Source organism: Hyperolius riggenbachi, chromosome 5 (assembly GCF_040937935.1).
Source record: "Hyperolius riggenbachi isolate aHypRig1 chromosome 5, aHypRig1.pri, whole genome shotgun sequence".
In the NCBI taxonomy this organism is placed as follows: Eukaryota; Metazoa; Chordata; class Amphibia; order Anura; family Hyperoliidae; genus Hyperolius; species Hyperolius riggenbachi.
In genome coordinates this window covers 151,350,222-151,494,400 of record NC_090650.1, presented here as the reverse complement: position 1 = coordinate 151,494,400, position 144,179 = coordinate 151,350,222, and positions in this window count along the sequence as shown.

Genomic DNA, 144,179 nt, shown 5'->3' with positions numbered 1-144,179 from the left:
TGGTGTGGCGGAACTATTAGCTCGCCAGCTATTACCATACAAGCTGGTGGAGTCGGAGGCTTTCCGTAAGTTTGTGGCCATTGGTACACCACAGTGGAAGATACCAGGCTGCAATTATTTTTCACAAAAGGCCATACCCAAACTGTACCGTGCAGTTGAGAGGCAAGTGGTGTCATCTCTGGCACACAGCGTTGGGTCAAGGGTCCACCTGACCACGGATGCCTGGTCTGCCAAGCACGGGCAGGGCCACTACATTACATACACAGCCCATTGGGTCAACCTGGTGACCGATGGCAGCAAGCAGGGAGTACGTGGCTGCGCAGCGGACCGACTTGTCACACCTCCACGGCTTGCAGGCAGGCCTCCAGCCACCTCCTCTCCACCTGCTACCACCGCTTCGCTGTTGTCATCCTCCTCCTCCTCCTCTTTGGCTGGTTCCGCGATCTCCTCTCCAGCTACACAGCCCCAGCACCCCAGGGCCTATGCTGCATGCCAGGTACGACGGTGTCACGCAGTGTTAGACATGTCTTGCCTGAAAGCGGAGAGTCAAACTGGAGCAGCTCTCCTGGCTGCTCTTAACAAACAGGTGGAGCAATGGCTGACCCCACACAAGCTTGAGATCGGCAACGTGGTGTGTGACAACGGCAGAAATCTCATTGCTGCGTTGAATTTGGGAAAGCTGACACACATACCCTGCATGGCACATGTGCTGAATCTGGTCGTGCAAAGATTTGTGTCCAAGTACCCAGGCTTAGAGGACGTCCTGAAGCAGGCCAGGAAGTTGTGTGGGCATTTCAGGCGCTCTTACAAGGCCATGGCACGCTTTGCGGACATTCAGCGTAGAAACAACTTGCCGGTGAGACGCCTGATTTGCGATAACCCGACTCGCTGGAATTCCACCCTGCTGATGTTCTCTCGCCTGCTAGACCAGGAGAAAGCTGTCACCCAGTACCTGTATCCTTACAGTACAAGGACACAATCTGGGAGGATGGGGATGTTGTGGCCCAACAACTGGACACTGATGTGAAATGCATGCAGGGTCATGGAGCCCTTTGAGGAGGTGACCAAACTGGTGAGTGGCGATGAGGGCACCATCAGCAACTTGATCCCCTACGCCTACTTCCTGGAGCGTGCCGTGCGTAGAGTGGTGGATACAGCTGTGGAGGAGCGTGAACAAGAAGAGTTACGGCAGCAGGAGTCATGGGAGCCATTTACACCCGAACCCGATGTTCCCACAACACCTGTGGCAGCGCAGAGGTGGGGCGAGGAGGAGGAAGAAGAGGAGTCGTGTGGGGAAGGAGAGGAGTCAGACTCTGATGATGGTGATGATGAGGAAGGTGTTTCTGTAGAGGAGGAAGAGGCGGTGGAAGAAGAACAACCGCGGCAGCCGTCACAGGGGGCTTCTGCTGCTCCATGTTCCCGTGGTATTGTTCGTGGCTGGGGGGAGGAAGAGGAGTTGCATCCCGTCACTGAGGAAGAGCAAGAGGAGATGGAGAGTACGTCTGCATCCAGCTTTGTGCAGATGTCCTCTTTCATGTTGTCCAGCCTGTTGAGGGACCCCCGTATCAAAAAACTTAAGACGAATGACCTGTACTGGGTGGCCACGCTACTAGACCCTCGGTACAGGCACAAAGGGGCGAACCTGTTACCAAGTCAACACAAGGCGGAAAGGATGCAGCACTTGCAGAACAAGCTGTCGATGATGCTTTACAATGCGTTTAAGGGTGATGTGGCTGCACAACGCAATCAAGGTACCACTGGCAGTAACCCGCCTCCTCCCAAGTCCACGCAGGCAAGGACAGGACGCTCCAGCGATCTAAGGGTGATGTCGGATATGCGGACGTTCTTTAGTCCAACTCCTCGCCATAGTCCTTCCGGATCTACCCTCCACCAACGCCTGGACCGGCAGGTAGCCGACTACCTGGCCTTGAGTATGGATGTAGACTCTGCGAAAAGCAACGATGAACCCTTGGAATACTGGTTGCGCAGGCTTGACCTGTGGCCAGAGCTGTCCCAATTTGCCATACAACTTCTCTCTTGCCCTGCCGCAAGCGTCCTGTCAGAAAGGACCTTCAGTGCAGCTGGAGGCATAGTTACTGAGAAGAGAAGTCGCCTAAGTCACGACAGTGTTCAGTACCTGACCTTTATCAAAATGAATGAGGAATGGATCACGGAGGGCTACTGCACGACCGAAGACTAAGTCAGTCCCCACACAGAGCATCTCTGCCTGCAGGCCGCTTGACTGCCTTCTCCGCCACCACCAACAGGGTCCAGGACTCTAGGCGGATTCCTGATTTTTTTAGGCCGCTGCTAGCAGCGGCCGCTACACAAATTTTTCTGGTGCGTGTACATGCCTGCCTAATTTTTCTGGCTGCACTGCGGGCGGCTGCAACAAAAAAACAAAAGGCATGTACATGTGCCCATCCCCCTTCGTGATCATTACCTTGCCGCGGTGAAGGGGCTTTCGCATCACAATGAAGCAATGACCGCCGGCTATTTGAGTGTCTCGGGTGGGGGTGGCACACAAAAGGTAATAAGGTCATTGCTTCATTGTGGTCAGACCAAATTTGATCAGCTGGACAGTCACTGTTGTTCTATCATAGAGCTACCACAGCCCGGCGACCATATGGGCTTGAACAACGCCACGGCCTACACTCTGGCCACGGTGCGCACCAGTCCAGCACGGCCGTCACTACGCAAACAGCTGTTTGCGGTGCGTTACACAGTGAGTTTTGTGTGTCAGTGTGAAGCAGAACTCTAATTACACTCCCTAATTGATGTATACCCATGCAAGATGTTTGAAAGCACTTTAGGCCTGCAATTTAGCATTCAATGTGATTTCTGCCCTTAAAACGCTGCTTTGCGTCAAATCCAGATTTTTCCCCGGGACTTTGGGCATGTATTCCACTCCGCTATGCCCCCTCCAGGTGTTAGACCCCTTGAAACATCTTTTCCATCACTTTTGTGGCCAGCATAATTTTTTCTATTTTTCAAAGTTCGCCTCCCCATTGAAGTCTATTGCGGTTCGCGAACTTTTATGCGAACCGAATCTTCCGCGGAAGTTCGCGAACCCGGTTCGTGAACCTGAAAATCTGGGGTTCGCGACATCTCTAATCCGGATCCGAATTAGTTCCTGATAGTGAAAAGTGGTATCCGAGCACCACTGCTGCATACAGTACCGCTGTCAGCCTCGCTATGCCAAATGTACCAGGTCCTGCCTTGATGATGTCATCAAGCCAGGAACCTGTTTATTAGGCAAAGTGAAGCTGACAGCAGTACTGCATGGAGGGGACCACGATCATTGCTGGAATAAGAACAGGTGAGAGACACTGCTCAGTGAAAGTCTAGTTTGTCTTGAAAAAAATATATAGGGCAGCCCATTAGGGCAGCCCCCTCCTTCAACACCTTCAAGAAGGCCCTCAAAACTCACCTTTTCACTCTTGCCTACCACCCCTCACAATTGCTCTAAACCCACAGCCGAACTCTGGTCCCCTACCTCTCGTGTCCCTACCTCTCCCTCTAGATTGTAAGCCTTTGGGCAGGGTCCTCCTCCTTTTGTGTCCTACCTGATCATGCACCTCTATTACTGTGCACCCATGCTATGCATTTGAGTGAACCTAACTTGCCTAACTCCATGCTCCCATCCAGTGACTGACTAAGCATTACCTGGTACTCATACTGTGCTGTGTGATCTGGTTTTCTTGTATTCCTGTATTGTCATATTGCTGTATGTCACCCCTAAATATTGTCTGTAACCTAAATTAATGTCCAGCGCTGCGTAATATGTTGGCGCTTTATAAATACAACAAATAAATAAATAAAATAAATAAATATATACTGTATATACTGTATATCATTCAGGTGTCATAGGTAGGGATAAAGTTATGGCTGATTAACCACTTGAGGACCTAGGGCTTTCTACCCCTTAAGGACCGGCCACTTTTTTTCCATTCAGACCACTGCAGCTTTCACGGTTTATTGCTCGCTCATACAACCTACCACCTAAATGAATTTTGGCTCCTTTTCTTGTCACTAATAAAGCTTTCTTTTGGTGCTATTTGATTGCTCCTGCGATTTTTACTTTTTATTATATTCATCAAAAAAGACATGAATTTTGGCAAAAAAATGATTTTTTTAACTTTCTGTGCTGACATTTTTCAAATAAAGTAAATTTTCTGTATACATGCAGCGCGAAAAATGTGGACAAACATGTTTTTGATAAAAAAAAAACCCATTCAGTGTATATTTATTGGTTTGGGTAAAAGTTATAGCGTTTACAAACTATGGTGCAAAAAGTGAATTTTCCCATTTTCAAGCATCTCTGACTTTTCTGACCCCCTGTCATGTTTCATGAGGGGCTAGAATTCCAGGATAGTATAAATACCCCCCAAATGACCCCATTTTGGAAAGAAGACATCCCAAAGTATTCACTGACTGAGAGGCATAGTGAGTTCATAGAAGATATTATTTTTTGTCACAAGTAAGCGGAAAATGACACTTTGTGAGAAAAAAAAAAAGTTTCCATTTCTTCTAACTTGCGACAAAAAAAAAATGAAATCTGCCACGGACTCACCATGCCCCTCTCTGAATACCTTGAAGGGTCTACTTTCCAAAATGGGGTCATTTGTGGGGTGTGTTTACTGTCCTGACATTTTGGTGGGTGCTAAATTGTAAGCACCCCTGTAAAGCCTAAAGGTGCTCATTGGACTTTGGACCCCTTAGTGCAGTTAGGCTGCAAAAAAGTGCCACACATGTGGTATTGCCGTACTCAGGAGAAGTAGTATAATGTGTTTTGGGGTGTATTTTTACACATACCCGTGCTGGGTGGGAGAAATATCTCTGTAAATGACAATTTGTTAATTTTTATAACACACAATTGTCCATTTACAGAGATCTTTCTCCCACTCAGCATGGGTATGTGTAAAAATACACCACAAAACACATTATACTACTTCTCCTGAGTACGGCGATACCACATGTGTGGCACTTTTTTGCACCCTAACTGCGCTAAAGGGCCCAAAGTCCAATGAGTACCTTTAGGATTTCACAGGTCATTTTGAGAAATTTCGTTTCAAGACTACTCCTCACGGTTTAGGGCCCCTAAAATGCCAGGGCAGTATAGGAACCCCACAAATGACCCCATTTTAGAAAGAAGACACCCCAAGGTATTCCGTTAGGAGTATGGTGAGTTCATAGAAGATTTTATTTTTTGTCAAAAGTTAGCGGAAAATGACACTTTGTGAAAAAAACACAATTAAAATCAATTTCCGCTAACTTGTGACAAAAAATAAAATCTTCTATGAACTCGCCATACTACTAACGGAATACCTTGGGGTGTCTTCTTTCTAAAATGGGGTCATTTGTGGGGTTCCTATACTGCCCTGGCATTTTAGGGGCCCTAAACCGTGAGGAGTAGTCTTGAAACGAAATTTCTCAAAATGACCTGTGAAATCCTAAAGGTACTCATTGGACTTTGGGCCCTTTAGCGCAGTTAGGGTGCAAAAAAGTGCCACACATGTGGTATCGCCATACTCGGGAGAAGTAGTACAATGTGTTTTGGGGTGTATTTTTACACATACCCATGCTGGGTGGGGGAAATACCTCTGTAAATGGACAATTGTGTGTAAAAAAAAATCAAAAGATTGTCATTTACAGAGGTATTTCTCCCACCCAGCATGGGTATGTGTAAAAATACACCCCAAAACACATTATACTACTTCTCCCGAGTACGGCGATACCACATGTGTGGCACTTTTTTGCACCCTAACTGCACTAAGGGGCCCAAAGTCCAATGAGTAACTTTAGGATTTCACAGGTCATTTTTGTTTCAAGACTACTCCTCGCGGTTTAGGGCCCCTAAAATGCCAGGGCAGTATAGGAACCCCACTAATGACCCCATTTTAGAAAGAAGACACCCCAAGGTATTCCGTTAGGAGTATGGTGAGTTCATAGAAGTTTTTATTTTTTTGTCACAAGTTAGCGGACATTGATTTTAATAGTTTTTTTTCACAAAGTGTCATTTTCCGCTAACTTGTGACAAAAAATAAAATCTTCTATGAACTCACCATACTCCGTACGGAATACCTTTGGGTGTCTTCTTTCTAGAATGGGGTCATTTGTGGGGTTCCTATACTGCCCTGGCATTTTAGGGGCCCTAAACCGTGAGGAGTAGTCTTAAAACCAAATGTCGCAAAATGACCTGTGAAATCCTAAAGGTACTCATTGGACTTTGGGCCCCTTAGCGTACTTAGGGTGTAAAAAAGTGCCACACATGTGGTACCGCCGTACTCAGGAGAAGTAGTATAATGCGTTTTGGGGTGTATTTTTACACATACCCATGCTAAGTGGGAGAAATATCTCTGTAAATGACAATTGTTTGATTTTTTTACACACAATTGTCCATTTACATAGAAATTTCTCCCACCCAGCATGGGTATGTGTAAAAATACACCCCAAAACACATTATACTACTTTTCCTGAGTACGGCGGTACCACATGTGTGACACTTTTTTGCAGCCTAGGTGCGCTAAGGGGCCCAACGTCCTATTCACAGATCATTTTGAAGCATTTGTATTCTAGACTACTCCTCGCGGTTTAGGGGCCCTAAAATGCCAGGGCAGTATAGGAACCCCACAAGTGACCCCATTTTAGAAAGAAGACACCCCAAGGTATTCTGTTAGGTGTATGGCGAGTTCATAGAAGATTTTATTTTTTGTCACAAGTTAGTGAAAAATGACACTTTGTGAAAAAAAACCAATAAAAATTAATTTCCGCTAACTTTTGACAAAAAATAAAATCTTCTATGAACTCGTCATACACCTAACAAAATACCTTGGGGTGTCTTTTTTTCTAAAATGGGGTCACTTGTGGGGTTCCTATACCGCCCTGGCATTTTACAGGCCCAAAACCGTGAGTAGTCTGGAAACCAAATGTCTCAAAATGACTGTTCAGGGGTATAAGCATCTGCAAATTTTGATGACAGGTGGTCTATGAGGGGGCGAATTTTGTGGAACCGGTCATAAGCAGGGTGGCTTTTTAGATGACAGGTTGTATTGGGCCTGATCTGATGGATAGGAGTGCTAGGGGGGTGACAGGAGGTGATTGATGGGTGTCTCAGGGGGTGGTTAGAGGGGAAAATAGATGCAATCAATGCACTGGGGAGGTGATCGGAAGGGGGTCTGAGGGGGATCTGAGGGTTTGGCCGAGTGATCAGGAGCCCACACGGGGCAAATTGGGGCCTGATCTGATGGGTAGGTGTGCTAGGGGGTGACAGGAGGTGATTGATGGGTGTCTCAAGGTGTGATTAGAGGGGGGAATAGATGCAAGCAATGCACTGGCGAGGTGATCAGGGCTGGGGTCTGAGGGTGTGGGCGGGTGATTGAGTGCCCTAGGGGCAGATAGGGGTCTAATCTGATAGGTAGCAGTGACAGGGGGTGATTGATGGGTAATTAGTGGGTGTTTAGGGTAGAGAATAGATGGAAACACTGCGCTTGGGTGGTGATCTGATGTCGGATCTGCGGGCGATCTATTGGTGTGGGTGGGTGATCAGTTTGCCCGCAAGGGGCAGGTTAGGGGCTGATTGATGGGTGGCAGTGACAGCGGGTGATTGATGGGTGGCAGTGACAGGGGGTGATTGATGGGTGGCAGTGACAGGGGGTGATTGATGGGTGATAGGTGATTGGCAGGTGATTGACAGGTGATCAGTGGGTTATTACAGGGAAGGACAGACGTAAATATTGCACTGGCGAATTGATAAGGGGGGGTCTGAGGGCAATCTGAGCGTGTAGGCGGGTGATTGGGTGCCCGCAAGGGGCAGATTAGGGTCTGATCTGATGGGTAACAGTGACAGGTGGTGATAGGGGGTGATTGATGGGTAATTAGTGGGTGTTTAGAGGAGAGAATAGATGTAAACGCTGCGCTTGGGTGGTGATCTGATGTCGGATCTGCGGGCGATCTATTTGTGTGGGTGGGTGATCAGATTGCCCGCAAGGGGCAGGTTAGGGGCTGATTGTTGGGTGGCAGTGACAGGGGGTGATTGATGGGTGATAGGTGATTGGCAGGTGATTGACAGGTGATCAGTGGGTTATTACAGGGAAGGACAGATGTAATTAATGCACTGGCGAATTGATAAGGGGGGGGGGGGGTCTGAGGGCAATCTGAGCGTGTGGGCGGGTGATTGGGTGCCCGCAAGGGGCAGATTAGGGTCTGATCTGATAGGTAACAGTGACAGGTGGTGATAGGGGGTGATTGATGGGTGATTGATGGGTAATTAGTGGGTGTTTAGAGAAGATAACAGATGTAAACGATACATTTGGGAGGTAATCTGACGGCGGGTTTGCGGGCGATCTAATGGTGTGGGTGGGTGATCAGATTGCCCGCAAGGGGCAGGTTAGGGGCTGATTGATGGGTGGCAGTGACAGGGGGTGACAGGGGGTGATTGATGGGTGATAGGTGATTGGCAGGTGATTGACAGGTGATCAGTGGGTTACTACAGGGAAGAACAGATGTAATTAATGCACTGGTGAATTGATAAGGGGGGGTCAGAGGGCAATCTGAGCGTGTGGGCGGGTGATTGGGTGCCCGCAAGGGGCAGATTAGGGTCTGATCTGATAGGTAAAAGTGACAGGTGGTGATAGGGGGTGATTGATGGGTGATTGATGGGTAATTAGTGGGTGTTTAGAGGAGAGAATAGATGTAAACAATGGATTTGGGAGGTGATCTGATGTCGGATCTGCGGGCGATCTATTGGTGTGGGGGGGTGATCAGATTGCCCGCAAGGGGCAGGTTAGGGGCTGATTGATGGGTGGCAGTGACAGGGGGTGATTGATGGGTGATTGACAGGCGATTGACAGGTGATTGACAGGTGATTGACAGGTGATCAGGGGGGATAGATGCATACAGTACATGGGGGGGGGGTCTGGGGGGGGGGTCTGGGGAGAATCTGAGGGGTGGGGGGGTGATCAGGAGGGAGCAGTGGGCAGGGGGGGGGATAAAAAAAAATAGCGTTGACAGATAGTGACAGGGAGTGATTGATCTGTGATTAGGGGGGTGATTGGGTGCAAACAGGGGTCTGGGGGGTGGGCAGGGGGGGGGGGGTCTGATGGGTGCTGTGGGCGATCTGGGGCAGGGGGGGTAAAAAATCAGTGTGCTTGGTGCAGACTAGGGTGGCTGCAGCCTGCCTTGGTGGTCCCTCGGACACTGGGACCACCAGGGCAGGAGGCAGCCTGTATAATACACTTTGTAAACATTACAAAGTGTATTATACACTTTGTATGCGGCGATCGTCGGCCGGCCATACGGAAGCGCCGGCGGGATGTTGCGGCGGGTGAGCGGCGCCAGGCGGAGGCGGAGGATCGCGTCACGGATGACGCGATCGCTCCGCCCATGCCCCTACAAGGACCGCCGCCAATTGTCAATACGGCGGTCCTTGCGGGGTGCACTTCCCGGCCACCAATTGTACATACGGCGGTCGGGAAGTGGTTAAACATAGCTACTGTAAAATGTCAAAACTGTTCTGGTCCATAAGGTGGAAATGAGGTCTAGAAGTGAAGTGAAGTGGTTTAACAGCGTACTATGCACACAGAGACCTATAAAGTCAGGCATATGGGGTACCATTTTCACCGTGATAAGTGGTAGAATATATTTTGTTTTTGTTTTTTTTAAGGTGAAGCTGCAGGCTAATCTAAGGCAAATTAAATATATACAAAAATGAAAAAATGTAATTTCGAAAATGATGGTTAAATTTGGGAAACTTTCAGCCAAACTGCCCAAGTCTGTATATTACCAATTACCCATGATTGTATAGCCCTGCATGATTACTTTTCAAAAATGGTGACAGTTGTGGAATTTGTCCTGATAGTTAGACAATTAAGGACTTTTCATTATTACAGTATAAGGAAAAAAAAGTAAACATGTTCAAGAAAAAAATATATATTTATTTCAAAATAAAATATATTCACCATACATTATACCAGCAACATAATTTAAGTGTGAAAATAAAGGGGTAAATATATTAATACAATATGAAGTCTTTTTCTACAGGAAGGACTGGTGTACACCAAGGGCTGTGATGCCAGTTATCACGTTTTAGTGAATCGAGCCCCAAAAGCGATTCTGAGCATTTTTTTAAAAAGCTTGCGGGGTGAAAACCGCTTGGCTAATGTATTGCAATGGGATGGTGCACACCAGAGCACTTCGTTTTTTCCCCAAATGGAAACTCGGATCCTGCAGCATTTTTGCTGATTTCTGAGGCTTTTCTGCCTCAATGTTAAGTATAGGAAAGTGGAAAATGCTCTGAAAAATGCTAGATCAGAGCAGTTTTCCAGGCGATTTTTTTACAGAAGCTGTTCAGTTACAGCTTTACTGTAACAAAGTATAAAATCTTCTACACAAAAATGCTACAAAAAACACTAGGCATGTTTAGAAAATTTCTCTAAACAAGCCTAGAATCACTCTGAAAAACCTCTACAAAAACCGCTAACATTTGCGGATCTGCTAGCGGTTTTTGGTGCGCACCAGGCATGGGCTGAAATTCGGCTTCGGGTGATCCGGATAGTTACTATCCGGATTTCACCCCGTAATGCTGTGCGGTCTGCACGGGGGGGAGCTTACCTATCTGACGTCTTCTTCGCTCGTCCCTCGGCGCCTCCCACGATGCGTTCCACGCGGTGTCACGCGACTACAAACACTTCCTCCTTCAATCCGGAAGGAGGAAGTGTCTGTAATCACGTGATGGCGGATTGGAACGCATCATGGGAGGCGCCGAGGGATGAGCGAAGAAGACGTCAGATAGGTAAGCTTGACACCCCCGCCCAGCCCGCACACCATTACTGGGTGAAATCTCGATAGTAACAATCCGGATCACCCGAAGCCGAATTTCAGCCCATGCCTGGTGCGCACTGTAATTGTTGATAACCGAGAAATACCGTATTTTTCAGACAATAAGATGCACTTAGGTTTAGAGGACAAAAATCAGGAAAAAAGTATATATACTAAACCTGGTGCATCTATAGTGCAGGGGTGTCTTGTAGACATGTATCTCAATTTTTAATGAATGTTTGCATTTTTTCAATTTGTTTAATGATTTCAAGATCATCTTTGCAAAAAATAGCGTTTAATGTTACACGCAAACCTCTCAGAATCCTCTCCACTTGTAGATAACTGTGAGACTTCCTATGAAGGGCAGTAAAATCCAAATTAAGGGCAACTTTTCGTGCCTCATTTTTAATGTTGTGCATTTTCTCAAATGCCCTTGTGGGATAGGCTATGTGGGTCAAACCACAAGAGCAGTACGGGTATATTAGATTGTATAGGAAACATCATGATGATCCTAAAAGAAAATTTGATTCTCCTGTAGGTAAACATTTTTTCGATTACAATCAAACGGTCAGTGATCTGAGATGGTGCGTTTTGGAAAAGGTCACTTCAGGCGAAGGAAAATATGGCAGCATAAGCTGTGTGTATGCTGACAAAAAACACAAACAGGGGAAGGAGGGAGTGCACTAGATTAAAACCCTGGCCACAAGGGTCCGTAACAAGAAAAAAAACACATACTGTAAATCCAGGCACATTGCCTTAAGTTAGGACATTAAATAAGTAATTTAAGTAAAGGGAGGTGCTAAAGGGGGTGTGGCCAGAAAAATAGCAAAAATCTGTAACCCTTTGCACACTCGCATGCAAATGTTCAAACAAATGCATTCACAGATTCACTCATCCAGGCACCACTGTTTAGTGTTGGGCGAACATCTAGATGTTCGGGTTCGGGCCGAACAGGCCGAACATGGCCGCGATGTTCGGGTGTTCGACCCGAACTCCGAACATAATGGAAGTCAATGGGGACCCGAACTTTTGTGCTTTGTAAAGCCTCCTTATATGCTACATACCCCAAATTTACAGGGTATGTGCACCTTGGGAGTGGGTACAAGAGGAAAAAAAAATTTAGCAAAAAGAGCTTATAGTTTTTGAGAAAATCGATTTTAAAGTTTCAAAGGGAAAACTGTCTTTTAAATGCGGGAAATGTCTGTTTTCTTTGCACAGGTAACATGCTTTTTGTCGGCATGCAGTCATAAATGTAATACATATAAGAGGTTCCAGGAAAAGGGACCGGTAATGCTAACCCAGCAGCAGCACACGTGATGGAACAGGAGGAGGGTGGCGCAGGAGGAGAAGGCCACGCTTTGAGACACAACAACCCAGGCCTTGCATGAGGACAAGAAGCGTGCGGATAGCATGCTTTGTACCACCATGCAGTCATAAATGTAATAAAGATAAGTGGTTCAATAAACAGGGACCACGCGGCAACGCTAACCCAGCAGCAGCACACGTGATGGAACAGGAGGAGGCGCAGGAGGAGAAGGCCACGCTTTGTGAGACACAACAACCCAGGCCTTGCATGAGGACAAAAAGCGTGCGGATAGCATGCTTTGTACCGCCATGTAGTCATAAATGTAATAAAGATAAGAGGTTCAATAAACAGGGACCACGCGGCAACGCTAACCCAGCAGCAGCAGCAGCAGCAGCACACGTGATGGAACAGGAGGAGGCGCAGGAGGAGAAGGCCACGCTTTGTGAGACACAACAACCCAGGCCTTGCATGAGGACAAAAAGCGTGCGGATAGCATGCTTTGTACCGCCATGTAGTCATAAATGTAATAAAGATAAGAGGTTCAATAAACAGGGACCACGCGGCAACGGTAACCCAGCAGCAGCAGCAGCACACGTGATGGAACAGGAGGAGGCGCAGGAGGAGAAGGCCACGCTTTGTGAGACACAACAACCCAGGCCTTGCATGAGGACAAAAAGCGTGCGGATATAGCAGCAATGCTTTTTGCCGCCATGCAGTCATAAATGTAATACAGATGAGAGGTTCAATAAACAGGGACCGGAAACGCTAAACCATCCCAGATGTTCATCGGTCATGTTACTTGGTTGGGGTCCAGGAGTGTTGCGTAGTCGTTTCCAATCCAGGATTGATTCATTTTAATTTGAGTCAGACGGTCTGCATTTTCTGTGGAGAGGCGGATACGCCGATCTGTGATGATGCCTCCGGCAGCACTGAAACAGCGTTCCGACATAACGCTGGCTGCCGGGCAAGCCAGCACCTCTATTGCGTACATTGCCAGTTCGTGCCAGGTGTCTAGCTTCATGCCCGGTTTCAGGTCCAGCGGTGCCAGCCACAAATCCGTCTGTTCCTTTATTCCCCTCCAAATTTCCTCCCCTGTGTGCTGCTTATCCCCAAGGCAGATCAGCTTCAGCAACGCTTGCTGACGCATGCCAACAGCTGTGCTGCACTGCTTCCACGATCCTACTGCTGCTGGTGCTGGGTTAGCATTTCCGGATGAGGTACAGCTTTGAGATGCGTTGGAGGAGAAGGAGTCAGAGAGGTAGGTGCTGCTGTTGTTATCCAGCTGTTTGCGGCGTGGGCAACACCCGCGCCGTAGCAGGTGAGGAATCGCTGCCAGGCTCCACAAGGTTCACCCAGTGCGCGGTAAGGGAGATGTATCGACCCTGGCCGAACGCACTCGTCCAGGTGTCAGTGGTGAGGTGAACCTTGCAGGCAACGGCATTCTTCAAGCTTCGGGTTATTTAGCTGACCACGTGCTCATGCAACTCAGGCACTGCAGAGCGCGCAAAGTGGTAGCGGCTGGGAACCACGTAACGTGGGATGGCCACTGACATCATGCCCTTGAAGCTGTTTGTCTCCACCACTCGATATGGCAGCATTTCGCAGGCCAGAAGCTTGGCTATGCTGGCTGGCTGTTACTGCCACGGCCCGGGGGTCATTTGCTGGCAATTTCCTCTTGTGCTCAAACATCTCAGAAACAGACAACTCAACCGTAGCGCTGCACACCGAAGGGCTGTTGGTTGTTGTGTTTGATGAACACTGGGAGACCTCAAGAGCACTAGTCCGGAAAGTGACAGTGTCAGCATCGTCTGATGTTTGTGAATGTTGTGAACCACGCAATGGCTGGGCTACTGCTGCTGCTGAGGCGGGTCTGGTGGTGAGTCTGGTGAACCCAAGGGAGGCAGTGTTGCTGGTGGTACCCTGTCCTGCCGCGTTTGCCCACAGAGTGGGATGTTTGGATAGAATGTGGCGGCTCATGCTGGTGGTGGAGAGGTTGTTAATACTTTTCCCCCTGCTCAGGCGGGTCTTGCACACCTTGCAAATCGCCATGGTAACATCCTCAGTGCAGTCTTCAAAGAAAGCCCAGACTTTAACTGGCTGAGGACTCGGACCTCGTGCGTGATGTGCTGGTGCTGCTTAACCCACTGCTGGACGCTTGAGAGGTCATCCAAGTAATTATCTGGTCCTGTTCTTTTGGATCTGTGAGGGTTGTTGTCCTGGACAACATGGGCAGTATTGAGTGGGTTTTCTTGGGTGCTCCCCTGTGGCCTGTACGTGAACCGTCAGGGGAAACACCTCTTCCCTTGCCCCTCCCTCTTTCACCGGATTTCTTCCTCATTTCACTTATCCTTAAAGTACACGCTGACTGGCAGCAGTACAGTGGCAGTACAGAAATGCTATACAGTGGTGGGTGAGCGGTGTACCACTATTGTCAGCAGTGACACAGAGCACAATGCTATACAGTGGCGGGTGAGCGGTGTACTACTGTTCCCAGCAGACACAGAGTGGAAGTAAACACAATGCTATATAGTGTGGCTGAGCCGTGTACACAGAGTGGCATTAAACACAATGCTATATAGTCTGCTATATAGTCACCCCGAACAGGGTGATGTTCTGCAGAACCCGAACAGTGGCAAACACTGTTCGCCCAACACTACTGGGAGGGAACGCAGATTTTAGTACCTAAACACACGATACAACATGTTTTCCGGGGTCGGACTCTGAGGCACATACAGATGGTCCCGATCATCATCCTCATCATACAACTCTTCTCCTGAGTCTGACCCACCCACCACCTCTGCCACCCCAACATCCCCAGACACAGACCCCTCATCGTCCTCAACATTAACTTGGGATGCTGGCCTGAGCCAGACCTCCTCCTCCACATCAGGCCCCATCATCTCCTCAATGGCAGCCCTCATTAATCGCTCTGGCGACGGACTGATGGACACAACGTTCTCCTCCGGGGAGGGCTGCTGCTGACCACTGGCTGCTGGGGTGGATGTTATAGCTTGCGTGGGGCGTTGGCTGTTGCTGTTGTTGGGAGTGCTGCTCACAGCGGAGGTCTCTGGGGAACTCATGTTGAGCTCATATAGTGGTTGACGGTGAGTGGAGTATTACTGATCCCAGCAATATACACACTGACTGGCAGAGTACGCAATGCTATATAGTGTGGCTGAGCGGTGTACACAGAGTGGCAGTAAACACAATGCTATATAGTCTGGCTGAGCGAGCGGTGTACTACTGTTCCCAGCAGAATCAGAGTGGCAGTAAACAATGGTATATAGTCTGGCTGAGCGGTGTACATAGAGTGTCAGTAAACAATGGTATATAGTCTGGCTGAGCGAGCGGTGTACTACTGTTCCCAGCAGAATCAGAGTGGCAGTAAACAATGGTATATAGTCTGGCTGAGCGGTGTACACAGAGTGTCAGTAAACAATGGTATATAGTGTGGCTGAGTGGTGTACACAGAGTGTCAGTAAACAATGGTATATAGTCTGGCTGAGCGGTGTACACAGAGTGGCAGTAAACACAATGCTATATACTCTGGCTGAGCGAGCGGTGTACTACTGTTCCCAGCAGACACAGAACAGTAAACAGAATGCTATATAGTGTGGCTGAGCGAGCGGTGTACCACTATTCCCAGCAGACACAGAACAGTGAACAGAATGCTATATAGTGTGGCTGAGCGAGCGGTGTACCACTATTCCCAGCAGACACAGAACAGTAAACAGAATGCTATATAGTGTGGCTGAGCGAGCGGTGTACCACTATTCCAAGCAGACACAGAACAGTGAACAGAATGCTATATAGTGTGGCTGAGCGAGCGGTGTACCACTATTCCCAGCAGACACAGAGTGGCAGTAAACAGAATGCTATATAGTGTGGCTGAGCGAGGTACACAGAGTGGCAGTAAACAGAATGCTATATAGTGTGGCTGAGCGAGCGGTGTACCACTATTCCCAGCAGACACAGAACAGTGAACAGAATGCTATATAGTGTGGCTGAGCGAGCGGTGTACCACTATTCCCAGCAGACACAGAACAGTGAACAGAATGCTATATAGTGTGGATGAGCGAGCGGTGTACCACTATTCCCAGCAGACACAGAACAGTAAACAGAATGCTATATAGTGTGGCTGAGCGAGCGGTGTACCACTATTCCCAGCAGACACAGAACAGTGAACAGAATGCTATATAGTGTGGCTGAGCGAGCGGTGTACCACTATTCCCAGCAGACACAGAACAGTGAACAGAATGCTATATAGTGTGGCTGAGCGAGCGGTGTACTACTGTTCCCAGCAGACACAGAACAGTACACAGAATGCTATATAGTGTGGCTGAACGAGCGGTGTACTACTGTTCCCAGCAGACACAGAACAGTACACAGAATGCTATATAGTGTGGCTGAACGAGCGGTGTACCACTATTCCAAGCAGACACAGAACAGTGAACAGAATGCTATATAGTGTGGCTGAGCGAGCGGTGTACCACTATTCCCAGCAGACACAGAGTGGCAGTAAACAGAATGCTATATAGTGTGGCTGAGCGAGGTACACAGAGTGGCAGTAAACAGAATGCTATATAGTGTGGCTGTGCAAGCGGTGTACTACTATTCCCAGCAGACACAGAGTGGCAGTAAACAGAATGCTATATAGTGTGGCTGAGCGAGGTACACAGAGTGGCAGTAAACAGAATGCTGAGCGAGCGGTGTACTACTATTCCCAGCAGCGACACACAATGACTGGGGGGGACCCTGGCTAGCGTGGCTGGAGCGCGAACTACCCTGCCTGCCTACCCAAAGCTAAACCCACAGACAAATGGCGGAGATATGACGTGGTTCGGGTATTTATTTACCCGAACCACGTGACAGTTCGGCCAATCAGAGCGCGTTCGGGTCCGAACCACGTGACCCGTTCGGCCAATCACAGCGCTAGCCGAACGTTCGGGGAACGTTCGGCCATGCGCTCTTAGTTCGGCCATATGGCCGAACGGTTTGGCCGAGCACCGTCAGGTGTTCGGCCGAACTCGAACATCACCCGAACAGGGTGATGTTCTGCAGAACCCGAACAGTGGCGAACACTGTTCGCCCAACACTACCACTGTTATCCCTACAGCTAAGTTAAAAGCCCCTTGTTAGCTCCCTTGTGCGATTGGTATGATGCGCTATCTGTCCCAGGAGAGGACGTCGGGATGTGTGCTCCTAATCCCTAGACAGGTTTGATGCAATGAATGTTTGCATGTCTGCAATATGCATGTTACAGGGCCAGAGTTAGGACACCTCCATTTACCTGGGTACTTCTGCACAGTGTAGGTGACTAAACAAGACAATGCATTCCTTTGTAAACTAAGACCCCAGGTTTTAACGTAGCTGTAGGGTTAACAGTGGTGCCTGGATGAGTGAATCTGTGAATGCATTTGTTTGAACATTTGCAAGCGAGTGTGCAAAGGGTTACTGATTTTTGGAAAAGATGGCGAGATTTAATTACTTAGACGAGAAAGCAATGATTTTTAACATTAAATGTTTCCTATAACTATGCTGTATGTGACCGTTTCTTTGAGGGGGACGTTTTTTCTCTTTTACCTTTAAGATCATACCCCCCCCCCCCCCTGGCTCCCCCCCACCCCCGGCTCCACCCCCCCTGCGAGGGGAGTGTTTATAGGTGTGTTAGGATTTAAATCGTTTTAAATCGTGAACAATGCTCTTTGTGTTTAACACTTGATGAAGGCCGTTGGGCCAACACATTGTGTCTTTTCTACTATAGTGAAATAATGAGGGAGTGCAAGCTGATTAACTACCATGTGTCTGCTGACTGTAAAAAAGGGGTCAAGGTTTAGCCTAATGATAAAATATAGGGACGGAATGAGCATGCTATGTATTCGCCCGAAGGGGCCAGCTCGAACACCCCACCTTTGCTCCGAAGTATTCGCTGAGTGAATACTTCGGCCCATCTCTAGTCTTCACTTCTCCTGTATTGCTGAGTTACCCATAAACTACCCTAAAGGCCCGTACCCACAACGCAAATTCTCCTGATTTTTCCAATGACCACTGATACTTTGAGGGATAAATGATCGTTTCCACGATCTTATGATGTGGGTACAGGTGCGCGATCACGCAAATGTCGTGTAGTGTTGCATGGCAATAACCACCATCACAGCAGATTGGGTCTTTAAGATCACCCATGACTCTGCTCAAAGTACCGCAATCTCTTGTCTTCCTGTTTGCGGCCATCGTGTAATGTCATGTGATGTCATGCATATCCACCAGCCAGAAGGTGGATCATGGAGCGCTCGTCGTCAGGGATAGATAACTGCCTATGCAGCACTGGTGCCTTAATCATCTACAATGACATTACCAAGGCATAGTGGCTGGAAGTGGGTAGCATATTATTTACTATACACCTACACTTAACTGAACACATAAAAATGTTTGTTCCAATATATAGATAGTGTTGGGCGAACACCTGGATGTTCGGGTTCGGGCCGAACAGGCCGAACATGGGCCAGATGTTCGGCATGTTCGGCCCGAACGCCGAACTCAATGGGAGTCAATGGGACCCCCGAACATGCCCATTTTGGGGGCCCTATGGGGTCGCAGGCATAAGGGGGGAGCATGCCCCGGTCGCGGGGGGGGTCGGAAATTCCCCCCACCCCCTCCGCTAGCGCTCCCCCCTCTGCCTGCTTCCCCATACAAAAAGTTTAAATCAAGTTCAATAGTACCTGGGCTGGTGGCATTGGCTGGCAGTGGAGTGAGGAGGAGGAGGAGTCCGAATAGCAGAGTGACGTTGAGGCCGGGCAGCGGGCGGTTCAGCGCTAGTACCCTTGTGGTACTTCCGCCCTTTCTCTGACCTCACGTCCTCTGCGTGATGACGCATACGAGGGTACGCGTGATGCGTACCCTCGTATGCAGAGGACGTGAGGTCAGAGAAAGGGCGGAAGTACCACAAGGGTACTAGCGCTGAACCGCCCGCTGCCCGGCCTCAACGTCACTCTGCTACTCGGACTCCTCCTCCTCCTCACTCCACTGCCAGCCAATGCCACCAGCCCAGGTACACTACTATTGAACTTGATTTAAACTTTTTTTATGGGGAAGCGGGCAGAGGGGGGAGCGCTAGCGGAGGGGGTGGGGGGAATTTCCGACCCCCCCCGCGATCGGGGCATGCTCCCCCCTTATGCCTGCGACCCCATAGGGGGGCCGTATTGCGGCCTGTTCGGCCGAACAGGGCCCTGTTCGCCCGAACAGGGGCCCTGTTCGGCCCTGTTCGGGGGCATACAGAAGTTCGGGGCGAACCCGAACTTAAAAGGCCGAACACCATCAGGTGTTCGGCCGAACTCGAACATCACCCGAACAGGGTGATGTTCTGCAGAACCCGAACAGTGGCGAACACTGTTCGCCCAACACTATATATAGAGAACAACTGGGTTCACCTTTAGAGACATGTGTACATATCCTTTGGTCAGTCATCTTGATTGGATACCTGAGCATAAACAATATTTGACCATTATGTGGTCAGTATATGCATCATATGTTCCAAAATAGCAATTTGTATCTTAGGCTGTTATGTTTCCAAATTAACACTGAAACATTTAATTATTGATAACTGATTTCAAAAGCAGATACTTGCTAGATTTTATTCTTAGGGTTTAAACTTTTCATATGCATGATGCCTCTTAATAATTTTGCTTACTGCTTAGGTGTTTGTGTACTCTAGCTGTTGGCATTATAATACTGAATTGAGATACATGAGTCAGCCTTCCACATCATTACTAAATTTTACCAATGTTCTGAAGACACCCACATCACTTCTGAACAAACTTATTTAAGAGACGGCAATTTAAATTTAAGATGAGTCTAAGAATCTTGCTGCCTTTTGATAAATAAATATAAAGCAGTAGGATTTTCCACCACCTGTGCTGTCATAGATACAGTACCTTTTATAACTCACAATCTGTTTTTTGAAAAGATTGTGATTAAAATTAGTAGCTTTAAAGGAAAACTTTCAGCAAGGCTCTTTGCCTGGACTACACAGACAAGTAAAATTAAACTGAAATGTGAGTTTTATTAACAAAATCCTAAATAATAATTAACATCCTGAGTCACGGTACCCTCTTCAGCCACCTGCATCCGTTTCAGTTTGTTTTGTGCATGTGCAACCAGCGCCCCCTGGTGGGGGGTGCACAACAGTGGACTGTGGCAGCGACTGGTGGTGGGAGTGCTCGTGTGTAGAGGATGCTGTGGCGGTGGGGACAATGGTGGATCATTACAGTATTGTGCTGGCCATGTGCAGTTCAAAGTTGGACCATGACAGCAACTGCCAGTGCCAGGGACACTTCTGAAAAGGTAATCTAGCCTACCATAGAGCATTTTTTTCTTTTGTCCCCAGTTCAGGGGTGTGTTAAAGAGAGAGAGAGTGTATGTGTGTGTCTATGTGTGTGGTGGGGGTGGGGTTTAGGGAAAGGTGACACACTGCCCACATTCCCTAAAGGGAAGGGTTATTTATGCAGCCCACTCTAAGTTTGGGGGATAAGGGAAGTTATGTCAGTCAGACATGTTATTAGGGATGGAGAATAAAGTAGGAGCACTTATGCTATTATGGGTGGAGAGGAATGGTGTCTGCATGTGTTGGGGTGGAGGAGGGGTATTGGTCACACTTGTTTACAAAGGCGGAGGTAGGGCCCATTACATTTTCATGAAGGGGTGGAACCATTATTTGTAGTTACACCCTTGTTCATCCACTAAGACTTTCTTTCTGGTAGGTTAAGTTCCCTGTGAGATTTGAGGATCTTTACCCAGGCATTTTTAGGACAGCCAGGCAACTTAAAAGATTGAGTACATATTGTCTCGGCACCGCTGAGTTCGGCGTGGGTAGAGCTGCTAAACTCTGAGGTGGCTTTAAATACTATTCCCTCTCCAAGTTGTCGCAACTCGGAGGGAGATGCAATTCGGAGTCTGGCAGCTGCCAGAGCCCCGAATTACTGCTACGTGGGGTGCTCATCATAGTATTGATGCTATGACGGCGCCTATCTTCGACACACGGCACTAGTTAATAACCTACTTCGAAAAGATTAACATCTGCATAATAATTGTATACCATTTATATATAGTTTGTACTGGCCCAAACCCTTTTGCTTTCTGTACACGTTATTTCTACAGGAAATAGAAAACCATTCATTTGATATTTTCTCAAGGAATAAAAAAAAAACTAAAGGTAAAGAAGGCTACAAAACTCAAAAAGTAAAAATATGAACTGGACTAAAAACTAATCTGTTGTGATCCTTATAGATACAACATAGGTGTGTTGCAATATTTCTTTAAACCCTGTAAGTTAGGTTTCATTATCAAGACTTTTATAACTGTTGATCTTTTTATTTAAAGTTTCAAAAATAGGAACTGTTTATAAGCAACACAGTATCCTTCCACCATTGTATACCATTTTATGTTCAGATTTCATTAGTGGTATACATTCCTATAAAATTCCTTCTTTCCAATACATGATTTGTGTTGCTGTAAGCAATTTTTAATGCCACACAACTATTAACCAGCCTTGATAACAGTGATAGAGCCCATTGTTTAAAAAAATATATTAAGCAGATGTCTTTAAAAGGCATATTTAAATTGTGCTATTATTCCTATTGCAGATTGCATAACACATGGTTTAGTTGGCATTATTTATGCTTGTGGTATTTAATAATCAAGCACAGCATGCAAAAGAAAAACAAAATACCTTCCAAGAATCAGGCAATCACTCAGTGGAGAAAGCTGTCAGGAGGACTAAGGCAGATCAAAGTAAAATGGCTGCAGTCCTTGTTCCAACTACATACACTGTGTGAGACCAAAGCATAAACCTCTGATCAAATGAGAGATCTTTAAAGTGTACCCGAGGCAACATGTGACATGATGAGACAAACGTGTATATACAGTGCAAAACATAATAATAGCTAGTCTGTTTTACTTGCTTTATTTTGCTTCCTGAAAGAGTTAATTTTTAGGCATGGAAGAGACAGCTTCTGTCTTGTCGGTTCCTTTTCAGGAATACAGTAAGCCTCACTGATAAGCAATTTACAGCCATAAAAGTTTTCCTAGCAGAATACAACTTTTAAGGGCAGGGGAGAGATAGAAAAAGCTCAATAGTTCATGTATTTTTATATAGGGCCACTTAATAGACTGCCACTGAGCAGAGCCAATAAAACATTTAATCTACTTTGTAAATGTTTAAATATAAAATAAAACCATGGAACCATTTTTTGGAGCAGGAGGATAAATACAATTGTCATCTCATCAGTTTATTTTCACCTCGGGTTCATTTTAGTATCAAACACTTTAATGTCGCATTCACAAAACTAGAAAGTGTAAATGGTGATCAGATCATATGATACAGCAAAGGTAACTAGGAACTGTTTCCAACACTAGGCCGGATTCACACTAGAAGCGCTTTTCTGAGCGCTTTGTGATTGATTAGGGTTTGTTAAAAATTTCTCTCATTCACTTTCATTAACGGACCAGAGCAATTTTCACTTGTCAGTGCTCCTCCCTTTTATTCGCTAATAACTTTATTAGTACTTATTACAACAAAATGATCTATACCTTTTTTCGCCACTAATTAGGCTTTCTGTGGGTAGTACATTTTGCTGTGTATTTTTTTTTTAATTCTAAATGCATTTTAACGTGAAAAATAAGAAAAAATTGGAGAAAAATCACTATTTCTCTTTTTTCGGCCATTATAGTTTTAAAATAAAACGTTCTCCTGTGGATAAAACCCACACGTTTTATTTGCCCATTTGTCGCGATTATTAAACCATTTAAATTATGTCCTTATCACAATGTATGGCGCCAATATATTATTTGGAAATATAGGTGTTATTTTTCTGTTTTGTTTGTTTTTTTTCCGGTCTATAACTACCAGCCCCAGGGGCAAACCCAGGATTTTCAAAGTTGAGATTCCTAAAAAGTCTTCCTCTCCCACGCACAATATAGTATATTAATATGGTAGGATATCATGCTGCATACACATAATATAATTTCCTGTCCCACTGACAGGATCTGACGATTATTTCCAACATGTCTGTTCTGCTCCCGATCGACAACGGGATCGATCAGGAGCAGTTTAAATACAGATAGTAATGAGGACAGCTGACATTGCTAATGAAGGGGAAAGTGAAGCATTCACACAGCACAGCACAGGGCTGTGCTCATACCTGGCTCTGTTAAGTTCCCAAGAGCTGCTCCATGCTCTGTACTCACGCTGCTGCTCCATCCAAAGGCAGCTGTAGCAGGGAAAGAAAGGGGTTGGTGCTGTGAGCTGCAGGATGCCTGCAGAAATTCTAGTGTCCCAACTTGTGCCTGTCCCCAGACACTGCACCAGCCCCAGGGCTAAGAGGGGGTTCTGGGCAGCTGTAATCCCCCCTGTGTTTGCCTATGAGCCCCTATGTAGTAAAGTAATAGTAATTTATCCTCATAAAATATAGATTAAAAAAGCTGAGTTCCTAAGGCAACTATTTATATTTTTTTAAAACTTATTTTTTTTAACAAGTGTTTTTTTTGGGGGGGCTTTGGAAGTATAAATTATTCATTTTAATAAAATGTAATTATACGGGTTTCTTTTTTACATTTTACTAACGATGACGGCTTCCTGTTTTATGAATGGATGTGGCCGCTGATCGCGGTCATGTCCATTCATTCCAGGCATTGCGATTGGACAGAGGACTGGGTAACAGCGGCAACCCCCCCCCCTCCCCGCCCCCCCACCACCTTTACCCACACGTGCAGAGCGGCGGCGGGAGCGAGCGACTTATTAAAACGTCCTGTTGACGTTAACAGGCTCAAACAGGACATTTTATTATGTCAGAATGTAATTAACTGGTTACATTTCCCTCCAAGGCTCCTCATTGGTCTGTTAATAGACCAATGGGGAGCCCTGGAGGGACATTCGAAGATGCTTATGAGCTCTAGCTATACTTAGTATGGGGGAAAATTTGATGTTCGCTACATCACTAGACATTGGTTAAATGTTCCTGCTTCTCCATTTTCTTCTTCCAATTGGCTGGCCTAGTTCTGCTTAATGTAACCCCCTCCCACCACAACCACCATCTCATTCTGGAGCCTTTAGATTTCACACACGAAGCACACTCCAGGCTGCAGTGGGAACAGGGACCCTTGCTGACTTTATCAGACCCACCAGGAGGATGGAGGAGAGAGATATTTTATATACATGGTAATGGTTTCTTCATAATGTTTTCTGCATTTTATATCTGAATTTTATGGTACAGTGTAATAAATTAGCCTCCTCCACATCTGCGGAAAAACTTTTCTTAAGAAATCTTCCAAAAAATGAAATAATTGTAAAAAAAATCAAAAGTATCCTAGAATGTTTTGGGGCTACATGTAAACAGGTTTTGTTCTTATCCTGACAAAAGAAGGTTAGAGAAAGAGGATGCTGCTAGAGAACCCATGCTTGTCCCATGTGCTTGCAAGAACCAGTCTTCTCCAAACTTAAAATAGTTGCTAGTCAACACCAGTTCCAGGCAGTTCAGCAGAATATAAACTTTAGGTTCTGACATGGTGGTCTCTAATAACAAAATGTCAGGTATAGCAGTATTACCTCACCAGCGAGAGTGCTGTGGCTGCCGCTTCCGCGTCTGACGTCACCCCGGTGGCTGCCGCATTCTCTCAGACATCTTGCACAGCCTCTGGCAGAACAGGTCTCTCCACTGCACATCAGATTAGGTCAGCACGCTCGCGGGCGGGGCAGTAGGACCTTTATAATCTGAGGAGACGGGTCAGCTGATCTTGCGGTCAGCTGACACCAACCTGCCAATCACACGATTGGTTGGTTGATTGATTGGTTCAGCCCTCTGGGCGGGCAACTTGAATTTTCTTTCTGTATTTAAGCTGGGATTTGCTCATTGTCTGTTGTTGCGGATAATTTGTGTTAGTGCTCAGACCTTTGATAGATGTAATCAGTAGTGAAAAACATACCAATTGTATTTATCTGTGTATGACTCTTTGCCTGCTCTGACTATTCTTTCTGCCTTGTGATTCTGTACCTCTGCCCATCTGATCTTGTTGCCAACTTTTGCTTGAACTTCACTCTGACTCTGCTTGTCGATTCTGTACCTTATCTGCCCGTCTGTTGCCTACCTGATCTGTCTGACTATTCTCTCTCACCAGTGGGCCCTCGTCACTGGTGAGGTTACCGCTGTGGTTCTATCTGTAACCTCCATCGCCACTGGTAAGGTTACCGCTGAGATTCTATCAGAAACTTACTACCACTAGAGGAGGATGTTGGTTTCCATTAACAGCTTGCATGCAACCTATTAAGTACTCGTCCCTCCCACTGCGAAGAAGTCAATCCTCCATGGGAGGGGCCTAACACTAACTAAATCCTAACCTATGTATATGCATAGCCTGGGTGCGGCTAATCAAATCAAATTGAAAATTGAAAATTGCGCAAAAAGGTGGATCAGCACCAGGCCGCCTCCGAATGGCCTCCATCAGAGATGCGCTGAGCCCCCCCAGGAACTACAAACGCACCTTGAACCCAAACAGAATCTCTGCATATACACCAAAAGCATGGCTGTTAAGTGGGAGCAGCTGACAAAAAACGAATTACATTAGTACATAGCAAGGAAATGAGCAGCGCTACTTAAAAACAGACTAGTTGTCAGCTGCTCCCACTTAACAGCCATGCTTTTGGTGTATATGCAGAGCTTCTGTTTGGGTTCTAGGTGCGTTTGTAGTTCCATAGGTTAGGATTTAGTTAGTGTTAGGCCCCTCCCATGGAGGATTGACTTCTTCGCAGTGGGAGGGACGAGTACTTAATAGGTTGCATGCAAGCTGTTAATGGAAACCAACATCCTCCTCCAGTGGTAGACAGGTCATGTGTATGCTCGGTGTGTATTCGACCCCACAAGTGGGGCTTGCACTCTTTTGCAGGTAGGCACTAGTCTGTTTTTAAGTAGCGCTGCTCATTTCCTTGCTAGTATGTACTAATGTAATTCGTTTTTTGTCAGCTGCTCCCACTTAACAGCCATGCTTTTGGTGTATATGCAGAGCTTCTGTTTGGGTTCAAGGTGCGTTTGTAGTTCCTGGGGGGGCTCAGCGCATCTCTGATGGAGGCCATTCGGAGGTGGCCTGGTGTTGCGCTGATCCACCTTTTTGCGCAATTATCAGAAACGTACTGTTTACACCAATCACTACACTTTGTGCAATAAAGCTAGTGAATTTTGTCACGTCTTACATGCCATTTGCTTACTATATCTGTATTATTGGTGATTCTGCAGATCACCATATAATCAGATATAGTATCTGTATTATTGATGATACTGCAGATCACCACATAATCAGAAATCTGTTATCCTGCTGACACTACAGGATCTTCTAAAAAAATTAGCATATTGTGATAACGTTCATTATTTTCTGTAATGTACTGATAAACATTAGACTTTCATATATTTTAGATTCAAATACACACAACTGAAGTAGTTCAAGCCTTTTATTGTTTTAATATTGATGATTTTGGCATACAGCTCATGAAAACCCAAATTTCCTATCTCAAAATAATGAACTTTATCACAATATGCTAATTTTTTGAGAAGATTCTGTATTGTTACACAAAGTTTCAGTCCTCTCCATCCCTTGCTAATGTGAAATTGCAGTGAACAGACTTTGTACATCTACACAACAATACACAACACAACACAACAATAATTTGTGAAACCGGGAATTAATTCTATCTAATAGTCTATATTTCTCAAACAAGTAGGTATCTGGGCCACTAATTCATGCAAAACCCCATCTACATATTTGGCCAATGGATATAGTACCGACCCAATACTGGACACAATGGGGGGTCCAGGAGGAGCATCAATTACCAAGGCATCCTCTTTTCTTTTTTTTTATCTCCCAGGTAATATCTCAATCATGTTTGTTGCAATGACCTGGAGCATTTAGTTGGAAATATGCCTCTTCTAAATAACCTTTCTTGTTTAATACAACAATAGCTCTGACAGTATCAGCCTTAGCAACTTTGCACAATGAAGGGGTGGCTTGGCTGCTCTCCGCTCTCGCACACAATATTCTCCAAAGCAAAAGGCATAAAACCTGGTATGGTATAGAAGGTCTAGCATTCTCAATGGATTACTGCCCTATCTTTCTAACATTCTCTCTAAGTTTCTGGAATTGATAGAGCAAGACTTTTCCTTATTTGAAACACACAGAAAATGTGGATGTTGTTTTCCCGTAGATTCATCTGCAAAACAATGCACACATTTTGCCACAGTAGCCAATGATTATAATTGGGATAACATATGTGATGTGTATAAAAATGCTGCATGATGTTATGCCCAAACTAACCAGCTAAACATATAGGTGCAAATTCTAGATATGTCACAGGAAAAAGAATGGCACTCTTTTTTTAAAATAATTCCCTTGATGGATATTCTAACTTTCTAATTTTGCATCCTATATCCTGTGAGAATGCAATGTTTCAATTGCAGTTTTCCCTAAGGCCAGAATGCTTACCAGTGGTTAGAGATGACACGAACCTCCGATTTTCGGTTCACGAACCCCGTTCTACAAATCCTTAAGCAAGCTCATTTTTCTCTTGGATATATCATAATAGTACATGCTAGGCTGGCTTCAGCATGTAGTGTTGGTGGTGGTATAGCTACCTACCACGCACTCAGACCTGGGTTCAATTCCTGGCCAAGGTATGTAAGCTGGCTTTTGAAATACTACAATTCCCTGGAAGACAAGATCCTCCTCTCTCTGAGAGGAGGGAGGGAGAAAGGGAGTAATATAAGGAATAACAATCAGCTAGCAACAAGCCTACAAGAGCCTTACTAAACTCTCCCTAGCAGAGTCTGCCAGCAGCTGGCCCTTAACTAATTACTGTAGGCAGACGAGTGAGTAAAACGACAGGAGAACCTTGCCTTTTATAAGGGGGGGTGGGGCTCCAGGAGTGAGTGTAGTTTGATTGGCGACAATGGGCTTGATTCACAAAGCGGTGCTAACTGTTAGCACACCTGTGAAAAGCCCCTTAGCACATCTAAAAGAGGTTTTCGCGCGGTAATTTGCACGCAAAACGCACAGAATGCAGGGCGCTCCGCGCGAAGTGCCCATTAAAGCCTATGGGACTTAGCCCGCGCATAGGACTTTGCACGCGCAAAACTTTGCACGCGATCTGATTGAGAAAACCGGTGCTAACCTACTTAGCACCCTGGTTAGCGCGCCTAAAGACTTTAAATGTGCTAAGTAGGTTAGCACCGCATAGTGAATCAAGCCCAATGTGCCTGCTGACTGTGATGTAGAGGGTCAAAGTTCTGCTCAATGGAGAATTATGGGGGCGAATTGAACTTTCGGGAACCACCCAAAGTTCGCCTGGAACCGTTCGCCGACGAACAGTTCGGGACATCTCTACCAGTGGTACTGTTGAATTGTTCTACATGTTTTATACAATTTTTTTTTGTGGTTGGAAAGCACCCATATTTGAGATATGAGAAACATTGCAGTAATATTGTGTATGAGATACAGCAGACAAAAATGCATTTGAACATTGTTGCTCTGTGTTATGTTTCTTTTAATATATTTGTAAATGTTTTATTGTTCACAATTGTCCTGTCTCTTACTACCTTTATTTACCGTATAAAGTTTATAATTATAAACATCCTCTTAAAAGTTCCTTTGACCAATTACATCCTGATAATATTGTGAAGATACTAGTGGCTTGCCAACACATACTGCATGTGTATTGCACTGGAAAAAAACAAAAAAAACAAATCAGATTATGGATGTCACAGTACAAACAGAAGTTTGCAGGGGAGCTGGCACCAGCACTAACAGTGATAATCCATAGACCCTGGGACCCTGAGAAGTAAAAAAAATAAAATAAAACTGGTACTTACCTGGGGCTTCCTCCAGCCCATCGTAGGCTGTGAGGTCCCCCAACGTCCTCCTGGCTCCTCTCCTAGTCCGGTTGGCGGCTCAGTTACCGGCAACTTTCGGCATTAAGGTCGGTCGGTTCTTCCTAAACGGGGATGCTCCACGCCATCACGCAGACTGCTATGCGTCATTGTGCCGGCCGGCGTGACAGTCCTGTGCCTGTTTTTCTAACTCTGAAGTGGGCGGCATGATGACGCGAAGCATCCCCATTCAGGAAAAACCAGCCGACCTTCAGCCCGAAAGTCGCCAGTAATGGAACCTCCAGCGGGACCGGGACAGGAGCCAGGAGGATGCTGGGGGACGCTTTGCGGCCTACGGTGAGCCCTTTAAGGGACAGCTGTAGTGAGAAGAATATGGAGGCTGCCATATTTATTTCCTTTAAAACAGTACTAGTTGCCTGGCAGCCCTGCTGATCTATTTGGCTGAAGTAGTGTCTGAATAACACCAGGAACAAGTATGTAGCTATGTTTAAAATGGGTAGGAGGCACCCGGTCTAGGTTGCATCATAGTATAAAATAGTACTATATCAAGATATCGAATGGCGACTAAACCAATCACTATAAAGTAGATCGTCCTACCTTATAGGTGTTTGGCAGAATATAAAAGCAAGTAGAAGTTTACGATTAAGCATTCGGTTTTTTATTGGTGCACTGGATTGGGCTCCCTGACCTGTTTGTGTTTTTCCTTCACTACTCTACAAGTATGCAGCTAATATTTTCACATCTGATAATAATGTCAGAAACACCTGATCCACTGCGAAGGATTAGCAGGATAGCCAGGCAACCGGTATTGCTTAAAATTAAATAAATATGGCAGCCTTCCTATCCCTCTCGCTTCAGTTGTCCTTAAAGGGAAGGTCCAAGCAAAATAAAAAAATGAGTTTCATTTACCTGGGGCTTCTACCAGTCCCATGCAGCCATCCTGTGCCCTCATAGTCAATCACTGCTTCTCCAGTCCCCCACTGGCAGCTTGCCGACCTCGGAGGTCGGCAGGACGCATTGCGTACATTTTTACGCATTCCCGCTAGTGCAGGAACATCAACACATACATTTTTACGCGTTACTGGCTCAATGCGTAAAAAATTACACATTGAACCACTAGCGCGTAAAAATGTATGTGTTGATGTTCCTGCACTAACGGGAATGCGTAAAAATGTATGCAATGCGGCCTGCCGATCTCCAAGGTCGGCAAGCTGCCAGCGGGGGACTGGAGCAGCAGTGAGTGACTACAAGGGCACAGGATGGCTGCATGAGGCTGGTAGAAGCCCCAGGTAAGTGAAACTCATTTTTTTATTTTGCTTGGACCTTCCCTTTAAAGCAAAGGAAATCAACAACAGTTTGTGGAAGATAATATTTATTTAATTGGGAAATATGGTAGCAGTGACAAAACAATTGAATACATAAAAATAGATCTCTCTCTTTCTTTCCCACATTAAAAATATGCTGCTTTTATGACAGAAAAGCTTTCTGCACTCTCATCAGAAGCTCTATTGACACTGGCAGAGCTGAGCTTTGGGTTGACCTGCTGTGCTGCTTGACTAGATACTAGACTATACCTGCAAATAAGCCAATAAGATAAATAAGGAGATCACTGTCACCTATTTCACTTTTTTATAATGATAGATTCTTTGTAATGGCAATCCTTCACATTTAATACTTAATCCTAAATACTAAATCCTTCAAATTTAATACTTAAAGGGAAGGTTCAAGCAAAATAAAAAAATGAGTTTCACTTACCTGGGGCTTCTCCCAGCCCCCTGCAGTCATCCTGTGCCCTCGCAGTCACTCACTGCTGCTCCAGTCCCCCGCTGGCAGCTTGCCGACCTCGGAGGTCGGCGGGACGCATTGCGTACATTTTTACGCATTCCCGCTAGTGCAGGAACATTAACACATACATTTTTACGCATTACTGGTTTAATGCGTAAAAATTTACGCATTGAACTAGTAATGCGTAAAATGTATGTGTTAATGTTCCTGCACTGGCGGGAATGCGTAAAAATGTACGCAATGCGTCCCGCCGACCTCCGAGGTCGGCAAGCTGCCAGCGGGGGACTGGAGTAGCAGTGAGTGACTGCGAGGGCACAGGATGGCTGCAGGGGGCTGGGAGAAGCCCCAGGTAAGTGAAACTCATTTTTTTATTTTGCTTGGACCTTCCCTTTAAACCATTGATAAGCAACAACTGCCACTTATCATTCTATTCTTTCATTTGTCTTCTGTGTATTACAGTGCTGCCCATTTTTATTCATACCTCTGGCAAATTTTGACTTAAAGTTAATTTTATTCAGCAAGCAAGTCATTTTTTGACAGGAAGTCATTTTTTGAAAGGAAATGACATAGGTGTCTCCCAAAAAATAATAAGATGATATACAATAGGAATTTTTCTAGAAAAAAACATTTCTCAGCTTTTATTTACATTTGAGCAAAACGTATCCAGTCCAAAATGATTCATACCCTTCTCAATAATCAATAGAAAAGCCTTTATTGGCTATTATAGCAATCAAACGCTTCCTATAATTGCAGACCAGCTTTTTGCATGTCTCCACGGGTATTTTTGCCCATTCGTCTTTAGCAATGAGCTCCGAATCTTTCAGGTTGGAGGGTCTTCTTGCCATCACGCTGATCTTTAGCTCCTTCCACGGATTCTCAATTGGATTCAAGTCCGGACTCTGGGTGGGCCACTCCAAAACTGCTAACCATTTCTTCACCACTTTTGCTGAGTGTTTTGGGTCATAGTGATGCTGATATGTCCATTGGTGCCCAAGGCCAAGTTTCTCTGCAGACTACCTGATGTTTTCGTTGAGAATCCTCATGTATTACTCTTTTTTCATGGTGCCGTTTACTGTGATTAGGTTTCCTGGTCCATTGGCTGAAAAAAAGAACCCCAAAGCTTTAGGTTCCTACCACCATGTTTGAAAATGGTGATGGTGTTCTTTGGGTTGAAGGCTTCTCCTTTTCTATGCCAAATTAAGGAAACATCATTGTTATCAAACAATTCAAACAAAACAACAAACACAGAACATTTATATCGCGCTTTTCTCCTGGCGGACTCAAAGCGCCAGAGCTGCAGCCACTAGGACACGCTCTATAGGCAGTAGCAGTGTTAGGGAGTCTTGCCCAAGGTCTCCTACTGAATAGGTGCTGGCTTACTGAACAGGCAGAGCCTAGATTCGAACCCAGGTCTCCTGTGTCAGAGGCAGAGCCCTTAACCATTACACTATCCAGCCACCGCTGGATTCAATTTTGCAAAGGCCAAGTAAGCTTTTGTGTGCCTTATCTGGAGAAGTGGTGTCCTCCTTGTTTTGCATCAGTGGAACCCAGCAGTATGCATTGTCCGTTAGATTGTTTGCCTTGAGACATTGCCACCAGCAGAGCCCAGATTCACCAGGATGGCCTTGGTGGTGATCCTTGGATTCTTTATCACCTCTCTCACTATCCTCCTGACCAGCACAGGTGTCACTTTTGACTTCTGACCACGTCCTCTGAGATTTTCCACAGTGCAGAACATCTTGTGTTTTTTAATAACACTTTGCACCGTAGCCACTGGAACTGGAAAACATTTAAAAATGGCCTTTTAGCCCTTTCCTGACTTGTGAGCAGCCACAATGTGCAGCCGTAGGTCCTCACTGAGCTCCTTTGTCTTAGCCATGACAGTCCACAAACCAACTGCAGAGAGCTGCTGTTTTTTACCTGTTGAATTGATTAAAACAGCTGTTCCCAATTAATCAAGGTAATTAGGATGCTTTAGAACAGCTTGGACTATTTGAAATAGTATAGAACTTTGGAATTTCCCACAGACTGTTTGTGAAGGGTAGAAATAATTTTGGACTGGGCTCTTTTTGCTCAAAATTTAATAAAAACGGAGAAATGTTTTGTTTTTTCCACAATAATGCCTTTTGCACATTGTCTTATTATCTTTTGGGAGATACCTATGTCATTTTTCCTCAAAAAATTACTTGTTGGTTAAATAAAAGTAACTTTAAGTCAAAATTTGCCAGGGGTATGAATAATTATGGGCAGCACTGTATGTGTCCTGCCCTTTCGCAGATTTATGACTCAGGGCTCTGTGACTAGTGATGGGTAGAATATAAAATTTTAGGTGCGCTAATTTAGAACCTGAATTTCTGCAAAAATTTACTAATCTACTATTCGCAGCGGGCTCCATAGACTTAAATGGCAGGCGAATGTTCGCCGACTTTAGCAGTTAATAGCAAAGCCCCCTTACGTACTAGAAACACCAAATTTTCAGGGTCTGTGGAGTGTGTACATGAGGAAAAAAATGAATACATTTCGTGACGGGGTTTCCAGGGGGTCCATACGCAGTGCAAACAGACCCCCTGGAAACCTTGTGGAAGTGGCAACGCTTTGGCCAGGGATCACTATACAGCCGCAATATGGCTGTATAAAGATCCCTGGCAACTTAACCTATTTTTTGAAACATTTTTCTTTTAATGTTCAGAGAGCGGTAAGTAAATAAAAATGACATGGGGTCCCCCCTCCCGCGCCTTTTCAACCCCTTGTCCCTCATGCAGACTGGGATAGCCAGAATACGGAGCCCCATCCAAGTGAGGCTTCGCAACCTAAACTATACCAGTCCACATGGTTCATGGTATGGGGGGTATAGGGGAGAGGGGCGGCCAAGTCTTCCCCTCTCCCCCAGAGCCCTTGTCCAATCCACTGACAAAGGGCTCTTTCCCACCTCCGGTGCCCCAGGAGGAGGGGGGTCAACGACACCATGGGGGGGTTTCATGGTGGCATCTGGGAGTCCCCTTTAAAGAAAACCTGTACTGAAAAAAAGTTCCCCTGGGGTGTACTCACCTCAGTAGGGGGAAGCCTCTGAACCCTATTGAGGCTTCCCCATCCTCCTTTGTTCCACGGTGGTCTCGCTGCAGCCTCCGGAACGCACAGGCGACAATTTGTCGTGCTGTTCAATATTTACCTTTTCTGGCTCCAGTGGGGGTGCTGTTGCGGCTCTTCTGACGGAGATAGGCGGAAAAAGCCGATCTCCGTCGGGTCCGCTCTACTGCACAGGCGCAGGAGACTTGCGCCTGCACAATAGAGCAGCCCGACGGAGATCGGCTATTTTTGCCTTTTTCCGTGGGAAGAGCGGTGGAGCCAAGAGGTAAATATTTACATCGCCACCGCTCCGGGAGGATTTTCGCTGCCGTGGGACCGGGGAGGACGGGGGAAGCCTCAATAGGATCCGGAGGCTTCCCCCACCCGAGGTGAGTACCCCCCCAGGGGAGTTTTTTTCATTACAGATTTTCTTTAAGAAGGAGCAGGGCCGGGCCGACACATAGGCTCAAGAGGCTGGAGCCTCTGGAAGGAGCTCACTGCAGTCTGGGGGGGGGGGAGGGCGCAAGGAGCAGGTCTGTGTTGTGCCTGGCTTGCCGCCCACCACACCTCTGTATTCACGCTGTGAATTGCTCACCATTTTACCAGATGCAGTGCTGGCTGACTGCTGGGGATCACGAGTGGGGCAGATCAGATCAGCTGTATCAGTAATCAGCTTTCTGGCTTCTGCTGCCCGCTGTCCCCAGTCTCTCCTGGCTGCGTGTACAGAGTAGAGGAGAGCGCCCCTCCCCTCCCGTCCTCTCCTCTGTGACTCTAAGGGGTGGGGCTGAACACTGCAGAGCAACCCGGGGAATTCAAGAATTTAGGAGTTGGAAGACAGGTAGCTATACGGGGAATTGGGGAGAGGCTCTGTGAGGAAGAGGGAGAAGTGTCCAGAGCAGCTCATGCAGAGATTCTGCTCACATGCAGCACACACTGCCTATTCCTGAACTGAATGGATCTTTTTGCCTAATGCTGGTGCCCAGTGTACATGAGACACTCAAAGATGGGAGCTGTATCTCTCATTCTTCTTTGAAACCTGAAGCTGCTGCATGATTATGGGTGGTAAGATAACATGAATAACTGCAGTGTTAATAGTCCAGAGCTGGGCTTCCTAGGTGAAAGGAGAGCACACAGGGGAAAGTAACTATGAGCTGTGTCAGATCTGTGGTGATGCTGCCTTTTCACTATACAATAGTAAAAATAAAACACACATTTTTTATTAAAAAAACACAAATAAACAACAATAAACAACGAAACAAACACCTGGGGGGGAGATCAGACCCCACCAACAGAAAGCTCTGTTGGTGGGGAGAAAAGGGCGGGGGGAGTCACTTGTGTGCTGTGTCGTGTGGCCCTGCAGTGGCCAATTTAATGAAAAATGGCCTGGTCTTTAGGGGGGTTTAACACTGCGGTCCTCAAGTGGTTGAATATCGGTTTTGTAATTTTTCGTTCAACTTCAGAATCAGAATCAGAATCAGAATTTATTTCGCCAAGTACAACGGTGGGTTGTACCCGGAATTGGTTTTGGCGCATACAGGGTCGTTGATGAAAAACAAGAAAATAGCACGGTTAAGCATGGTACAAACGTAGACATTGGACAAGCATACATAGGACAACATTACAGTTTGTGCGTACATTTAAGCAGAGCGTCGTACATACGTATAAACAAGCATGGTACATACGTATAAACAATAAAAGCAAAAACAAAAGCAAAAACAGAGCATTACAGCATACACGTACGATTAACGTAATACAACATAGCAACATACACTGATAGCAGGAACAGAAAAAGAGTGGGACTGGAGGAGCAGCCTGAGAGCTGATATGAGCGCTGCCATTTTCGGCACTGGACGCTACACAGCGACACGCTCCCAACTAGACAGGTGCTACCGATTGTCCGCGAAAAGTAGAAAGGAAGCTGAGGGGGGAGGGGGATCTTGATGGAGGCAGACGGCAGAGTTCACTTGAGCCAGGTTGCTCGAGGAGAAGCGCTCCTAATTTCAAAGTCCGCACGGCTGGGTAATGAGGGTGCAGACGCAGTGGGGGTCCTGTGGTGCCAGGGGGCACCCTTACTGGGCAGCAGTGGTGGACGTGGGGCCTGGGGCCACCCTGGCTGGGCAGCAGGGGTGGACATGAGGCCGGGGGGTACCCCGGCTGGGCGGCATTGGTGGACATAGGGCCAGGGGGGCACCCTGGCTGGGCAGCAGTGGTGGACATGAGGCTGGGAGGGCACCTTGGCTGGGCAGCAATGGTGGACATAGTGCCGGGGGGGAGCACCCTGGCTGGGCAGCAGTGATGGACAAGCCAGGGGCAGCATACCTTCTCTGTGGCTGCGATGGGGCAGCCATAGGCCCTCCATTTACAGGCCCTACATTGACATGGTGGCAGCGTGGTCGTTCCCCTGGTGACTGGGGGAGCCGCTGCAGTCAGGCCTCCTCTGCATGTGGAGGGTGTCCCTTGTTCTCCTGCTGGTCCCTGGGCGACCCGGTGGTGGAGGGGGACCGGCAACCCCAGCAATCCTGAGCTGCATATGTCGGGGTCAGCCGCCCGGTGATGGGGAGGTCTCTGGTGGCCCTGGACGGCTGGTAGAGGCAGCGGGAGCACGTGGCTGGTGATGGCAGCAGGAGCACGTGGCGGCCTCTTCCCAGGCGGCAGCCCTTCAGCCATTCAAGATCGGCCGTGGGCAGTGTGGAGCCGCCGCTGCCCCTCTCTGTGTGGTCCCCGGTAGGAGAGGCGGAACATGCGCAGCGTGAAGGTGGCACTGCTTGCGGCGTCCCCTGGCTCCAGAGCGTCCCGGGTCCCCTGGCAGCAGTGACTCCCCGGACGGCGATCCCCACCCGCTACCTCCCGATCCTCCCGCAGCCCGCGAGGCTCCTCCGTGGCCCCTGCATCATTACCAGGTGGGTGGAGGTGGTCGGGAGGTCGCCAGAGGGGGAGTTAGGGGAGAGAGAGAGAAGAAGACCGGAGCCCTGTGGCCATGGCGTCCTCACCCGGCGCCATCTTGTGTATATCAACTTTGCACATGCTTGGGCGCCATTGCGAATAACGAAATTTTATCTACAACAATAAAGTTCAATTGATAAATAGAGGTTTGTAAAACTAAATCTAGACTTCCATTCTCTGATATTGTGTATGTTTATTACAATATTTCACTAAAATATTCAATTGATAAATAGAGGTTTGTAAAACTAAATCTAGACTTCCATTCTCTGATATTGTGTATGTTTATTACAATATTTCACTAAAATGTGGATTATATCGATATATGTGACATTACAATTAAAAAAAATATGTGTAATGATGTAATTACGATAATAGGTCATCATAATAGGTCATTATATGTAATGATTTATTTACGATAATACTGTATGTGTTATTACAATATTATCCTTTCTATGTGTAAAAGGGTGTTTATGCAGGGGAAATGGTTAGGGTTAGGCACCACCAGGTGGGTGGTTAGGGTTAGGCACCACCAGGGGGGTGGTTAGGGTTAGGCACCACAAGCGGAATTTTAGGATTAGGCACCACCAGGGGAGTGTTAGGGTTAGGCACCACCAGGGGGGTGGTTAGGGTTAGGCATCACCAGGAAGGTGGTTACGGTTAGGCACCACCAGGGGAGTGTTTAGGGTTAGGCACCACCGGGGGGTGGTTAGGGTTAAGGATCACCAGGGGTGTTTTAAGGTTAGGCACCACCAGGGGAGTTTTAGGGTTAGGCACCACCAGGGGGGTCTAGGGGATAGGAACAGGGAGGGTTCTGTGTCAGGGTAGAGTAGGGTTAGGTATAGTTACGGTTAGGCATCACCATTGGGTGTTAGGGTTTGGCACCACCAACGGAGGGTTCTGTGTGAGAGTAGAGTTGGGTTAAGCAGTATTGTTGAACTACATTAGGATATTTAACGTTATTATATTTTCGTGTTTAACTCCCATCTGTTTTAAAACAGTAATAATAATCGGAATTAACGATTTTACATTACAAATACCGTTATTTATCAATAATTTTTTAAATGTACGCTCCTGGGGCGTACATTTAAAAAATTATTGATAAATAATGGTATTTGTAAGGGATGGCCAGGAAGGGGTTAAATGGCCCCCAGTGCAAGTTTTATATTGGGCCCCTAAAACCCTCTATACATAACAATTGATATGGCACATCAAAACCTGATAAGGACAACCACAGTATCAGAGGTAAATGAAAGAGCTAGGGGAGCAATTTGTTAATGATTACTACTATTCAAAGCATCTATAGAAGTAATTATCACCAGCCTAGGACCAATAAAGAGCTAATACTACAACTGATGTGGGGCCTTAGTGGTCCCTTTGGTCCAAGGGTCCCTCCCCATCCCCTATTGCTATGCCACTGGTGATGACCATAAAACAGAGGCATTTGTGAGAGGAACAAAAAAAATTAACATTTGTCTTAACTCCTTTGGGACCATACGTAGTAAAATATATGCTGCACAAGCCTGTTATGACATAGATTTTACTACAACGGCTCTGTCACATGTGACACAATCATGCATTTCTACTGCCATTAACCTTAGCTGTCTACCAACAGGTGAGTCCCGTACACAGGTCAGGAGCCAATTTCACTGGCTCCTGACCCTATAATTATTGTAATCACAAAGCGGGGAAAAAAATAAAAAAGGCTCTGATCCTTAAGGGGCCAGGGCCACATGGTCCCCAAGTAGGTAAAAAGAATGTAAAATGTAAAAAAAAAATCACAACTTGAGTAGCTGCTGTGGATTTAGGCAACCACCGTGTGTAAAACATGCTGTGAATGAATGGGTTCTTCTTTTCAAAATTGGGAGATAGTAATCACCTCCTTTGGTAATAGGAAATGGGGTAAAAACTTTAGCATGGTTTTGATTTCTGTCAAGATAATGGTTGGGTAGACTTTACCTCACTCACTGTTAAATGGGGGATATTTCACTAAGTACGCTGAAACTATTGTGGGAATGCAGCGCACATAAATTTTACCAGTGTTAATTCAAACAAAATAACACATTTTGAGTACATAAGATAAGGTGTGCTGTGTGTGTAACATACATTACATAGCTGGTATAAACACTGGTGAAATTGTTGTGCTGTGTCTGTGCACAGCAATGTTAATATAGTTTAGTTAACCTCCTTAGCGGTAACCCCGTGTGTGACACGGGGTAAGCCGCCGGAGGGTGCCGCTCAGGTCCTGCTGGGCCGATTTACATAATTTTTTTTTTGCTGGACGCAGCTAGCACTTTGCTAGCTGAGCCAGCACACTGATTGCCGCTGGCCCACGCCCGATCGCCGCTATCCGTTGCGGCGCGCCCCCCCCCAGACCCCGTGCGCTGCCTGGCCAATCAGTGCCAGGCAGCGCCGAGGGGTGGATCGGGACTCCCAATGACGTCCCGACGTCGCTGACATCATCCCGCCCCGTCGCCATGGGGGAAGCCCTCCAGGAAATCCCGTTCTTTGAACGGGATTTCCTGATCGGAGATCGCCGAAGGCGACCGAAGCGGGCGGGGGGATGCCGCTGAGCAGGGGCTATCATGTAGCGAGCCCTGGGCTCGCTACATGATTTAAAAAAAACAAAAAAAACTGCTGCGCTGCCCCCTGGCGGAATTTTTCATACCGCCAGGGGGGTTAATAAACCATATAGTCACAAAGAGCACATAGCTATCAAAATGTCTGTAATTAGACACAGTTTGCAGTCAAAGTATATATATTTAGTTTTGTCCAGTAAGCAGTGCCGTCAATAGGGGGTGCAGTAGCTGCGGGCCACACCAGGTGTCACCAGCAGGGAAGGGGGTAACACCGAGCTCCAGGCCGAGGGAGAGGGGAGTACGGCTATGTACATATAGACTAGGCTAGTGCCTGATGTACTCCCCCACACACACACACAGCAAAGTATGGCCAGTATAAAAATCTTAATCATCTCTCTCCCATTGCAAGGGTATGCAGGGTCATACTGCCCCCTCACCCCCCATAGCATGCATGGCCAGAAGCCACTTCCCAACCCAATAGTCGACAAATGTCAGTAACAAGTAATAATACTACAAAAAAGTATTACTAGTTTTGGTTAGCTTGGTGAGATTGGTGGTTCATGGGATAAGAGAGAGGTGACATCATGAGGTTCCACACCGGGTAAGACCAACTGTAGTGACGCCTCTGCCAAGTTTTAGCAAGGTGGTTGAGTGTTGGGACATCTGTACGTGTACTCTTGCTTTGTACACATTTTCATTATTTGTCTTGTTTCATTCTAGGTGTCAAATAAAGGTGCTTGTAATAACTGATTTCAGGTTACGAGTGATTTCGAGTTTCACAATGTCGATTCGACCGTAACCGTAATTTTGAATGGAAGCCGATTTCCAATTTGAGTCCATTAACAAGTCAAAATCAGCTCAATGACGCAAAATTACAGTTGAAATTAGGATTTGTATTACAATTGTATTGTGTACACACATATCATACATATACTGTATATATAAAAAAAAATCATACATACATACTTACATACATAAAAAAGTTATATGTGCATGTACGTGTGTGTGGGTGTGTGTGTGTGTGTGGGTGTGTGTGTGTGTGTGTGTGTGTGTGTGTGTGTGTGTGTGTGTGTGTGTGTGTGTGTGTGTGTGTGTGTGTGTGTGTGTGTGTGTGTGTGTGTGTGTGTGTGTGTGTGTGTGTGTGTGTGTGTGTGTGTGTGTGTGTGTGTGTGTGTGTGTGCGTGTGTTCACCCAACTCATTTGTATTAGTGGGTGGCACTGGCAGCAGAGTTGGCTGTGCAACCTGGTGGTGGGAACACAACCGGAGTAAAAGCAAGCAATAATCCATAAAGGTTCCAGGCAACAATTCAAATAATTACTAGCAGTAGTTGTTGGAGGCAGGCAGATGGGGGCTTTGGTCCCAGGTGTTATTGGGACTACACATCAGCAATTCATATAATCAATAGCAGTGGTTATTGTAGGCAGGTAGAGGAGACCGTGGTCCCAGGTGTTATTGGGACTACACATCAGCAATTTAAATAATCAGTAGCAGCAGTTGTTGTAGGCAGGTAGAGGAGGCCGTGGCGCCAGGTGTTAATGGGAATGGGACACTACACTGTCACTGGCTGCATTAAATAACTATAAACCAATTACTATCTGACTGTCTTTACCTAGCTAGCAGGACAGCAATATATATACAGAAGTATGGAAAACAAAAAAAATCGCTTGCACACAGATAACACTACTGGAGCAGTCGCTCAGTGAGCTATCACACAGCAAGTGTGAGCATCCTAAAATGGCCACTATATATACTGTATATATATATATATACATATATATATATATATATATATATATATATATATATATATATATATATATATATATATAGTGGAGGGGTGGGCACAAGCTCCCCTCTTCTGATTGTCTGCCAGGGCGTCTACTGGAGGCTCTGTGATTGGTCCACAAGTCAAGTTCCGATGGAACCCGAAATTACGACCTGTAATCGAAATTTCGAGTCCATTCGGATCCCAGTTTTGAATACACGTATAATTAATATTCATAATCTCGGGCGATTACACCTTATGATTACGATCTCGAAATGACAAAAATCGGACGTTATTTATGGTAAGCCATAATTTCAACCTCATAACAAGAATCTTCAGTGTCAAGTCGCCAGTAACAGAAAGTAAGGGGAAATCACTCCAGCTAGGATGCAGATATTATTTAACCATTTAAGCCGCCTGGACGCGATTCTCACATCCAGGCGGCTGCTCTGCTGCGGTGCTGCGCTTCGGCGCGCTCCCGTGCCATTCCCCGGTAGCCCTGAGATCAATGAACGGGAACATGGTTCCCATTCACTGATCTAAGTCCCCTGCAGAAAAACCAACGGTCTCTTATTAGAGCCTGCGATCTTTCTGGAAAAAAAATGTTTTCCATCCTCCTTATGCTTCCTGGAAGTGAGGAGGACATTGAAAAAAACTCAATGTGGCCATCTTGTGGCCAAATAGTAAAACTACATCTACATACATTTTTCAAGGCAATTTACACACATTATAGTATTTAAAATTAACTGTTTATTTCCCACAACAAAAAATTACCCAAATAAAATTTTTAATGGTAAAAAAACATAAATAGTTACCTAAGGGTCTGAACTTTTTGTAATATGGGGGTATACTACGAAGATTTTTTAAATTATAGGTTTGTAAATAGTGATGGACGCAAAACTGAAAAATTGCACCTTTATTTCCAAATAAAATATTGGCGCCATACATTGTGATAGGGACAAAATTGAAATGGTGTAATAACCAAGACAAATGGGCAAATAAAATACAAAGGTTTTAATTATGGTAGAATGTATTATTTTAAAGCTATAATGGCTGAAAACTGAGAAATAATGATTTTTTTCAATTTGTTCTTAATATTCCTGTTACAATGCATTTATAAAAAAATAATTCTTAGCAAAATATACCACCCAAAGAAAGCCTAATTAGTGGCAGACAAAACAAGATATAGATCAATAAATTGTGATTAGTATTGATAAGGTTATTGGCGAATGAATGGGAGGTGAAAATTGCTCTGATTCATAAGGTGAAAAATCCCTGCGGGCTGAAATGGTTAAAGTATGAAACACTTTTAATTCCTTTTCACCTTATTTTGCAATTATTATTTTTGTTTGTTTGTTTATTTTGTTATTTAGCTTTTTTATTTTTTAACCAGTTCCCAACCACAGGTTTTTCACCTTAAAAACATATTATGCTCCTCCTATTAATTTGCCAATAACTTTATTGTTACTAATCACACGGAAATGATCTATACATTGTTTTTTTTCGCCACAAATTAGGCTTTCCTTGAATGGTACTTTTTGCAAAGAATTATTTTATTTTATATGCATTTTAAAGGGATTAATGAGAAAAAAATGAAAATAATTATTATTTCTCAGTTTTCGTCCGTTACAGTTTTAAAATACAAGTTGCTACTGTGGATAAAGCTCACACATTTTATTTGCTCATTTGTCCCAGCTATTACACCATTTAAATTGTGTCCCTAATACAATGTAATATTTTATCTGGAAAAAAATGTGCATTTTTTCATTTAGGGATTACTATAATACTAATTACAAGCCTTTATTTGCAAAATTAACAATAATATACCCTCATGACATGCATATGAAAAAGTCCATAAGGTAACTATTTATGTTGTTTTTAAATGGTGTCTTTTTTATTTTTATTGTACATGTGTTTTATTTTGGTAACTATGTGGTAGGGGTGTAAAGGGATGACATTTTATGTAAACAAAAATGATTTCTCTATATAAAGTGTGTTAAGAGGATTATCTGTGTGTGTTTGGGTGCATTTTACTTTTTAGCCACAAGAGGGCGCTACACTTAACTTCCGAGTACCATAAATAGTACCCGGAAGTACAGAGGCTTGCAAAGGTATTCAGCCCTCTTGAAGTTTTCCACATTTTGTCACATTACTGCCACAAACATGAATCAATTTTATTGGAATTCCACATGAAAGACCAATACAAATTGGTGTACACGTGAGATGTGAAACGAATATTATACATGATTCCAAACATTTTTTACAAATCAATAACTGCAAAGTGGGATGTGCATAATTATTCAGCCCCCTTTGGTCTGAGTGCAGTCAGTTGCCCATAGACATTGCCTGAGGAGTGCTAATGACTAAATAGAGTGCAAATGTGTGTAATCTAATGTCAGTACATATACAGCTGCTCTGTGACAGCCTCAGAGGTTGTCTAAGAGAATATTGGGAGCAAAAACACCATGAAGTCCAAAGAACACACCAGACAGGTCAGGGATAAAGGTATTGAGAAATTTAAAGCAGGCTTAGGCTACAAGAAGATTTCCAAAGCCTTGAACATCCCACGGAGCACTGTTCAAGCGATCATTCAGAAACGGAAAGAGTATGGCACAACTGTAAACCTACCAAGACAAGGCCGTACACCTAAACTCACAGGCCGAACAAGGAGAGTGCTGATCAGAAATAATAATAATAATAATAATCTGAACATTTGTATAGCGCTTTTCTCCTGTCGGACTCAAAGCGCTCAAGAGCTGCAGCCACTGGGACGCGCTCAAGAGGCCACCCTGCAGTGTTAGGGAGTCTTGCCTTGAACTCCTTACTGAATAGATACTTGACCTAGCCAGGATTTGAACCCTGGTCTCCCATGTCAAAGGCAGAGCCCTTAACCAGTACACTATCCAGCCACTTCAGAAATGCAGTCAAGAAGCCCATGATGACTCTGGATGAGCTGCAGAGATCTACAGCTCAGGTGGGGGAATCTGTCCATAGGACAACTATTAGTCGTGCACTGCACAAAGTTGGCTATTATGCAAGAGTGACAAAAAGAAAGCCATTGTTAACAGAAAAGCATAAGAAGTCCCATTTGCAGATTGCCACAAGCCATGTGGGGGACACAGCAAACATGTGGAAGAAGATGCTCTGGTCAGATGAGACCAAAAGTGAACTTTTTGGCCAAAATGCAAAACGCTATGTGTGGCAGAAAACTAACTCTGCACATCACTCTGAACACACCATCCCCACTGTCAAATATGGTGGTGGCAGTATCATGCTCTGAGGGTGCTTCTCTTCAGCAGGGACAGGGAAGCTGGTCAGAGTTGATGGGAAGATGGATGGAGCCAAATACAGGGCAATCTTGGAAGAAAACCTCTTGGAGTCTGCAAAAGACTTGAGACAGGGGCGGAGGTTCACCTTCCAGCAGGACAACGACCCTAAACATAAAGCCAGGGCAACAATGGAATGGTTTAAAACAAAACGTATCCATGTGTTAGAATGGCCCAGTCAAAGTCCAGATCTAAATCCAATCGAAAATTCGTGGCAAGATCTGAAAACTGCTGTTTACAAACGCTGTCCATCTAATATGACTGAGCTGGAGCTGTTTTGCAAAGAAGAATGGGCAAGGATTTTAGTCTCTAGATGTGCAAAGCTGGTAGAGACGTACCCTAAAAGACTGGCAGCTTTAATTGCAGCAAAAGGTGGTTCTACAAAGTATTGACTCAGGGGGGGGGAGGGGGGCTGAATAATTACACACACACATCTTTAAAGTTATATAATTGTAAAAAAAATTTGGAATCATGTATGATTTTCGTTCTACTTCTCACGTGTACACCACTTTGTATTGGTCTTTCACGTGGAATTTCAATAAAATTGATTCATGTTTGTAGCAGTAATGTGACAAAATGTGGAAAACTTCAAGGGGGCCAAATACTTTTGCAAGCCACTGTATTTAGTGTATCTGTTTACGTGAATGAAATGCTGGCGTCAGTGTGATGCTCGCTTTTCATTCATCGCTAGCACTGTGATCAGGTTTGGAAACAAGCTTTTCCCATTCCCCAATCATTCAACTGCGGCATTGCGGCAGAAACATATGACTTCGAACGGGAGAGGCGCAGTGATCAGGAGAGACAAGGTAAACAATGCGGGTTATTTACGCCGCGGTCATGAAGCGCTATGCAGGTGTCATAAATACATGAAGCAGCGGTCATGTACAGGTAAATATTTTCATAACCAGGGTATAATTCAACTTATTAATAAGTAATTATTAGTCTCACTACATAAATCAGCCACGTACACACAATAATGGGCTTTCAAATAAACAACAGTGTATATATAGTACAGAAATAAATATAAAGCTGTACTCTTTGTGAGGAAACGCGGAAAAGCCGCCGTCTCTCGAGGTGAGGCGGCTGTTTCCGCGTCCAGCATGGCGTCACAACGCGGAAAAAACGCCGCATGCCGCATGGGCAGTGCGGCGGAATCCGCATTGGTAACGGCGGAATCCGCATCAGAGGCGGCCCCCGCACTAGATACATTGCATGACAGTACTGGTGTGGCTGGGACTGATAGTCCACCAGGATTCAGACTTACACGCGCGCGAGCACAGAGGCAGAGTTTAAATAGCAGTTAGAAGGGTGTCGGCTGACCAGCTGGGTCAGCTGACAAATTCCACTGCTCTCATTGGACCAGCAATTAGGGAGGTCCTGGAAAGGTCCTAGAGTATATATACTGCTGGTTGTTCACTTGCTCTTTGTCTGGCGTGCGATCACATATGTGGGAGCACTCAGACCTGTAGTCAGATCCTTAAGTGTGCCGGGACCAGCTGGAGCTGTAATCCTACACTTAGCTAGATTCTGTTGATAGCTAAAGTACTAGTTTGATTGTGATTATATGTTATGACTTTTGCCTGCTTTGACTATCCTCCTGAACTCTGATCTTGTACCCCGATATTTCTGATACTCTGTTGCCGAACCCCGGCTCGTTCCTTGACTCTGTTTCTGCCTCCTGATTTTGTACCCCGATATATCTGATACCTCGTTGCTGAACCCTGCCTGTACTTTGACTCCGCCTTTGCCTCCTGATCTTGTACTTTATCTGTCCGTGTGTGTACGACCTGGCTTGTCCGACCTCGAGAACCGACCTTACCGTTAGAGGCGGTTCCTCGCTCTGTTAGCGATCCTTCCTCCTGAGGGTCACTTTCAGATATACCTTCCTACTGTCAGTCTGACTCCTCCCGTCTTGGAGAGCTCAGGTCTGCGGAAGGAATCTGTGCAGTACTCCTTGCTGCATTGAGGCCTTGTCCTCTAAGTGTTACTGTTACACCAAACACTACACTCTACTCAGGTGAACAGAGGTTAGTTTGTATATCGGATTATCGGTGAGACTGCAGATCACTTATAATCTGGTATATATCTGTATTTCCGGTGATACTGCAGATCACCGGTAATCAGATACTCTCTGCGCCCACCGATCGTTACAGAACGCCAGACCAAAATACAAAATGGACGCAAACACTGATTGTCTGGGTGTACTTGCCGCTTCGGTGGACAACATCAATCAAGTACTGGGCACTCACATAACTCTTATTGATGCCCTATCAGGGTCTGTACAAACCCTCCAGACATCAGTGGATCATGTGCGATCCTCTCCTAGCTCTGACATACGTATGCCTGTACCTGAAAGCTTTTCCGGCCACAGATCTGACTTCCGGAATTTTAGGAGTAGGGTGTTGTCCTATTTTGAGTTGAGACCCCAATCTTCGGGTACTGAGACCCAGAGGGTCACGTTTATTAAAACTTTGTTGTCCGGCGACTCCCAGTCTTGGGCGTATAGCCTGCCCGCTGGAGACAAAGCTCTTACCTCTGTAGAGGAATTTTTTTAAGCTATGGCGGTAATTTACGACGATCCGGACCTTGCCTCGACTTCTGAGCGGAAGCTCAAGCTTTTGCGTCAAGGCGAAGGTCCGGTCGAAGATTACGCGGCCGAGTTTAGGAGGTGGTCAGTTACGGCCAGGTGGGACACCTATGCCCTATTAGATCATTTCTTGTCAGGGCTGTCCGATGAGGTCTCTGATTTGATGTTAAGCCAGCCCGAGCCCAGAACAGTCGATGAGGCCATCTCAGCGGCCATCCGAATCGACCGCAGGCTGCGCTACCAAAAACAGACCAGGGGTAGTTCCCGTCTCAGAGGGGTATCTTACACCACGGTCCCAGTGACTCCACCTACTACTATTTCACCTTCTCCTGTCGTGCCTCCTTCCGAGCCGATGCAGATTGCTCGGTCAAAATTAACCCAGGTAGAGCGAAGACGGAGAATGACCGAACAGCTGTGTTTGTACTGCGGTGAAGGGGGGCATATAGTACAGAACTGCCCCAATAAGCCAGGAAAACGCTGCCGCTTAGGAGTGGTGGGGGGTAACACCCTGGGCGTCCGACTTTTACCCCTAGAAGAAAAACGATTGCTTCTTCCCTGTACCGTTACATGGGAAGATAAGACTGAGGTCACGGAAGCCTTTATCGATTCAGGCTCCGCGGCAAATTTTATGGATTCGGAGTTTGCTAAGAGATTGTGTATTCCGCTCACACCAGTACAACCACCCATCCAGGTTACGGCAGTGGATGACTCTCCTCTGCAAGGGAATCACCCACTGTCTCAGACACCAGAGGTGGGGGTCACCATAGGGGTACTGCACTGGGAAAAGTTACAGTTCTTTGTGTTGCATATGACAACCTCCACCATTATACTCGGCATGCCATGGTTGCACCTTCATTCTCCACACATTGATTGGGCCACCGGCCAACTAATTTCTTGGTCAGCACACTGCTTTCAGCGATGTTTAGGGAAGGTGACATTGGGCCAAACCAGGGTTCATGTTCAGGGGGTACCTGAGCAATATGTGGAATATTCTGATGTATTCTGTCCCAAGGCTGCAGACAAGTTACCCCCACATCGCTCTTTCGATTGCCCCATTGATATACGTTCAGGTTGTATGCCCCCTCGGGGTCATTTGTACAATTTATCTGGGCCAGAGAAATTGGCTATGAAGGAATATATCCGTGACAATTTAGCCAAAGGCTTCATCCGGCCATCCCGATCGCCTGCTGGAGCAGGTTTCTTTTTCGTTAAAAAGAAAGACGGGGGCCTGCGGCCCTGTATTGATTACCGGGGACTAAATAAGATCACGGTAAAGAATCGCTATCCGTTACCCCTGATAGACGATTTATTTACGCAGGTCACCGATGCCAAGATCTTCTCAAAGCTGGATTTACGGGGCGCGTACAACCTGGTGCGCATTAGAAAGGGCGATGAGTGGAAAACGGCCTTTAACACGCCAGACGGGCATTACGAGTATCTGGTGATGCCCTTTGGGTTATGTAATGCCCCGGCCGTTTTCCAGGAACTCATCAACGAGGTCTTCAGAGAGGTGTTGGGGAGATTTGTGCTGGTCTATCTAGACGATATACTTGTTTTCTCCAACAACCTCTCTGAGCACAGAATACATGTTAAATTTGTACTCAACAAATTAAGACAAAACTCACTTTATGCTAAGATTGAGAAGTGTATTTTTGAAGTCACATCTGTCGCCTTTCTGGGGTACATAATTTCCACCACGGGCCTGTCTATGGACCCCGCCAAAGTCTCCGCTGTTTTGGAATGGCCTCAGCCGGTTGGGTTGAAGTCTTTACAGCGGTTTTTAGGCTTTGCGAATTATTATAGAAGGTTCATAAAGGGGTATTCCACGGTTATCGCACCCCTCACCTGTCTTACGAAAAAAGGGGCAGATACCACCCACTGGTCTCCTGATGCATTAAGTGCTTTCTCCACTTTAAAAGATTTGTTTTGTTCCGCACCCATCCTGAGACATGTAGACACCTCTTATCCTTTTATTGTTGAGGTAGACGCCTCGGAGGTTGGGGTAGGGGCTGTGCTGTCTCAGCGGTCAGGCTTGCAGGGAAGGCTACACCCTTGTGCGTATTTCTCTCGTAGGTTCTCTCCGGCAGAGAGAAACTACGATATAGGCAACAGAGAGCTCTTAGCCATTAAACTTGCCTTTGAGGAGTGGCGTCACTGGCTGGAAGGAGCAGAACATACAATTACTGTATACACGGATCACAAGAATCTAGAATACATCGAGGGGGCTAAGAGATTAAGTCCCCGTCAGGCTCGATGGTCTTTGTTTTTTTCGAGGTTCAGGTTCATAATTACGTATACCCCGGGTAGCAAGAACATTAAGGCAGATGCCCTGTCCAGATGCTTTGAGTTGGAGACAGCACAGCCTTCTGCCCCAGAGACCATTGTCCCACAAAATTTGGTGCTGGCCGTAACAGAGACTTGGGAAGACTGGACAGAAACCTTGAGTCCTTTTCAGCAGGATGTCCCTGAGGGGAAGCCTGAGGGGGTTTTATTTGTGCCTCTGCCATTCCGTCTCCGGGTGCTACAGATATTCCATTCACACAAGAATGCGGGACATCCTGGGGCATCTAGAACGCAGGATCTTGTGGCCAGGTGCGCTTGGTGGCCGTCTCTGGCAGCCGACTGCAAAGAATTTGTTAAGGATTGTGCGGTATGTGCCAAAAGCAAACCCTCCCGGCTGGCACCTGTAGGGAGGTTGCAGCCTTTACCCACCCCGAATGAACCATGGACCCACTTGTCCATGGATTTTGTGGGTGAGCTTCCCAGATCAGAGGGCATGTCGGTCATTTGGGTGGTAGTCGACCGCTTCAGCAAGATGGCCCATTTTGTGCCCTTGAAAGGACTCCCCTCGGCCCAGGAATTGGCCGACTTGTTTATCAAACACGTGTTCCGGTTACACGGCATTCCGGAAAACATAGTGTCCGATCGGGGAGTCCAATTCGTATCTAAATTCTGGAGGGCATTCTGTCATCAAATGGGCATGAAGCTGTCGTTTTCATCGGGCTACCACCCACAGACCAACGGTCAGACGGAGAGGGTCAACCAGTCGTTAGAGCAGTTTTTGAGATGCTACGTTGCAGAGGCGCAGAATGACTGGGTCAAATTTCTGCCCTTTGCAGAATTTGCACAAAACAATTTGAAAAGTTCTTCCACTGGATTTTCTCCGTTCCAGGTTGTGTCTGGAAGATTGCCCAAATTTTCACCGTTACCAGTGGCCTCCACTCCGTTTCCAGCTCTGGAGGCTTGGCAAAGGTCTTTTAAAGACATTTGGCGGACGGTGAGAGACAGTTTGGAAAAGGCGTTTCTAAGTCAGAAGGGTCAAGCTGACAAGAAACGGTCTTTGGAGTGGAGATTCCAACCAGGAGACTTGGTTTGGGTATCCACACGTCACTTGGCCCTGAAACAGCCCTCAGACAAGTTGGGTCCCAGGTTTGTCGGGCCTTTCCCGATAGCCAGAAGGATCAACAACGTCACTTACGCTGTTGATCTTCCCGCTAGCATGCGTGGGGTAAGGTCCTTCCACGTATCCCTGCTTAAACCAGCAGTCCATGTGGGTCCCACTCCTCCTCCTCCTGTGTTGGTGGATGACCAACCTGAGTACGAGGTAGAAAAGATTTTAGATTCACGCGTTGTACAAAACTCGGTACAATATCTCGTACATTGGAAAGGGTACGGCATTGAGGAGAGACAATGGGTACCGGGGAGTCGCATGCATGCGGACAAATTAAGGAGGGAATTTCACGCCTTACATCCCGAGAAACCTGGTAGGAGTTGTCCGGAGTCCACTCCTCGGGAGGGGGGTACTGTGAGGAAACGCGGAAAAGCCGCCGTCTCTCGAGGTGAGGCGGCTGTTTCCGCGTCCAGCATGGCGTCACAACGCGGAAAAAATGCCGCATGCCGCATGGGCAGTGCGGCGGAATCCGCATTGGTAACGGCGGAATCCGCATCAGAGGCGGCCCCCGCACTAGATACATTGCATGACAGTACTGGTGTGGCTGGGACTGATAGTCCACCAGGATTCAGACTTACACGCGCGCGAGCACAGAGGCAGAGTTTAAATAGCAGTTAGAAGGGTGTCGGCTGACCAGCTGGGTCAGCTGACAAATTCCACTGCTCTCATTGGACCAGCAATTAGGGAGGTCCTGGAAAGGTCCTAGAGTATATATACTGCTGGTTGTTCACTTGCTCTTTGTCTGGCGTGCGATCACATATGTGGGAGCACTCAGACCTGTAGTCAGATCCTTAAGTGTGCCGGGACCAGCTGGAGCTGTAATCCTACACTTAGCTAGATTCTGTTGATAGCTAAAGTACTAGTTTGATTGTGATTATATGTTATGACTTTTGCCTGCTTTGACTATCCTCCTGAACTCTGATCTTGTACCCCGATATTTCTGATACTCTGTTGCCGAACCCCGGCTCGTTCCTTGACTCTGTTTCTGCCTCCTGATTTTGTACCCCGATATATCTGATACCTCGTTGCTGAACCCTGCCTGTACTTTGACTCCGCCTTTGCCTCCTGATCTTGTACTTTATCTGTCCGTGTGTGTACGACCTGGCTTGTCCGACCTCGAGAACCGACCTTACCGTTAGAGGCGGTTCCTCGCTCTGTTAGCGATCCTTCCTCCTGAGGGTCACTTTCAGATATACCTTCCTACTGTCAGTCTGACTCCTCCCGTCTTGGAGAGCTCAGGTCTGCGGAAGGAATCTGTGCAGTACTCCTTGCTGCATTGAGGCCTTGTCCTCTAAGTGTTACTGTTACACCAAACACTACACTCTACTCAGGTGAACAGAGGTTAGTTTGTATATCGGATTATCGGTGAGACTGCAGATCACTTATAATCTGGTATATATCTGTATTTCCGGTGATACTGCAGATCACCGGTAATCAGATACTCTCTGCGCCCACCGATCGTTACACTCTTAAAGAGAAACTCGAGTGACACATAGAAGAATGTAGTAAATTATTCAGGATAGTAATTATTTACATTTATTAAACACTTCCTATATCTATTATATTGCTGTATACCCCCACCCTCCCAGGGATGTTTAGCCTATGCTGTTTATTATACAATCCTCTTCTCCCTGTGCACTTTGAAAGACCAGGGCTCCTATTCAATTAACTTTTCTCCTGAGTTTTCTCACAGGAGTTGTTTTGAAACTGTATCAATAAAATACCTTTTACGCACCCAGCAATCAAGAAGATACTCAGAATAAGTTTAATAATACTTTTCTATCTACTTTAAAGGGATCCTTAAGTCAGTTGTCTCGTGCCCTCGCAGTCACAATCGGATCCTCCTGTTCCCCTCCGCCAGCTACTTTTATTTTCGGCCGACAGGCTTACTGCTCCTGCACAGGCCTGGCCACGCATCTCCTTCTACGCTTTCCTGTCCGCAATAGCGCCCTGTGCAGCTTCAGGATGCTATTGCGGATAGGAACGCTTAGAAGGCTACGTGTGGCCACCGGCCAGGCCTGTCAGGCCTGTGGGCTAAGTAAAAGTAGCTTGCGGCGGGGGACAGGAGGATACGATCGTGACTGCAAGGGCACGGGACAGCTGCAGGGTGCTAGTAGAAGCCCCAGGTGAGTAAAATTGATTATTATTTTTTTTAGGCTTAAGTGTCTCTTTAAGTACTTTTTAATTGTTAGGTGCAGAGAAGTTTCTTTGTAGGTAAGATGAGACATTATCTCCTAGGAGAAAAGTTAGATTAAAAGTTATTGCATTGGGCCCAGGTGTTGTTTGGGTTCTCTTTGGAGAAATATAACAAGCATATTTTCAACAGTAATGAACTTTGCAGGCAGTAAAGATTTTGCCACCTGTTATAAATTTCAGCATGTTTGCCCATCCCTACTGATGGGGGTGCAGAATGGTAATAAATACCCAAAAGAAGATCTAACCTTCAATATCCAAAACTAAAACAATGTGCTTTAAAGGGTGCAAGTTAGATTAACACTTAGGTTAAGTCTTTAGTGAAAGGCTAGGATAAATTAGGGATTTGGAGTGAAAAGTTGAGGGTCAGTATATAATTAAAGTCAGGGTTTGTTTTTGTTTTGTTTTTTTTGAGGGGGGGGGGGGTGGTAAGGACATTCTTACAGTTGGTCATAAAATGGTATGTGGGTCAGGATGGGTGTGGGGCAGTGTCAAGAAGGGGAGTTAGGGACAGGCGTAGGTCATGTAGTGAGGTCAGAGTTGGGCAGGCTAGGGATGAAAGAGGTTATCCTAGATAGGTAAAATTCAGGATATTGGAGTTATGTGATTGACCCTGATATCTTGCAAAATTATAATGCTGAAAACATATTAACATTCTTACTCAATTATACATATACATTCTGTGCAATCTGAATAAGCATCTGATTAGCCACAGTTTATGGCCAATCAAATGGAGGTCAGGTAAAATCGAATTAATTAATTTTGTGAATTAATATATTTTTCTTTTTTGCCGTGTTAGTTTTACCTATTTTCCATTGTTCCTGCCTCTGGCTATTACAGGAACACAGAGCAACAGAAATGTCCAACGTTATACAATGGTTACGGTAGCCATGTGACATGGCTATACTGTCTGAATACATGTATGAAACAGTTCACATTTTAGACCTAGTGTGTACAATGGTTACATCAATTGTTTATCCTAACAAATTTTGCAATAACTGCACAAAAACAAAACAAAATGGAAAATATTAAGGATATTACACATATATCTGGTGCTGGACAGGTTAAAATCTGCATAAATCATTATTACTAAACAAGGGACATTCTTGTGTGCTTTCAACATTACTTCACTTCCTTGGCCTATTAATACAGAACACACATCTGCCATGAAAATACTCAATTTCCAGACGTCCCTATCCTATCCCTCCCTTCCACTAAGATGGTGAATTCCACCTGACCTGATGAATGAAAAGCCATGCCAAGTCATGTGGTTTTGGTTATATGTAGAAGCAAATTCAGAAAACACACTGTGCTGTTTGTACCTGACACTTTATATTACTGAGTTGTGATTTTTCTCATGGGTTTCTCATGCAGTACAGCATAACATCCAGCAGTGATAAGAGAGCAATGAATGACCTTCCAGCTACTGAGAAACGAAATTTGTGTTTCACAATAGCTGTAGCTCTGCAGTTCACTCAGTCCAGAGTAAAATCTGTGTAAATACCTCAGCAGAAGGCTTTGCTTAAACTGTTCGCGGAAGGCAGAGTTGAAAAGATTCACTTACCAGAATTATGGATAGGGTTAAAAATATGCACAGTGGATACATCTTAGTATCACTTTATTTAGCTAGGGAGAACATTTTGAGAATAAATGTATTCTTTAAATATTTTTTTTTACTCAGCAAATAAAACATAACTATTACAAATATATATACCATTCTCCAACATTACCAGCTTAAAGGGAACCTTAACTGAATGAGGGGTAAAGAGTTTCACTTACCTGGGGCTATTACCAGCCCCCTGCAGCAGTCCTGTGCCCTCGGAGCCGCTCTGGAATTCTCCGGTCCCCCGCTGTCACTTAGTTTCGTTTTTGACGACTCATCAGTCGGTCGGCCGCCATGCGTATTATTGGACGCATTCCCTACTGCAATTAGCGCTGTTGCGGACCGCAATGCTGCCGCATTCTGCACGCATAGATATGTGGCAACGCGTATCTTTGTACGCGTTTCGGTCCGCAACAGCGCTAATTGCAGTAGGTAATGCGTCCAATAATACGCATGGCGGCCAGCCGACTGGTGAGTCGTCAAAAACGAAACTAAGTGACAGCGGGGGACCGGAGGATTCCAGAGCGGCTCCGAGGGCACAGGACTGCTGCAGGGGGCTGGTAATAGCCCCAGGTAATTGAAACTCTTTACCCCCCGTTCAGTTAAGGTTCCCTTTAACACCGATCACTGAGACTAGAACATATCCAAAACTGCACTCCAACTGCATATTTTCAAATGTAAAAAAAATGACAACATTGAATAACATTTTGCCTTCTTAAATTAGAAGGTATTTGTGACAATTCAGCATTAATAGAGCAACTGTGGTTTCTCATGATGCATAACTCCCGAATATGCAAATCATCTCGGAATCATGTCAGGGTTGATGCACCATGGGAAACCACAGTTGCTCGCTTTAAGCTGATTTTTTGGAAATACCTTATTTTAAAGTGGAACTGAACTCTGAACTTCCTCTCTGCCCTAGAAGATACGCAACACCATAATAACCTTTACCAATAATTTCATGCAAAAAACACTTCTTTTCCTCTGTTTCAATAGAGTGCATTCATGGATTAGCAGTAAAATTATGCACATGCAAATTTTACAGTATGTCACACAAACTACATAATGTACGGTATGTTACACTCTTACTCTACTTTCTCTAATTCATACCATACACATGATGCACATGTTTCTTGTATAATGTACATTGCGCTATTCAGGTAGTGGAGTACTTTTCCTAACTTGGCATGGAAACAAATAGACTGTGATGAAACATCTTATAATCTCAGATTTGCTTTAAAGATTATAGAGTATGTTATGGAATTGGGATTTACTCCTATTTCACAAACCTCATAACCGTTACCTGATGACAATACCTAAATTACCTCCTGATTGGGAAAGTAGAGGGATGTATTTTGAATGTGATCATTCAGCATGTGGTGTATTTTTGGATCTGGAAATACTTACCGAGGGGAGTTGCCTTCTTGGCCAAGGTGTACTTTTAAAGAAACTGATTAAACTGGGTATTTCATAGTGGGGAGCTGCTAAGTAGATCTGGAAAGTGTAAAGGCAAAGATTTTGAGAAACTGTACCCACTTGGAGGATTATCAGTTTGAATGGAATTAATTGTAGCTAACATTTCTGTAAAGTGGATGTCATAACATTTTCATTCAGCAGAAAATGGAATATGTGAAAAGATGAGGAGATTCTCGATTAAATAAAAAATAGCAATATTGCAGTGTAGTTTTACTCATTAATAGAAACACATAGGATAATCAGTTCACTATGACATGTTTGGTAACAATTCTATGTACGGTAAATTACCTCAAGTGGTAAAAAATATATATTTGAGTATTCACTAAGATGTTGCATGCAGTAAATGTTCAGTAAATTATCCAAAATTTTACAGGTATGCCAGTTGCCAAGTGTTTTACTCTCTGGGGTATTTTGTTTGGTATTTGAAGGATTATTATAGTGCATGGAATGGAAAAATGCAAGGCACGTGTAATACACAGAGCATTTGTTACTATGCATTGTTTTTGTGCATTGTGCATTGTTTTAATCTTGAAAAAATTATTATCTTAAAGGGACTCTGAGCAGTGCAGTAACTATGGAAAGATGCATACCGTTTTGAAGCTCTCTTTCTCCTCTTTCCAATTATATATAAACGCTCTTTTCAGCATTGTATTACACAGGACGACACTTTCCCCAATGTCGGCAGCTCCATTCAGCACAATGCAATGAAATACAATGAACCCAGGGTGATATAATTACAAACATCATGCTGGTAGGTATGAGGATATAATTAATTAGTTGTGGGTATGCTTAAAGAGACACTGAAGCGAAAAAAAAAATATGATATTATGATTTGTATGTGTAGTACAGCTAAGAAATAAAACATTAAGATCAGATACATCAGTCTAATTGTTTCCAGTACAGGAAGAGTTAAGAAACTCCAGTTGTTATCTCTATACAAAAAAGCCATTAATCTCTACGACTTTCAAAGTCGTGGAGAGGGCTGTTATCTGACTTTTATTATCTCAACAGTTATTGAACTATTTACTTTTTCTCTGCCAGAGGAGAGGTCATTAGTTCACAGACTGCTCTGAAATAATCATTTTGAATGCTGAGTGTTGTGTAATCTGCACATATTAGAGAATGATGCAATGTTAGAAAAAACACTATATACCTGAAAATAAAAATATGAGAATATTTTCTTTGCTGCTAATCTTCTAGTAATTATTCATAGTACACAACCAATTCATTATATCATATATATATTTTTTCACTTCAGTGTCTCTTTAAAGGCATACCCACAGGCACTGCTCGGAGTCCCTTTAAAGAACAGATGCAAGGAGAAAACAACAAAAAAAAGATCTACTTACCTGGTGCTTCTTCCAGCACCTGGCAGCAGATATGTCCCTCGCCGCAGCTCCACTTCCAGCCTGTGGTCCGGGGTCTCCTCCATTGCAGATGCCGACCAACATCTTCTGCGCCTTTGAGATCGCGCTCACGTGGGTGCGATTTTGAGTGGTGCGGCTGTGTGTTGGTGCAGAGTATGCCAACCTGGAGAGGTCAGCATCTGCAACAGAGGAGGCCCTGGACATATCCGCTGCCAGGGGCTGGAGGAAGCCCTGGGTAAATAGATCCTTTTTTTAATTTTGCTTGGACCTTCCCTTTAAAAGCCTGAATCTAAAAACCTTTTGTGACTACCATTGTAATCTCCCAATGTCTTCTGGATCAGTGCTACAAGAGATGGTCAATAAGATTCTAATAATTGTAAGCTGATGCAAATATTATGTTAATTAAATTCAGCTTGGAATTGGACCAATCAAGATAATCAGCAGCTGTCTTTGATTGGCCCACTTCCAAGCTGCAAACAGTTGCCTAAAGTCAATTGTATCACCTCAAAATCAAATAACGTCTCATTAATAAACTTTAATTACTACACAATAATATGGTGGATTTCACACATGTGAAAGTAGGAATATACATTTTCCTGAATAGTTTAATTGGCATTCCTCCTTTCTCTATTCTCTGTTTCCTTCTCTCTCTCTCTCTCTCTCTCTCTCTCTCTCTCTCTCTCTCTCTCTCTCTTCCCCCCTTCCTTTTAACGCCTCACTCACTATTTTCACAAATGGCTGTTTATATTACTGACTGCTCAAGCCTGGGGGTAAAATACTGTATTTCAACATGCATTATTGTCTGTGAATTCACATTTGTGACATATTTACCTCACAGTTTAGTAATTTACCTCACAATCTGGTAATTTCCCTCACAAGTCAATGTCCATAAGCGTCAATGTTTAGGGGCAAAATGGGGAAGCCGCCCCCCTCCCCCGGCCCCCTGACCGTTCCATCTGCCTATCATATAAAAGGCAGCATGCCAGCAGCCAGTGTCAGACCTCCGATCAGCCGGCGACCAGTGAGAGCGGGCGCTAGGACCTTGCAGACACCGCACTGATACGCGGAAGTGATATCACTTCCGCATATTAAGTGCAGTGTCCACGGGGGTACCATGTGCCCGCTCTCACTGGTCGCCAGCTGATCAGAGGTCTGACGCTGGCTGCTGGTATTCTGCCTTTTACATGATAGGCAGTGGGAATGGCCAGCTCCGACTGATGGTGAGTGGGTGCTCCTGTCACTACCGAAACTGGGGGGCACCTGTCACTACCTCAACTAGGAGGTCCCTGTCACTAAACATTGGGGGGCTCACAATCTAATCCCTACCATAGCCCCACCATTGCTTAATTCATGTAAATTTGACACCACCGTGACCACACCCACATCCTGGCCCATGGCAACGCCCATTTCCCCCCACTTGCCCCCTTTTTTCAGGCGCGGTGGGCTACGCATTCAGCATGGTTTGTCCCTCCCCTTTACCGCTCAGAAAATTTTCTGCGGAAGCGCATATCAATGTCTATAGTTTTCCATGTGTTACAAACCTTGGTAAATTGACATTCCAGTATTTGTATTTGTGTTTTATTTTAAATATTTTTGATAAAATCACTAGTTTTTATTTTAGCACATGTGGTGATGCTTTGGGAATTAAGGTCATAGGGAGAAAAGTAGAAAAACATTTTGGCCTTTATCCGATTACATTTTCTCCTAGATGATAATTTTTCATCTTATCTAAGAAAATATTTTTTAATCACTTAGCAATCGAAAAAAATATTTAAAGGAAAGTAAATAAAAGTAATATCAAACGTATCTTGAGCATTTTGTTTTTTTAGTGGGAGCTTTAAAGGCATTTTATTGGTAAGGTGTGAAAATATCTCCTTGGAGAAAACTCAAGGGAAACAAGTAGATACGGGCCATTGTGGTTTTAAAGGTGAAGATGACAAGTCATGTCTAAAAAATAACAATAAAAAAATGTATATATCTAAACCTAAACTTAAAGTATACCAGCATCTAACTGCATAAGCTCTCCAACCAAGGAAAAACAACCACTGGTAGAGGTTTTTTTTAATGTATTTGTTTTTCAGAAAACTAGGAGTGGCACACAAATGCAATCTACAGTGTATACTGTATATAAAATCGGATGTGTGTGTGAATGTGTCACAATCACTCAAAAACGCCTTGACCGATTTCAACAAAACTTTTGTTGTAAGATCGGGTAGGAAGGCGACCTTTTGCCTTCCTACCCGACCACTCCTTTCACTTCTGGCTTGTAGACCAATGGCGAGCACACAGGGCGGGGCCACTACCTTTGGCATCACAGGCCGAGACACGCCACTATTTGCCCGGACTAGCACATGAGCAAGCCCTGCAACAGAGTGAAACAGCTGTTGTGCCCGTCCACTCCACCCCTGGTCACCGTACCTCCCTCCACCAACCATATACACAACGGACACAGGTTTGATGTACATATTCATTGGACTTTGATGTTACTTTGGCTGTGATGTTTGGCAATAGATGCAAGTAGCAGGACAGTGCCCGGTCTGCCTTTTGTTATGCAATGCATTTGAATGTCCTTCTTTCCCCTCATGATACCGGAAGTATGTCTCTGTGCATGTCAGAATAAGCCAGCAGTGTATATAGGTGGAGTCAGTCCTTTATTTGCTGTTTGTGTGTGGTATGATCCCACTGCAGGCCGACTGCCCAGCCAACTTTTCTTTGATGTACCAAAATATTTTAATTGCTGCCATTCTTACACTGGTAATGGCAGACCCCTCAAAGCTGCTACAGTCAGTCATTGGGTAACTGGGGTGCAAATTCACTAAAGGGATGGAGGAGCCACAAACGGCCAATCAGACTTGTTTGATTGATTTCACCCATTTTTAAGTGGCAGGGTTCTGAAACTTGGCACAGTTGGTCACTGGGTGACTGGGATTAATATTCAGGAAAGTGGGTGGAGCCTACAATAGCCATTCAAAATTTGCCTGTTGGTTTTCAAGGGGGATATTTAAATTGCTGCCATTCTTACACTTAATGGCAGAGACCTTAAACCTGGTAGAATCAGACATTGGGTGACTGGGGGTTCAAATTCAGAAAAGGGGGTGGAGCCACAAACAACCAATCATTTCAGTGATAAACTGCTTCCATTTTCATATTATTGATGCCAAGGATCTGAAAGCTCACAAACAAGGCCACTGGGTGACTGTGTGTCAAGGTTATCAAACGTGTGCAGAGCCAAAAACAACCAAATAGGAAAATGTAAACTGCAGCCAATGTTAGACTGTTAATTGCTGGGTTTTTAATCTTGGCACACTTGTTCACTGGGTGACTGGGATTAATATTCAGGAAAGAGGGTGGAGCCTACAACAGCCAATCATAATTCCCCTATTGATTTTCAAGGAGAAGATTTAAACTGCTGCCGTTCTTACACTGTTAATGGCAGTAGCCTCAAACCTGGTACACTTGGTCATTGGGCTACTGGGGTTCAAGTTTACTAAAGGGGGTGGAGTCACAACCAGCCAATCAGATTCATTTGCTGGATAAACTGCTTCCAATCACATATTTTTTAATGCTAGGAACCCAAAAGCTCACAAACTAGGTCATTGAGTGACTGTGTCACGAAAAAGGTTACGAAAAAGTCGGCGGAGCCCCAAAACATTTTCAGGGAAAATTTAAACTGCAGCCCTTCTTACACTGTTAATTGCATGGTTCTCAAACTTCACACATTTGGTCATTGGGTGACTGGCATTAATATTCAGGAAAGTGAGCCTACAACAGCCAATCAAAATTCACCTTTTGATTTTCAAGGGGAATATTTAAAGGGTTGCCATTCTTACACTGTTAATAGCACAGGCCTCAAACCTGATACAGTCAGTCATTGGGTGACTGGGGTTTACATTCAGAAAAGGAGGTGTAGCCACAAATGGCCAATTCGATTTGTTACATTTCTATGTTATAATTTAAATTATACATTCAGAGGAACCTGAAAGCTCAAAATTTGGTCTTTGTGTTTTAAGGTTAGAAAGTGCGGTCCATTCAACAACAGCCAAATAAATATCTGGGCAACGCCGGGTCTTCAGCTAGTATAATATATGATAGGAATGGGAAGACACTTAAATCAAAATGTTTTGTTACATGTAACATCTAATTTGTAGTTTATGCAGTCTAATTCTATTCAGGTCACAGCATGTTAGCAAGACCAGTGGGAATCTTAAAATTAGGGTAGAAGCATGCTTGCAAGATATGGATATGATCACCATATTGTGTCCTCACATATTAAACAGTACCATTACCACAATGAAATCAGATTTTGTGACCTTGGGAAATTGCAGGTAGTATGGAGAGAGTTGTTATGATAACCATACTGAAGCCTCTCATTTTAAGAAGTACCACATGCTACCTCAATAAAATTAGATTTTATGGCCTTGAGAAACTGCAGGTAGCAGAGAGTGTGAAAGACTGGAATTCACAGAACTTGTACAGATGAATATTGATCCTGACATACATTGTTTTATAAGTGACTATTATAATGGAGATCATTTTGATGGCATGAGGAAGAATGACATGATTTTGGAAATTACGTTGACTAATAATGATAAAAACAATAATACTTAATAGAAATGATAATCGAAGAGTAAACCCCGTAGGAAATGCTCTAACCTGCGCCGTGTTGTCTAATGTTACACTACAGTGTTTCTCTGTGTCTATGTATTTGCTAGTATATATGGATAGACCCAGATAGATATGGTGCAGGCTGGTACTTAAAACTGCAAGCAATATTGAGAGACGCTCTCCATCAACAAGATGTGAGCAATAATGCCCCCAAGGCTGCTAATGAAGGTGGGAGATTGGAGGACAACCATTAATACTTCAGAATAAACTATTACAACCCCTATGCGTATTTTATTGACTGTTACCTAATTTTAACTGGGCTAATGTGAATAGGGTCTCAGGAGACCCACTATAAACTTCGGCTGGAGTGGGTTGCTTGTTTGATTATTACTATTATTGGACACCCCACTTGATACAGAGACTGGCCCAAAGATCCTCCACACTTGCTTTTAATAGAGATGGAAAGCTTCAGCACCATGGAAAGCTTCTTGCACTGCACTATATGAATGGGGGCATTCAGCTTGCCAAAGCATATAACAAGCAGTGCTGTGTCATAAAGCACCAGCATAAATATGAGCAAAAGTTCACTTACTACAGTGAATCATGCCTCAGTGCAAGCTTTAAGGTGCAATAATCAGCAGTAATATACACTCACTGACCACTTTATTTGGTACACCTGTTCAATTGTTTTATAACATAAATAGCTAATCAACCAATCAAATGGCAGTAAATGCATTTAGGCATATAGACGTGGTGAAGACAAGTTGTTGACATTCAAACAGAGCATCCAAATAGCGAAGAAAGTTGATTTAAATTACCTTGAATGGTGGAAGGGCTGGTCTGAGTATTTCCTAAACTACTAAGATTTTTATGCACAACTATATCTAGGGTTTACAGAGAATAGTCTGAAAAAGAGAAAATATCCTGATAGCAGCATTTGTGAATTAGAAAAATGCCTTGTTGATGTCAAAGTTCAGAGGAGAATAAGCAGACAGATTCAAGAAGACCAAAAAGCATTAGTAGCTCAAATAACCTCTCATTACAACCAAGGTACGCAGAATTCCATCTCTAAACATATAACACATTACACCTTGAAGATGATGGCCTACAGCAGCAAAACACTATACTAAGTGCCAGTCCTGTCTATCAGCTAAGAACAGGAGTTTAAATTGTATCATTGAGCTGGGTCTCTGGGAGTTTAGGATGTGAGTAAGAAATACCTGGATATAGACTAGAATTTTATTCAACATATTAAAATTGGTGAAACAATAAACATTCTAAAAGGAACTATCCCTATTGGTTCCTGAGACCATAACATATAATTTATATGCACAGCAATGCATAAATATTGTAACACATCCACGCTAGATAAACTTTACTGGTAAATATATATGGCATGAGGGCATTCAAAACTTCCTTCCACCATTAGAGCTCATAATAAATGCAGAATAATGACAAACAAGGTGTTTTAAATAAGGAAGAGCACTCGATTCGAAGATATAGCTGCACATCCTCAGGAGGTGTTTGGCTCTTGAGAACAATATGTATACCTATCAAGGGCCCAGTGCTTTGGGGTTATCCCTGCAGGTCAGAATTTGCTGCTCTAGAGCCATATGTGGCTCTTTATCCACTTGAGTGTGGCTCTGCTAGCAGCTGGGGCTAACTTGCCATTAAGCTCTGCTCCCCCTTCATATAGTTGCCAGTTGGTACAGGCCACCCAGCCATGCAAAACCCTCTATCTCCTCCCCTCTGGGCCTCTCCACAGTGGTGCTGTGCGACTGTGAGTGCAATGTCAGGTACAGTGGAGGAAATAATTATTTGACCCCTCACTGATTTTGTAAGTTTGTCCAATGACAAAGAAATGAAAAGTCTCAGAACAGTATCATTTCAATGGTAGGTTTATTTTAACAGTGGCAGATAGCACATCAAAAGGAAAATCGAAAAAATAACCTTAAATAAAAGATAGCAACTGATTTGCATTTCATTGAGTGAAATAAGTTTTTGAACCCTCTAACAATAAAAGACTTAATACTTAGTGGAAAAACCCTTGTTTGCAAGCACAGAGGTCAAACGTTTCTTGTAATTGATGACCAAGTTTGCACACATTTTAGGAGGAATGTTGGTCCACTCCTCTTTGCAGATCATCTCTAAATCCCTAAGGTTTCGAGGCTGTCTCTGCGCAACTCTGAGCTTGAGCTCCCTCCATAGGTTTTCTATTGGATTAAGGTCCGGAGACTGACTAGGCCACTCCATGACCTTAATGTGCTTCTTCTTGAGCCACTCCTTTGTTGCCTTTGCTGTATGTTTTGGGTCATTGTCGTGCTGGAACACCCATCCACGACCCATTTTCAGTTTCCTGGCAGAGGGAAGGAGGTTGTCGTTCAGGATTTCACGATACATGGCTCCGTCCATTTTCCTGTTAATGCAATTAAGTTGTCCTGTGCCCTTAGCAGAAAAACACCCCCAAAGCAAAATGTTTCCACCCCCATGCTTGACGGTGGGGACGGTGTTTTGGGGGTCATAGGCAGCATTTTTCTTCCTCCAAACACAGCGAGTTGAGTTAATGCCAAAGAGCTCTATTTTGGTCTCATCAGAACACAGCACCTTCTCCCAGTCACTCACAGAATCATTCAGGTGTTCATTGGCAAACTTCAGACGGGCCTGCACATGTGCCTTCTTGAGCAGGGGGACCTTGCGAGCCCTGCAGGATTTTAATCCATTGCGGTGTAATGTGTTTCCAATGGTTTTCTTGGTGACTGTGATCCCTGCTAATTTGAGGTCATTCACTAACTCCTCCCGTGTAGTTCTAGGATGCTTTTTCACCTTTCTCAGAACCATTGACACCCCACAAGGTGAGATCTTGCGTGGAGCCCCAGAGCGAGGTCGATTGATGGTCATTTTGTGCTCCTTCCATTTTCGAACAATCGCACCAACAGTTGTCACCTTCTCTCCCAGCTTCTTGCTAATGGTTTTGTAGCCCATTCCAGCCTTGTGCAGGTCTACAATTTTGTCTCTGACATCCTTGGACAGCTTTTTGGTCTTTCCCATGTTGGAGAGTTTGGAGTCTGCTTGATTGATTGATTCTGTGGACAGGTGTCTTTTATACAGGTGACTAGTTAAGACAGGTGTCCTTAATGAGGGTGACTAATTGAGTAGAAGTGTCTAACCACTCTGTGGGAGCCAGATCTCTTAATGGTTGGTAGGGGTTCAAAAGCTTATTTCACTCAATGAAATGCAAATCAGTTGCTATCTTTTATTTAAGGTTATTTTTTCGATTTTTCTTTTGATGTGCTATCTGCCACTGTTAAAATAAACCTACCATTGAAATGATACTGTTCTGAGACTTTTCATTTCTTTGTCATTGGACAAACTTACAAAATCAGTGAGGGGTCAAATAATTATTTCCTCCACTGTATGTGTAGCTTCCCGAGTGCAACCCAGGCTGTACTGCTCTGCGTAGACTTTGCATACACATGTTAATGATAGACTATGGTCTAAGCAACTGATAGGCATAGTTCCTTTTAGAATGTTTGTTATGTTTCCTTAATTTTAATATGTTGAATACAATTCTAGTTTTAATGCTTATGTGACTTTCTTATGATTGGTATGGTGTACCTTACTTACCTCCTAAACATGTTGGAAAAAAAATCTATCTGGCAGTTAAATCTAACTGAAAATCTAACAGAAAATTGTATTGTGTGTACCTAGCATTAAATAGATATTGATGTCAATGAGTTGAGAATAATGTGTTAAGCATTTAGCACTCTGTATTATAATTTAGGATGCATACCTCAGTAAGCACATTGCCATTGCACTTGTATACATGGTGCTATCTTTCTGTTACAGCATCTTACTTTTGCTCTGTATGAATTAATGAAAATTATTTAATTTCAAACTATGATGATAGCAACGCCCAATTCAGGAGTATGGCGATTAAGCTATTCACACTGTGGGCAATGCAAAGTGCGCTGAGTTTGAAAAGAGAAAATAATTTTGGGCCATTCACCCTTAAGCTAGGTGTGCCAAGGCCATATGCCCCGTATAAAAGAATCGATCCAGGCAGCCTTTTCAAAGTCTGCCTAGTGCCTAGAGTCAGAGTAGGAAGCAGTGGCGGCGCTACACTGGGGCTTGCCGGGGCTGAAGCCCCAGCTGAGAAACTGTAAGCCCCTCAGAAAGCCCCCCCTGAATCAAGGGCCGGTGTTCCAACACCGGCTCTAGCGTGGGGCGAGAGACTTATCATTCCCTCACCTCAGGGAATGATAAAAAAAGAGGGGTCCTTTTATGCGCGGCGCCGAGCGGGAGATACAGCTAGCTATAGTCTCCGGGAGTCCGGGCTGCAGCAGACACTAGAGCTTCAGCCGCCTGGTCCACTCATGTCTCCTTCTCAGGAATACCGCTCGCACTACTTCCTGATTCAGTGCGTGCAGAGCGGTATTGCTGAGGAGGAGACAGAAGTGGACCAGTCGGCTGAAGCTCTAGTGTCTGCTGCAGCCCGGACTCCCGGAGACTATAGCTAGCTGTATCTCCCGCTCGGCGCCGCGCATAAAAGGAGGGGGGTCCACTGAGGTGAGGGCATGATGGGGCCCCCCTCCCCAGCCTCTGCAAATAGTCCCCCACCCTCCTGACCAGGTATAATATTATGTGCATTTACTGGGGTAACGCTGTCACTTATGTGCATTTACTGGGGTAACGCTGTCACTTATACTGGGGTAACGCTGTCACTTATGTGCATTTACTGGGGTAACGCTGTCACTTATACTGGGGTAATGCTGTCACTTATACTGGGGTAACGCTGTCACTTAAGTGCATTTACTGGTGTAAAGCTGTCACTTATACTGGGGTAACGCTGTCACTTATGTACATTTACTGGGGTAACGCTGTCACTTATACTGGGGTAAAGCTGTCACTTATGTGCATTTACTGGGGTAACGCTGTCACTTATACTGGGGTAACGCTGTCACTTATGTGCATTTACTGGGGTAACGCTGTCACTTATACTGGGGTAACGCTGTCACTTATACTGGGGTAACGCTGTCACTTATGTGCATTTACTGGTGTAACGCTGTCACTTATACTGGGGTAACGCTGTCACTTATGTACATTTACTGGGGTAACGCTGTCACTTATACTGGGGTAAAGCTGTCACTTATGTGCATTTACTGGGGTAACGCTGTCACTTATACTGGGGTAACGCTGTCACTTATACTCGGGTAACGCTGTCACTTATACTGGTGTAACGCTGTCACTTATGTGCATTTACTGGTGTAACGCTGTCACTTATACTGGGGTAACGCTGTCACTTATGTACATTTACTGGGGTAACGCTGTCACTTATACTGGGGTAAAGCTGTCACTTATGTGCATTTACTGGGGTAACGCTGTCACTTATACTGGGGTAACGCTGTCACTTATGTGCATTTACTGGGGTAACGCTGTCACTTATACTGGGATAACGCTGTCACTTATACTGGGGTAACGCTGTCACTTATGTGCATTTACTGGTGAAAGGCTGTCTGTCATTACGTGCGTTAGCTGGTGAAAAGCTGTCTCTTATGTGCATTTACTGGTGAAAAGCTGTCTCTTATGGGCATTAACTGGTGAAAGGCTGTCTCTTATGGGCATTAACTGGTGAAAGGCTGTCTGTCATGTGCATTAACTGTTGAAAAGCTGTCTCTTATGTGCATTTACTGGGGAAATGCTGTCTGTCATTATGTGCATGAACTGGTGAAAAGTTGTCCCTTATGTGCATTTACTGCGGAAACGCAGTCTGTCATTATGTGAATTAACTGGTGAAAAGCTGTCTCTTATGTGCATTTAATGGGGAAACTGTCTGTCATTACATGCATTAACTGGTGAAAAGCAGGCTCTTATGTGCATTTACTGCAGAAACGCAGTCTGTCATTACGTGCATTAACTGCTGAAAAGCTGATTCTTATGTGCATTTACTGGTGAAAGGCTACCTGTCATTATGTGCGTTTACTTCATTTTTTTTCCCATGTAACTACGTTAGCTGGTACAACTACATTACAGTTAGCCCCGCCCACATGACATCACGACCACGCCCAATCCCCCCCCCCCCCCCCCCCAAGCCCGGCCTGCCAGCCCTCGTGCCCCCTTTGAGCCCCCCCAAAAATCTGAAGCTGGAGCCGCCACTAGTAGGAAGAGGTGTGCTGCTGCAGATTGATGGACAGTGAGAGGCATTTTCTGTGTGATCTAGTGCTATCTAACTGCTTTATAGGTGTCCTGCCCCTTGCACTTCCCCAGCTAGGGACACCAATAGTCATTGTCAGGGCTGATCATTACCCCAGTAGTCCTTGTTACAGCTGATTTCTACCCCAATAGTCCTTGTCAGGATTGATATTGATCCTGCTGTTAGTTTATAGTTGCTGTGGTGTGTTGTGTTGTAGGCAGCTTATATACACCACCACCTGTATACAGTGTAGTGTGTGGCTGCATCACCCTTACAGCCCACTGACACTGACATTTCTGACAAACTGTTTTCATTGTTACTGAAGTGCAGTGTTAGTACCACACTGCATCACACTAAGAGCCTGGTGTTGTCGCTTTCAATGTTATTATTTATTATTATTATTATTGATTTATAAAGCGCCAACATATTCCGTGGCGCTGTACAAAGTAAGAAACAAACATGGGGTACATAATAATACAGACAATGGTGTACACCAATATACAAGATACATAATTAGTGACAAAATACAAAGAATTATACAAAATACAAATTATCGAATTGGTAATGACAGTGATAAAATTAACATGATGAATAAAATGTATAATGGTTACCAAGACACAAAAGGGGGAGAGAGCCCTGCCCTTGCGAGCTTACAATCCAAAGGGAATGGGGGGGGGGGACAGGAGGAGGGGTAGTATGCAGCAAATATATAGAGGCTTTGTGTTTTAGGATACCTAGTAGGAGTGCAATTTGGTCTTAGTACAAAGGGAAGTGGCCTAAGGTAGAGCATATGCTTGTCGGAACAAGTGTGTTTTTAGAGAGCGTTTAAAGGTAACAAAGGTTGGCGAGTGACGGATGTGTTGTGGGAGGGCATTCCAGAGGAGGGTTGAAGCGCGTGTGAAGTCTTGTAAACGTGAATGTGAGGAGTTGATTCTAGAGGAGGACAACAGAAGATCATGTGCCGATCTGAGATTGCGATTGGGTTTGTATCTGGAGATTAGTGAGGATATGTACCGGGGAGAGAGATTGTGGAGAGCTTTGTAGGTTAGGAGTTTGAACTGAATCCTCTGGTTAATTTGCAGCCAGTGAAGAGCTTGACAAAGAGGGTTGGCAGAGGAAGATCGAGAAGAAAGATGAATGAGACGAGCAGACGAGACGAGTTCAGTACCGACTGGAGCGGGGCCAGTTTGTTAGACGGTAGTCCACAAAGTAGTACGTTGCAGTAGTCCAGACGAGAAATTATGAGAGCATGTATTAACATTTTAGTTGTGTCTTGAGTGAGAAAGAGACGGATGCGAGATATGTTTTTGAGTTGGAGATGGCAGGAGCTGGTTATGGAGTGAACATGTGGAATAAAAGAGAGAGATGAGTCGAATATCACCCCAAGCACCGAGCTTTGGGAACTGAAGTTATGGGAGTGTTATTAACATTTATTGTAACTTCAGGCAGGGAGGTGGACAGAGACGGTGGAAAAATTATTAGTTCTGTTTTACTCATATTAAGTTTTAGGAAGCAAGAGGACATGAAGGAGGATATAGCAGACAAGCAGTCAGGAACACATTTGTTGTGTATCGTCTGCATAGAGGTGGTATTGAAACCCGAATGAGTTGATTAAATCACCAAGACCATGCATGTAGATGGAAAAGAGGAGGAGACCAAGGACAGAGCCTTGGGGAACCCCGACAGACAAAGCATGAGGAGAAGAGATCTGATCTAATTATTTAAAAAAAATATATATATTGTTTGTCATTTGTCAATGACATTTGTGACAAACACTTGCAGTTTTTACTGATACTGAATTGCAGTGTTAGTATCACACTGCATCACACCAAAAGCCTTGTGTTATTGTGTTGATTTTTACTTTTTATTATTATTAGGCTGGTGCATGACACTTATTTTAAGTCTCATTACTCATGCCTGGCCCAGCAACAGCTCATCTCCACCACCACCCAGTACAAAATATGGTTTTACTTGGATTTGATTTTGACCATTTACTATTATTAGGCTGATGCATGCCACTTATTTCATGTCCTGCATACAGTGGCTGAAATAAAAAATGTGTTGGGCAGGTAACTGCCCAATTTTTCAGGCCTCTCATACAGTGGCTGCAACTAAAAATGTATTAGGCAGGTAAATGCCACAGACAGTGGCTGCACGTAATTTGTAGGCAGGTAAACACAGTGACCATTCTAAAGACCTTAATTTCAAAACTCTCAAAACTATATGTGATTTTTCTCATTTAAGCATAGAAATAAGCCCCAGCGTAAGATACGTATTTTTGCCATTACTCCCCATCCTCCATGCCATTGTCCAGGTTGTAGACACTTGGTACACCTTTTGTAAAGAAATTGTGGCAGCAGAGATGCCCTGAAGCTTTTAGAAGTCTGCCTGCCATTAAGCTCCATGGAATTCACTACAAACACTGGTTTGTGAACTTTTGCAGAGATGTTCACAAACAATCTAATGCATAGTTACATAGTTATTTGGGTTGAAAAAAGGCATACATCCATCAAGTTCAACCAGAGAACAAAGTACAACACCAGCCTGCTCCCTCATATATCCCTGTTGATCCAGAGGAAGGCAAAAAACCCTTACAAGGCATGGTCCAATTAGCCCCAAAAGGGAAAAAATTCCTTCCCAACTCCAGATGGCAATCAGATAATATCCCTGGATCAACATCACTGGGCATTACCTAGTAATTGTAGCCATGGATGTCTTTCAACGCAAGGAGAGCATCTAAGCCCCCTTTAAATGCAGGTATAGAATTTGCCATAACTACTTCCTGTGGAAATGCATTCCACATCGTAATCAATCTTACTGTAAAGAACCCTTTCCTAAATAAATAGCTAAAACGTTTTTCCTCCATGCGCAGATCATGTCCTCTAGTCTTTTGAGAAGGCCTAGGGACAAAAAGTTCATCTGCCAAGCTTTTATATTGCCTTCTGATGTATTTATACATGTTAATTAGATCCCCTCTCAGGCGTCTTTTCTCAAGTCTAAATAAACCCAGTTTATCTAACCTTTCTTGGTAAGTGAGACCTTCCATCCCACGTATCAAATTTGTTGCTCATCTCTGCACCTGTTCTAAAACTGAAATATCTTTCCTGTAATGTGGTGCCCAGAACTGAATTCCATATTCCAGATGTGGCCTTACTAGAGAGTTAAACAGGGGCAATATTATGCTAGCATCTAGAGCAGTGATGGTGAATCTATGGCATGCAAGCCCGAGGCGGCACATGGAGCCGTCTCTGTGGGCACGCGTGCTGTGTCCGCCACCACCACTAATCTTTATGACCCCTGCCGCCGAGAACTCACCATGTGTCTAGAGGGGGCAGAGCAGGACTAGAATCCCTGCACAGGGATGTTTTTCAAATTTCTGCCCCCACCCCCTCCCCGCTCTGCTTGTCAGATATTGGGTGCCTGTTCCGACGTCAGCACGTCCTGTCAGCACGGGACATTTGGCTGGCTGCAGGCATAGATCATCAGGGAGCTGCGCCGCCGCCGCCGCCAGAGAAGAGACTTCTGCCAGGTGAGTAAATACTTTTTTGTTTTAACAGGTTACAATATTTTCTGGTTTAACGCTGACCCCATTATGATTTTTTTGTAGTGAAACATTGCTGCATTATGATTTTCTGGTGAAGTGCTGCCCACTTTACAACTTTTTTCTAGTGAAACATTGCTGCATTACGATTGTTGAAAGATTGCTGCATTACGATTATTTCCTGGTGAAAGATTGCCACATTGCGATTATTTTCTGGTGAACGATTGCCGCATTATGATTATATTATTGTGAAACTGTAACGATTGGTGTCAGCAACACAGATTTTTCTGATTATTGGTGATCTGCAGTATCACCAATAATACAGATGCTATACCTGATTATGTGGTGATCTGCAGAATCACCAATAATACAAGTATAGCTAGACACAGGACACCTAATGTGGTATTGTGTTTGGTGCAACAGTAATAAGAGAAGTTATCTCCTGAGGAGCGGGAGACACAGACAATATTGCAGCCAAGGATCCCCTGAGGAGCAGGGGATTCAGACTGTACTGCAACCAGTGGACGCCTGAGCAGCAGGGACCACTGGCGGTGATAAAGAGAATGATAACCTGAAGGGCAGGTGACCCAGGCTAAACAATAGCCTAGGATTCCCTGAGGAGAAGGGAATACAGACTATACTGCAGCCAAGAATTCCCTGAGGTGCAGGGAACCAGACTGTACTGCAGGCAGTGGACCCCTGAGGAGCAGGGACCACTGACTGTGCTGCAAGATGATCTCCTGAGGGGCAGGTGATCAACAGACACTATGCAGCTAACAGACACCTGAGGAACAAGTGTCACAGACAGTACAGTAAGACTGATCACCTAAGGGTTAGGTGACAGCCCTAAAGATTTTCCTTACTAGTGGTAGACTCACTAGTAGGGATAGAAAGGTCAGACAAGCAAGGTCAGCAACGAACGGACAGATACAGTACAGAGGCGGAAGACTGATTCGGTATCCAGGTACAGGCAGAGTCGGCAACAGTAGACAGATAGGCAGAAGTACTGAATCAGCAACCAAGAGAGTAGTCAGGAGAGCGAGAGATCAGAGCACAACACATTTAAAAAACAGCGCTGTTGTACAATAGCTGCATCACACCGCCAGACAGACACACCACTAAAGCATACCAAACGCACACGGGCCCACAGAGACTGTAACCATTCTTGAAACACACTGTAAGATCTGACTAGGGTCTGAGCGCTCACACGTTAGCATTCGCAACAGCAGACAACTTGCAACTGACAGGCAAGCCCTATTTATACCCAGAGCGCTCCACAGCACCGCCCCATTCACTCAGCCAATCCGGAGCATAGCTGGAGTCAGCTGATCGGTCTGATCAGCTGACTCCCCTTCTACTTGCATAAAGGTCCTGACGCCTGGCGCGCGCGCGCGTAGCTCTCAATCTGTGTGCACTAGAAGGACCAGGCGAACCAGCAGCATGTGGCTGCGCGGCAGAAGCCGCCGGCTGGAACGCGGAGATGCCGCCCTGCCGCTTGCCCATGCGGCGGCATCTCCGCTATCCTTTACAGAAACATTGCTGTGTTATGATTATTTTCTGGTAAAAGATTGCCACATTGCGATTATTTTCTGGTGAACGATTGCCGCATTATGATTATATTATTGTGAAACATTGCTGCGTTATGATTATTTTCTGGTGAAAGATTGCCACATTGTGATTATTTTCTGGTAAACGATTGCCGCATTACGATTATTTTATTGTGAAACGTTGCTGCGTTATGATTATTTTCTGGTGAAAGATTGCCACATTGCAATTATTTTTTGGTGAACAATTGGCACATTATGAATTTTTTTATGGTGAAACATTGCTGCGTTATGATTATTTTCTGGTGAAAGATTGCCGTATAACGATTATTTTCTTGTGAAACATTGCTGCATTATGATTATTTTCTGGTGAACCTGGAACCATTGACATATTACGATTATTTTGTGGTGAAACATTGCCTCGTTGCGATTATTTTCATGAGGGGGAGGGGTGCAGGTTCTCTTGTCTGGAGTGACAAAATGGCTAGAGGCGCCCCTGCCTTTGCTCCCAGCCGAGCCGGGGATCACATGGAGCTGGGCAGCCGATATTCAATATAGATTGCCATGTTTTACTCGGTGATAAATAAGTCGATTTCGGGTCGCAGTTTGGGCACTCTGCCTCTGACAGGTTCGCCATCACTGATCTAGAGGTTTTTTTTCTCTTTTAATGCATCCCAAAATGTTATTAGCTTTAGCTAGTGTTGGTTCACAATGTTTGTCCATAACTACTGCTGGTTATTGCAGTGTAACTGAAGTTTAATACACCAGGCCCAACAGTAAAGACCAGGGGCATAACTAGAAGTGACCGGGCCCGCCTGCAAGAATCTGGGCCCCCCCAGGAGCCTGCTCAGGTTTAAACAGGAAGTAGCTGCCAGTAATAGATGCTGGAGGGAAGCGCAGAGGGGAGAGCCTGAGGTGAGGGAGGGGGGGGACTGTTCCCTCTCCCCACCGATGTGCAATGCTCTCCCCTCATGCTACGACCCCTCCTGCCCCCCCCCCAAACAAAATGGCACTGAGCAGACTCCAGAGGGGCCCCGGGCCCCTGCGAGGCTGCAGGGGCTACATCCCCAATTGTTACGCCCCTGGTAAAGACATTACAGGCTGAAATGAGTAGATCCTTTTCTCTAATGCTTAAATATAGCAATGGCATGATTCTTTTATTAATAGATTTGAATATTTTAGACACTGAATAAATCGTGCTGTGTAAGAGTGCCAGTAAGCTATTACCTTACCCTCAACAGATTATTTTGTTTTGTTTTGTTTGTGTTTATTTATTGTGATTGACAAATTGTGACTTTAAAATATATTTGGCAGGGTGAGTAAGCTACCTACATAAAAGTATCTTTGGAGAATATGTGGGTAGATGGTATTTTGAATCCATCGTTATTCAAGTGGGAAGTAAATTGGAACAGAGACAAAGTATAGTAGAAATAAAAGTGCTTCACATACGGCACATTTAAATATATATTACAGTTTTTCTTGTTATGATAAATAGAAGTGGGCTCAGCTCGTGCATGGCTAAATGCCATTAACAGAGATGTGTGCATATCAGCAATTAATTGACAAGCAGCCATATTACTGTGCTGGCTCAACTTATCACAAGAACATGACTATAGGGGAACTGGATAAGTGAAGCACTTACTGTGTATGATGTATAATAACAGTAAAAATTCAGCTTAATACAGTGCTGGCCATAATTATTCATACCCCTGGCAAGTTTTGACTTATAGTTACTCGTATTCAACCAAAAGTAGTTTTTTGACCGTAAATGACATAGGTGTCCCCCAAAAGATAATAAGATGATGTACAAGAAGCATTCATGTGGAAAAAAAAATTCTCAGCTATTATTTACATTTAAGCAAAAAGTGTCCAGTCCAATATTATTCATACCCTTCTCAATAATCAATAGAAAAGCCTGTAGTGGCTATTACTGCAATCAAGCGCTTCCTATAATTGCAGACCAGCTTTTTGCATGTTTCCACAGGTATTTTTTCCCATTCATCTTTAGCTATGAGCCCCAAATCTTTCAGGTTGGAGGGTCTTCTTGTCATCACCCTAATCTTTAGCTCCCTCCACAGATTCTCAATTGGATTCAAGTTAGAACGCTGGCTGAGCAACTCCAAAATGTTAATGTTGTTATCTGCTAACCATTTCTTCACCAATTTTGCTGTTTGTTTTGGGTCATCGTCATGCTGAAATGTCCACTGGTGCCCAAGGCTAAGTTTGACTGCCTGATTTTGTCGTTGAGAATCCTCATGTATTGCTCTTTTTTCATAATGCCGTTTATTGTGATTAGGTTCCCTGGTCCATTGGCTGAAAAACACCCCCAAAACTATTAGGTTCCCACCACCATGTTTGACAGTGGGGATGGTGTTCTTTGGGTTGAAGGCTTCTCCTTCTTTACGCCAAATGATTGTGACCAAACAATTCAATTTTTGGCACTCGGTAATAAATAAGTCGATTTTGGGTCGCAGTTTGGGCACTCGGCCTCTGAAAGGTTCGCCATCATTGATCTAGAGTTTTTATTTCCCTTTTAATGCATCCCAAAATTTATTAGCTTTAGCTAGTGCTTATCTGACCATAACACAGAAGACCAGAAGTCTTCTTTGTCCAGATGAGCATTTGCAAAGGCCAAGCAAGCTTTTGTGTGCCTTATCTTATCTTGATCTGCATCCGTGGAACCTTTTGGCTTCCATCCACGTTTTCTGATATTTTCCACAGTGCGGAATATCTTGTATTTTTTAATAATACTTTGCACTGAAGCCACTGGACCTTGAAACTTTGGCCTTGAAGCCATTTTTGTGAGCAACCACAATGGGCAGCCACAGGTCTTCACTAGAGATGGCCCGAACCTCCAATTTTCGGTTCGCGAACTTCCGCGAATCGTAATAGACTTCAATGGGGAGGCGAACTTTGAAAACTAGAAAAATGTATGCTGGCCACAGTGATGAAAAAGATGTTTCAAGGGGTCTAACACATGGAGGGAGGCATGGTGGAGTGGGATACACGCCAAAAGTCCCGGGTAAAAATTTAGATTGCACGCAAAGCAGCGTTTTAAGGGCAGAAATAACATTGAATGCTAAATTGCAGGCCTAAAGTGCTTTAAAACATCTTGCATGTGTATACATCAATCAGGGAGTGTAATTAGAGTACTGCTTCACACTGACACACCAAACTCACTGTGTAATGCACCGCAAACAGCTGTTTGTGCAGTAACGGCCGTGCTGGACTGGTGTGCACCATGACCAGAGTGCAGGCCATGGCAGTTTCAAAGCCCATATGGTCGCCGGGCTGTGGTAGCTCAATGAGTGAATGTCCAGCTGTTCAAGTTTGGTCTGTCCACAATGAAGCAATGACCTTATTATCTTGGGTGTGTCCCCCCTCCCCCCCAAGACACTCATATAGCCGTCGGTCGTTGCTTCATTGTGATACACAAGCCCCTTCACCACGGCAAGGTAATGATCACGAAGGGGAATGGGTGCATGTACATGCCTTTTGTTTTGTTGTTGCAGCTGCACTGCAGCCAGAAAAATTAGACAGGCATGTACACGCACCAGAAAAATTATTATAGCGGCTGCTGCTAGCAGCGGCCTTAAAAATTCAGGAATCCGCCTGGAGTCCTGGACCCTGTTAGTGGTGGCAGAGAAGGCAGTCAAGCGGCCGGCGGGCAAAGATGCTGTGTGGGGAGCGACTTAGTCTTGGGGCAGGCAGCCAGTCACACGGCTTGCAGGCAGAGATGATGTGTGCGGGGACTGACTTAGTCTTTGGGCGGACAGTAGCCCTCCGGGATCCATGCCTCATTCATTTTGATAAAGGTGAGGTACTGAACACTTTTGTGACTTAGGCGACTTCTCTTCTCAGTGACAATGCCTCCAGCTGCGCTGAAGGTCCTTTCTGACAGGACCCTTAAAGCAGGGAAAGACAGAAGTTGGATGGCAAATTGGGACAGCTCTGGCCACAGGTCAAGCCTGCGCACTCAGTAGTCCAATGGTTCATCGCTGCTCACAGTGTCTACATCCACACTTAAAGGGAACCAGAGAGGAATGGGTTGTAAAAATAGAAAACGCTTTTATACATACCTGGGGCTTCTTCCAGCCCCATAAGCCTGGATCGCTCCCATGCCGCCATCCTCCGCTTCCTGGAACCGCCGGTACCAAGCCCGTCACTTCCGGTGGACGCGGCCAATTGTCCGCATCACAGGGGCACCCTCCATACCGTACGCATGCGGCTGCGCAGTAGGCAGCCTCATGCGTACTTGTATAGAGGGAGCGCCGTGTGATGCGGAGAATCGACCGCATCCGCCGGCCGACTCGCGGCAATGACGGGACCCGGTACCGGCGGATCCAGGCAGCAGAGGACGGCGGCGTGGGAGCGATCTGTGCGTATGGGGCTGGAGGAAGCCCCAGGTATGTATAAAACCTTTTTTTGATCCTCTCTGGTTCCCTTTAAGGCCAGGTAGTTGGCTACCTGCCGGTTCAGGCATTGGTGGAGGGTGGATCCTGAATCACTAAGGCGAGGCGGTGGACTTAAGAATGTCCGCATGTCCAACATCACCATGAGATCGCTGGAGCGTCCTGTCCTTGCCTGCGTGGACATGGGAGGAGGATTACTGGCAGTGGTACCTTTATTGCGTTGTGCTGTGACATCACCCTTAAACGCATTGTAAAGCATAGTTGCCAGCTTGTTCTGCATGTGCTGCATCCTTTCTGCCTTCAGGTGAGTTGGTAACATGTCCGCCACTTTGTGCCTATACTGAGCGTCTAGTAGTGTGGCCACCCAGTACAGCTCATTTCCCTTGAGTTTTTTTTTTACGGGGGTCCCTCAACAGGCTGGACAGCATGAAACACACCATCTGCACAAAGTTGAATCCAGACGTACTATCCATCTCCTCTTGCTTTTCCTCAGTGACATCAGGCAAGTCCTCCTCCTCCCCCCAGCCACGAACAATACCACGGGAACGTCGAGAAGCACGAGCCCCCTGCAATTCCTGCTGAGGTTGTTCTTCTGCCGCCACCTCCTCCTCCTCCAAAGAAACACCTTCCTCATCATCTGAGTCTGACTCCTCTTCCCCACACGACTCTTCCTCCTCCTCCACCCTCTGTGCTGCCGCAGGTGTTGAGGAAACATCTAATTCTGATGAAAATTGCTTCCACAACTGTTCCTGCCATAACTGTTCCTGTTCACGCTCCTCCACATCTTGATCCACCACTCTATGCACGGCATGCTCCAGGAAGTAAGCGTACGGGATCAAGTCACTGATGGTGCCTTCACTGCGACTCACCAGGTTGGTCACCTCATCAAACAGCCGCATGAGCCTGCAGGCATTTCGCATCAGTTGTTGGGCAAGAACATCCCCATCTCCCCAGATTTTGTCCTTTTACTGTATTTGTACAGGTACTGGGTGACAGCTTTCTCCTGTTCTAGCAGGTGAGAGAACATAACCAGGGTTGAATTCCAGCGAGTCGGGCTATCACATATCAAGCGTCTCACCGGCAAGTTGTTTCTCCGCTGAATGTCCGCAAAGCGTGCCATGGCCATGTAAGACCACCTCACATGCCCACACAATTTCCTGGCCTGCTTCAGGACGTCCTCTAAGCCTGGGTACTTTGACACAAATCTTTGAATGACTAGATTGAGCACATGTGCCATGCAGGGTACATGTGTCAGCTTTCCCAAATTCAATGCAGAAAGGAGATTGCTGCCGTTGTAACACACCATGTTGCCGATCTCCAGCTGGTGCGGGGTCAGCCCCTGATCCACCTGTTTGTTAAGAGCAGCCAGGAGAGCTGGTCCAGTGTGACTCTCTGCTTTGATGCAAGACATGTCTAAGATGGCGTGACACCATCATACCTGGCATGCAGCATAGGCCCTGGGGAGCTGGGGCTGTGTAGCTGGAGAGGAGATCACAGCACCAGTAGAGTTGAACTGCAACTCAGCCAAGGAGGAGGAGGAGGATGACAGCAAAGAGGATGCAGCAGGAGGAAAGGAGGTGGCAGGAGGCCTGCCTGCAAGCCATGGAGGTGTCACAAGTTTGTCCGCTGCACAGCCACGTACTCCCTGCTTGCCAACGGTCACCAGGTTGACCCAATGGGCTATGTAAGTAATGTACCTGCCCTGACCATGCTTGGCAGACCAGGCATCCGTGGTCAGGTGGACCCTTGACCCAATGCTGTGTGCCAGAGATGACACCACTTGCCTCTCAACTTCACGGTACAGTTTGGGTATAGCCTTTTTAGAGAAATAATTGCGGCCTGGCATCTTCCACAGCGGTGTCCCAAAGGACACAAATTTACGGAAGGCCTCAGAGTCAACCAGCTGGTATGGTAACAGCTGGTGAGCTAACAGTTCCGCCACACCAGCTGCCAGACGCCGGGCAAGGGGGTGACTGGCAGAAATTGGCTTCTTCCACTCAAAGATTTCCTTCATGGACACCTGGCTGCTGTGGGAAGAGGAGCAGGAACTGCTCAAGGGCAGAGGCGGAGTGGAGGAGGGTGGCTGTGAAGGTGCAAGGGAGAAAGCGGCTGAAGATGCTGCACCTGAAGGAGGAAGAGGAGAAGAAGGGTGGCTTTTCTTTTGTGTACTGCTTTTGCTCAAGTGCTCTTCCCATTGCAGTTTGTGCCTTTTCTCCATGTGCCTTCGTAAGGCACTTGTCCCTACGTGAGTGTTGGCCTTTCCACGGCTCAATTTTTGGAGGCAGAGAGAACAGATGGCATTGCTCCGGTCTGAGGCAGACACACTAAAAAATTTCCAAACTGCTGAGCCCCCCTGGGGTGATGGCACTATGGTGGCATCAGCAGCTGACGTTGACGTTGGCTGGCTGTACATAGGTGGCAATACATGGCGCCGGACACTGCCACCAGCTGTTTCAGACGATGAACTCCCCCTGCTTCTTTCAGGAACTCGTCTCCTCCTACTCCACTCTGACTCCCCCTCTGAACTGTCCCCTTGGACATCTGGCGCTTGATTCACAAAGCGGTGCAAACTGTTTAACACGGGTGTGCTAAACAGTTAGCACGTGAAGTGCCATTCGCGGACTTTTGCGTGCGCAAAGTGGTGCGAGTCGCGCGATCGCGGACTTTTGCGTGCGCAATTTGCTAATTGTGTGCGCAAAAGTCCGCAATTGCGCAAATCGCGGCACTTTACGCGCGCAAAACTCTGCGAACAGCGCTTCACGTGCTAACTGTTTAGCACACTCGTGCTAAACAGTTTGCACCGCTTTGTGAATCAAGCCCCTTGTCTCTTAGGAACCCATGTGGGATCCGTATCATCATAATCATCATAATCATCCTGCCTAGCTTTGCTTGCCCCAGACACCTCCAAAAAATGCACCAACAACAGGTACTTCATCCTCCTCCTCCTCACACATTATGTCCATAGTGTCGCCGCCTAACTCAGACATATGAGGTGGTGTAACTTGCTTAGCGGCTTTATCTGGTTGTAACAATAATGGCTGTGAATCAGTTAATTCCCCACCAATTAACTCCTGCGAAGTGTCAAATGCAGTGGATGTGGTGCTTGTAGTAGCGCTCGTGGCTGTGGAAGATGAGGTGTTCTTGGGAGTTGATGGGACGTGCCTTCTTCTGAGCACTGTACTTTGGGCCACATCAACATGACCTCGCACAGACCTGTTGGGTGGCCTTCCTCTGGGTCTGCCTCTACCTTTGCCTCTACGTGTTTTGTCCGTTGTGTCCATATCGAGGGGGATGAAGTGGAAGGTATGCACTGACTTGACTAATACAATGTGCAGCCACACAGGTGCAGTTAACAGTAATGCACAAAGTGGTATATCACACTGCGTGCACTCACATAGGTGCATTGAACACAACAGGTAGGTATATGCAGTGATGAGGTGGGTGCACTGAACACAACAGGTAGGTATATGCAGTGATAGGTATTGCAATGTGCACCTGTCACACAGAGACAGGTAGCGGACAGGCACAGTGACACTGCATGCACTCAACTCATGTAGGTAGGTGGGTGCACTGTGAACAACAGGTAGGTAGGTATATGCAGTGATGGGTATCACAATGTGCACCTGTCACACACAGACAGGTAGCAGACAGACACAGTGACACTGCGTGCGCTCAAATCACATAGGTAGGTGGGTGCACTGTGAACAACAGGTAGGTAGGTATATGCAGTAATCGGTATTACAATGTGCACCTGTCACACACAGACAGGTTGCGGACAGACACAGTGACACTGCGTGCGCTCAACTCATGTAGGTAGGTGGGTGCACTGTGAACAACAGGTAGGTAGGTATATGCAGTGATGGGTATCACAATGTGCACCTGTCACACACAGACAGATAGCAGACAGACACAGTGACACTGCGTGCGCTCAACTCACATAGGTAGGTGGGTGCACTGTGAACAACAGGTAGGTAGGTATATGCAGTAATGGGTATTACAATGTGCACTTGTCACACACAGACAGGTATCGGACAGGCACAGTGACTCTGCGTGCACTCAACTCACGTAGGTAGGTGGGTGCACTGTGAACTAGTGATGCTCATCCGAGCTCGGATAGCATCATCCTCTCGGATAGCGTCACGTCAGACGTCACCTTCGAGTCCTCACAAGCGAATCAGAGGGCTCCCAGCCCTCTGACTGCAGCCAATCACAGAGGGGGAGCCTGGCCAAGCCCCCCTCTATAAATAGCGGGCGCCATGTTGCCTCACTCGTCCTGCTTGCGACTTACTGACTGACTGTACTGAGAGATTGCTCCAGTGCTTTTTGTCTGTGCAAGTGCATTTATTGTTCAATACACCAAGCGTTTTTACACTCCAACACTTGATATTCACCTGTATTGCTTTGTATTGTAGATAGATTGTATTTTAGGCAGTGTGTGATTAGGGACTAGGGAGGGAGACTGCCACTGGTGCTGCTGCAGCTGCAGCCAGCAGCTAGGCCCTGTGCCTAGGCAAGGCAGCCTGCCCTGCTCTGTGCTCTAGTCTCTAGTTACCTGTGCTCTCACCTGTCCTACTCTACTGTACTACTTTTGTGTTAGATAGATTATTGTACTATTTTGTAGTTAGCAGGCCCAGCTTTACTGCTATACCTGTCCTGTATCTGCTCTCTGTAATCTAGTCACACCTGTTCTATTGTTTAGCTGGATTCTTCTATTGTTTAGTTAGTACTGTAGTACTGTAGTCAGTGCTAGTAGTTGTTAGAGTAGTAGTACTACTGTGTTAGCTTTCTACAGAACTGCTGTGCTGTGAGCAGTGCCACTGTGACAGTTAGTGTGCACTAGTGTCTTCTCCTCTGCTGTCTGACTGGCACTTGGCACGTGCCACGTCCGGCATGCTCCTGGCACACGTTACACCTGCTGCTGCTGCTGCATTGCCCTGCTCCTGCTGCCTGTGCAGCTCCCACCGCCAGGGTGCCACAGGCCGCTGATACCACCTATATTTAACCCAAAACACAATTGCTGCGTAATTTTTTGGAGGTGTCTGGGGTGAAAACTGTCATGTCCCAGTTGTGCGGTTGGACTTTGGACACAATGTGGGCTGCACGACTGCTGTCTGGAACCTAGGCCTTTTTGGGGGGGATGGGGGATTTTAAGTCCCCACATCATCAATTTGTGTTCCCCTTTACAAAATAATGATGCTACATGCCTCATATACAATAAAAATGTTTTTAAAGCAATTTAAAGGCCACTTCCGGTTTTTCTATCCGGATATCCAAATTTGCCCGGATAGCCCAGATACTGTGGTCGGATATCGGATTTGCATTCGGAACGGAAAATTTTGAACTCGGATATCCGACCCGGATCTAATATCGGGGTATCCGGATCCGAATCGGATCCGGATTTTGAAAAGGGGTATCCGAGCATCACTACTGTGAACAACAGGTAGGTATATGCAGTAATGGGTATTACAATGTGCACCTGTCACACACACAGGTTGTCACTGAATGTGCTGGGCCTGGCAGTGGCACACACACAGTATGAATTATCAAAGCTGTCTATGCAACACAAGTGTCAGTGGGACATACACAGTGTTTCTTGCGAATTTTCGCCCAAGTCATTTTCGCATTGAAAATCCCGTTTTTGAATTCGCCGCATTTTTGCGAAAATCTTCAGAAATATCTGAGTTTTTGACCAGTAGCCAAAATTAAAAGGGGACATGCGAAATTTCGAACATAATTGCTATATGCGACATGTGCTTAGCATGAAAAATCGAAAATTGATAGGAAATAATGTCTTCTCTCCCCATATTAGGCCTCCCATGATTCTTAGCAGCACAATTGACCCAGGAACCATATAACTACAACCAATCAGACAACAGATAGCCCCCTGAGTATAATACTAGTTCTGTCTCTGAGACACCAGCCTCTGTTGGGAAAAGTTAGTGGATGTGATAGGTGTAGAGAGAGAGCTTAGCTAGCTTCCACTCATTTATTTGAAGCCTATTGTGTGTTTGTGGTTTGAAAATCTCCACAAATACAAGCTACAACAGGCTGGATTGTAGTTGTATTATAAAACAAAAGTCTTTTTTTAAAAGAGAACTGTAGTGAGAGGTATATGGAGGCTGCCAAATGTATTTCTTTTAAAACAAAACCAGTTGCTTGGCAGCCCTGCTGGACTGTTTGGCTTCATTAGTGTCTGAATCACACCAGAAACATGCATGCAGCTAATCTTGTCAGATCTGAAAATAATGACAGAAAGACCTGATCTGCTGCATGCTTGTTTTGTGTCTATGGCTAAAAGTATTAGAGGCAGAGGATTAGCAAGATAGCCAGGCAACTTGTATTGTTTCAAAGGAATTACATATGACAGCCTCCATATTCTTCTCGCTACAGTTGTCCTTGAGTATTGAGAGGTATATGAAGGCTGCCCCACCATCCCCCCTCCTCCTCTCCCAACCCCCCCCCTGCTGCTCCACCCTCCACTGTCATTTTATGGGATATGTACACTGCCTGCTTCTCCTGACTTATGGGGGTGATAGTCACTCTGACTGACCCGCTGCTCACGCCGCCACTGTCATTTTATTGGCTATGTACACTACCTGCTTCTCCTGGACCTGACTTATGGGGGTGATGGTCACTCTGACCGAGCCGCTGCTCCCCCCCCACCACTGTCATTTTATGGGATATGTACCACTGCCTGCTTCTCTTGCCTTATGGGGGTGATGGTCACTCTGACCGAGCTGCTGCTTCCCTCTGCCTCTGTAATACATAATACTGACATGTGCACTTGATAAAAAACATTTTTTATTAAAATTACTATGTGTATTGAGGCGTAACTTTAAAATTGATTTTCTCCAAAACTATAAGGTCTTTTTGAAAAATTATTTTCCCCCCATATACTGTTTTCCTTACCACACTAATTTGGTGATTCTAGCTTGTAAGGGATTTTTGCAATTTAGCGTGAAAATAACAGACATTAGACGAAAATTAACGCGGAAATATTCGATCGAAAATTCGCCTGTCGAAAAGAAATTAGTGCTTTTTTCGGCGAAAATTCGGCAAAAATAATTTTTGCATTTTTGCTCATCACTGGACACACAGAAAAAAAAAAAAGATCACAAGAACAAGATTAGCTCTCAAAAGAGCTGTTGTGGGGTGCTATTTTAGCAATAAGAATCAGCAAGGAGCAAGCTAAGAAGCCTACAAGAGCCTAACTAATCTTTCCCTATGAGAGTCTGCAGCAGCAGCAGCTGTCCCTTCTCTATTTACTGCAGGCACATGAGTGAGTAGAATGGCTGGCGATACCTGCTTTTCATAAGGGAGAGTGGCTCCAGGAGGGAGTGGAGCCTGATTGGCTACAATGTGCCTGCTGACTGTGATGTAGAGGGTCAAAGTTGACCCTAATGGTGCATTATAGGGGGGAAACCGAACTTCCGGAAAAGTTTGCGGTTCTCCGCGATCGCGAACCACCGGAAGTTCGCCGGGAACCGATCGCTGGTGAACCGTTCGGGCCATTTCTAGTCCTCACTGAGCTTCTTTGTCTTAGCCATGACTGTCCACAAACCAACTGCAGAGAGCTGCTGTTTTTTACCTGTTAAGTTGATTAAAACAGCTATTACCAATTAATTAGGCCAATTAGGATGTTTTAGAACAGCTTGGACTATTTGGAATGGTATAGAACTTTGGATTTTCCCACAGACTGTGATAGTTTGTAAAGGGTATGAATACTTTTGGACTGGACACTTTTTGCTTAAATGTAAATAAAAGCTGAGAAACTTTTTTGTTTGTTTGTTTGTTTTTACCACAATAATGCCTCTTGTACATCGTCTTATTATCTTTTGGGAGACACCTATGTAATTTCCTGTCAAAAAAATTACTTGCTGGTTGAATAAAAGTAACTTTAAAGGATACCACAGCCCACAGGCTGTGGTAAAATAGAAGCTGCAATGTAGAGGGAAAGAAATACACATACTTACCGCTTCCCTCGTTCCCTGCAGTCGGGTACCGCTCGTCTGCTACAGCTCCCGGTACCAGCCCGACTCTCCTGACCTTTCACCTGGACACACTGCGCTGCGCATGCGCAGTATGTCCTATACTCTTCGCTTCTGCTGTCGCATCATGACGGCAGAAGTACGGACACTCCCCCGCCTCCTCCTCTCCCAGCGTGTGTGCTCCAGTATAAAGCAAGCGTGACATGCTAGCTGGAGTTGCGCTGGGAGTATCGATTTGGAGAGAGCGGAGTGGGAGTAAGTTGATAAACACGGCCGGCCGGAGGGAGGGAGGGAGGGAGCGAGCAGGCAGTGGGCAGCACAATAAATAGTAAAAGCATTGTGTACATAGATGCAATGAATGACATCTATGATACATAAACAAAAATATTCCCACATTTATCTAAGCATATTTACATGTATATACATGTGTGTATATATACAAGTATATACATGCATTTACATGTGTATACATGTGTATTTACATGTGTATATACAAGTATATACATGTGTATACATGTGTATATACATGTGTATACATGTGTATATACATGTATTTACATGTGTATACACGTGTACATACATGTATATACATGTATATACATATGTATATATGTGTATATCCATGCATATACATGTATATACATGTGTATATACCGTATATACTCGCATACAAGCCGAATTTTTGCTTGTATGCGAGTCTTGGGCGGTGGGTGGTGGTGGGTGGTGGTCCGCGGCGACCCCCCCCCCCCCGCCCGCTCCCTCCACGGCCGCAGCTGCTATTACACGTTCAGCCGGCGCCCGCTTCCTCTAATCCAGGTGCCCCTCTCGCTCTGCTCTCCATCATGCGTACTAGTGTATCACAGCAGCGCGCCCAGCGCTGCTGCTGTGATGAGGCAGGAGAGAGCGGTTCCCCTGGTAACGGCGAAGCGGCCGCCGGCTGAACAGGTAATAGCAGCGGTGGCCGCGGAGGGAGCGGGTGGGCGGGATCACTATACTGGGCACTATACTGACTATACTGGGCACTATACTGGGCACTATACTGGTTATACTGGGCACTTTACTGGCTATACTGGGCACGTTACTGGCTAAACTGGGCACTATACTTGCTATACTGGGCACTATACTTGCTATACTGGGCACTATACTGGCTATACTGAGCACTGTACTGGGCACTATACTGGCTATACTGGACACTTTACTGGCTTTACTGGGCACTTTACTAGCTATACTAGGCACTATACTGGCTATACTGGGCACTATAATGGGCACTATACTGGCTATACTGAGCACTTTACTGGCTATACTGGGCACTTTACTAGCTATGCTGGGCACTATACTAGCTATACTGTGCACTTTACCAGCTCTACTGGGGCATTACCTACCAATACTGGGTCACTATACTAGCTATACTGGGCACTTTACTGGCTATACTGGGCACTTTACTGGCTATACTGGGCACTTTACTAGCTATACTGGGCACTATACTAGCTATACTGTGCACTTTACTAGCTCTACTGGGGCACTACCTACCCAGACTGGGCACTATACTAGCTATACTGGGCACTATACTAGCTATACTGGGCACTATACTAGCTATACTGGGGCACTACCTACCCATACTGGGCACTGTACTAGCTATACTGAGGCACTACCTACCCATACTGGGAACTATACTAGCTATACTGGGACACACTGGGGGGATCACGCGGCCTGCACCAATCCAGCATTTCCTACCCCCGGCTTATATGGGGGTCAATCATTTTTCTCTGGGTTTTTAGGTAAAATTTGGGGGGTAGGCTTAAATGCGAGTATATACGGTACGTGTATATCCATGTATATACATGTATATACATGTGTATATACATGTGTATATAGGTCCTTCTAAAAAAATTAGCATATTGTGATAAAGTTCATTATTTTCTGTAATGTACTGATAAACATTAGACTTTCATATATTTTAGATTCATTACACACAACTGAAGTAGTTCAAGCCTTTTATTGTTTTAATATTGATGATTTTGGCATACAGCTCATGAAAACCCAAAAAACCTATCTCAAAAAATTAGCATATTTCATCCGACTAATAAAAGAAAAGTGTTTTTAAAACAAAAAAAGTCTACCTTCAAATAATTATGTTCAGTTATGCACTCAATACTTGGTCTATTGGAATCCTTTTGCAGAAATGACTGCTTCATGAAAAGCTCTATCGAGATGAAGATTTCATTTTTCAGCACGACCTGGCACCTGCTCACAGTGCCAAAACCACTGGTAAATGGTTTACTGACTATGGTATTACTGTGCTCAATTGGCCTGCCAACTCTTCTGACCTGAACCCCATAGAGAATCTGTGGGATATTGTGAAGAGAAAGTTTAGAGACGCAAGACCCAACACTCTGGATGAGCTTAAGGCCGGTATCGAAGCATCCTGGGCCTCCATAACACCTGAGCAGTGCCACAGGCTGATTGCCTCCATGCCACGCCGCATTGAAGCAGTCATTTCTGCAAAAGGATTCCCGACCAAGTATTGAGTGCATAACTGAACATAATTATTTGAAGGTTGACTTTTTTTGTTTTAAAAACACTTTTCTTTTTATTGGTTGGATGAAATATGCTAATTTTTTGAGATAGGAATTTTGAGTTTTCATGAGCTGTATGCCAAAATCATCAATATTAAAACAATAAAAGGCTTGAACTACTTCAGTTGTAGTGTAATGAATCTAAAATATATGAAAATCTAATGTTTATCAGTACATTACAGAAAATAATGAACTTTATCACAATATGCTAATTTTTTTAGAAGATCCTGTATATGTAATTTCATGTGTATTGTTTATATATTCTTTGGGCACATGTTTTTAGTGTTTTTATGTGATATTGTTTAATTTATCTTTACTCATAAGTTCTTTGCATTTGAGTTTGAGTGCCATCTTTGTTTCTCCCCAAGGCACATTATTTGGCTTGTAGAAGCAACATAGGTCATGAAACGCGTTGTCTAGAGTGCTAAATAAATGTTGGAAATTTTCACCTATACCTATTGTAAGTCTCTTAGCAAGGTAGGATCTGGAACTCTTACCTAACTTTGCAAAGTTTCTTTTATTGTTTTTATATACTTTTCATATTATGGGTGCCTCCTGCTTGTGATCCTAATCATTGGTCAACGTTCATTTAGACCAATATTCATTGGAAGTGTCTATGTACCTTAAAGTCAATAGGAATCGACCCCCCCCCCCAAAAAAAAAAAAAAAACAGCCAGATATTTACCTAAGGAAAGGGAAGGCTCTGGGCCCTATAGAGCCTTCCTGCCCCTTTAGCGGTCCCTGCATTCCGCTCTCTCACATGCTCACGCAGGAGCAGTACAGAGCCGCAGTCTTTGGGAGGAATCGGCTCCCAAAGACTTCTGAAGCCTCCTCCCAGAGCCTTTCCTCTCCTTAGGTAAGTATTTGATTGATTTTTTTTGAGGGAGGTCGAGTCCCATTGACTTCAAAAAAAAATTGCTAATATATGAATTAGTTTATCCCATTATTGACCCTAGACCCATGGCCAACACATTACATTGTGTGTACCTTTGGAATGCTGTTAGGCATGTAAAATTATTAAATGGTTTACCTAATGACTGTAGAAAATGTTTTGTATGTATGTATAGAAATAGTAGCAGTATTAATAGTAGTAGTAGTAGTAGTAGTAGTAGTAGTAGTAGTAGTAGTAGTAGTAGTAGTAGTAGTAGTAGTAGTAGTAGTAGTAATGTTTGCGTGTTACCATCTCTGAGGTTTTAATTTTAAGTGATTTTTTTTATCCCACTCGTGAAATGCATGCTGGGCATAATCTAGCCGGGGGCTATACACTTCACAGCTGCTTGTGTCAGCACTTCATTGCTTCTCATCTGTGTAGCTCTCTGAAGTTTCCTTCATGCAGAGGCAAGCCTTCCTTTGTTGTTAGCAAAGCACCACCTGGCTGGTCTAAATATAATAAAAATAATCACCTGACAGAGTTAGTGCTTGCGCTATGTGGTCTGAAATAAATACTTAAATAAACAAATTATTTAATAATGATAATATACAGATAGAATATAATAATAATAATGCACAATCACCAGACTTATTTATATCAATTTCCGTTTTTTTGTGGGAAGAAAGAAAGAAAGAAAGAAAGAAAGAAAGAAAGAAAGAAAGAAAGAAAGAAAGAAAGAAAGAAAGAAAGAAAGAAAGAAAGAAAGAAAAGGTTGCTCTGGAGATTTTATTATTCGCATGCATTTTTTAAATTTTTGGTGTTCTTATCATTTAAGTATTCTATTTACAATCAATTTCATCTGCATTAAGCTGAAATAATATAACTGGCAATATTGATGATCCAATCCTTCTTAAATATATAGCTAAAAAGAAGAAGAAAAACTTGAAAGAGCACATCCCAGAGAAGAAAAAGAAGAATCCTTTTATCCCTCAAAAGACAATAGATGCAAAAGAATTGACATTTCTGTTTAACCCTTTGTGCCATATACAAGCATTCACTTTATGTTTTGATGGCAAAACAGCTTTTTTCCTTTTTTTTAATTACTATCTCTGATGTGCGTACACTTCCTCTACACTCACACACACAGGTGGGAGCCCTTATTCCACATGGGATGTACAACCACTAAGAGTAAGGGCACATCAAGGCTGCATTTGCTTCTTTGTTAAATAGTCTAATAATGATGATGCCCTTTGTGTTTCCTTTGCAGATATGATAATCTAACGCAAAAGATTTACCTAAAAATAAAACATTTTTATACTGTGCAAATGTCCCTAAATCACCCTCTCTCTGTCTAGTCATCAGTTCTTTATATTTTACTGTTAACAATTGATTTTAAATGTATATTAGAAAGATATATGGAAAAAGTTAGCATATACTTAGTGTTTTAAAGCAAGCCTAAGGTGAAAATAAACTGATAAGATAAACAGCTGTATCGATCTTCCTACTCCTATAAATGTACAATATCTTTCAGTTTTATTTTATGTTTAACAACTTAAAAAGTATATTTAATGTTGTATTGTCTCTGCTTAATGCCACAGTCAATTTAAGTGTTCCAGAGCTAAATATATGAACTATCAAACTTTATATCTATAACTTGCACTTAGAAGCTGTTCTCTTTGAGGTAACAGTTTATTGGCTGGAATTCCGTATCAGTCCGCTATAGTCGACTAGACCCCAACTGGATAGAAACTGTCACTTGTATATCTAAATGTTTACCTCTTTCAGGCAAAAAAGAAAAAAAAAAGGAACACAACTTAGTTATTAATATGCTTGGCACTGTATACTGTACAGAACATATGTCTAGCTCATTCTGTCTCATGATCACTGACACTTTAAAGGACTATGGAACTTCCTGCAATCTCTACTTCACCTTTGGCAAAGTTAGATGTACGGAGAAGCATAGGAATAGATTTCCTGTAGGGCTCGAGTACAACAGATTGTCTAAAGTGTATATCTTTTCTGGGAAAAATACAATGGTTTGAATACTTTAAGAGATAGCACCAGATAACCCTGGGTATACCTTCCCTGAGATAGCTTAGATTAAATGATTTTAAAGAGTACCGAGGCAATGGAAAGAGATGGATCCCAGGACCCTCCTTTCCCTTCCCTGAGAATTCAACAGGTCAATAAAACAAATATTACTAGGCAGTCAGTCTTTGGCCTCTTGCACACTGATTGGGATTTTTTATACAATCCCATTTTTTATTCTGATTAAAATAAGTACTGCGTGCTGCTACATTTTTTAATCAAAATCAAAAATTGGATTGTATAAAAAAAATCACAATCATGTGTAGTGTGCAAGAGGCAGAGCCAGATTAAGGCTAAATAGAGCCCTAAGCAAAGTAACTGATTTGGGCCCCCCCATCATGTCGTAATAGAATAAGAAGATGCAGCTGCACAGCAACATGCCGCACACACCGGGGCAGCCGAGCTACTGGTTGCTATGGGCAACAGCCCGCTTTCATCTGTGGGTGCACAATGCAGGGAATAGCAGCGGCAAAATGCAGAGTGTAAGAGGAATGGCTGGGACATTTGTACTCAGGGGCTGGGGCACCCCTGTGAAGAGGGCGCCGGATATCACAGCAGCAGCACTTTCCCCCTGCATCTCCAGCCTGGCAATAGCAGACATCTCTGGACACCGCCAAACCGGAAGCCGTTCCCCAGACAGAATTACATAACCACCTCCACCACCGAACAACCAATTTCCTCCCAAACTAGACAGCCACCATGCAGCCTCCATCCCAGTGAATACGATAGTTCAGCAGAGAAGGCAGAGAATGACAGCACCAGATGACTCACATTCACCTATTGCGATCCAAGCAATAGAGGTCCCGTCATCCGGAGCCCATCTGTTTCCTCTAGAGTGCTGCCGCTCTATTACTACTACTATTACTACTTCCTACTTCCTGTCTGATCTGAGAATCAGGAAGTTCAGAGCGAGCGGCTGCACTGTAGAAGAGACAGATGGGTTTCAGATGACGGGATCTCTATCGCTTGGATCATGGATAGGTGAGTGAGCGTTTGCCATCTGCTGCTATCATTCTTGCTGCAGCTGTGGTTCTCTGTGGGAAGGGAGGGAGGAGTAGGCAGCGGCAGAGCGCACAGTAGCAGGAGGGGGACCTAGGAGGAGAGCCTGGCTCTGAAGACAATCAGCAGCGCACGGCCTCATGACAAGACAAGACAAATAACATTTATATTGCGCCTTTCTCCTGGCGGACTCAAAGCGCCAGAGCTGCAGCCACTGGGACGCTCCCTATAGGCAGTAGCAGTGTTAGAGAGACTTGCCTAAGGTCTCCTACTGAACAGGTGCTGGCTTACTGAACAGGCAGAGCCGAGATTCGAACCCTGGTCTCCTGTGTCAGAGGCAGAGCCCTTAAAGGGACTCCGAGCAGTGCCTGTGGGTATGCCTTTAAGCATACCCACAACTAATTAATTACATCCTCACGCCTACCAGCATGATGTTTGTAATTATATCCCCCTGGATTCCTTATATTTCATTGCATTGTGCTGAATCGAGCTGCCGACTTTGGAGAAAAGTCGTCCTGTGTAATACAATGTAACTATAGAAAGATACATATCATTTTAAAGCTCTCTTTCTCCTCTTTCCAATGATAGATACACTGCCACCCTACGCCTTTTAGTTTTCGCTATTTTCGTGATCGAAATTGCCGTGGCCGCGATTTCGATCACAAAAATAGTGAAAACTAAAAGGCATAGGGCGGCGCTTTATATATCATTGGAAAGAGGAAAAAGAGAGCTTTAAAATGATATGCATCTTTCCATAGTTACTGCACTGCTCAGAGTCCATTTAACCATTATACCATCCAGCCACCGCTGACAGGATGGCGAGGGCTGGTTTATGTGCTGATGGGGCCCCTTTGACTCTGAATGGGGCCCCAAGCGACTGCTTTTGTTGCCTGGTCGGTAATCAGGCCCTGGCAAGAGGCCTGATACAACTGTAGTGTCCCAGGGAATAGTCCAATAAATTAAAGCTCTACCCTTCTATTAAAGGGAATCCTGTAATGAATGCGTATTCTTCTGTCTCTTATTTGTTGACTCTCTGACTCAGAATAAGTACACAGATCAAGTGATCTGACTTATCGGTAAGTCGGATACCACAGGCTGTTTAGTTCCAGTTATGTAACTCAACCACTTCTGGAACCAATAGTTAGGCATGGCAGTCGAGTAACTGCAATCACAAAGGAAATTAAAATGGCAGAACCCAAATTGCTCTTATTACAGGCTTTCTTTGACCCTATCTTCATCATCATAACAATAATAGATAGAATGAAAAAAAAGAAAACTTATACAATTTGACTGTGAAATAGCTAAATATGGTCTCTGTATCAAACATAATATATTAATCAAAGCTTATCAGGTATGCCTAAAAGTTCCTTAGTTTACATTAATAAGGCTTTTACTTTTTAGTGTTTACATCTTGAATGCCCATGTTCACAGCAACAGCAGTTGGATCTATTATTTTTTTATTTTATTTTTTTGCTACTACAGCTTATTTTCAAAACTTAAAGATTAACTCCAGGTTAAAATGTTTATCTTGTTTTTTTTTATGTGTACAATCTCTTAGAATAGCTGTTGTTACGTAAGTTACATTAAAAGAACTGCACCAGCTGCTTCCTTCAGTACAGACGTCCATTGTAGTAGCCTGCACTTGTCTCTGTCCCTGTGCGATCCTAACAGTGTAATGACACAAGGCAAACAGTAACTGCAGCCCTACCCAATCAGTCAGTAGTAAACGTCTTCCACTCAGCTGCAATAAGTTATATGGCCACATTTTTAAAACATGATTTCACACATCTGGACAGTCTGATTACTAGCTGTAATATAGAGTTGTAATACAGTACATTAGACCTGTGTCTCTGTCACCCAACTGATATCAAGCCTGCGGGGCTCTGCGTTTATGACAGACTAGTATTTTTTACCTATTTACATATTGTGATGATTCTTCTTAGTTTGTTGCTGAATAAATGCCAAATAAAAATAAATTACAAATGGACTTTATTTTATAATAATAAGGGCCATATGCAATTAACTTTTTCACCTGAGTTATCTCCTAAGTGATAATTGTCATCTTCTCTTTAAATTAACTTTTCAGCATTTTACAATTGAAAAAGTACACAAAAGTTGGTGAAAAGGTACTATCAAATTTATTCTGAGTATTTTCTTGCACGCCAGTGGTTTGAAAGGGATTTTATGACAAGTAGGGAAAATATCACTTAGGAGAAAACACAGGAGAAAAAGTGAATTGCATATGGGCCCAAATGTTGACTACATGCTAACTGGTGTTTCGTCTGTGATGTTTTTTTATTGTTGTTTAATTAATCTCATCTCGGTTTAATAAACAAACAGGATGGTGATCAGACAGGTGGTCATTATCTGACTCTATTCATGGTAAAAAAAAGACTGGACAGCAGTCACAGCACTCCATAAACAGGAATGCAGTTGGTTCAGGCTAGTGTTCTTGTTTACATCAAAGTATTGAGTCAATGATAGAGATGATCTGATCTTATGGCAAACAGACTAAAAGTGTTTTACAATCATAACTATTTGGATTGCTCTTATGTTCTTGTGTCTAGCTGTGCTTTGACAGACAATTAGGGAGTCACAGGCCAACAAAGCCAGTGTCTCCTTGTCAGCAGCACTACAATAGGTATTGGACAGGTTTTTTTCAAACCTGTCTGACTGATCTTTATAGTAAGGTTATGGTTAAACAAAGCTGAAGCAGCCTGAAAAAGTCAGAGCAAAAAAAACTTTTCATACAGTATGTCTGTTGGCATCTAGTACTGTGATGTCCTAGTAATCATGTATGTGGCACTGCAATAATAAGATAATTAAATCTTCACAGATATCCATATTGCTAAGGGCCCTTTTACACTTAATTAGTTGCTCTCAGTTATAAGGCTGGTTACACATTACAACGCGTGCAGGAGAACGGCTCCTGCAGGCGTTGCGGCGTGTCGTCGGGAATCTGCGGTGCGACGCTGAGTAGCGGCGGTAGTATCAATTAACCCGATGAGGAAACGCCGATTCCCAGCGATAAAATGCCCCAGGATGCGTCATACCGCAACGCATCGAAATGCAGCGTCGGGTGTAAAAGGTAAAATTAAAGTCTATGGACTTTCCTTTTACCTTGGTTAACGCAAAGTATAGACTTTGCGGTAAACCGCTGAAAAAGGGCTCTGGTGTGAAAGAGCCCTAACTGAAAGGTCAACTGATTTTCAAAGTAATGCCCATGTTTTCCTCTGGCACCTTTCACACGCGTTTTAACTGCAATGTTTTTTACAATGCACTGCTATGGAAAAAATGCGTACTAACGCGCACCAACGCGTACTAATGCAAACTAACGCATACCAACTGATTAAGTGTAAAAGGGTCCTTAGAGTGTTACACATTTTTTTGCAAATCTATACATTACTTTCTTTTGTGACAACACATTCTTGGCAGTTATTATCAGGTTAATAGGAAATGTGCTTCGTTATTAATATCTCAGATTAACTAGGGAGAGCAGTAGAGGGCTACTAGTGTGAATAAAAGCAGTAGAGGGCTACTAGTGTGAATAAAATCAGTAGAGGGCTACTTGTGTGAATAAAAGTCTTTCTTTGGTAATAAATGTTTATAAAAGAGTTACAAGAACTGTGAATCCTTAGGTGGGGATGTTACACATATCTCCATAGCTACCATTAAGAGAATGGAGCACTGTGAAACTGTCACTCTACACTGCTGCAACTACACCTCCAGCACAATTCTGGGATTTGTGTGTTGTTATACAGTGCATATTCAAAGCAGTTAATCTATGTAAAACTACAAAGCTTGCCTGACCACCCAGAGCAGCACACTGTGTGAGGAAGTACATGCTGAGTGGTTCAAGTGGCATAGTTTAAAGTACTGACTCTCCCGGTGGCAGTCACAGTCAGAGTCTAATTAACAACATACCATCTTACAAGTTTTTCGGTGTTATTCCTTAAAAATAAATAATACGTTATTTTGCAGAAATATGAAGGATTCTAAAGGAAAGTAAAAGAGCAGACTGTTGTAAAAAAAAAATCCTTTTCAGAATGATAAAGCAACCATTAAACTGGCCAAAATTCCGTCTCAGTTACATGTGTATTTACAACATCAGATTTACTTAGATGTTATGTTTAAGAATTGTACTGAGTGAGGTGTATTTAGTCGTACTGTGTTAATTAAGGGGTATGTAATTCTGGACTTAGCATGGAAAATAATCATCCTTTGAGAAAGATTACTGATGTAAGTATATAATGTGTGTTTAATACATACTGTAGGCACCTATAAAAGCATAACACATGTGTCATTGTACTCTGCTACAATACCTGCAGATTAGGGAAAAATGTGAGAAGGAGAATTACATTTCAAAATCCTCGCTTATAAAGCAAGTATGGCGTCACAAGAAAAACCCACAATTCCTTGTTCTAAAATCAGTTTTTGGCGTGTCTCTTTATACTGATGATACATACAGTATTTATCCGTAGCTACAAAATAAAAAGGAAAGACTCTGAATCATGATTTTTTTTTTCTTTACATATCTAATATATGCCCAATATATTTCTTTAATGTTATATATGGTGAGATGTGTTTCATAATTTAGGTTTTGGGATAGATACTATATATATCAAAACTATTTAACCTCTTGCCGACTGCTCCACACCAATTGGCGTGAACGTGGCGGCAGCCCCAGGACCACTCAACGTCGATTGGCCTGAATGGCTAGGGGCAGGGATTGCAGGGGATCGCGTGTACCGATGCGTGCGCATCCACGCTGGGATGACGGAGCACCACTCCGCCATCACTCTCCCAGTGGCGATCGCCGTCTATTTACTAAGTACAGTGCTGTGATCTAAGGCAGCGCTGTACTGGGGAGAGCCGTGTGACTCAACTGTTCCCCTGGGGCTGATGCCTATGACAGCTGATCACGGTGATTGGCTGGTGGGGGGAGGGAGGGCGGTCTTATTAAAAAATGTAAACAAAAAGGACATATTTATTTAAAAAAAATCATATAAATATTTATAAAAAAAAATAAACATTGAGAGAGGGATAATTGCCCACCAACAGAGATCTCTGTTGGTGGGGAAAAAAGGGGAGGGAATCACTTGTGTGCTGAGTTGTACGGCCCTGCAGTGAGGCCTTAAAGCTGCAGTGGCCTATTTAGTGAAAAATGGCCTGGTCTTTAGGGGGGTTTAACACTGCAGTCCTTAAGTGGTTAATGAGAGTGTAGGAGGACATCTACATTTATATCTACACTTATGCTTGGAATACACGGGTCGATTTTGCCGCTTGATTTCGAGCCCGATCATCTTCCGTGCTCGATTATGCGGGCAATTTTCTCATCTTCCATTCGTTTTTCTTATCTTTTCCAATTGTTCCTTATGCAAAATCGAGCGGGGAATCGATCGGGTGGGAGATCAGACATGTCGGAGGAACACAGAGAGTCTAAATTAAAAAAAAAAAAGAATAGAACTTTTCTGCAGTATGATATTCTTTATTCATTGTAAGGAGTTACATTCTGACTTAATTGTACACAGTGGGCATACCAGTGTGAGATAAAATCTGGTTTATTCAAACAAAAAGTAATAAACAGCTTTTATGCTTTTCAGCTCTTTGATGTTATCAGGATTGCTTTCACAATCAGATAAAAGTGGTTTGTTTCCAATTACTTTTTCAGATGTGCAGTTTCTGCATTCCACTGCAGCTCAACTGCTTTATTTACATACATACACCACTGAATATTTTAATGTGCATGTGTACAGGAGAACAATTGGCTCTTGGGTGCATACAAAAAACTTTTAGTATTACTCTTACTATTGTATCAAAAAATTCCATATAACACACAATACATTACACATATGAAATTCTATATCTATCCTGATTAAAATGGATCCGTCTATCTATAAAACCCCCCACTATGGAGGCTGCAGTCTACCCCTAGCAAAAGGTCCCAGTATTAAAGAGCACTTATAGTGATCCTGGAAAGCATTCAAATAGTGTGTAATATGATGGTTATCAATCAGCAACAGATGGAGGGAGCAAGCGTAGATAAGCAAAGCAAAAGGTTAATGCTTCTAGGCTTCAAAGTTAGTTAGCAGGCCATAGTCCTTTACTCCATACGTGTCGCAGACTCAATCACAGGCTATACATCAAAGGCATCAAAAGCATGCATGCAGCTTGTCCAGCTTTATATGACTCTCATTGTTGGTAAGCAGATAGCGATCCTTTGCTCCATATACTTTTCACAATCTCACTCGCAGATTGTGCTTCAGGAAACATAGCTGTTAATTAGCAAAGTGTCTTAAGCATCAGCAAGAGAGGCATGCATGTCCAGAAAAAGAGAGGACCTACTCACAGTCCAAATAGGTGCCTTCAGTGAAAAATAGTCTCAGGTTTTAACCACCATCAATATAAATGTCAGTTCATATTGCAGCATCAAGAATCCCATTTATAGTTACCAAACCCATTTGTAACAGGGATGATCGGAGAGGGGGGTTGATGTTTAGACAGATGATCCAGAAGCGCTTAATTCCATGACATGTTTCGCTGAACCATGTGTTCTTCAGATGAAAAGCGCCATATGGGGATTCCCTATGCATAAAAATGCCAAAGTCGCCATCATGAAACATATGTATACTTCCCCTTTATCATCCCCCCCAGGCCTACCGCAGCGCCAACATCCATCAATCCCGCCCACTGCTCCAGTGACGGGCGGGGAGAGGAAAAGTCATGCGTGTCACCCTGGAGCACAAACAATGTGCTCCAGGGGGCGTGGCTAGCCATGGAGCTGTGAGGACGCAGACTTCTCCAGCTCTCCTGACACTGCGGTAAATACGCAGCAATCCTGCTTTCTAAGTGTGCTCCTCCTGAACTGCCTTGGTCCCGGAGACTGAGGGGAGCATCGGGGCCACGCAAAATGGGGAAAACAGACACCCAGAGACCCGACGGGCCGCCGGAGCGGCTGGCGAAATTCACACATGGCGCTGCCCAAGATGGCGCCGACGGCCATGCGGCTGAGACGAGCAGCGGAGGAGCAGCCGGAGGCTCACAGACCTGCAGTCAGCGGCAGAACACAAACGAGGCAGGAACAACATCTCCTCCTGGTAAGGCACATGACACCCCTGCCTTATGCCCTGCAACCCCAAAGGCACATAGCGGTGACTCTAACCCGGGACCCAGGCTCACTTCAGGCCCCGGCCCACATAACAAGCCTCAGGTCGTGACTGACTCCCCTGAAAAGGCAACAGCTACACACACTCCTCTCCCCCCCAGGGTGAAGCTCCAGAAAGGGAAGCTCAGTCCTGTTGCTGGGCCTGCCGGAGCTCACGAGCATCAAACCGACCCAGCGGACCCCCATACACTTGGAGAGCCGCAGTATAATTCCACTCCCTCCCCTGAGAAGGGGAAGGGACAGAACGAGAATATCACCTTTTCTCCTGAACCCGGGTCCCCTTACAAAACACCTGACACTGCGGAGGAACCGTCCAGGGCAGAGATCATGGCAGCGATTGTGGCCCTTCAGATGTCGGTGACCAGTAGATTAGACTCTATACAAGCTGATTTATCTTTTGTCAAACATGACCTCTCTAAGGTCAAAGACCGCACTACTGAAGTTGAACGCAGAGTCTCCGACCTAGAAGACACAGTGGCCCCTTTACAACAACGCATGCAGGGTGTGTCCTCCACCTCGCAAGATAATTCTGCTAAATTAGATGACCTAGAAAACAGGGCACGCCGATGCAATCTGCGGCTGGTCGGGGTTCCTGAAAAAGCAGAGGGCACTTGTCCAGAGTCCTTCTTTGAAACATGGTTCAAAGAGTCCCTTCCTGACCTCCGGCCATCTCAAGTATTCATTATCGAGCGGGCTCATCGGGTTCCCGGCGGCTCTCCTAAGCCTGGGGCCTCACCACGTCCGATAGTTATGAAGTTCCTCAACTACAGGGACAAATTCGAAATATTAAGAGCTGCTAGAAATCAGCCAGATTTGCTTATCAACGGGGCCAAAGTCTCTATTTATCAGGATTTTTCCCTGGAAGTACAAAAAAAGAGAGCTACATTCTTCCACGTTAAGAAGCGGCTGCGAGACCAGCAGCTGCAATACAGCATGCTATTTCCATCTAAATTAAAAGTTTTGCACAACGGCAAAGCTAATTTTTTCTTCGCTCCAACAGAAGTATCACAATGGCTCGATTCACAAGTTGTGTTGTCTGGCTTAATAATGTCCCTAAGTAACGCATTGCACTTAATAGTAATACAGTCAAGTTTGTTTGATTCTAAGCACTTTTTTTTCATCCTACTGCATGCGGGTCAGGAGGGCTGGCCACAATTCTTACTCGTGTTCAGTAAGTTCGGGGAATGATATTTCCTGGTGTTTGGGTCAGAGAGTGGGGTGGGTTAGGGGTAAAGCGGGAAGTTTGTTGGGGTATAAAGGGTATGGGTTTAGGGTCCACACTTTGTAATATGCTCAGATATGATGACATGGGTCCCCATGTAGCCACAGGTGTTTCCATGACCTTTTTCCACTTAGATTATGGCTAATCTACGAATAATTTCCTGGAACGTCAGGGGCCTCAATAACAATATAAAACGCAGACTTGTATTTGACCATTTGAAAAAACGAAATCCCCATATTATATGTTTACAAGAGACCCACCTCACTGGTGGGAAAGTATTAACCTTTAAAAAGCCATGGATATCCAGCTATCACGTTTCTCATTTCTCCACCTTCTCTCGAGGTACAGCAATATTAATATCTTAATCTTTCCCAGGAACGGTACAGGGTGTCCAGGTGGACAGGAACGGCTGCTTCACAATGGTAACCATAAATTTAGAAGGCAAAACATATACTCTGGTGTCGCTATACATTCCTCCGCCTTTCAATGTCTCTGTACTCGACCACCTAGCCACTAAGCTTCGCAGCTGCATGGACAACTTTGATGCAGTCCTTGACCCGGTTAAGGACAAATTAAGTAAAAGTATGCGGTCCTTTCCCCATCTTACAGATTGGGTGACCAGATATGCCCTTACGGACATCTGGCGTTGGTGTTACCCAGACAGCAGAGATTACTCCTGTTACTCAGATCAATATAAATCCATGTCGCGCATAGATATGTGTCTGGGGACTCAAGATATACTTCCTCTGATTGAAGAAATTAGATACTTACCTCATGGTATTTCCGACCACTCCCCTATGATATGCGAGCTTTGCTGCCTTAACACCCAACGTAATGGTTGCTGGAGAATGGGTGCCTGGTGGCTGGAGGACCAAAAGGTTCTAAACCCGTGTATAGAGGCCATGGGTAATTTCTGGTCAGAAAATTTAAACTCAGCAGACTTCGGTACATGCTGGGACGCAGGTAAAGCAGTACTGCGGGGAGCCTTTAGAGCATCCCTTTCAATCATTAGACAGAATGACCTGGCTACTAACTACCTAACAGAATCCAAATTAATGGAAGCCAAACAGCGATTATTGGTGGCACCTGACGAACAATCATATGGGGAATGGGCCTCGGCCCGCAGGCTTCATGAGCTGGCACTTCTGAGATGCACAAAGCGAAGGGATATCATCTCTAAACAACAATCCTTTGAATTTGGTAACAAATGCAGCAAGACTCTGGCATATATGTTAAGGACGTGCGAGGGATCTGCAGCTATATCTAGAATCCTATCCGGTACCGGAGCTTTATGTACGTCCTCGGCAGATATAGCAAGAGCATTTTATGATTTTTATAGTAATCTATACTCCAGCAGGTTTGATGGCAATCTGTCCTCTATTGAGGAATTTCTGGGAGTCCTAGAGCTTCCGAGGTTAACCGACGAAGCAGCGTTGGCTCTGGATGCCCCCATCTCAGAGGAAGAAATATGCATGGCCATAGCAGGTATTAAAAAGGGTAAAACACCTGGTCCTGATGGAATTCCGGCCGAATGCTTCTTAAAAAGCAAAGCAGTGTCGGTCTCTAAACTGGCAATGCTCTACGCATATTCCCTAGAGAGGGGCGCATTCCCGTCAACTTTATACGAAAGGTTGATTACACTTCTCCCCAAACCCAACAAAAACCCAGACCTCTGCGAATCTTACAGGCCTATTTCATTAATTAACTCAGACACCAAAATTCTAGCCAAAGTCCTGGCAAACAGATTGATTCAATTTATCCCTTCCCTTGTACATGAAGACCAAACAGGCTTCATTCCTGGCAGGTCCACTAAATCAAACATCAGGAGGTTGTTTTCCAACATCCAATTTCCCCATAGGAATGCAGTCTCTAGAGTAATTTTATCCCTAGACACCCACAAGGCCTTCGACTCAGTGGAGTGGCCCTACATGCAAGCAGTCCTAGTAGAATTGGGGTTCGGGGAAAACTTTAGAAAATGGTTTAGCATCCTTTATGCAGACCCCAGAGCAAAAATTAGAGTCAATTCTCATATTTCTGAACCTTTTAAAATCAGGAGGGGTACGCGGCAGGCGTGTCCTCTCTCGCCGCTGCTGTTTGCCCTCGCCATGGAGCCCCTAGCGGAGCATATCCGAACATCCACTGCACTGTCTGGCCTGATGTTCCAAAAGAGAAAGAGGCCTTGCACATTCCTATATAAAACTTTCAGGTTTATTGAAAAATATTAAAAAGGCATACATTACTGTTCCAGACCAATAGAGAGAGGTACAGGCAGGTGGGGAGGTCGACAGCCGTTTCGCACCGTCATATACAGTGGCGCATCGTCAGGACAACCACCCCAACATTAAAAATCCCCTTATATAGGTGCTTACCGCCTCATTTGCAGATGAGCAGCTGCATCCAATGACCCCCTAAGGATTCGGCGTTACAGGTGGAGCGCCCGCCCGACGCATAGGAAAGAAAGAAGAGATGGCATCCGCTCAATGGAGCGCAAACCGGAAGTCAGAACATCACATCCGGAATGCGTCCCAGCCCGTACGTCAGACGGCCGCGTCAGTCCATCAATACGTACGCATCCAAATTGCCATTGCCGTCCACAATGTGGCAGCATTGCATGACATGCGCGCACAAAACAAATCCACTAAGGGGCCTCACACTGCTGCCATCTAGTGGTCAGAAATAATATTGCCACCATTAAATCATCTATGGGAGCAATGGTTTGAAATGCAGCCACTCACCATATAACTATCCAATTTGGAAATTGCCACAAGAACTTGAAATTCACCCATTAGGAAGGCTAAAAAACACACACAGTTGCATCCCGGTGGGGGAAGGAGAAAAAGAGATCACAATTTTACAATTAAATACCAACAATTGTAACTACATTACTCACCACCCCACAGGGACGCACTGTCCAGCCACAAAGGGCAATTCCATACCTACAAGTAGAGATTAGAGGTAAACAAAAAGAAGGAGAATTTTAACAATACAAAGGGTACATTAAAATCATATAAAATAATAAGCATCATAATTCAGATGAAAACTGCTAAGTTGTTCTTCTCATTTAAACCCAAGGGTCCAACTGCATCGAAAAATGTAATCCAGAAGCTTTCCCTCTGCAAAAGTTTTCGGTGCCAATCTCCACCCCTACGATCATGATTAATCTGTTCAAGACCCAAGAACCTCAACTTAGTTACATCGCTATTGTGGGCCACCCGCATATGTTCGATGACCCTGGGACAACCTTCCCCACTATGGACGGACCTACAGTGTGCCTGGTATCGGTCCTTGAGCATATTAGTGGTCTCACCCACATATATACGCTGACAGGAACATATTAAAGCGTATACCAGTCCCTTAGTTCTACAGTTTATAAATTGTTTAATTCTGCATGTCCGTCCAAAACGAGTGAAGGTATCGCCCAGTTCAATGAAGTCCCTTTCTAAAGGGACCTCATCTTCAGAGGATGAACCAGTATGCCTTATAGAGCCATAAGAGCCATTAGGGGAGCTCTCTTGAGAGGACCTCCCTGAGGCATTCCCAGATGGGTTGCGTCTTCTCCTCCTCCTATTTCTTTTATTAGGACTGCGACGAGACCCCTCCTGTCTCCAGGAAAAGACCTGATGTTGCTCATAGTCTATCCGATCACAGGCAAACTTGGCATTTCTATCTTTCTTAATTTGTTCCTGTATCGGAGTTAAACGTAACTCAAATCTGGTGATGGTTAAATTCAAACTATCTTCATCTGTGAGGGCCACTATCAGTTTTTTAGTGTTCTCAATCTCCTCCAGGATCTCCTGGTAATCAATCTCATTTTCCTCAATCACCAGGTCTTGATATAGGAGTACACACTTCTGATGAGGTCCCTTTAGAAAGAGAAAGAAAAAGATCAGGAGGGGCAAACGACAATCAAAAGGGCATATTAAAGCAGGTCTCGTGGACCAAGGCACAACCGAGGAGATCAGAGAGGAACAGAAAGAAATAAAAGTTTATAACCTGTCAGGAGTTGAATTAAGTGATGCAGTGCATTTTTTATTGAACAAAGGCTTACATTTTTGCCCCACAGTCGATTTTGATTTTGTGAGATTCGAACAAGAACTGTTCTTGAATACAAGGAAATTATCCCTTCATAGATTTTTTTGGTAACAAAGAAAAATCTCAGACTCAAATACAAGATATGGACAGCAGATCAATTCCTCTACTGGTTGGAACTATGGAGGACTATTGGGATAGGGAGACTCTACGTGACCTCTGTGAGCTGTCAGAGGCTCATATCCCCAATAGGATAGATACTTATCGTGAACTACCTAATTATATTGGTACTAAGTCAGTGTTTAATCCTCCATCGATTCCTGGGGGATCAGTGTGGAACTATTTCATTCAAAGGTTTTGGAAGATTGTAGGTCCCTGATTTATCCTAAAGAAGTTTCCAATTTGTCCTCCCAGGAGAGAGAGGCATTAAGATGGATACAGTCTCGGACTGATTTAACTATAAAGGCAGCAGATAAGGGGGGAGGGGTGGTTGTATTATCTACTGAGCAATATCAAAGGGAGTGTTTACGACAGCTTGCAGATGGATCTACTTATTCTAAACTGAGTGCTGACCCTACTACACAGTATACTGGGGACCTCAAAAGATTGCTCCTTAGAGGAGTTAGGAATGGTGCCTTAAGTAGGACAGCAGCTAACAAATTGCTTCCCCCTTTTCCTCATAGCCCGGTGTGGTACTGTATCCCAAAGATACACAAATCTTTGGAAGACCCACCGGGCCGCCCCATTGTCTCAGCCATAGGCTCCCTAACAGAGTCTTTATCCCAATTCCTTGATTTCCACTTGAGACCCCTCTTAAGATCAATGCCTTCATATGTAGGGGATACTACAGAAGTTCTGAACATATTGGGTTCCCTTGAGTGGCAGCCTAATTACCGTCTAGCATCAGTGGATGTAGTGTCGCTTTATAGTTGGATCTGTCACACTGATGGGCTGGAGGCAATTAGATCATTTTTGCCTGAACTGACAGAGGATGAAGCATTACGTTGGTTCCTCTTGGCGGGTCTGGAGTTTGTCCTCACCAGGAACTCTTTTCTCTTTGACCGCCAGTGGTACCATCAGGAGGTCGGCACGGCAATGGGGAGCCCGGTGGCCCCCACCTATGCCGGCCTCTTCATGGGCTACTGGGAGGCCAATTACATCTATTCATCGAGGAATGGGTTCCTGGAGCGGATCAAACTCTGGACCCGCTACATTGACGATATTCTGATTGTGTGGGAGGGGCACCAGACTGAGTTCTTGGATTTCATGGAGTACCTGAACTCCAATGATGTGAATATGGCATTTACATATACTTGGGGTGATCAGCAGTTACAATTTTTGGATCTGGATATCTATATCCAGGAGGGGGTGCTAATGACTAAAACCTACAGAAAACCCACAGCCGTTAATACCCTTTTGAGTGCATCCAGTTATCATCCTTCCTCCACTGTCAGGGGAGTTCCCTATGGACAGTTTCTCAGATTGCGCAGAAACGCTAGTTCCTGGGAGACCTTCCTTGAGCAGTCGGAGGACTTAAAACTTAGGCTGCTGGACAGGGGGTATCAATTGCGCACTGTCCAGCAAGCTTTTTCACGGGCAGTGGCTAAGGATAGAGCCTCCCTGCTGAGACCCAATAGAGATAGAATGCAGAATGAGGCCCAGAATAGATTCTATATGCATTTCTCCTACTCACCAATGTTTGACCGTATTAAACAGGCTATTCAAAAAAACTGGTGGATTATCCAACAGGATAAAACTTTGAGATCCAAAAGTATTATACAACCTTGCGTTTCTTACAAACGTGTCCCCAATTTGAAAGATAAGCTAACACATAGCGAATTTGTTAGTCCTCAGTCTCAAACCTGGCTAGGTTCTAATCGACCCAAGGGTAACTTTAAATGCCAGAGGTGCTCCTGTTGCAACTTCATTGAACTGGGCGATACCTTCACTCGTTTTGGACGGACATGCAGAATTAAACAATTTATAAACTGTAGAACTAAGGGACTGGTATATGCTTTAATCTCCCTGGCGGTAAGCCCGAGCTGAGCTCGGGCTATGCCGCGCAGGGGGAGATCTCAGCCCCTGGTGGGGCGATTTGTGTCCTGTAAATTGCTGTGCGCGCAGCCAGCACTTTGCTAGCCGCGCGCACAGCTTGATCGCCGCCGCTCTGCGGTGATTGGCTGCACGCAGCGGCTGAAGAGGGCCCCCCCCCCGCCAGAGCCCTGCGCTGCCCGGATCAATGAGTTCCGGGCAGCGCTATGGGCTGGTTCGGGTGTGCCTGACGTCAGGACGTCGGCTGACGTCCATGACGTCATCCCGATCGTCGCCATGGCGACAGGAGAAGCCAAACAGGGGAACGCGTTATATACGCGTTCCCCTGTTTGCTATAGATGCCGGCGACGATCGGACTAGAGGGCCACATGCGCCCTCTAGTGGTGTTTCATGTAGCTACCACTCTGGTAGCTTTACATGAAACAAAAAAAAAGGAGGTTAATATGTTCCTGTCAGCGTATATATATGTGGGTGAGACCACTAATATGCTCAAGGACCGATACCAGGCACACTGTAGGTCCGTCCATAGTGGGGAAGGTTGTCCCAGGGTCATCGAACATATGCGGGTGGCCCACAATAGCGATGTAACTAAGTTGAGGTTCTTGGGTCTTGAACAGATTAATCATGATGGGTGGAGATTGGCACCGAAAACTTTTGCAGAGGAAAAGCTTCTGGATTACATTTTTCAATGCAGTTGGACCCTTGGGTTTAAATGAGAAGAACAACTTAGCAGTTTTCATCTGAATTATGATGCTTATTATTTTATATGATTTTAATGTACCCTTTGTATTGTTAAAATTCTCCTTCTTTTTGTTTACCTCTAATCTCTACTTGTAGGTATGGAATTGCCCTTTGTGGCTGGACAGTGCGTCCCTGTGGGGTGGTGAGTAATGTAGTTACAATTGTTGGTATTTAATTGTAAAATTGTGAGATCTCTTTTTCTCCTTCCCCCACCGGGACGCAACTGTGTGTGTTTTTTAGCCTTCCTAATGGGTGAATTTCAAGTTCTTGTGGCAATTTCCAAATTGGATAGTTATATGGTGAGTGGCTGCATTTCAAACCATTGCTCCCATAGATGATTTAATGGTGGCAATATTATTTCTGACCACTAGATGGCAGCAGTGTGAGGCCCCTTAGTGGATTTGTTTTGTGCGCGCATGTCATGCAATGCTGCCACATTGTGGACGGCAATGGCAATTTGGATGCGTACGTATTGATGGACTGACGCGGCCGTGCGTCCGCGTCCGTCTGACGTACGGGCTGGGACGCATTCCGGATGTGATGTTCTGACTTCCGGTTTGCGCTCCATTGAGCGGATGCCGTCTCTTCTTTCTTTCCTATGCGTCGGGCGGGCGCTCCACTTGTAACGCCGAATCCTTAGGGGGTCATTGGATGCAGCTGCTCATCTGCAAATGAGGCGGTAAGCACCTATATAAGGGGATTTTTAATGTTGGGGTGGTTGTCCTGACGATGCGCCACTGTATATGACGGCGCGAAACGGCTGTCGACCTCCCCACCTGCCTGTACCTCTCTCTATTGGTCTGGAACAGTAATGTATGCCTTTTTAATATTTTTCAATAAACCTGAAAGTTTTTTATAGGAATGTGCAAGGCCTCTTTCTCTTTTGGAACATTGGACTTTGTCTGTTTGGCCAATTGCACTTCCTCAGTGTGTTCAGCTTCCTGTGCATGGTCCATTTCTCTATTGGATTGGCACTGTCTGGCCTGAGAGTGAACAGAATGGAGGAACGTATCTCCCTATATGCAGACGACGTTTTGCTGTATCTCGCGGATCCGGGCCCCTCTCTCGTAGAGGTTTTTTGTATTTACAGTACCTTTGGCAAAATCTCCGGCCTCGTGTGAATTGGACCAAGTCTGCTTTATTCCCTTTGGACTTAAATGCTAGACAGCAAATTGATCCTTCCTCAAAGCTAGAGGTAGTCGAATCCTTTAAATACTTAGGGGTTACTGTGACCAGGGATGTCAACAGCTACAGCTCTGTTAATATCTTACCCCTAATGGACAACATAGAAGCCAAATTCAAATCCTGGGGCAAGCTCCCTTTAAATGTAGCCGGTAGAGTGACAATTCTTAAAATGGTAGTTGCTCCTAAGCTACTATATGTAACACAGATGGCCCCTTTAGCGATTCCCAAAAGCTTTTTCAAAAAACTGGACATCAAGATTAGTAATTTTATCTGGGGAGGCTCAGCACCCAGATTAGCTTTAGCCACATTAAGACTCCCAACTGCGCTAGGTGGCCCAACTTTTACTTCTACTACTTAGCGTCACAGCTGACATATGTACAGCTTTGGATGAGCTCAGACAGACTAGATGCCTCTCTAAATTTGGAAGCAGACATAGCTACCTCATACGAGGCCTTAAGTAACGTAATATACAGGGGGGTGGCTCCCCATTCAGAAGGTACCCTTCTTATTAATGCCTCTGTTCAAATTTATAAAGCTGCAACCAAAGTATTCCCAAAAATAGAAAACGCAGTCTCTCCTAGTACTCCCCTTTGGATCAATACCAGCTTGCTGGAACTATACAAATTTAGTAATGTTCAATTCTGGTTTAAACATGGAATTAAATATATCAATCACATCTATAATGACGGGGTCCTTAAATCCTTTGTGTGTCTCAGAAGTGAGTGCGGTCTTCCGCGTGGTTCACTTTTCCAGTATTTTCAACTCAGAGACGTGGTCAGGGCTCAGTGGGGCACTTCTGGGGTTCGGATTGAACCCTCGGAGCTGGAACTTCTCATGTTAAGCAAGGATACTACCAAACAGATCTCTAGACTTTATTCTACTTTGTCTTCCAAAGGTGGCTTCCAAAAGTATGAGGCTGCTAAACTTAAATGGCAGTCGGATACCTATACTTTTACGGAAGCTGATTGGGGGGAATTTGAAATGTATTATATGTCATCTGTTATCAGCACGCAGGATAAATTAATACAGCTTAAGTGGTTCCACCACGCATACTATACCCCGCTCAGGCTAGCCAAAATGGGCTCTAACATTAGCTCAGCGTGCTTTAAGTGCAGTTATCCGAATGCTAACTTCATTCATTGCATATGGGAATGTGCTCGCATTCAGGTGTTCTGGAACTCAATTGCCTCCCTTCTAACAAAGGTCTTAGGTCGACCAGTGGTGTTGTCCTTCAAGGCCATGACGCTGAGCATTATAACGCCACATGTAATAAGCACAAGAAGAAGTTCTTGCGCATTGTCTTTTACTATGCCAGAAAGTGTATTATGTTCAAATGGAAACAGTCCAGCACTCCCCAGCTGGCTGACCTAAAAAAATTGGTCAATCTCAACCTTCCATTGTATAATTTAACTTATCAGATTAGAGGCCAGATGGGGAAATTTGACAAAGTATGGGGGGCGTGGGTGGAAGCCAATGATACGGTAATACCAAATCTAGACATTAACGTTAGTGTATCAGATGTATACTTGTAGAGTCTATTATATATAAAGTCTGTGTGCTGGTACCCTTGTGAATCTAACCACTGACAAGTGTCAGGGCCTAAATGTTATCAGAACGCTGTTTGTTCCATTGCCTGCTACTTTTATGCAAGACCATGTCATTTACTTATGTATATGTGTTCTATAAGTGTGGACCACTGGGGGGAGGGGGTGGGGGAGGGCAAGGTGTTATTTCATGTTTGTATTGTTTGTATAAAAAAATCAATAAAAATTCTCTTTTAAAAAAAACCCCAATGTGCTCCATACGGCAACTCATACAGGAGGTAGTCGCCGTATGGAGTGCATTGATTGCACTCCAGGGTGACACGCATGACTTTTCCTCTCCCCGCCCATCACTGGAGCGGTGGGTGGGATTTATGGACATCGGCGCTGTGGTAGGCATGGCCGGCCTGGGACGGGGATGATAAAGGGGAAGTATACATATGTTGCATGGCCAGGGAACAGAAAACAATGTTTTCCTAAGAACAAGGGGTAGGTCACTGGAAAAGGGGGTGTAATGATCCGCTCTGCTGTCTGCACATACAGACAGCTGTTTGACCATTCTTTAGGTCTGAGTGCTGCAGGTCTCTGGAAAAGAGACCTGTCTTCACTTTGCAAGTTTCAGAGTTGCTCTGCAATTGAGGAATTTGCATACACTTCGTATGCAAATTGCTTAGTTGCTTCCTTTGATAGCTTGCAGTATAAATACCATTTCCTCCCAGAATCCCTTGCTGGTCATAGAGGTTTGTTCCTGCTAAACTCACCTGGAGTGTCAGCCATTACTATCTTAGTGTAGTTAATTCTTGGGGAGTGCTCCTTGCACTCCTATTTAGTGCAATCAGCTAGTGTATATTTGTACTGCCTATTCTGTCTTGTCTTGTCTGTGCGATTGCACGGTCGCCAGCGTTTGGCGATAGCGAATCGTTCTGTCTTGAACTTAGATCGCATTTGCCCTAGCGTTAGAGGCGGTGGATCTTTCTAGTCCGTTTCTTGGAGTATAACCTCGGCTGCGGTTGCTGCTGGTTGCTCCTTCTATCTGTCTTGTTGTGTGGATCGCACTCGCTCTTGCGGAAGAGCAGTGGATCCTTTTCAGTCCTGTTCCTGTGTGCGGATCGCACTTGCTCTTGCAAGAGAGCAGTGGATCCTTGCTGTCTTGCTCCTGTTGTCTGTTTGTCCAGAGTAAATGCTTGCTGTTGCCTGAGGTAAGGCAACCGATTAGCAAGCGTTTCTGTTATTTGTTTGTTTGTCTTCCCGAGTTCATTTGTTAGTTAAAGTGGGACGCTTATCACTGGGCGCCTAATGTGCGGCGATCGTGTCTTAAACACGTTCGCTGTTGCGAATGAGTGCGGTGTTCACGTTTAGCTAGCTTTTGTTATTTTCCTTGATGTTCTGATCATTGTTATTTGCTATGTCTTTCTTGCTACACTTGTGCTCTGTCTAATTCGGTCTTCTGTCACTATTTGGCAATCACCACTCTCACGATTGCGTTCCCACTTCGTTTCCGCTGTTGTGTGTTCACCGTCGCTGGGTGGCGACTAGATTGGTGGACACACATACATTCTGTCTCTGTGCTCTCTCTTTAAAGAGACTCTGAAGCGAGAATAAATCTCGCTTCAGAGCTCATAGTTAGCAGGGGCACGTGTGCCCCTGCTAAACCGCCGCATACGCGCTGCTAAACGGGGGTCCCTTCACCCCCAAACCCCCCACTGTGACACTTGGTCGCAGGCTTGGTCGCTCCTGGAGGCAGGGCTAACGGCTGCAGCCCTGCCTCCATTCGCGTCTATCAGCCGCGCATCGCCGCCTCTCCCCCGCCCCTCTCAGTGAAGGAAGACTGATACACGCTGACAGACGCGCGTGGGGCAGGGCTGCGGCGGTTAGCCCTGCCCCAACCAGGAAGTGCTCCCCCGCATTACGGAGGGGATTTGGGGGGACAGGGACCCTCGTTAAGCCGTGGGATAGTGGCGGTTTAGCAGGGGCACATGTGCCCCTGCTACATATGAGGTCTGAAGCGAGATTTATTCTCGCTTCATACTCTCTTTAAGGGTTATCTTGCCCTGCATTGCTTCAACTCGTACAATTCCCATCTGGTATCTGTGGCAGTGCAGAGGCTGTGTTTGTCTGCACTCCACAGCTCCATCTGCCAGTGGGAATTTCCCTCTACAGGTGCATAGCACCATAGCTGGGTTCTATCATTTAATATGCTTGTGGAGGACTTCCGTAGTGTCAGCGCACCTCTTGTGCGCTGACCACGGAGATAATTCCACTATCGTTACAGGGGGTTTCCAGTGCATGTGCAGTAAAGACTGTGCTGGTCATTCTATCACATGGTCTTGCCAGTCTATGGCAGGCTGAGCAGATGACTGAAAGTGGACTCCACCCACTGGGAATGGAGTCCAGGGTTAACTCTTGACTGGATGTTTATTAGGAACTGACGGTTTAGGGGAAAGCACTTCCACTTTACTTCTATTCACTTCCTAACTACTTGTACACAAAACATATGGGCAAGAGAGCCAATAACTCTCAATAGCTCACCTAGGCAAAAAGAAACTGAACAAATCTAAATAAGAAAAGGCTGCCTATAAATAGTGGAGGGTAACCAAACTCAAAATTAATTACAATAAAATGAATGATAATTCCAGAAATGGCTCCAAAATAATATCAATTTATTAGGGACATATCCCTTTAAAACAGATAAAAACAATTACAATTAAAATTCCCCAACATTGTAGATAAACAATCACCTCCAAACCACTAAATGTAAAGATTGTCAATAAATAGGATAAGGCTTCCTCTGGTATAAAGTGCTGGTGCTACAGGTGCAAAAAATGCTGTTGTGCATACATTAAAATAGTGAATAAAAAATTGACAAATGCATGAAAGACCTGAAAAAAGAATCCAAACAGTCTATAACAAAAAAGATCTGTGCAAAATTGTGCAATAAATGGATGTGCAGTAAATCCTGCCAAGCCGCAGGATTCAAACAATGTGCAAAAAAAAGATTAATGAATATACGCATAGCATAAGAAGAGTGATCAGAATTGAAGAAGGAGGAATACTTTAACCAAGTGGTGGTTGGGAGGAGCGGGGGACAGCCCTACGCGCTCGCAGTCCTACTGCTGTCCTACTGCTTCTCTGGAACCTCCAGAGAAGCAGTAGGACTGCGAGCGTGTAGGGCTGTCCCCCGCTCCTTCCAACCACCACTTGGGTAAAGTATTCCTCCTTCTTCAATTCTGATCACGGCTTGGCAGGATTTACTGCACATACATTCAGATCTTATTTGTTATAGATTGTTTGGATTCTTTTTTCAGGTCTTTCATGTATTTGTCAATTTTTTATTCACTATTTTTAATGTATGCACAACGGCATTTTTTGCACCTGTAGCACTAGCACTTTATACCAGAGGAAGCCTTAACCTATTTATTGACAATCTTTACATTTAGGGCCCGTTCCCACTTAGAACCGCAGAACGGCGGCGATTACCGCCGGCGTTTTGCGGGAGTGATTTTCCCGCGATTAGCGCGGAAAAATCACTGGACACTGCGGCGGTTTTGGAGCGATCGCGATTAGCGTGCTGTGCACGCTAATCATGTTCGCAAATCGCGGAACGCTCGTCGCTGGCAAACCGCTGCATGCAGCGCGGTTGTGGTTATCGCTTACCGCAACCGCGGCAGTGAGAACACTGCCACTCGCTACATTGTGTAGCGGTTCTTGCAGAACCGCTAGCGGTTTGCCGTGAGCGGGAATCGCGCGATTCCTGCTCAGGTGAGAACGGGCCCTTAGTGGTTTGGAGGTGATTGTTGATCTACAATGTTGGGGGATTTTAATTGTAATTGTTTTTATCTGTTTTCAAGGGATATGTCCCTAATAAATTGATATTATTTTGGAGCCATTTCTGGAATTATCATTCATTTTATTGTAATTAAAGGAATACTATCGATTGAAACAACTTTTTTTTAAATACTCTATATTAGTGTACACATTACCACTAGTGATAGGGGCACTTTATTTATTCACCAGGTCTCTCTCTCGCTATCCCTGCTTAAAAATTCATTTCTCACACAGCTCATAGTAGTTTGGGTCACCCTGAGCTGCTTGGTTACTCTGTCACACAGCTCACAAATATATTTCACTGTGTCACTCACAGCATGCAGCAGACATGAGGAGAAATAGGCTGATCTGAGGTGGTAACAGGTAACTAAATGAGCTGTAATATTGCTGGAATATAACTAGCTATACCATGAGTCTGTGTTTACACTCAGACTGGCTGCCTGCTTGAGGTGATTCACTCCAGGCTGCATCCACTTTACAAGCTGCTGAGAGGGGCAGACCACTGTCTACAATTAGCATTATTAGTATCTTTATCAGTCAAGAGAAGCAAAGATAATAAACACACATTGCTAGAATCTTTAACCCCTTACCACCATATCAATAAGATTCTTTCAGCAAGGTGATAATTAAACTATAAACTGAGGAGTTGATAGCAACTCCCCTGTGCAAAGACATGGTCTAGCCCTCTGGGAGCAGTCAGTATTAGATACATTTTGTATCCAACACTGACGCCAAAACTGACGGAGGATTTTACAGCTGAGAGGAACAGCTGGGTGAGGAATCAAATTGCTCCTAGTACTTGTCCTAATGTGTGTTTCAACATACAGCATTTAAATATAAATGCATACATCGATAGTATTCCTTTAATTTTGGGTTTGGTTACCCTCCACTATTTATAGGCAGCCTTTTCTTATTTAGATTTGTTCCTAACTACTTGTAACGTCATGTATCCGTATGCTGTATATAGCCAAGTACTGTCTTTCCACAACGTAGCATAGATGTTCGGAAGATAAAGCCTGGTCGATTCACAAGGGATGGACCATGAGCATGAAACGCTTTAGGCCCCGTTCACACTGCACGCGTTTCCAGTCGCGTTTTGGAAGCGTGTGCAGGAGGCAGACACGCACGACATCAGACAGTGCATAGAGTGCACTGTCTGATGTTCACACTGCATGCGTTCCGGACCTGTGCGGTCCGGGAACGCATGCTGCACGCATTTTTTGTAAAAACACGTGGCTGTCCCATTCACTTTTCAGTGATGGGATCAGCCACGCAACACACACAAACGCGGATGTCGTGCGTTTGCATGCGTTGCGTTCCGCACGCATGGCCATCCACGTTTGTGATGTGAACGGTGCCTAAGATGACTTACTACTGGTTGATTGCTTCGCTGAGGTCACAAACATGTAACGAAGATTGCTAATGAACACACCTGTATATCTATTTTGCCGAATAACTCCTTAAACTTTGAAGACGTCTAACAGTTCTATCTCCTTTGCTGTTGCTGTGACAAGTGTTAAGTTATCACAAGTTCTGTGATATGGTGCCGAACAAAGGTGTAGTGTTGTTGCCCATAGCAGCAACTAACAAATATTTATTAAATTTACTATAATCTATGAAAATTCATCCTTTTTTTTTACCCATTGCTGTGATAAGTGAGTTTTGTATTAAGCATAAGAGAAGCACTGCAGCAGCTCCGATATGCACTGTGTGTATTTCACTGTGAATACTGTAGTTAGTATTACATTCTACTCTCCCTTCCTCACTTTGATTGACTGGCTCAGAGGCACATAACATACATGGGCTGGTCTAAGAGCCACCTCCTGCCCTCCTATAGCACCATCTCTTATAAGCCTTTGCAATCAGGGGCATAGCAATAGGGGGTGCAGAGGTTGCGACCGCATCGGGGCCCTCCCTCAACTGCAGAAATAGCTCTGTATTGGTCCTGTGCTCATAATAATCATTTCTATAGATACTTTGAATAGTGGTAATCATTAACAAGCTGTTCCCCATCCCCTTCTTGCACCTCTGACACTGTGGTTGTCCTTGGCAGATTTTGGTGCGCCGTATCAATTGTTATGTATAGAGTGCATGGAGGGGCCCCAATGTAAAGCTTGAATCGGGTCCCAGAGCTCCTTAGCTATGCTCCTGTTTGCAATGACAGAAAACTGTCTTTTCTAGCACAAAAGGGCAGTTTTGAAACATTTATTCATGCTACTCTATTATAACTTCTACGGACTGTGCTGACAGCATGGAATATATTTTTACACCTTCTATCCATTTTAAAGTGCAGAATCAAAGAACATGCACAGGAACTCAAAATAAAATATATATATATAAATAAATAAGCTGTATGCTTCATTAATTTTAAAAGGTTTCGGTGTGCTGAGTTATTCAATGCAGAAACATTATCTTTGATGTAATATTTTCTAGGATCTATACCCTCACCAATAGTTACTTTCTGCAAAGTACAACCTCTTAATTCCTTGTCTTTCTCAGGAAGTATCATTTCTCTCTACAGGCATGTCACTAAGATGGTAATTGCAGATGGTGTTGTAATTCTTAGCAAGGATAACATGCATAATCCTAGAGGCCCATCCAAAATATTACAAACCAGAAGAACACTGTTAATTTTTTTTTTTTTTTTTAAAGTTTTTATTCACACACAGTGTAATTTTTAAGTGGGAAAAAGTGCCCATTGTGGTTTTGGTCACATGGTCACTCTGGATGATGGAAATACAACTCTTACAATTTAAGAAAGGGAATGAACAGTCTTTAATAATGCCTGATAAACTTTGCTTAAGTTTTATCCTCACTTCAATATCAAATTTAACCAGCGTGTAGGCCATTTTTTTCTTTCTTCTGAAACGGAGGGCCACCCATCCATGAAGGATTCCATCCAGATCTCCAAACTAAGCCACCAAGAGGGAAACCCCCACAACAGCAACCAACCAGGGGGCTCAAATTTACTTCTCTGGAGACTGGGCCCTCTTTCTAAAGGTGCAAAGTTCTATATTCTATGTACTTCTTAATCTCAGTCATTCCTCTTTAGTAGGTACTACTATTGTGTGAATTGCCAGTATTAAGATTTTAGGTCTTTGCCGGAGCCAAAAGCATCCTCCTAAAAGGGCTTTATGTAGGGATAGATTCACCATATATAAGATATTATTACTATTTCCTCCCCTCACTTCTAACAATGTGGCAAATTGTTTTGTTGAAATACATGCAATCTTGCTGGTGCCATTTGTTATCTGGAAAGTAACTTATAATTGGTCAATTTCTGCCATGCATACTTGGTGGAAGCCACAACTGTCATAGATCATCCGTCTAAACCAGCTGTTTGCTAATTTTTTCCTTCCAATATCTGCATGATGTGTCATTCATTTTCCCCAATTTTTGCAGCATGTACAAGCCTTAAGGTGGCCACACACGATACAATAAAATGATCCAAATTTACGGCAATTCAATAAATATGATTGGATCTCCTGAAAAAATCGAAAGCTTTTTTATTCATTCAACTGAAAAATCCGGATTTCCCATTTTTTTTTTCAAATTTTATCGATCTGGAATGCTGGAAATTTTTGTTCAATTTTTCTAAAGATTGTATGGTGTGTTAGATTGACATTTTATTAATATACACACCCTAGCAATTTTCTCAGAGTTTCCAGTCATTTTTATCATAATTGGGGAAAAAATTTACATATGTGTTGTTAGGGACTTACCTCTGGGTTCCAGCGATGCGGCCGTCAGCCGCGTTCTGGCACTTCTAGGTTGGGGCAGCTCTCTCGCCCTCATGGCAATCCCCGTGTCCTTGGCAACAGGGTGTGTGCATGCGTACAGGGAGGTGGACATGGCCAATTAGACGCATCTACTACGCTGCTGGGATACGCAGGGTTTAGTGTCAGCTGACATGTTATTTAGCTGACACTTAGGCAGGTCTGTGTATATGGTCAGCTGAACCTCTATCAGCTGACTCATAGGCAGGCATACTGATGCATGATTGGTTGCTGTGTGAGTGGCTGGGCACTAATTGGAGGTATACCTGTATTTAAAGCTTGCTGTGTCACACATTGCCCGTGATAGCATTAGCTTTGGCTTCTCGCTGGGTGCTGTTATATTGCTTGTCTGTTGGAACTTCTGGAATTGACCCTTGCTCGTATCTTGACTATTCTTCTTTGCCACCTGAACCAACCCTTGCCTGGATAACAACCTTGTTTGATTGCCCCCTAGATTGACCTTGGATTTCCTCGACCTTGCCTTGCCTGACCCTTTCTACCTCGTATCTCTGATCTAACGTGTATGACCTTGGACTGTTACTGGACTTTGTCTCTTGCCTGTGTGTCTTGTTTGGCCTGAAAGTTTATTTGCTCACCCTGCATTCAGCTCCAAAACCTTGCACATCAAAGGCCTGGGTGTAACCATAGTCAGGCAGGTGTTGTCACCTTACCTCCTGTTTAAGCGGGGAAGACTGTGGGGATAGATTGGGGCATTGGAGCAGATTTGTTAGTGGATATTCTGATAGGCCTTACATGTATGTGGTACACTGGTCATATTTTTTAAATGTTACAATCAGTCAGAAAAATTGATTGCAATTCTTAAATTGAACAGATATTTAAAAAATTGTATGGTGTGTGGTCACATTTAAGCTTAGAATTTCCATCAATTAACCCTTTCCTACCTTTTATTACTGAGATCTCTTCCAGAGTGGAAGAAGACAACTACTCTTTGTTAGGAGTTTTCATTTCTATAAAGTTCCATGCAGAGATTATATTAGGGTTCAGTTCTCCATTGTAATAATGCATCTTTCAATTACCTCTATTGAAAATACTTTACGTAATGATTTTATTGTCTTCACTTCTAACTACTTTGGTTTTACTGATCTAATGAAAATAACAATATTGACTTCCTTGTTTACTATGTTACATTATAAAGGTTTCCATAATATTTGGCAACTTTATGGAGAATTTCAGTTGACAGGCTCTTTAACGTCCCCTTTCCAACACACATTTTACTAAAGGAATATTTTACTAATAGGAAGGAAGAAGGAAAACTAAAGTTGTTCCTTTTTCCTTCCTTCACCCTGTCTGCCATGAATTTGTTAACCTTATTTTCCCACACATACTTAGTTATTACTTACTTATTCATAGGTTATGTTTGTTATTGTTTTTTTTTTATCTTAACTGGTTTATGTGTGCTGTAAGAATCTAAGTTTTGTTTATTCCATTTTTTCTCTCCAATGAGTCTTGAAGGAACAGGAGTATTTCAGATCTAACTTGATTAACGGTTTTTCTCATCTTCTAGTAACTGGGGATCCAGTCACCTCTGAACTGGCTGTATCATTTTATTTTAATCATTACTGGAGGATGATCCAAAAAAGTAATGCTTCCTATCTCAGATTTCTTCACCTCTGGTAAAGGTGACCACACACCATACAATTTTTTAAATATCTGTTCAATTTAAGAATTGCAATACATTTTTATGACTGATTGTAACATTTCAAAAATATGACCAATGTACCACACACGTATGTTCAATCTTTCCCCAATTATGATAAAACTGATTGGAAACTCTGACAAAATTGCTAGGATGTGTATATTAATAAATTGACAATCTAACACACACCATACAATCTTTAAAAAAATTGAAAAGAAATATCTGGCATTCCGGATCGATTTAAATCGAAAAAAACGGGAAATCCGATCGTATTTTTCAGTCAAATGAAAAAAAAGCTTTCGATATTTTCGGGAGATACGATAGTTTTTATCGAATTGCTGTACAATCGGATCATTTTATTGTATGGTGTGTGGCCACCTTAAGAGAGAGTACACTTGTTAAACAATGCAAGATAAGGCCAACACTGTTAGCCAACTAAGTTGTATTGTACTGCATAGTGTTGGTCATCTAATAATAATCGCAAGAAGGGCAAAATCAGGGCTGGACCTACCATAAGGCTCTGTAGGCACGTGTGTACAGGCGCTTGATGGTTTAAAGGCAGCTCACTCCCCTCCCCGAGTGCCTCCCTCCCTCCTTCCATATGCAGAGTCTTGATGAGATTGTAAATGAGAGGTTACTCACCCTGCTCTCAGCATTTCACTGACGAGATCTCCCTTCAGTTAAGGGCACCTCTAGTCAGGGCCGGTTGTACTAACCAAGGAGCCCCCATGAAAAAAATTAACCTTGGGCCCCCAAACAGACAGTCTCCCTGGCCAAAAAGCGGAATTAGGGGCCCTTTGTTGCAGACAGATTTCACAGGCCCCTGAGCCAGCTACTGACTCTCCCTCCCAATCACTTCCCAACCTAACTGTGCTCCTTGGGGCCCCTACAGAGTCTTTGGCAGTGTAGCGTTTCACCTGCCCGCCAGCACAGGTGAAACGCTGCTCTGCCAAAGCCTCTGCAGAGGCCCCAGGGAGCAACAGTCAAGATGGGGAGACACCTGGGGGCCCCTACAGGTTTGGGGGTCCTGTGGTGCTTGCCCCCTTTGCCTCTATGGTAGCCCAAACCCTGCCTCTAGCTGCCTAATACTAAGGGGCACCTTTAGCTGCCTATGAGGGAAGCAAGGGAGAAGTGACAGCAGAGCCAGCACACTTGTGGTGTGGTTCAGTGGGGGTTTGAAGGTTTATGGAGGGTGAAGTCTAGGGTGCCAGGGCATCTGTGCCTATTGGCTCCTGTGAGGTAAATCTGGGCTTACTGCCTTAATATATTGCTTCTCTTCACTGTTACTGTTGAGTCAGCAATTTGTAGAGAAGCATTTGCCCTAAATGTAATGCTTAGCTGGAAAAAAGAAAAGTGAGCTCATAGAGCTCATGTTTTACATGTTTTCTCTATATAGACTGCATCACAGAATTGGCTGGAAAGGACATACATTTTTTGACAGGCCACAGAGGGAGCAACAACCGCTTTGAAAACTGTCAGGCACCTACCTTTAGAGTACAGCATACCAGTAAGCCGTATCAAGAGTTCTGCATAGCACTGACTTATCAGAGAGGGCTGCATAAAAGTAGCCACTTCCTTTACCTATGTAAGATGAAGAGAAAAAAACTGTTTTGGCTGGATTTGTACAATCCAGCCAAAACTGTTTTTTTTTCTCTTGATCTTGGATAGCAATGGGAAGTGTAAGAATATATCCTTATTAACTTCCATTAGAAAATGTGTCCCTTGTGTCCTGTAACTGTTGACAGGAATTACAACTAAAAGAGTTTATTTAACTAGATACTCAAGAGCAAAACCCAAGACTTATCAACACGTTCTACCTTTCCTCCTGGTGTCAGGGACATGTCAGGATGTTAGCGCAAATTATATGGCATATATGGGAATAAAGAAATCCATGTTCAAAATTGTCATCACTACAACACAACAAAGGATCTGGTTGGACATGCACTTCAAAAAAACATTATGTGATAATAGATCATAAGATAACAAAATTAATGAGAGTGATAAACATGTGAAATTGTGACACATTTGTCAACATATGACAGGAACATTAAGGTTTTTGGAGATTAAATCTCTATGCATGCAGAAAATGTAATACTGCCTACATTTTGCAAAACAGTGCTTTAAAAAGTATGTATAGTAGGCATTTCATGTCTAGTTTATGAACTCCTACCTAAAAGAAAAAAAGGACATAAAACATAACATGATAATGATATTTAACAGCACAGAATAAGTACCAAGCAGTCCTGTGTTCAGGGCTGGATTTACCTTACGGCACTGTAGGCACGTGCCTACAGGCGCCTGATGGTGGAAAGGTGGCTCACTCACATCCGCTAGTGCCTCTTGCTCTCCTTCTCTATGCAGAGTCCTGAGCAGAGTGTAAATAAGAAGTTATTCACCCAGTTCTCTGCATTCAGTTGTGGGCAAATTAATACTGAGCGTGCCACTAGCTACCAAATACTAAAGGACACCTGTAGCTACCTATGACGGGAAAGGGAACTAAGGGAGAAGTGACAGCTGGGCCAGCCAGCACATATGTGGTGCGGTTCAGTGGGGGTTTGAAGGTGCATAGAGGGTAAAGTTTAGGTGCCAGGACATCTGTGCCTATAGGCTCCTGTGATGTAAATCCAAGTCTGCCTGCGTTATATTACTAGAGTCTCAGGTTTGAATCTTAGCCAGAACTCAATCTGCACACATGTGTTTTCTCTCTGTGGCAGCCCAAAAAGTGTATTGGTAGGTTAATTAGTTCTCCCACCCCCAACCCCACCCCCCAAAATGTGTTATGTACTGACATTCACTTTGCCCACCTGAAAGCTCTGCCAGATGAAGGCACCCTCAAAGGCACTGAGGGCAGGATTTTTACTTTATGGTATTGTGATATATTAGGGGCACACTTGAAAATTGCACTTTTTCTTAGAGCGTAATATAATTTTACCGTTACTTGTCATATTTAATGTTGTCTGTTGAAACACTTGTATTTCAGTTTTTTTCTTTGATCACTATTTTTCCTAAGAATTAATCAGCATTTCATTCAGTAAGCAGACCCTGGGCAAGACTCCCCAACACTGTTACTGTCTACTGAGCATGCCCTAGTGGCTACAGCTCTGGCTCTTTGAGTCTGCCAGGAAAGAAGCACAATACAAATGTTCTGTGTCCTGTCTTGGATATATATATATATATATATATACACTTGCAACTAGCAAGCGCCAAAGAAGATCCAACAGATTTTCAACAGCTGTATCTCTAGGAGCAGATTGCGCCATAGTGACTCATGCAGGAAAGTAACACTTTCCACCACCCTCCCAGTAAAAGGGTATTTCTATTTTATTAATACAATTAAATCTAAATGTCAGTGTTTTGAAATAAAATATCACAAGAAACAGAGTTTCAGTATAGGGTATGTTATTTATTACAGTGCAATAAATGGCCAAAGGTTAAACATTTCCAAAGGCCTGTTTTTGCCTTTGAGCTGTGAGACATACTTAAGAAACTTATCATTATTATTATTATTATTATTATTATTATTTTTTTTTTTTTGCAAAGTCTGACATGCTGCATTAAAAAATAATAATTAAAGTCAATCAAATACATTTAAGGTACTAAGAGACATTAAAAGTCTTTCATTTCATAACTGTGAATTTGACAAGCTTGAACAGCAACCGGATTACATGTGGAACACTTGAAATTGTACCAGACATACTTTAGGTCACTAAACTTTAGGTAATTGCTGCATCACTGTATTTCTACCTCTTCATGCCTCTCTAAACTCCTTAGGTAATTGATGTTGTCAGCAGGAGTTGTTCTGTGCCAATCCGTGCTTGTTTAGCAACAGAATATAATGTGGAGGGTGCTACAATAGTTACATCTGTCAGCCTATCACTTCCAAACCTCTAAAGCATTCCTTACTTCTATTAGTGTAACATGAAACTCAACAAATATCAATAATATGTTACAACAGAATTAAAGGAAAATATAACCTCACAAAGTAAACCAAGATTATGTAATCTGTACCAGTCTGTGGTCTGGCAGTAATTGTTTTGATCTAAGATGTATTCAAGTTAAACATTTTATGTCCATAATAGGTAATCTAGAGGTACTAATTTCATACTAAGCCAAGCACATTTTTACATCAATTTACATGAGTTCTTTTTACAGACTCAAAATGAAGGTTGCCAGTTTTACACTCTATATGAGCTCTAAATAAGAAACAAGAACATAAAAGCCTTGCATACTTACAAGTTCTTGTTTTCTGTCCAGATCAAGATTCGTGATGCTCAGAGCAAGATGTAATACAATGGGACATTCATTTCTGGTACTCAAGTAGGAATGTCATCTTACTCTGTAACTAAAGTTGTGTTTACATATATTGGGGTAAATTCACAAAAGAAAGGTAATATTAACATGTGAACACAGCACATATAAAAACTACTGGGATTTACACAATTTATGTAGTGAGTTTTTCAAATTGCCTAAATTGCTGAATATATGCAATGCTTATGCTGCTTGCGCAGTAGGCACTATAAGTGATGTATGTATTGTATATAGTGATTTATGGAATTTGTGTAACTTACTCTGTGGATGGCATACATCCCAGTAATCTTAACATGTACTGCCTGCGCATGTTAAGGTTACCTTTCGTTTGTGAATTTAACCCAATGTGAGGTGTACTAATGCCTTCCAAAGTATATCCATTCTTGGCAAGTAACTGCCAACTCGTTAGTTGATCCTGAGTTTGCTGGTGATAGCTTTCTGGGTTGGTGGACCCAACACAGATACAGGGCTGAAGTGTAGGGACAATCCTAGTTTGGGTAAAGTGTTCATGCATGCAGTGTCAGGAAGAGCAGATTAAGGTTGATAGAGATAAGTCAGTATAGACTAAACAGGTAGGATCATAAATTGGAGTATTCACAGAACATAACAGGCAGGATGAGGGTAACTGGCAGGGCACCTAATAAAATTAAGCAGCAAATGAGAGATAGACATAAATGTCTTAAGTTATATATGTAGAGACCAGCGCTAAAATTGCATGCAATGAGTCCCTATACAAAGGAATGTTAAATTTATATATAAATAATGTCCACCAGTTCATTCAAAGATCAGGGCAGTCGTTTGCGCTCTATATGGACTTTGGTGAGTCCCCTTTAAATCAGATAATGTAAATAGACAGCGCTCCGCCTGTACCAGGATATCACTTCACTCCCAATAGAGTAACACTCACCCCGCCTGTGTGACCACTGCGAGATTGGTCAGATATCGCTCTATGTTGTCCAATCGTCTTCTGCTGGTTGGTGGTAAGAAGTTGTCCTTTCCCTGCGCTTTCCAGATGTCGTCCAGATGCTGCTGTTCCTATATGCAGTAGGCTCAGAGGAGAGGAAAAGACCTCACATAGCGTGATTCCGTATGATTAAAAAAACCTTTATTTAAAATGCACTTACAGACTTGTGCAGGGTAACAGCGCTCAGAGTTTAACGGGCTCCCCCCCGTGCCTCTCCGGATAGGCTGGTTGGTGTCCTCGCTACTCGTTAGCCGCTGAATACCGCTCACTCCGTGATAGTGCGTGCTTCCTGGTCGTCCTTTGGCTCAACCCTCGTTAGCCGCTGAATACCGCTCACTCCGTGATAGTGCGTGCTTCCTGGTCGTCCTTTGGCTCCACCCCTCGTTAGCCGCTGAATACCGCTCACTCCGTGATAGTGCGTGCTTCCTGGTCGTCCTTTGGCTCCACCTGGTCGTCCTTTGGGTGGAGCCAAAGGACGACCAGGAAGCACGCACTATCACGGAGGGAGCGGTATTCAGCGGCTAACGAGTAGCGAGGACACCAACCAGCCTATCTGGAGAGGCACGGGGGGGAGCCCGTTAAACTCTGAGCGCTGTTACCCTGCACAAGCCTGTAAGTGCATTTTAAATAAAGGTTTTTTTAATCATACGGAATCACGCTATGTGAGGTCTTTTCCTCTCCTCTGAGCCTACTGCATATAGGAACAGCAGCATCTGGACGACATCTGGAAAGCGCAGGGAAAGGACAACTTCTTACCACCAACCAGCAGAAGACGATTGGACAACATAGAGCGATATCTGACCGATCTCGCAGTGGTCACACAGGCGGGGTGAGTGTTACTCTATTGGAAGTGAAGTGATATCCTGGTACAGGCGGAGCGCTGTCTATTTACATTATCTGATAAATGTCTTAAGGTGGCCACACACGATACAATAAAATGATCTGATTTTACAGTAATTCGATAAAAATGATCGTATCTCTTGAAAAAATCAAAAGTTTTTTTTCATTCGACTGAAAAATCCGATCGGATTTCCCGTTTTTGTCGATTTAAATCGTTCCGGACTGCTAGATATTTCTCTTCAATTTCTACCAAAGATTGTATGGTGTGTGTTGGATTGTTAATTTGTTAATATACACACCCTAGCAATTTTCTAAGAGTTCCCAATCATTTTTATCATAATTGAGGAAAAAATTGAACACACGTGTGTGGTACATTGGTCATATTTTTGAAATGTTACAATCAGTCAGAAAAATTGATTGCAATTGTTAAATTGAACAGATATTTAAAAAATTGTATGGTGTGTGGCCACCTTTAGTCTTTGCTCAGGCAGATGTGAACTTAAATCCTCATCTTTCAGTAGTAGTAATAGAAGTAGTAGAATCAGAGATATGTCAGGTAACTGGAAAAAATCCCAGGAGCCAGTAGGTGGGATGTACTAAGACCTGAAGGCTTCCAAGCCAAAAATAAGGGGCAATGCTGGAAAAAGAAGCCACATCTACAGTGGTTGGATGGATAGAACAGGACCATCAGCAGATTCTTCACAGTTCTATTCCTTCATTTCCCTACATAGCATGGTACATTGTTAAAGATTTACCTGAAGGACATACATAAAAATTAAGAAGGATCAATGTGTGCAACAACCTGGAAGAGCTTTGGCAATTTACGTGAATGGGTAAGGAAAGACAGTATTGTAGCACTAAAAGGCATATTTATGAAGAGTTGGCATAGCTCTGGACATTCTGCATGTGACATCTGTACTAGTTAGAGTAGGGAGAGAGCTTTTCTGAGTGAGGGATAGCTTAACCTTTTCGGGACCGGCCACCTACCCCCCCTTAAGGACCAGGCATTTTGCGCGGGAAGGGGGTGCGCACGTTTGGGGGGGTCAGGCGGCCGGATCCCGTGTGTGGCTGGCTAGAGTGGTGTCCCCCATGGTGGCCTGTGCCTCCCCCTTCTGCCCGCAGCCTTCACTTACCTTCCAGGCTCCAGCGATGAGCCGCACGGGACCCTCTTCTCCGGCCGGCATCTCCGTTCTGTCTGACGAGCAGTTCCGGGTCGCGGCTTGATGACGTCATCAAGCCGGGACCCGGCGCTGACGTCAGATGAAGCGGAGATGCTGGCCAGAGCGGAGGGGGGCGCCGATCGTCGCTGGAACGGCAGGGAGGTGAGTGGATCCTCTTCTTCCCCCCCCTGCCGCCGCAGCTGTCAAACAGATCACTACGATCCGACGGCGATCGTAGTGATCGTGTGATCAGCAGCCATACGCGATGGCTGCTGATCACTCGGGGGAGATGTCGGCTGTCATATGACAGCTTAATCTCCCCCTCCGGGTGCGCACGATCGCGTCGGGAGCGGAAATTGCGGGCCGGCGTAGATCCTACGCCGCATCAGGCTAGAACAGCCACAAGTGCGGCGTAGGATCTCATGCACATGGTCCCGAAAAGGTTAAAGGAGAACTGAAGCAAGAGGTAAGCGGAGACTGCCTTATTTATTTCCTTTAAAGCAATACCAGTTGCCTGGCTATCTTGTTGATCCTCTGCCTCTAATGCAGTGGTTTGCAAAAGTATTCGGCCCCCTTGAAGTTTTACACATTTTGTCATATTACTGCCACAAACATTAATCAATTTTATTGGAATTCCACATGAAAGACCAATACAAAGTGGAACGAAAATCATACATGATTCCAAACATTTTTTACAAATAAATAACTGCAAAGTGGAGTGTGCATAATTATTCAGCCCCCTTTGGTCTGAGTGCAGTCAGTTGCCCATAGACATTGCCTGATAAGTGCTAATGACTAAATAGAGTGCACCTGTGTGTAATCTAATGTCAGTCTCAGAGGTTGTCTAAGAGAATATTGGGAGCAACAACACCATGAAGTCCAAAGAACAAACCAGACAGGTCAGGGATAAAGTTATTGAGACATTTAAAGCAGGCTTAGTCTACAAATAGATTTCCAAAGCTTTGAACATCCCACGGAGCACTGTTCAAGCAATCAGTCAGAAGTGGAAGGAGTATGGCACAACTGTAAACCTACCAAGACAAGGCCGTCCACCTAAACTCACAGGCCGAACAAGGGAAACGATGATCAGAAATGCAGTCAAGAGGCGCATGGTGACTCTGGATGAGCTGCAGAGATCTACAGCTCAGGTGGGGGAATCTGTCCATAGGACAACTATTAGTCATGTACTGCACAAAGTTGACCTTTATGGAAGAGTGGCAAGAAGAAAGCCATTGTTAACAGAAAAGCATAAGAAGTCCCGTTTGCAGTTTGCCACAAGCCATGTGGGGGACACAGCAAACATGTGGAAGAAGGTGCTCTGGTCAGATGAGACCAAAATGGAACTTTTTGGCCAAAATGCAAAACGCTATGTGTGACGGAAAACTAATACTGCACATCACTCTGAACACACCATTCCCACTGTCAAATATGGCGGTGGCAGCATCATGCTCGGGGGGTGCATCTCTTCAGCAGGGACAGGGAAGCTGGTCAGAGTTGATGAGAAGATGGATGCAGCCAAATACAGGGCAATCTTGGTAGAAAACCTCTTGGAGTATGCAAAAGACTTGAGACTAGGGCGGAGGTTCACCTTCCAGCAGGAGAACGACCCTAAACATAAAGCCAGGGCAACAATGGAATGGTTTAAAATAAAACATTTGTATGTGTTAGAATGGCTCAGTCAAAGTCCAGATCAAAATCCAATCGAGAATCTGTGGCAACATCTGAAAACTGCTGTTGACAAACGCTGTCCATCTAATCTGACTGAGCTGGAGCTGTTTTGCAAAGAAGAATGGGCAAGGATTTCAGTCTCTAGATGTGCAAAGCTGGTAAAGACATACCCTAAAAGACTGGCAGCTGTAATTGTAGCAAAAGGTGGTACAAAGTATTGACTCAGGGGGCTGAATAATTACGCACACCCCACTTTGAAGTTATTTAAAAAAAAAAATTGTTTGGAATCATGTATGATTTTCGTTCCACTTCTCACATGTACACCACATTGTATTGGTCTTTCACATGGAATTCCAATAAAATTGATTCATGTTTGTGGCAGTAATATGACAAAATGTGGAAAACGTCAAGGGGGCCGAATACTTTTGCAAACCACTGTATATTTAGGCATAGACCCTGAACAAGCATATGCAGATCAGGGGTTTCTGACATTATTGTCAGATCTGACAAGATTAGCAGCATGCTTGTTTCTGGTGTGATTCAGACATTACTGCAGGGCTGCCAGGCCATAGCCCCTTAAGAGAAAGTGTAATTAGGGCCTTGCTGTAACATAGATTGTAGTGTAACTATTTCAACTAATGTACTCTTCTTAAACTTGAAGATTGTATACAAATGTAAGCAGACTGCAGAGTGGTGCAGTGGAAGTGTGCTGGGCCCATAACCCAAAAGTTGATTGATCGAAACCAACCTCTGCTAGGCATGATTTTATTTTTGCACCTCGCTTTATTGCATGGGCAAAACAGTTTCCATAGCCCTGTAAGAGAAAATGTAATAAGGGCCCTGCCGTCTAGACGGCTATCCACCTCACCTTTCAAAGCGGAGTGACGACCGCGGAGCATGTGGGCTATGTCCTGAGGGGATACTTCCGTCTTTCCAAGCCAGTCTGCCTGCTTCTCTTTTCATACCCGGCTAAGTATCTTTTACCTATTCACTTCTTTGCAGATCCTAATAGGCTGCTTCCACTTGGTCATTAGTGACTCTGACAGTATTTAAACTGCACTGTTAGTCTGATAGGCTGCACAGTTATTGCATATGCTGAATGATTGTTTGTTTGTGTAGCACTATATGCACTTTCATGGTTTCAAATTTTTTTGCACTTTATAATTCTTACTGAACCCGGGTTCATCCACGAGGGGGCTCATTCTCTGAGCCCCCAGTGGTTACAGATTGTACATCTACTGAGACTGAACATAATAGATTATTATATCTAGCAGGCCCATTATGTTGAATATGGCTGGAAATACAATATTATGCTGTTTTTAGATGTTTTTAAATTTTTGTGTATCATTGATATGTGTTTGCAAAGCTTGTAATAAAAATATATTTTTTGATTAATACATATGGTCTGCAGTGGTGCTGTTTATAGGGGAATCTTTTCTCTTTAAGTACTATGTATACATGCTCTACCCTAGCACACGCAGTCATTATTACTTGGGGTGCTGACAAACTCTTTTGTGCACTCTGTGAAAATGGTGCGAGGAGGAGGTTACTTGTGCTATTTTATTTAGTGAATCAACCCATTAGTTTCACTTATGAGGGCAAATTCTTAAATGAGGCAAAGGCTTGCTTGAAGATCTGCTCCCAGTCATCCCTCACTACTGCTTGTGCTGACTCACCGATCTCCACCATTGCTTCTTCTAATGCTGAACATTGGAGTATCAGAAAAAGAATCTTCATATCTCTGGCCGGGGCTTCACATTGATCCTCAGGTTGATTCTCATTGGTCCACCTAGTGGACAATTGGGGAGCCCCAGTGTGAGCTATAAAGATGCTTTTCTCTGAGCTTTAGTGTTCTCTTGTGGAAAAAGAAGCACCCAGCAGCGGCAAGCAACAGATCTCCCAGGGGAAGGAGGCAGCAGTGCTGTGGTGCTGAAGGACAGCTCCACAACACAAAACCTTTCTCTATATCAAACAGCACATCAGAGCATGGCTACTATTCACCTGACTAATACTCTTTACTATTGGTCATCGTATGAGTGAAGCCAGCAATTGGATTTGTCAGTAATCTTCATGTGATTGCCAGGTGATAAGTAGCTTGTATGCTGTGAGCTACTTAACGCTTTGAATAAGATATTGCCCATTGTCTGTTAACCTGATATTTGCTGAATTTAATCGAGCAACAACACAGACCAAATCATCCAACTAGTACAGTATATGTAATTATCAATTATAAAGACATGCCCCTGCTTACATAGACGAATACTTAGGAAGATGAGTATGTGTTATTTTTTATGTGAAGGTGTGATTTTGCCAGATTGTGTGCTGGCTCAGATGCAACAATGCCTTCATGGTCTGGATAGGCATCACTTAGTCACTATTGCACTAATACAAACAATTATGATGAATTATTGTATGGCTTTCTATATAATTGTAGCAATACTGTGACATTTTTGAGTTTAATGTTTTGGTGAATGACATAATGGCCCAAAAAATCTGCACACCCACATTTTTAGAGGAATGGGGGGAGGCAGAGTCAGCAGCGCACTTTTAAAGTGTGCTGTGGGTGAGGCTAAACTGTAGGCATGGTAACTTTTTCAAATTTTTTAAAAGCTAAATTAATGGCTGCAGAAGGCTATTTCATACCTGTCTGGTATTTTCAAGGCAACCTCTCTGAGCACTCTGTGTATGCAACATGCTACTTTTATTTGAACGCCATGAAAAGCTTTGTGTGTGAAGTGACACATGGGCAACATATGGGCACAAGAGATTCTGAACTGAGCCAAGGTCTCTTTAAAGGGATGGACACCTAAAGAGAATGTGCGGACAAGGTCGGACAGCCCATCTGTCTAAAGACAGATGGTTGGCATCCCTGGGCAGACATTGGTAACATGTGCAACACCATCAATGACTTGTGGGATTGAGTTGTGGTAGTGTAGTGTTAGCTGCCAAGTCTGGGTCAGTGTAGGATGATATGAGGAGAGGTGCCAGAGCATCAGAGACAGATTGCGTGTCTAAGTTGCAGTAGGAAAAGAGGAGGAGAGAGAGAAGTTCAATAAGTATGATGAGTGTTAGAACAGAAACGAGTGAATATGAGGTTGAGGGTAAAACCTTTAGTGTGAGTTGAAGTGGTGGACCACAGAGACCAGCCATAGGAGAAAGTGAGTGACAGAAGTTTGGTGGCAACAGAATTGTTGGTGGCAACAGGGATGTTAACATCACCCATGATGTTGATGATAGGGATTTCAGAGAACAGGAACTGAAGGAGCCATGCAGAGAAGTGATCTAAGAAAGCAGAAGTAAGCCAGGAGGGTGGTAGATAACTGCAGTTTGAAGGCAAGAGGGAGAGTATATTTGGACTGCATGGACTTCAAAGGATGGAAGAGAAAGAGAAGGAATAAGAGTGAGCAGCTTAACCTCCCTTGTAGTAAGGAGGCTCCTGACTCATCCAGCTAAAACATGCTGAGAATGTTAAGGATAAGTCAGGCTCGTCCATACTTATGTGGGCTTCCCTAGGATGGCTGGATCCTTGTCTGTACACTGTGGGTAGTGATCTGTGCCAACAGCCTTCAAGCCTTCCTAGGGAAGCCCATATAAATAAATATGGAGCCAGCAAAGCAGAGAAGTTACGGTGGTATTCCTCCTTTCTCCCTCCCTCCTTCTAACCCTCACTGCAGCAATCCCTGGCACTGTGAAGCATGAGTATTACTCACTGTGCCTCTCTCCAGTGCCCACCACCTCCGCCGCATACAGCTTCAGTCTTCTCTGTCCAGATCACCGTGACTGAGCTTGATGATGTCTTCAAGCTGAGTTCCAGTGCATTGGACAGTAGACCACCAGAGCTGTATGCAGCAGAGGTGGTGTGATTAGCGCTGGAGAGAGGCATGGTGAGTAATACTCCACATGCTTCACAGCGTCGGTGATCTCTGTAGGGGGGAGCACCTATACTGGAGGCATATATACCGAACTAACCAATACTGGGACACCTATAGCTGGCTAACCTATACTGGGGCACCTATACCTGGCTAACATGTACTGGGGCACGTATACCTAGCTACGTATACTGGGGGCACCTATCCCTGTATACCTATATTGGAGCCACCTATACCTGGCTACCTATACTGGGAGGCCTAAATACTGCATTGCAAATAATGTTTTCAAGACCATGGGGTGGGGAAGCATCATCAACACTTGGCGGCAAGCTAATTTTTTTTTTTATTATTAAATTCAATACAGTAACTTGTGCATAATTAAACTACATATGTGTATAAATGAGTCTTTATTGACGTAAGGCACCTCTCTCTTTATTATTGTAGCTGTTTTTATATATTCTTGTGTACCTCTACCTCCCTTTGTGATGTTTCAAGGACTCACTTGACAATCCTCAAATTTCATTACCCATATGGATACTGTTCAGTGAATCGATATGCAGACATGACATGTAACAGGGATCTACATCATGGAATTACGTGTAAACCTAAACTTTACACTATGTATAAGATAGTTAATGATAGTTTACTTCTCACATGTATATGTGTTTGTTGATAGGTAGCCAGGACAAAATAGGGATACAGTTTAATGAACAAGAAGGAATACAGACCAAATGACTAGGACCGCTCCAATGGTAAAACACATCAGTGCAAATCTTATATCAATAATACTGTGCATACTGCTCTTTATCAGCAGCTCAAGGAAAGCAGCAACATTTTGGTGCAACTTTTACTGTATACTTTTTAAACCCACTAAGCTTCAGTTATAATTGGGGCATTAGCCATTAGAGATGGCCCGAACAGTTCACCAGTGAACAGTTCGTAGAGAACTTGGGCTATTTGCCGTTCATGTCTAATGCAATTTTTTTTTTAAAATATTTATGTTCACATTTTACATTAAAGTCAATAGAAAAGCCCCCTTATGTGCTAGAAACACCAAATTTGCAGGGTATGTGAAGAAGGGCAGTGGGTATAAAAAGAATTTTTTTTAAAACAGACCTTATAGTTTTTGAGAAAATTCATTTTAAAGTTCTCGTTTTGAGTGTGGGGCTTTAGCCGTTGATAACAAAGCCCCCTTACGAGCTACAAAAACAACATTTGCAGGGTATGTTAAGGAAGGCAGCGGGAACAGGAGGACATTTTTCAAAAAGACCTTATAGTTTTTGAGAAAATCGATGTTCATGGATTGGACAAGGGCTCTGGGGAGAGGGGGAGGCTTGGCCACCCCTCTCCCCCAGAGCCCTCCCATACCATAGACCACGTGGGCTGGGCTGGAATAGATCAGGGTGTGAAGCCCCACCGCAGAAACTTTGCTACTTTTTTCCTCTAACTTTCTCAAAAATTATAAAGTCTTTTGGGAAATGTTCCTCTTGTTCCCACTGCCCTCCTTAACATATCCTACAAATGTAGTGTTTCTAGCACGTAAGGGGGCTTTGCTATTGAGCACTAAAGCCGGTGGCCGGTGAAACATTTCCCACACTCTAAACAAGAACTTTAAAATCGATTTTCTCAAAAACTATAAGGTCTTTTTGAAAAAATTGTTTTTCTCTTACACCCACTGTCCGTCACATACCCTGCTAATTTGGTGTTTCTAACACAAAGGGGCTTTGCAATCAATTGCTAAATTTGGCGGTCGTTCGCCTGCCATTTAAGTCTATAGAGCCCACTGTGAACAGACGGTTCGCAAACATTTCTGGTAATTTTGCAATCGCAAACCGAAAATTTGATGTTCGCTACATCACTATTAGTTATGTTACCACCACTTCTTGGGAGTTTTAGATTATGTAAAAGCTTTCAAAACTGAGAAATGAAAAACTATGATGAGAGATTTTGCATTGTGCATAGAGCCACCATTTTGAACAGGGAAAATGCACTTTTGTCCACATTTACTATACATAACTGGTCACCACATTCCTGAGTCCTAAACTCACGATCTGTCCACAAATTTGTCAAATAAATTTGCATTCTCTGGGTAATGCAATTGCCTGCAAGATCACTTTTAACAGCACTAAGCATGAATGTGCTTGTGATCATGTACAGTATGGCCCCAATTAACTAAAATCATGCTGGTGATAATAAGGCAAGTGGAAACCAATCAACACACATCAATCTGTATTTTAAGTCTCAATTCACTAAAGAAGCTTGCCTTATTAAGGTGCAGTGATAATTTTTCATAGTGAGAGTGGTTTCTTATCACTCCAGTCCTTAAGTTGTCACCTCTGTAGTTATTTTTGCATGCAGTAGATAGGAATATGAGGAGCACACACACATGCAGGATACAGCTCCACCCCTCCTGCTTCCAGGAGATTACAGATAGCCTGGGTAGGACAGTCAGGAAAGAAGAGATAGAGATAGAGAGAGAGGCTGTGGATATGTGTCTGTGTGCCAGATCTATCAAAGCATTACTGACAGTTTTTTCTTCTTAAACTGCTCTAATCAGCAGGGGAACTGTTTCAGCATGATAATAAGAAGATTCCTAAATTCTACTTAATAGCGTCAGTTTAGCATGAATTTCTAGAACCACACTACAGTTAAGAAAAGTGCAAATCTATTCCTAAATTGCCGCAGATTAAGAAGTGCTTAATAGCAGTTCTACAGATTATGCAGCAGTGCAGGCTAGATGTGATTTGTGAAGTGCTCATCCCCCCTGCTGCCAGGTGTCCTGTGAAGCTGTTCTGTGCTTAACCCTTCCAGTGTAGGACATTGATCCTCTATCTTAACTCTAATACATTTATATTATAAATAATATATTCATGCTATTAAAACTTCTCTTTTCTGTATCAATACAGCAGATGTATTATGGTTACCTCAGCAACAACAATTTTCCTGACACACTGCACTGCCTGAAAAACCTTCCTAACTCCTCCTATATTACAACAGTTTAAGAAGGAATCTGCACCATTTAGTGATTTCTTAAGATGTCTGAGACAGTACTGCATGGATTTCTAAAAACCTAATATTTTTTCTTAGACACTCTAGATAAATGTCCCCCTGTGACAGGGTCTGTGTGTGTCTGTATGTATATATATATATATATATATATATATATATATATATATATATATATATATATATATATATACACACAATATATATATATATATATATATATATATATATATATATATACACATACATATATATATATATATATATTTGTGTGTGTGTGTGTGTGTGCTTGGTGCCTCTCTATCCCTCCCTCTCCGTGTGCCTGTTGTGTATGCTATATTTCTCTATATACAGAGTCCCCTGCTGCATACACTAGTAAAATATAAAGCAGACAGCTCAGAAATTATGCTGCACTCACATTGCACTCTGTAGTAACACTCCACTTAATGACAGCTCAAGCCAGGTGATAATTCCTCACATACTTTAGTATTGTTAGCAATTGCATTCCTCTCTGTGAATTAACATCCTGTCTATAACTTTAGAATTCCTTTGTTATTTTAAGGATTGAAACCTTAACTTTAGAAATCTCTCCTTAATTTAAAGACAAAATTCTTAACTTCAGGTTTGCCTGAGCTAAATTGTTTAGTGAATATTACATGCTTCATCACCATGGTGATAACAGTAAAAACAGCTCAGAAACATTATTACCTCATGGTTCATAACATAAGTTGTAATCTGTGAGGGTCAGAAAATCTGCCTCCTTCCTTTTCAAATTGCTCTTTTTTTCAGTGTTAAGGAAAAGGGATTGAACCCCGTCATGTGTTGCTTAAATGTCAGGTGGGGGTAACTGCCCAAATTATCCGCAGATATTTTACAATTCTTATTAATGAACTTGTCAATGAACCCATAAAGGACCTGAATAGAATACCTCTCTGCCAGATCAGAAGCACATCATTAACCACTTGCCGACCGCGCACTCATACCGCGCGTCGGCAAAGTGGCAGCTGCAGGCTGATTAATTAGGAAGCAGCCGCTCGCGCGAGCGGCTGCTTCCTGTCAAATCACGGCGGGGGGCTCCGTGAATAGCCTGCGGGCCGCCGATGGCGGCTCGCAGGCTAAATGTAAACACAAGCGGAAATAATCCGCTTTGTTTACATTGTACGGCGCTGCTGCGCAGCAGCGCCGTAAGGCAGATCGGCGATCCCCGGCCAATCAGCGGCCGGGGATCGCCTCCATGTGACAGGGGACGTCCTGTCACTGGCTGCACAGGACGGATAGCGTCCTGTGCAGCCCGGATCACCGGGAGGGAGAGGTAGGAGAGGGAGGGGGAGAATGTCGCCGCGGAGGGGGGCTTTGAGGTGCCCCCCCCCGCAACTAGCCTGCACGCAGGAGCGATCAGACCCCCCCTGCACATCATCCCCATAGGGGGAAAAAAAGGGGGGCGATCTGATCGCTCTGCGTGCCCTCTGATCTGTGCTGGGGGCTGCAGAGCCCACCCAGCACAGATCCCTTCAAACAGCGCTGGTCCTTAAGGGGGGGGTAAAGGGTGGATCCTCAAGTGGTTAAAGAATCAAAGCAAGGGGTTGGCATGTGTTTCCCCATATTGTACTCTTCATGTCTCTCCCATAGACCCACATGAAAGCATGGAGTGTATAGTGGCATACTCCACCCCCACTGAAGTGCCCCTGTTCTGGTGCAGTAGTGGCTATCAAACATAAACTCATTTAATTTCAACACAAAACACTTAATAACAAAAAGCAGATTTCCCTTTTAAAAACCCTTCTAATGTGCTTGAAAATGGACTACACACCTCAAATCCTCACGTTATGCAGAATGGAGGTATAAACTGATTTTATGTTTGTTCCAATGGGGATATTCTCTTATTTACATATGAATTACTCCAACATTATTTTTTAATTATAGACCATTTTTCTTGGTTTTCAGTGAAAAAAAAAAAAAAAAAACAACAACCATATTTTTTCCCATTGGTAAAACATAACTTGTTTTTAAAATGCCATTGAAATCAGGGCATGAGGGAGTATAGTTCAATACTTGACAGAATTGCTTATATTAATATTGATACATGAAGTCATTTTGCAGAAGAAATTAACAAAATGAGGGATGTTTTTTTTTGTTTTTGTTTGTTTTTCCTGTATTAGGCATACGGGTTTTTTATCTTAATAGTTGAACTTGTAAAATGGGAAGCTCTTATTTACTACTGTAATTTGTTCTTCAATAGATGAAAGAGAACTTAACAACATTCATATTAGGAATTAGTGAATTTTCTTAGCATAATAGAATAACAATTGTTTGATGAGCTTCTAAGAGATGTTAAATAACCATGAGTCCGCAGTTCCCAACATAGAACTTTCAAAAGAAAGGCAATACAAGTTTTGTCATGTATAAATCAAATTTGCTTCCAGTTTCCCTGCATTATTGAACAAATTCAATTGAGATAAACAAATTCACCTAGCGCATTACCAAATCCCTCCAGAATTTTAAACACATCTCAATTGTCTTTTACTTTAGATATAAGGGTGTATACACCTAGTTTTACATTTTCATCAATACATGGAACAGTCTGGTATAAAGGGTTTTTATTAGCAGAAACAATCAGACATCCCAGGAGTCTATTTAAATTTCCATGTAGTTTGTGTATCAAGTAGAAAATTGGAAGTTGATAGTGATCTATTTTCCTGTAAGTCCACTCATGTCTGGAAGTAATTCCCACATCTAGACCCTTATTTAACATCTGGTTCAAATGTCTTACAAACTCAAAAAAGGCTTTTCATAAGTATTCTCATAATTTAAGTGATGAAACACCTCTTCTAAATAAAGTTGTTCATCCCAAAATACTATGTTCCCTACATTATCACTTAGGTTTATTAGCTATCCCCTTGTCTCCCTTAATTCCTTTAACACTATTTCTTCCTGGTGTGTAAAGGTATCCTTACAGTATGATGTCCAAATGAATTCCCTAAAATCCTATGTAACCATTTCCATAAATACCCCAACAAATATCCTATGTAACCACTTCCATAAATACCACTACAAATATCCTGTGTAACCACTTCCATAAATACCCTTATACAATAAAATGTAAAAAAGTGGCATAATAGTTTTTTTTTCCAGCTGTCAGTGAAGGGAATAGAACTTTAAGCTTGAATTACTTCTTGGGGTTCTTTACTAATCACCATCATCTAATATGATCTTCAGTTTCACCTAGTTCATCGTGCCTGATTTATTCTCCACATCTGCATGCGAGGAACAACCAGGAAGGAGGTTGCACCCACCAATTTATCCTGCACTATGGGACTTCAATAAAAGAGTTGATTAACTAAGAATACAAGATGGTGCTGGGTCATCTTAGTGAACCTGCTACAGCTGCATGTATAAGATAGCTGTCTTTAAACAAATGCCCCAAATGCACAGGGGAAAAGTTCTGCCTTTATTTAGGAGGAAAACAGGACATGTCTGCAATTCAAAACCACTCAAACTAATTACAATTTTGATACCTCACTAATGCCCTTTCATGGTTGCAAGGTCTGTTTTTGATTAGTGATTTGGTGCATTCTTTACTTACTCTTAGTGATTAGTGATTTGGTGCATTTTTTACTTACTCTTAGTGATTAGTGATTTGGTGCATTCTTTACTTACTCTTAGTGATTAGTGATTTGGTGCTTGCATCCTCCTTACTCTTTGAGCCCCGACTCCTTATTTTACTAAAAAAGAAAACACTCTCTTACTGTTCAAATGGAATATGATGTTGGCTTGCTTAAAGTGTAGCAGAGGCAGTGCAGGGGGGCAGATGGGACACAGTCGCGTTTCCTGATCTATGCCATGTATCTGTGTCACCTATGTACCACTCTCAGCACATCACCCCCCCCCCCCCCCCAAAATAGGTGACAATCTCCTTGTCGGCAAACTCAAGGGGAATCCCTTGCAGGAGAGGCACTCCTGCAAAACGCTTACTCTTACCCTGCTCTAATTGGCCTGCCCTGTCTCTTCCCCACCTCTCCCATGCCACTCCCCCACCTCCCTGCTTTGTGTTGAGACACACAGAGCTAGAGCATTGCTATGTTGCTACCAAGCTTTTTTTTCTTCACCAAAAGTAACTGGAGCTGTGGAGAGAGGTGGTAATTGATGCTACCTGATCTGGATAGCCCCCTGGATCAGGTAGCATTTTTGTTGTTGTTGTTGTTTTTACAAATATGCTTAACTTGGGATCTCTTTAACCACTTCCCGACCGCCCACTACACAGGGGCGGCGGGGAAGTGGAGCCCTGCAGGACGGCCTCACCCACAGAGGCGGCGGTCCATTTAAGGGCATGGGCGGAGCGATCGCGTCATCCGTGACGCGATCCTCCGCCGGCGCCTGTCACCGCTCGCTCGCCGCAACATCCCGCCGGCTATACGGAAGCGCCGGCGGGATGTTAACCCCGCGATCGCCGCATACAAAGTGTATAATACACTTTGTAATGTTTACAAAGTGTATTATACATGCTGCCTCCTGCCCTGGTGGTCCCAGTGTCCGAGGGACCACCAGGGCAGGCTGCAGCCACCCTAGTCTGCACCCAAGCACACTGATTTCTCCCCCCCCTGCCCCAGATCGCCCACAGCACCCATCAGACCCCCCCCCTGCCCACCCCCCAGACCCCTGTTTGCACCCAATCACCCATCAATCACTCCCTGTCACTATCTGTCAACGCTATTTTTTTTTATCCCCCCCCCCTGCTCCCTGCCCCCTCCTGATCACCCCCCACCCCTCAGATTCTCCCCAGACCCCCCCCCCCAGACCACCCCCCCCCTGTTTACTGTATGCATCTATCCCCCTGATCACCTGTCAATCACCTGTCAATCACCTGTCAATCACCCGTCAATCACCCATCAATCACCCGTCAATCACCCCCTGTCACTGCCACCCATCAATCAGCCCCTAACCTGCCCCTTGCGGGCAATCTGATCACCCCCCCACACCAATAGATCGCCCACAGATCCGACATCAGATCACCTCCCAAATCCATTGTTTACATCTATTCTCTCCTCTAAACACCCACTAATTACCCATCAATCACCCATCAATCACCCCCTATCACCACTTGTCACTTTTACCTATCAGATCAGACCCTAATCTGCCCCTTGCGGGCACCCAATCACCCGCCCACACGCTCAGATTGCCCTCTGACCCCCCCTTATCAATTCACCAGTGCATTAATTACATCTGTTCTTCCCTGTAATAACCCACTGATCACCTGTCAATCACCTGCCAATCACCTATCACCCATCAATCACCCCCTGTCACTGCCACCCATCAATCAGCCCCTAACCTGCCCATTGCGGGCAATCTGATCACCCACCCACACCATTAGATCGCCCGCAAACCCGCCGTCAGATTACCTCCCAAATGTATCGTTTACATCTGTTATCTTCTCTAAACACCCACTAATTACCCATCAATCACCCCCTATCACCACCTGTCACTGTTACCTATCAGATCAGACCCTAATCTGCCCCTTGCGGGCACCCAATCACCCGCCCACACGCTCAGATTGCCCTCTGACCCCCCCTTATCAATTCACCAGTGCATTAATTACATCTGTTCTTCCCTGTAATAACCCACTGATCACCTGTCAATCACCTGCCAATCACCTATCACCCATCAATCACCCCCTGTCACTGCCACCCATCAATCAGCCCCTAACCTGCCCCTTGCGGGCAATCTGATCACCCACCCACACCATTAGATCGCCCGCAAACCCGCCGTCAGATTACCTCCCAAATGTATCGTTTACATCTGTTATCTTCTCTAAACACCCACTAATTACCCATCAATCACCCCCTATCACCACCTGTCACTGTTACCTATCAGATCAGACCCTAATCTGCCCCTTGCGGGCACCCAATCACCCGCCCACACGCTCAGATTGCCCTCAGACCCCCCCCCCCCCTTATCAATTCGCCAGTGCATTAATTACATCTGTCCTTCCCTGTAATAACCCACTGATCACCTGACAATCACCTGCCAATCACCTATCACCCATCAATCACCCCCTGTCACTGCCACCCAACAATCAGCCCCTAACCTGCCCCTTGCGGGCAATCTGATCACCCACCCACACCAATAGATCGCCCGCAGATCCGACATCAGATCACCACCCAAGCGCAGTGTTTCCATCTATTCTCTCCTCTAAACACCCACTAATTACCCATCAATCACCCATCAATCACTCCCTATCACCACCTGTCACTGTTACCTATCAGATCAGACCCTAATCTGCCCCTTGCGGGCACCCAATCGCCCGCCTACACGCTCAGATTGCCCTCAGACCCCCCCCTTATCAATTCGCCAGTGCAATATTTACATCTGTTCTCCCCTGTAATAACCCACTGATTACCTGTCAATCACCTATCAATCACCCATCAATCACCCCCTGTCACTGCCACCCATCAATCACCCCCTGTCACTGCCACCCATCAATCACCCGCTGTCACTGCCACCCATCAATCAGCCCCTAACCTGCCCCTTGCGGGCAAACTGATCACCCACCCACACCAATAGATCGCCCGCAGATCCGACATCAGATCACCACCCAAGCGCAGTGTTTCCATCTATTCTCTACCCTAAACACCCACTAATTACCCATCAATCACCCCCTGTCACTGCTACCTATCAGATTAGACCCCTATCTGCCCCTAGGGCACTCAATCACCCGCCCACACCCTCAGAATGCCCTCAGACCCCAGCCCTGATCACCTCGCCAGTGCATTGCTTGCATCCATTCCCCCCTCTAATCACACCTTGAGACACCCATCAATCACCTCCTGTCACCCCCTAGCACACCTACCCATCAGATCAGGCCCCAATTTGCCCCGTGTGGGCTCCTGATCACTCGGCCAAACCCTCAGACCCCCTTCCGATCACCTCCCCAGTGCATGGATTGCATCTATTTTCCCCTCTAACCACCCCCTGAGACACCCATCAATCACCTCCTGTCACCCCCCTAGCACTCCTATCCATCAGATCAGGCCCAATACAACCTGTCATCTAAAAGGCCACCCTGCTTATGACCGGTTCCACAAAATTCGCCCCCTCATAGACCACCTGTCATCAAAATTTGCAGATGCTTATACCCCTGAACAGTCATTTTGAGACATTTGGTTTCCAGACTACTCACGGTTTTGGGCCTGTAAAATGCCAGGGCGGTATAGGAACCCCACAAGTGACCCCATTTTAGAAAAAAAAGACACCCCAAGGTATTATGTTAGGTGTATGACGAGTTCATAGAAGATTTAATTTTTTGTCAAAAGTTAGCGGAAATTAATTTTTATTGGTTTTTTTTCACAAAGTGTCATTTTTCACTAACTTGTGACAAAAAATAAAATCTTCTATGAACTCGCCATACACCTAACGGAATACCTTGGGGTGTCTTCTTTCTAAAATGGGGTCACTTGTGGGGTTCCTATACTGCCCTGGCATTTTAGGGGCCCTAAACCGCGAGGAGTAGTCTAGAAAACAAATGCTTCAAAATGACCTGTGAATAGGACGTTGGGCCCCTTAGCGCACCTAGGCTGCAAAAAAGTGTCACACATGTGGTACCGCCGTACTCAGGAAAAGTAGTATAATGTGTTTTGGGGTGTATTTTTACACATACCCATGCTGGGTGGGAGAAATTTCTATGTAAATGGACAATTGTGTGTAAAAAAATCAAACAATTGTCATTTACAGAGATATTTCTCCCACTTAGCATGGGTATGTGTAAAAATACACCCCAAAACGCATTATACTACTTCTCCTGAGTACAGCGGTACCACATGTGTGGCACTTTTTTACACCCTAAGTACGCTAAGGGGCCCAAAGTCCAATGAGTACCTTTAGGATTTCACAGGTCATTTTGCGACATTTGGTTTCAAGACTACTCCTCACGGTTTAGGGCCCCTAAAATGCCAGGGCAGTATAGGAACCCCACAAATGACCCCATTCTAGAAAGAAGACACCCAAAGGTATTCCGTACGGAGTATGGTGAGTTCATAGAAGATTTTATTTTTTGTCACAAGTTAGCGGAAAATGACACTTTGTGAAAAAAAACTATTAAAATCAATTTCCGCTAACTTGTGACAAAAAAATAAAAACTTCTATGAACTCACCATACTCCTAACGGAATACCTTGGGGTGTCTTCTTTCTAAAATGGGGTCATTAGTGGGGTTCCTATACTGCCCTGGCATTTTAGGGGCCCTAAACCGTGAGGAGTAGTCTTGAAACAAAAATGACCTGTGAAATCCTAAAGGTACTCATTGGACTTTGGGCCCCTTAGTGCAGTTAGGGTGCAAAAAAGTGCCACACATGTGGTATCGCCGTACTCGGGAGAAGTAGTACAATGTGTTTTGGGGTGTATTTTTACACATACCCATGCTGGGTGGGAGAAATACCTCTGTAAATGACAATCTTTTGATTTTTTTACACACAATTGTCCATTTACAGAGGTATTTCTCCCACCCAGCATGGGTATGTGTAAAAATACACCCCAAAACACATTGTACTACTTCTCCCGAGTATGGCGATACCACATGTGTGGCACTTTTTTGCACCCTAACTGCGCTAAAGGGCCCAAAGTCCAATGAGTACCTTTAGGATTTCACAGGTCATTTTGAGACATTTGGTTTCAAGACTACTCCTCACGGTTTAGGGCCCCTAAAATGCCAGGGCAGTATAGGAACCCCACAAATGACCCCATTTTAGAAAGAAGACACCCCAAGGTATTCCGTTAGGAGTATGGTGAGTTCATAGAAGATTTTATTTTTTGTCAAAAGTTAGCGGAAATTGATTTTAATTGTGTTTTTTCACAAAGTGTCATTTTCCGCTAACTTGTGACAAAAAATAAAATCTTCTATGAACTCGCCATACTACTAACGGAATACCTTGGGGTGTCTTCTTTCTAAAATGGGGTCATTTGTGGGGTTCCTATACTGCCCTGGCATTTTAGGGGCCCTAAACCGTGAGGAGTAGTCTTGAAACGAAATTTCTCAAAATGACCTGTGAAATCCTAAAGGTACTCATTGGACTTTGGGCCCTTTAGCGCAGTTAGGGTGCAAAAAAGTGCCACACATGTGGTATCGCCGTACTCAGGAGAAGTAGTATAATGTGTTTTGTGGTGTATTTTTACACATACCCATGCTG